Raw genomic sequence first — 138,681 nt, 5'->3', positions numbered from 1 at the left:
TTCATCTCTTATCAAATATTGTTTTAAAAAGTAACTCAGTAGGAACTACCACTACCATCATCAAAATGATTGCTATCATTTTCATCATTACCAAAAACATGAACATTATCATCATTATTGACATTACCATCTTTATCATCAATATCGTCATCTTCACACTTTGTCGTAGTCGTCTTTGTCGTCACTTAGATCACTACCATCATCTTCCCCTTCAACGTATTTCCTCAAATTATATAATTAACTATCACATTTACTAAAATTATTGAAACTACTGCAATGACACTTTCCTGAACAAAGCCATAACAGTGTATCTATTTCTGCAGCGCGGTGCTGGAGAACGTCTTTGAGCATTTTCACATGTAAATCCTGAATCATCATTGCATTGAAGATTGTACGTAATTCGTCTTTAGAATTTTATTTTTATTTATTTCGTTTTATTTATACAGGGTAGCCCCATCAGTAGTCTTGTACTGTTTTCCAGGGGGCCCTGTAAACAAATATTTACAATATAACAGACAAGCAAATTACATAAGGAAAAAACAAATAGAACATGCAAAATAATCAAAAGTGAATACATAGAAAAAAGATGATGGTACATAAGTACAATGTAGGGAAGTAACGTTATTTCATCTGGATTTCAATCAGCATTACAATACAGGAAAAACACCCTCACCCTACATTTCAATTATCTAAATTCAGGTAAATCAATGTGATTGCTACTCAGTGTGAATAGTACATACGGAAATCTAGTAGTGGAAACAAAAATATGCAAATCATCAACTATTTTCCATGAAATTAACAGAGAAACTCATAATTATTCCATGTGTGACAATCTTTAAGATGTGTTGCAAGTAGTTAAGATACATGTAATTCATACAATATTAAAAAGCCTATATATGTGCTTCACATTCTGATGTCTGCATGTTGCAAAGAGTGAAGGGGCTATTTCCTTGAAGAGCACCACTTCAAGTACTGGGAACAAAAAGCATTCTTACTACTAGCACTTCTCACTGATGGGGTTAGGCTATTCCAAAGTAAAGCACCATCGATTGATAGTGCACGTTTACCACATTCTGTCTTCACTCTTGGAATGATCACACCATAATTCTCTGAACTTCTTGTACTATATCTGTGAGTATGGCTGGATAATGAAAACACATTGTACAAATATAATGGTGCACTGTTATTCATGATATCAAACATTAATTTACTCTTCTAGAACTCCCATCTATTTTCCATGTTAATCCATTTTAGAGTATGGAACATTTCAGAGGTGGGAGTAAACATATCAGACCTTTCACATGCTCACTCTCATTTGTTTTTGTAATAGTATACAAATATACTTTGCCTAGAGAGGGTCTGGTTAAAACTATGGGCAAGAGGTGACTCCAGAATAGTACTATTCACTGAGCCCCGAAGTGAATGGTACTATTGGAGGCACCGAGGCCCATAGTTTTAACTAGACTAACTCTAAATTATGGCAGAGTATATTTGTTTTATATTTTGGATCAAAAATTTTAAACAAAAGGAAAAAAACAGAATAATGGCTTACCTTTTATCCTCTCTTGTCACTCTGATGATCTTGTGCTCTTTTCTTAAATAATGTTTACAAATGTCTTTATATCGAAAGCTGGCGCTAGATAATCGCGGATGATCGGTCATTAAAAAACGTAGCCGCGACGTCGCGAGAGTCGCCCATGGTAAGCACTCGAGCTCTCGTATACCCCGCTGAATGTTGGTGATTTTGATATCACGCGCATCAGGCGTATGGCGCCGTGACGTCATTTCCCCCAAATAGTTTTACTATTTGGGGAAATGACGTCACAAACATGACGTAATTTTCCCAAATAGTATGCCTAGCTGCCAACATTCCAAAATAGTTGAAAATACACATAATCACGTGAAGCTCTTTTAGCCAATGACCGGAGGATAAATTTTTGATCCAAAATATAATATTTAATAAAATCATTCAGTTCAAAATTATCCAAGTAATAGTGTATCAACAAAACACTGTTCACAAAGTCAAATAATCATTTATAATACAAAAAAATTTACAATTTTTTTTTTTTTTTTTTTTTTACATTTTCATTCCAGAAGAAACCACATTGCACCCCGGAGACACAAATCCCATTCAAAATTACCGCCCCAACCTACTCCAAGAGCAGTGCGATAATAGGGACCTCCCTCGCATTTGGGGTGTTAAATAACTGTATGCTTGAACCTACTTTGCCCCAGCATCCGTAGAAAGTAAACTTGTCCCATTTTCTGAAATTGTTTGTTAATAGACCTCTCTATTCAGCTAGTTTTCTTTCTTTAAAGTGTATCAGTTTTTATCCTATCACATGAAAAAACTATATGATCATATGTTTTTCTTCATTACTGCAAAATGAATATAAATCATCTGTTGTCATTTTAAATAAATACAAAGACTTTTTTGTGTATAATATATTGTGTAATGTTTTATATTGACATTCTCTGAGTCTATTGTTCAGATGGGATTTTTGTGGTCTTAAAAAAATATCGGAAATATCTTGTTTTATTATACCTTATTTTTCTTCAAGCTTTTTAAATGCTTGGGGGTATATCCATCGATGAAAGCACTGCGTCGATACGACGAGTGCATGACAATCGCATTATTTACGGACATGTAAGTTCCGCCCCCCCCAAAAAAAAAAAAAAAAAAAAAAAAAATGTTTTGGAGGTCAAGCATTTCACACGTAAGACTCCTACCATAATTTGTATGAAACTTAACTGGAATTCACCTCCGAAGTAGAATTTGAATTTGAAATTGTGATAAGCGTTCATGATTCTAGTTTGGTTTACACGTGTCAAAAATATGTCATTACCCTTATTTTTTCCTGAAATCAACATTGATTTTTTTTTACCGTGTGAAAGGGCGGGTTCTTATTTTCAGGGTAGTTTTTGTTTTATCTTCATTTTATAACATTTCTTTGTTTTATATACAATTAGCGCCTAATACCTCTAAATCAAGAGTACATGTATATAACCGCTCTACAATAAATGGTTACTATGGCTTACCCGAGCTACTATGACGCACTCAAGGCATTCAAGGGAAAACATTCCTACCAGGTACCCACATACCTCACCTGGGAGGAGAGCACGGAAAATAAGGCACTCACACTGCGACAAATGGATTTTACATCTTGCGTTGAATTTTCTTACTACTTGTCTTCTATGTGAACACAGTTCTCTGTGTGTGTTATCACACAGTGCCAACCATTCCAATGTGTTGCAATTATGGGTTCAATGGCAGTTGATTGCCCCTATGACAAATGCACCAATGGAAAGTTCGCACTTAAAGCAAAACATAAAATATATCCTCCAACACTTTTAAACCCCAATCCTTATCTTTACGTTATTCTGAAAAAAACCCCCCTCTTTTACCACCATAACTCTAACCCCGTGCCTTTGATATATCAAGACCGGTGGAAATCTCGCGGAAGCAAATGTCGTGTCCCGGCAACTGCGTGCAATTTCAGTGCGATACACACATCGCACCGTCCCCGAATTGTTTTCATACTGTGGAAACGCTCTTCAGAAATTCGATTACATTTTGACTAAAATTTACACAATGCGTTACGTATGTATTTTTCGGCCTTCGGGTCAATTATTAGTCGGATTAATTCATGGTTTTACCCCAAACGAATTGCAACAATATGTTTTTGTCTCACCTGCATAGCAGAGTGAGACTATAGGCGCCGCTTTTCCGACGGCGGCGGTGGCGTCAACACCAAATCTTAACCAGAGGTTAAGTTTTGGAAATGACAGCATAACTTAGAAAGTATATGAACCTAGTTCATGAAACTTGGCCAATTAGTTAATCAAGTATTACTGAACATCCTGCCGGAGGTTCATGTCACATGACTAAGGTCAAATGTCATTTAGGGTCAATGAACTTAGACCATGTTGGGGGAATCAACATCAAAATCTTAACCTAAGGTTAAGTTTTTGAAGTGTCATCATAACTTAGAAAATATATAGACCTAGTTCATGAAACTTATACAAAAGGTTAATCAAGTATCACTGAATATCCTGCATGAGTTTCACGTTACATGACCAAGGTCAAAGGTCATTTAGGGTCAATGAACTTTGGCCGAATTGGGGGTATTTGTTGAATTACCGCCTAACTTTGAAAGTGTGTTGGTCTAGTTCATAAAACTTGGACATAAGAGTAATCAAGTATCACTGAACATCCTTTGCGCATTTTAGGTCACATGACCAAGGTCAAAGGTCAATGAACTTTGGCCATAATGGGAGTATCTGTTAAATTACCATCATAACTTAGAAAATATATGGACCTAGTTCATGAAACTTATACATAAGGTTAATCAGGTATCATTGAACATCCTGCATGAGTTTCACGTCACATGACCAAGGTCAAACGTCATTTAGGGTCAATGAACTTTGGCCGAATTGGGGGTATCTGTAGAATTACCATCATAACTCTAAAAGTTTATGGATCTAGTTCATAAAACGTCGAAATAAGAGTAACCAAGTATCACTGAACATCTTGTGCGAGTTATAGTAGTTTTCAGACTCAGCACTGCTGCTATATTGAATCGCGTGATGCAGGTGAGACGGCCAGAGGCATTCCACTTCTTTTTTTTTTTCATCTGTTTCTGGTACTATTTGACATCAGGAATAACATACTAAAATTTATACAAACCGGGAAAGTGATTATTTTTAACATGACGTCCAAGAAGGCCAACAGTCAGTCAATGTAAATTGATAAATCTTTCTCATTTTCCACCCAAGACGTCCTATTTCGGTGCATATTCCATGATCCAAGGGGTAAGTAGATTTGTTGATACAGGTTATAGTAAATATAATCACTAAAATGTACTTCAAAATTCAAGATGGCGTCCAAAACAATATATTTGATCAATTTAGTATCCATTTGATGGTTTTAAAGGTCAAGTTTTACATAAGTGCAAGTTTCAAGGACAGTCTATGGTTTGGTGTATGTCCAAAAATCCAAAATGGCTTCCAAAAATGTAATCTGAAATGGTTGCTGATACTTAAAAGTAACATAGCTCATTTCATATTCGCCTTGGAGACATGATTTTGATGTCCAGCTCGTGGTTTTAAGGGTAAACAATACATTGGGACAAGTTACAAGGACAGCCAATGGTCAAAGAGTGTCCGAAAAATCTCAGATGACTTCCTAAACTAGATTATGACTGCTGTTTCTTAAAAAAATTGCATATTTTGTTCAATATCCATCTGGGGAATATGATTTTGTAATCTAAACTACGGTCTCAATCTTGGAATTTTGTTGACATGCTTAACCACTGACCGTTATTGTACATGTAACTTGTCCCAATGTATTATTTGACACTTTAAGCCACGGTTTAGACACAAAAATATATATTTCTTTCGTAATGTCATACAAACACGATTTACTAAACGGAAATATCAATCTGCTTCCCATAATCCAGTCATTGATTGCTTAAATTACATACAGGGTTTTCTTTTGATATCAGTTTAGTTTGATGATAAATCTTTATCATTCTATCATCCGAAATGAACAATAAGTTTTGTGGCATACTTTCATGCCAATGATACTAATTATAATAACTCCACGGTTAATTCCGCATGGATGATTCAATTTATGGTTTGCACGTCATTCGTGTTTGTTCTTCGTTTTTGTCGGGGTATTTTTTTTTTAGTATTATCATAGTGTATTTCTTTAGTCCAAGTTCAAGCATGAAGACGGACAACCGGGTTAGAACATGTAATGATATCATTTTAAAGACCATATTGGAAGCCAAAATAATGTTGGAAAGTTGTGAAGAGCTGTGAAGATTTCATGCATCAGAAAATAAAATAAATCACAAAAATATGGTTTGAAGCTGTGGGTAAAATCTTGATTTAGGCACTAAACTAATTTTAAATACTATTTTCTTTGCAAATCTTCCAACAATATTTCGATTTGTGAACTGGACAGCAAGAAAGTAATGGGACTTTTCTAAGTAGATATTTTCATCTTTATAAGGATCAACCAAAAATAACACTGCACCCAAAGCATCCGTCCCTGTATTCATTTTCTCAAGGCGTACGATTCTGGTATATTGAGTAGAGACTGGCAATGCCCCTCCCGCCGAAAAAACGCCCCCACCCACATAGCCAGACAATAAAGATACCAATTATCATCATCATCAGCAGCATCAGCATCAGAATAATAATAGTAATATTGACAGCAATAAATATCCTCATAAAAGTACCATTATTTGGTAATAATGATAGTAATTATAATGAAACTTTAAAGTCTCGAAGTCAAAAGTCCATGGTCAAAGAGTATCCAAAAATCAAACATGGCTTCTAAAACTAGAGTATGACGACAATTACCTACAAATTGACATATTTTGTTCAATATCCACCTGGGGAATATGACATTTTAATCTAAACTACGGTTTCTTGGGTGAACATATATTTTTGGACTGTTTACCATGATATGCGGTAGTCAATTTGGCCAAAAATCCGAAAGGGCTCTAAAATTGCGTCCAAAACAAAATGGAATAAAAATGGAAAAAGTTGATAAAATATCAATCGTGACGTATAATGTAGATGTCTACACTGTGGCTTGAAGGGTCATACAATACACTAGAACTTGTAAAAAAAGGTGGTTCATTTTCCATTTTGTCCAAAAATCAAAAAACTGCCTAAAAATGTGTGTTCTTATCTACTCATGAAACAATATGATTAACCATCCCTAATTTTGGTGTAGGCACCAAAATTATTTCTCACTGGCGGATATTGTATAATCTATGACTATATTTAAGTGATGGGAATGATTTTTGAGGCCCTTAAAAAGCCATCTTGGTCTTTAGGCAGAATTGGCAATACATTTTAAGCAGTCCTAAAGTATTATTTCATCCTTGAAAACTAGTGTACACAATAAAATCAAATATCCCACGTGTAATTTATTTAACTGAGTCAATTTTCTAGGAAATAGCAGTCAATTTAGACCCAATTTTCGAAAGCCATCTTGAATTTTGACATATTGGTCCCCTTTCCGTCCTTTCAATCTGTCCGACTGTATTTCCTGACCCTTAAAACCATGTTACAAATACTAAAAACATATCTCCAAGGCGTATGTTAAATCAACTTTGTTTATTTGCAAGTAACATCAGTCATCTAAAATTACACTTTTGGAAGCCATTTTGGATTTAAGGACAAACTGGATACCGAACTGTCCTTTCAACTAGGCCCAGTTTGTTTCTTGACCTATTAAACCATAGTTTAGACAGGAAATTCAAATCTCTGAGGCCTAATTCTAATGAATCGTGTAATTTTTTAAGTAACGTCAATATTTTTAGACCCAATTTTAGGAAGCCATCTAGGATTTTTATTGACATATTGTACCCCTGACAGTCCTTGTAACTCCCAGTGTATTTCCTGACCATTGAAACCATGTTAAAAATTGCATCTCCCAGGTTGATACCTAATGAACTATTTCAATTTGTAAGTAACTTAAGTCATTTTAAATTCATCTTGGATATTTGGACATACTGGACCACTGAATGTCCTAGCAGGACTAACTTGTTCCAATTTATTACTTGACCCTTTAAACCATAGTTTAGACGCCAAAACCATATTCCCCAGGTGGATATCGAACAAGTAACTTGTCTAAAATTATTATTTGACACTTAAACCACGGTTTAGCCACCAAAATTACATATCCCAGGCGAATATGACATGAGCTATGTCCGCTTGAAGTACCAACAATCATTTTAGACTCCACTTATGAAGCCATCTGGAGTTTTGGACATACAATATAATGTCCCTGTAATTTGTCCTAATCTTCAACTTATCCTCAAAAGCCATTGAATGGATATCAAATTTGAGCAACACAGTGAGTACTAGATGAATTATGGATTTTAATATTATGGCAGTCATTTGGACGCCATCTTGGATTTATAAGGTACCCTTGAGTAGTTACACTCACTCCAATACCTGTATCAATAAATATTTTTACCCCCTACACTCTAAAAACAATGAGTAAAATTTTACCCAATATTGGGTAGAAAGGGAACATGCATGTTTGCTGGGTATCTTTTTACCCCATATTGGGCTATTTCAACGCAACATTGAGTAAAATTTACAAAATATTGGGTATATTTTTACCCAACCAACATGCATGTTCCCATTTTACCCAATATTGGGTAAACCGTTTTTAGAGTGTAGATTATTCAATACGTCTGGGGTGGATAATGGTAAGTTATGACCATTTTCGATGAATGGTGGCCATCCTAAAACACTACCACTTTCCTGGATGCGGAATTGGGGAGATTTTTAGTATATTATTCCCTAGGTCAAATAGTACCAGAAACAGTTAAAAACCCTCTTTGCTGCTATTCTCTTTGGTTAGGGGTATTTTTGGCCGTATTTGCGCCCACTGAAAGTGGCGCCCGTGCCCCCTTGCACTCCTAGATATGCCCTGTTTGAAGCCCAAACAGACGGTGCTCCAAAACGCTTTGGCGTCGTTGAAATTGTTTGCTACTGCTTGGTCTAATAACTTTGTCTAATCTTCATATTGGCTAGCAGCATCCGGGCTAAACCCATTAATTAGTCCACTTTTCATCTACGCTACTCTACATGTCACTTGGTCTATTGACCACTTTGGCTAATTGTAACTTGGTCCAATATTTATTTCGTCTACAACTAGTCATTTTGGTCTATTTTCATTTCGTGTAACATTTCACTTGATCTAGTTGCATGTGTAATTGTCGGTTTGTCCACTATTAGCTGGTCTAATACTTGTTCGTCTATTAAATCCCCCCTAGGTTATTTATTTCGTCTGTTGTATTTGGTCCAATGGGCAGTTGGTCTCATTTCCATATCTTCTATTACCGCTTCGTCTATTTTTCACCGAAGCCAATATTCATTTTGTGTAATTGCTTTGAGTACTTCTTGTGCTCAGCATATATTTTAATTTCCATTTGGGCTAATGGCCTATCGGGCTCCTCCCATTATGCCTTTATACCTAAAATCTATATATTTTTTCTTGTTATTTTTTATCATGATATTGTCTGATCTACATGTAGGCATTATGTTATCTATTTTCTTACATGTAAATGAGAACGAGAGGGATGGGGAAGGAATATAAAGATATATGCCTATTTTTATAAAAGGTCAAGTCCACCCCAGTAAAATATTGATTTGAATAAATAGAGAAAAATCAAACTAACATAACGCTGAAATTTTCATCAAAATCGGATGCAGAATAAGAAAGTTATGACATTGTATAGTTTCGCTTATTTTCACAAAACAGTGATATGCACAACTCGGTGACATTCAAATGAGATAGTCAATGGTGTCCCTCACCACTATTTATTTAGTTTTCTATTGCTTGAATTAAAAAATATTTCATTTTTTTTTTAACAGATTTGAAAATAAGGAAAAAACTTGAACTTGACTGAACCATACGGTATCAAACAATGCTAATCCCACATGTTCATTGAGGAAATACCCGTTGTTTTACTTGGCAATGAGGAGGAAAATACAATATTTCGTATTTCATATAATGAAATACAAAATAAATAGTGAGTGGATGACGTCATCAGTCTCCTCATTTGCATACAGACCAAGATGTGATTATAATTGTTTTTTTTTTTTTTTTTTTTTACTTAAGCGAACCTTTAAAATGTCATAAAACTGTTTTTTTTTTCCCGATTTTGATGAAATGTTGTCTGTTATTCTTGTTAAGTTTTTCTCTTTTTACTCCACTTCATGTTGGGGTGGACTTGTCTTTTGAATTACACAGTCAAAGAGCTTTCAATAACACTCGTGTAAAATAAGAAAGGAAAAAGAGAGAAAAATACCCTGCGTTCCTTCATAAACTTGCTATTCTTATGCCCCCAATTCATTATCCATGTAAACTATGCAAGTGGTGGTGATGATGATAATTACGATTGTGATTACTGTAATAATAAAATCCCCATTTTCAGAACTACTACCTCTACTACTTCTACTGCCACACTACTACTACAACTAGTACTTCTAGATCATCTACTTTCATCACTATATATTTAATATGATGAGTGTAGACAGAGTGTAGACATACAGAGTGTAGCCAAAATGAATAATAGATCAAGTTGCTTGCAAACGAACTAAATGATACACATACCGGAAATTAGAACTAGTGAAAATTAGACCAACTGGGAATTAGACTAAAGGGTGGTAGTCCAGCTTGTCATCGGACACATTGAATACTTTATTTTTTTATTAAATATTGTATGGCTTCAAAATGAAATCACAATATACATAAATGATAGCACCAATAAATTATATACATTAGTAGAAAATGTTTTACAATTCAGCAAGAACATCTTGTGACTTGTTAATGGATTATATTTATCAAGGTGAAATCATAGTTTGACGATTCGGATATTAGTTCCAGTGAAAATAAGCAATTTTACAGTTACATTATACCTCATTGACATATTAGTACAAACGATCTTTCCTTTCATTTATTACGGTAGGCAAATTTCAAAAGAAGTTTTAGCGTCAGCATCTTGATATAATAGGATGTAGAAATTTCGAAGTCCAGAACTGTACATTAATGTTCCATTTCCAATTTGAAGGCAATATGATATCTGTTTTTACGGTGTACTTGGCTAACTCCAAAATACTACACTCTAAAAACAGAGAGTGAAAATATACCTAATATTGGGAAGAAAGGGAACATTCATGTTTGCTGGGTATTTTTTTCCGTCAAAATTGGGAAAAATGCTTGTTTGAGGGTAGATTTCAACGCAACATTACGTAAACTCTACAAAATATTCGGTATCTTTTACCTACATGTAACAAACATGCATGTTCAATTTCACCTAATATTGGGTAAACCCTTAATTAGAGTGTAGTCGCTAATGGACGCATTGTTGTTTTCCAGTGGATTTTAAGAAAAACACAAGTTAAAGGTAAACCTGTATAAAAAAAAAAAACCAAGTTGGTGCTCATCTCATTGAATATTGAACCATAATGCCATTGAGTTCAAATGACACTTCTTCTGATCATGCATAAAATGGAACTACAAATTGTCTTATTAGACGCAATGGATAAAAAAAAAATATTGGATGTAGACAAAATGGGTTTAGACTATGTGACGTTGGACGAAATGAGGATTAGTTCAATGGGTAATACACCAACCGAAAATGTACGGTGGAAATATTTTAAAGTGGTGTTTGGTAATGCCATACAACCACGATAACCTAAACGGAAATATCAATCTGCTTCCCATAATCCAGTCGTTGCTCGCTTTATCACGTGCAGGGTTTTCTTTTGATTTCAGTATAGTTTGGTGATAAATCTTTATCATTCTATTATTCGAAATGAAGATACAAAATCAGATTGAATGCACACTTTCATGTCAATGATACTAATCACTCCACGGTTAATTCCGCATGGATGATTCAATTTATGGGTTGCACGTCATTCGTGTTTGTTCATCGTTTTGCAAAGTCTAGGTATTTTCCTTTCTTAGAGTATTATCAGAGTGCATTTCTTTGGTCCCAGATCAAGCATGAAAATGGAAAACCGGGTTAGAACATGTAATTATGTCATTTTAAAGACCATATTGGAAGCCAGAATGTTTATTTAAAAGCTGTAAAGAGCTTTGAAGATTTCATGCATTTTCACTGCTTACCAGCAAGGTTCTGTACTTAATAAAGACCAGAATTCGTGAATCTTGATTATGGCCCCCGTTGCGCCTACCGATGACCTGAAATATTATGATTTCATTCCATTAGGTTTGAGTTGAGATTTCAGGCAGCCAAGATTGTAGCCAAGTTTTGTAGTCAAGATTGATCATGCTACTTTCCTAATTATGAATTATACAATTTAAGGACAATACGTACTGAAAACCAACAATGCTACTGTTTCCTGCCTTTAACGATGAAACCCAAGCTCTATAACTTAATTTTATCACAGTTTTATTGCTGCTTTTTTCGCATAGCATTTCACTTTGATCTGCATTGAGACACGTTTACCTGACATAGCAGTTATGGCCAAATGGGTGGTAGAACGAGAGAAGAAAATAAATCACAAGCTGTGGGTAAAATCTTGATTTAGGCACTAAACTAATTTTAGATACAATTTTCTTTGCAAATCTTCCAACAATATTTTAATTTGTGAACTGAAAAACAAGAAAGTAATGGAAATTTTCTACAAGCAAACACTGCATCCTCCATATAAGTAGTTGAGGTTGAAGACTATGAATGTGTCTAATGTATCGGCGTCTCATAAATGCTATATATATATATATAAACAAGAAAAACTTTGCTTTAATATGTAAGAATGTGTGAGACTGGCTTTGTTGTATTTTGTATTTAACTTATCAGGTTTCATTTAGTGTAAAACGTGTCAGTTTATTTTTTTTCTCTTAAAATAAAGTCTTTAAATTGAGGGATAATAAGGAACTCCAGTAATGAAAATACATGGTTGAATGACTCGGTTGATTGTGTTGGCGGTTTTTTGTCGGGTTTTAAAATATCCATTATATTTGTGTTTTTGGCGGAACTGAAATTTCGGAAAAACAATTCTATTGTGAAAAGTCCAAGGGTAGATGTTTTCATATTTCTAAAGGCAACCAAACATAAAACCGCAACCTTCACATTTCGCTCTGTATTCATTTTCCCAAAGCATACTATTCTGGTGAATTAAGTAGAGACCGAGAATGACCCACCCCCCCCTAAAAAAACGCCCCCATAGCCAGACAGTGAAAAATACCAATCATCATCATGATCGTAATAATAATAATCTTGATAACAATCAATATCCTCACAACAGTAGCAATAATACTATTAGTAACAGTGATACTACAGATGCTAATGATGACGATGATAATAGTAACAGCAATGATAATGACAATTTACAATTTCGACGTCAAATTGTCAATGCTAGTGGTTGAGCTGGGACGCAGTTACATGTACATACATTTACCCAAAGGACTCGCACACCCCCTGTAGTGATTTTACCTCAACTAGGAACAAGAACGTCTTAATTCTTTTATTATATTTTAAATAATGAACATGGACAAAGAAGATAAGACAGGAGAAGAAAAAAGTGGGGGCGTCCAATATTGAAATAATAACAATAATAATAATAATATAGAGTATTTATAAAGCGCCAAATCCAAATTGATTATGTGCTCAAGGCGCTGAAATATACTTGGTATATTATTATTACCCCGGCTGTTGCTGAGCGGCCATATAGGCGCTAAAGCATTCAAGGAATAAATCCTACCGGGTACCCATTCACCAAACCTGGGTCGAGTGCAGCACAATGTGGATAAATTTCTTGCCGAAGGAAATTACGCCATGGCTGGGATTCGAACCCACGACCCTCTGTTTCAAAGTCCGAAGACTAATCCACTAGGCCACAACGCTCCACGCTGTTCGCGTAGGCATAATGTAAACATGGCATTACGCCAGGGGAGGATTTAGGGACGGGTCTAAGCGACAGATGTCGGACAGCTAACTTTACAACGGTATGGCGATGTTAATTTTATTCAGCTGAGCGAGTGTACGTGTCGAGCGAGCTATGAAATATTCACATTTTGATGAAACGACTTAAATTTGGTGATTGTTGCAGTGTGTCAGGCCGGGTATGCCTCAATACAGGCGCGGTATATGTACATGTAGTAGGATGCTTTGATGCCCTACCTAAACCTTAAGAAAAAAAACAGGTATAACAACAAATAACAAAAATAATACACAATTTACATAATTATTGAGTAATGCAGTACCCAATTATCTCGTCAAGTGCTCTTAGATTATTCAAAGTCAGAACGTTATCGGAATTCAGACTACATCTGAGTGTGGGTAAAGTAACCAAACGATTTTTTTTTGCACGTTCAGCAGTAATCCTCGACACCTGCCCCATTTCCCCAAAAAATATATAAAAAAAACGCACGCAAATTCACCTCTTTCCTTTTCCTCATAACATATTTTATCAGGTTGTTAACATTTTCCACGAACACGCTTGTACCCCCAACGGCGAAATGATTCATTACCTACTGATACTAAGAGAAACGTGTCTTTTTATGTATTTCTGATGTCGCTCATAAGCTGGCTTGCCAATTGGAATTATTGTTATCAACATAGATACACAGTTCAAACTCGGTATTGAATTTCTGCCAAACCAAAAAATAATAATAATAATAATAAGGCCTTGGAAGTCTCGCTTGCATTACGCGATTCAATATAGCAGCAGTGCTGACTTTGAAAACAACTATTGAATAATTATTTAAAAGAAAAAAAAAACACCATTCATATGATAACAAAATACATGCACTATGTTCATTGGCCGTAAATAACCTTTGACCTCGTTTATGTGACCTAATCATAGTGCAAATCAATCAGTGGTACTGGATTACCCTTATATCTACGTTTCATGAACTAGATCCACAAATGTTTAATGTTATGATGACAATTCACTAATAGTCACAATTCGTTGGCCATGTCTAAGGGCCTTTACACAAGTGAATTGTAATGAGATTACTAGTGTAATTGTGACAGTGATTGGCGTTCGTGACTCTAATCATGTTTAGTTTGGTTTTACACCTGTTAAATCTGTCATTAAGCTATTTTTTCACTGGAATCATCATTCCAATTACGATTTATTTTACCGTGTGAAAGTCAGTATCAAAGTTTCATGAACTAGCTTCATATACTTGCGAAGATAATTTAACAATTACCCTAACATGGCAAAAATTTGTTGACCCTTATTATGACTTTTAACCTTGGGCTTGTGATTTGAAACTGACGCTGGATGTAATGTGGTAATTGATTGCTCTTTAATCCAAGTTTCATAAACTAGATCCACATTTTTTTTATTGTTGTGACAACATTTTCAAAAGCTTAACCTTGGGTAAGATGTTGCTGTTGATTCCCCAACATGATCTAAGTTTGTTGACCCTAATTAACTTTCGACCTTGGACATGTGACCTGAAACCCAGACAGGATGTTTACTAATACTTAATTACCAATACGCTCAGGTTTCATGAACCAGGTTCAATGTACTTTAAAGTTATGATGATATTTCCAAAACTAAACCTTAGTTCAGATTTTAATGCCGCTGCCGCCGTCCAAAAAGAGGCGCTTATACAAAAGAGAAACAAACAATAAGTCATCAGCATTACACATGTTCAGCTGGAAAATGAGGTCATAGATCTAGAAATCGACCCCCAAATCATTATCAATAAAAAATGGGTCCGTCGTGGTAGCAAAATATCCGACCTAAACCTTAACAGTTTACACAATCTAGGCAGATCATTTTGAAAGAAGAATATTTTAGCTTCGCAACACGTTCACTCGCTCAGCTAAATACGACTTCCATTGACATAATATTTAGGCCCATGTAACTGCTTTAACCGTCCTACCTATGCTTTCATGCCATCCTTCTCCCTATTTCCCCATGTTCCATGTTCCCCCGGCAGATGATTATTGTAAAAATTAAGATTCCTTATCAAAAAATAACACTGCTATATTAACCAATGTCCTACCGCAGTTAAGACATTTGACGTCCTGCGACATTATTCGTGAGGACATAAGGCATTATGCGTTAGTAAATTAACAACACTATGCGTTGGCTGTTACATGCGTGGGCGATCTTTGCATCATGTCACACTTTGCGACATTATGCGTTGGCTGTGACATGCGTAGGACGATCATCGTATCCTGTCACACTTTGCAACATTATGCGTTGGCTGGGACATGCATGGGACGATCATCGCATAATGTCACACTTTGCGACATTATGGGCTGGCTGTGGCATGAGTAGACGATCATTGAATAATGACACACTTTGCGACATAATGCGTTGGTGCGACAATAGAGAGTTGTCGCAATCATGACGTGACCGCTCTCTACAACGCACAAAGTCCTTGAGAATGTGAGTAAAATCAAAGACATATCTGAGAGGCTTTTTTTAGGTGGACAGCAGCACCGTCTCGTGATTTGACCAAGACATATTTGCGATTATTCGGCCAGTCCAAATCTTCGGATAATCTGCAGTCCCGAACCACTAACTTTCGACTGAAGCCTCTCAGCTCTCCGTTGTGATTTGACTTGCGTTTTAAAAGGAATTGGTGCATTGTAAGAGAGCGGTCGCGTCCTGATTTGGAAAACTCTCTTGTATGCGTCGCTGCGACGTTATCGGTTGTAACAGGTCTTCGTGAACTTAAATATGCGTTATAATGTTTCATAGTAATATTCGTGAAATGGGTTCGCGTGCATGAGCTCATTACAGTTTCATCAAGCTAAAAGATATTTGTAAAGTGAAATATGTTTAGAAGGGTAAAGGATGATGTAGATGTAGATGTAGACTTAAACAAAATACATTTGAATATAATTATATTTGGAACGTTCTTTCTTTACAATCCATCTTCAAACGAGTCTGAATATTCTAATGTGATTGCCTTCACGAAGTAATGATGATCACATATCTTCAAATAATGTGGTGAGGCATCAGTTTTGGAATAATGACAACATCGCCACGCTCGAAATGTTTGATCGACTAGTCCCTAAAGTGCGTTCACACGAGCTTCTAATTTGAGGTCGGCGATAAGACAATAAACCAAATAATGTATAGCATACATCTATATCAACAGTAATTGTAACTACCATTCCACTAATATTCTATTGTCCATCTTGCTGACTTATGTGATTTTTTTCAACACAGTTTCAGTCCCCCACCCCAAAAGAAAAAAATATATGTATAAACAAATCACCAAAATAAAGTCAAATTCCTGCTTCCTTTGAGTATTCAAATTGCCGACGGCGCATGTCACGGTTAGGCGTTTTATCATATCACTATTTTTTCACCTGATTGACAATGATGTTTACGAATTTGGCAACGTTGCACCGTGGCGACTTTTAAAATGAATTGAAAAGAAAAAATGTGTTCTTTATTCAAAATCAAGGCAAGAAAAAAACTAGCTGCAACCTTCTTACTCCTATCTCTTGATAAAAAGCTTTGTTAATTTTCCGATATAGAAGAGGGAGTAGAAAATGAGAGAAGTGGAGAGAGAGAGAGAGAGAGAGAGAGAGAGAGAGAGAAGGGGGCGCCCGGGCGGCGGGAAATACAGATAGAAGAGAGGGAAAAGCATAGCGAGTAATGATGTCACGAACGATTGTGGTTAGATATTTTTCCCGTATTTTGTACTTTTGTTGTACTTGAATATTTAAATAACAATAAGCACCTATCTCCAGGTTCGGCACTACATTGATAACTAACGTAAATCTATATATCATAATTTTTTTTTTGCCTTAATCTAGTGTCTGGTTTGTGGACATTACGCCAGGGTTATCATTGCCCTGGGAAGTGGGTGTAATGGTGGGTATGTTGTACACCATACTCTGTATAAAATGAAGTGCTTGTATAGTGACTACACTACGAGTGCTTATTTTCTAGTTTAAATTTGAACTAGAAAATCAGCATTCGTAGTGCAGTCACTATACAAGCACTGTAAGTGCTACATTAGCACTTCATTTTTACAGTGTAAGCAACGACTTCTGGAAATAAGGTTGGCATGCTAAAATGACAACATTTGACAATATTTTGCCAATGAGCAAGTGTTATTGATTTATTTTTATTCAATGCTTAATTCGAATCGTGCAGAAAAAAAATGAGTGAATGTACCAGTTTCTCTGTTGCTGAGCGAGTGAGATATGTTCTTATGAAGCCAATATTGCGCAATTGATAACGAACGATAGAACCATGACAACTGAATGGAATTATCTTTCATCTGTAGATACTTCGTTTTTTTTGTCATGGGTAAACCGAACATTCGCTTCGACTTTCCCCTAAGTATATATTTTGTTCCCAATATCTAAAAAAAAGCAGCAACAATATTGGTTGGGGAGAGAGATTGAAATTGGTAAAAACATACTCTACAATTCGATGATAAGGTAATACTGAATAGCTTTGAGTTTTGAAAGGATTTGAAAAAAAACACATAAAATGCTTAATATCTCAACCTGTGCAAATGTAGATAATGTGAGGAGGCAGCACGTAGTGCTGACAACTTCTTTGTAAGATGTAACGCTACACCGACTTATCACCTTATGTAATTATGTAATATTCTCTTTTTTTCTAAATAAACTTGTATGCGGTAGGTTGTCTTTCACAAACCCATCCTCCAATTAGCCGCCTAAAAGTAATGCGGATAATTCAATAAAAAATGCGTTCACAAACTCCAAAAATTATCCGCATTATTTTTACGAGCGCCCGTCCTGAAAAAGGCGGATAATCGTTATGGCAACCGCACACACCCCCTCCGATGCGGTTGTGTTGGAAAAGGGTGACCTTGTGACCGCACCATGGCAATTATCCGCATTATTTTTGAAATGCGTTCATAAAGTCAAAATCCGGTCCCGATGCCGCTATTATGCGGATAATTGCAGCATCAAAATAATGCGGATAACTCTGGTCCTCCTCCGATTTCACGACCAAATTATGCTGATATTAGCCACATAATTGGGTTTATGAAAGGGGTATAAATCTTCATAATACTATTTTGTCATACATTGTGTCATATTCTGGCAATTATAACTTATATTCTATTATAACACAACATACAGATGAATAAATAATATTATTCATTAAATCCATGAATCATATTCATCGTATGATTAGTTTCAGTCAGTCATTGTTCCCAAAGTAAAGACTATTAATATTGGAAGTCTACTTGATTTATGTATCTTTATTACATCTTTTACTTGGCTATGGCATTGTTAATGCATCATGAGTTAACAGGGTTATATTTTGATAAATGACTATAGAGTAAGCCTTCAGACTCGTTGGTTATTGAAGCAAATATTAATGAAATATCAGAAACATAACTGACAATTAGGGATCTGGGGTCCGTTGCAGAAAGAGTTGCGTATAAATGCAAGTCAAAAAATCAATCGCAAGTCCCGAATGCGCGCTGTTGATTGGTTGAAAATCAAGTTGCGATTGATTGCAAATCTTCCTTCAACGGGCCCCTGAGCTGTTTAATCATTGCAATGCTTAATAACAATATAAGCACACCAATACAAAAACTGATACCCTTGGTTTGATCTTCAAATATAAATGATGTGACCCCCACCCCTGAAAACAAAAAAAAATTGGAGGGGACATATGTAATACTCAACATGAAACGATTCTGCAAAATAACTTGCCCCTGGGATCTTATCCCTACATTATCATTGGGAGGGAGGATTGTCAAAATATATTGTCAACTTTTTTTTTTGGAACCTCTTCATTGGCCAAAAAAAATGTTTGTGCCGAAATTTGACGCGCAAGCCGCGCCCCACATTGAGGTCCTATTCTTGCATCCTTGTATATGGTTATTGAGTTTGTATGTCTGTTTGCACGTCACGGTCAGGCGTTTTGTTATATTATTATTACTTTATCTGCCTAACAATGCTATTTACGAATTTTCAGGCGTATCGTGGGGACTTTTGAAATGAAATCGAGGTGCAAATATTTTCGTCATTCAACCGCACCTTTCTCATTTTTCTTTTAAAACATTCCTGTCTTTTGATAAAAGCTTTGCCTAATTTACTTTTAAAAATGGAGTAGACAGTAAGAGATATAAAGAGAGAGAGAGAGAGAGAAGAAATATGGGGAGTGAAGGGGGGGGGGGTTGGAGGGGGTTAAATACATTTGAGAGAACGGAAGGGTAAGCTTAGCAGTCGATGCTGTCACGAAACGATTGTGATATTGGCATCAACGTTTACACTTGAATACTTAAATGACAATAAGCATATATTCCCAGGTTCGGCATTGCATTTTTAAGTTACTTCGGTAGAGCAATCATTTTATTTTGCCTCGATCTTTTTTTTTTCACGCCTGGATTATCCATGCCCTGGGAAACGGGGGTTTGTATGGTAAAATGTAAAGAAATGAAAAAAATCTCCATAAATTAGGGACCGATGGGTTTGTGTGTGTGTGTGTATGCTTTTGATTTTTTTCTGAACAAAATCAATTTTATTTTGTTGGAACAAACCCCTTCTTTGTTTGCTTGTATTTTTTTCTCTTATTCCTAACCAAGTCCCCTCCTTTTTTAAATGATTTCCCCCCTGTATATCTTTAACAAAATCCCTTTCCATGTTCTATTGATCGAGAATCTTTGACTTTTTACAATCCAGCACCCATATCATTCAAAGCGACATGTACATGATCGTTCCATGCTTTGACCCTTGTCCTTTACCACTAGATCTAAGATGATTTTGGTATGATGTGGAAGAGGTTCATCGTGGTGAAGGATAATAAATAACCAGTTGTCTCACGATGTATCAAACGTAGTAGGAAAGCGACGTTTTGTCTGCAAGCTGCTAGACTTCGTCAGGCACTGAGCAAAGACGCTGAGCACAGCGCACGGGTTATATCGCCAAGGGGCCGGCGTGCCCGGCTGCCCGTTATTGTCTGGCTCGACTAGGGTGTGAGCCGTGCTGTGATTGGCCGATGCCGCCGGCCAATCAGGGTCCGCGCTGGTGGTTGGCGTCCGCTGGTGCGAGCACCGCGCGCTATGGTGTTCAATAACAATCATAATTGACTGATATACAGAGCGGCGGCTTGATCCAGGGTCGGTTTGCTAGGCCTTACGCTTGGATGATTATTCAATACAGACGCACTAGAAAAAAGACCCTGGATGGGTTTCATATTCTGCTTATTTCTACAATGATGCGTTTGTTTTGACATTTTTTTACTTGTTTCGGGATATTGTACTTGTGCGGGAAAGTAGGTAGATATAGGAACAGTAGGATCATTTTCTTGACTTGTCAGTCTCTAGTTCGCCACAATGATATCTCTTTTTCGCTATAGAGATTAAATAAACTCCTCAAAAAAGTTTGGAAATCTGACTTTGATGCATAATCCCTCTCTTATTAATATCAATAAATAGATCATTTAATTCTCTTTAAAATGATAACCTACATGATATGATTATGGTTCACATCGAGGTGCAGTGCCTTTAAATGTGGGGCAAAGTCAAAATTCAAAAGTTGCAAAATGACACCATATTGAAGTCACTGTTCTTTTTTCCGTGGTGATGAGTGAGTTTCTCAGCGGTTTCTTTTGTTTTCATGCACCTTAACATCAACACGAGCATTAAATCAAACACACCTCTGCACAAGCAAACACATAACAAGCACGCAGTCATGCATGGGTATTTCAAACCACGATTCAAACCATACATAAAATACAACAAAACATTAAAAAAATGAAGAAGCAGGGACTTGATTTAAATGGATTTTCATCTCTATTGACACAGACAAAAGAATCATGTTCTGTATTAACCCTTCATGACAATGTTCGTTTTGCAGCTTTTCAATTCAGACCTCATCCAACACTTTTGAATCATGCTCTTTTCCTGATGGCATGTTCATAACAAGCATGGCATCATTTTAAAGAAAATTAAATGATCTTTTGAATGATATCAAATATGCATTGTGTAAAATTGGGAGTTCATATAAATTAATGGCGAAACTCAGATTTTCAAACTTTTTTTTTCTCGTTTTTGCAACTTTTCAATTCAAACCTCATTCAACACTTTTGAATCCTGCTCTTTTGATGATGGCATGATCTTAACAAGCATGGAATCATTTTAAAGCAAGTTAATGATATTTTGAATGATGTAAAACATGCATTGTGTAAAATTGGCAGTTGGGAGAAATTAATGGCCAAATTAATTCACGTTTCTAAACTGTTTTTGATGGGTTTGAATAAATGAGTAAATAAATAAATAAATGAGTAAATAAATAAAATCATTGATCAGACCTCGATTGAAAGGATGACTTAAGGCTTTGTGCCTTGGAGCATACCAAACGTTATTAAGCCTCTTTCTCAAATCATTTATTATCCATCATGGTTTGCATTAGACTCTTACATAAACTCTTAAATTATTTGTCCGACCGATGAAAATGGTCAATATAAATAAAAATCCTGGTAGGTCTAAAAATACAAATAACCAATCATGGTGAAAAAACTAACATTTTGTATATTATTACTGGTGAGTTATTTTTGTCCCAGGTGAGTGAAAGGGGGGGGGGGGGGGTGCTTGATTGAAAATGGATTCAACATATGTGAGACCATAGATGTGGTTATCAGACCAAAAAGATAATTGTTCAGGTTTAATGGGATTGCAACCCATAATAAAAAAATTTGGAATAAATGACAGATAACAATTTAGACAGGTATACGCGCGATATTGCAATAAATTTGGTCTGATCATGCTAGATTTCCAGACGAAAAAAAAAGGAAAGCATTTACAACGTATATATATTAATACATTATTGGTTTCCAAGCAGTTGGTCTACTGTAGCCTTGATATAAAAGATGTACCCATTGGGTATAAAATGATTCTAGCTTGGTCCAACTACAGTCCATCTAACAATACCAAATTTCCATGCAGTATAATGTACAAATGGTATAATACCCGCTTAGTCTACCAATTGTTATGCAAGTTGTTATATGAAAAATATTTAAAAACAGCTGTTCTAGACCACGTGGTTATTAGACGGTATAGCTACTACCTCACATTTAAATTAGAAAATAAAGTTTGGGGTAAATGGCAGTGGACCAAGTTGTTGGTAGACCGAATGGTTGTAGACAAACCGGATGATACCTAAGTAAACAAAGCTGGTGTGGGCCATGGAACTAATGGTTGATTATCTATGTAGACCAGGGGCCCGCATTGCCGGATTACAAAGAGCTGAGTTTAATACGATCAATTAAAAATACATGAATATTCATTATTGTTTTTATTTTTTCACACACAAAATTTGCTCAATGTTGTTTATGTGTAAAGAGGAATCACTTGTCAAGACGAAGAGACATGTACTGAGTGAACCTGTGTCAGTGGCCACCTGTCTACACCACTAAAACATATTCCAATGGAGGCGCATTATAAGGACCTGTCTATAGCAGCCATCTGTCGGTATTGACCGCTAAAACCGATTCCAATGGAAGGTGCATTATAAGGACCTGTCTATAGCAGCCATCTGTCGGTATTGACCGCTAAAACCGATTCCAATGGAGGCGCATTATAAGGACCTGTCTATAGCAGCCATCTGTCGGTATTGACCACTAAAACCGATTCCAATGGAGGCGCATTATAAGGACCTGTCTATAGCAGCCATCTGTCTGTAGTGACCACTAAAACCGATTCCAATGGAGGCAGATTCTGTGTAGCAGAACCTCCCTAAAAGGGCCATATTTTGTGTTTGCATTGGATGGTCACTATTGACAGATTTCGCTGTACAAAACACTCTGAACGAAACTGACCTTTAGAAGTTTATACTGCTGGCCTTCCATAGTTGTGGTTGATCGGACTAATCACAACCCAATGCAATTTCAGCTCAATTGCGTCTTAGTCAAACTAAATATCATTCTTTAAACCACAATATAAATTCAGTTTGGCGCCGTTATGTTTAGCCATACGGTAATAGATTATATGCCTCGTCTCTTTTGAGGAATGCCGACAAATAACATTGATGGCGGGAAATCCTACACGTTGCACTTGCAGTAGTTATTTTCAATACGTTTGGCGCGGTTCCAAAGCAATTGCGCTAGATAGATTAAGACAAGTCAATGTCCTTGGCATTACATGACATTTTCCTGCAATTTCGCGCGGATCCCTTCCCATCACCATGATGTTAACCCTTACCCGATCATGCTCTGGGCGGAAATCTATATTGTTCAATTCAATTTATTACATTATATAGGGGAGGGGTAAAATACGCAATAAACACTGTCCTTACCAATTATGTACATTTTTATTATGAAATTGTACAAATTATTGCACTAATTCTAAAAAAAAAAAATCATAACGCAATAATGGTGGTACCAAGTAACAAAACAAGTAATTTTGATTTCATTTAATTTATTCGATTTCATATTGGTTTATTACTCATTTCAATAACAAAAGTATACACATGGACACGTAGGTCAATACTGAACATTACATAACAATAAGCAAACATTTCACAACATAATGATAAACTTAATACTATTTTACATAAAAACATACGTAAAACATAAATGATAAAAGGAAAACTTTTTCTTTTGAAAATAATTTTTGCTTTGATTTTCAATTAGAATTGAAAGTTCCAAGAAGTACAGTCATTTGAAGTTCGGCACGGGCCTTATGGTCGGAGTAAAGTCCAAAACAGCTTCAATTAGTCGCAACCTATGATGACGTCAGTACAATCTGGAATTGAAATTGCTACAGGGAGGCTCGAAATAGACAGGCATTTCGATTTTGATATTCGTTTTACTATAGGGAACTTTGATCGTTCAGAATTTATAAGTTAAAATGTTTATGTCAAATGCTATTATAATTTCTTTGAAAGTCGAATCAAAAGGGCTCGTGTAAATGCTGCCTGGCGTTAAGATCACTAAGGACTTGGCCAGCCACCTAGCATGTAGTTATATACACATAGAAAAAAACTCATGAAAAATTATCTAAAATTCCTTAGAGTATAGACGTTAGTTTCAGAAGGGTTTGGATCCATACATATAAATTCTGAAGAAACAAATAAAGTATTGTTTTTATTAATTCCACTATATTGCAGTGATTTTAAATCACCAAAAGCACATAAAGAAAAATGGCTTACTTTCATTAAAGTGCGATCATATCAGAATTGTTTAAATGCAACCGAAACTATTAGTTCAATTGGAATAAAGTACACACATTCATTAAGTGAGAAAATTGTCGCCATCACAATTCAACGAAATTCCCTATGCAAAAAGAAACATTTAGTGTACTGAATAAATAGAAGACTTATAATTTCCATGACACCTTTACCCTGTTTGACGTATCAATAACATTTTATTAAATTTTATTATGATATATTCTAAAATATGATATTTATCTATGCTATAATATTATATTATATTTCAATTTTTTTTTTTACATTTTCGTCATTCAACAATTATCCATACAACTTGACACACCATGCAGAAACGTGAATGTAAGCCTTGATAGATATGTATTTAACAGTTTAAACACGTTTGTACAATTTATAATGCGAAACAGTGTTTATGATCATGATGAGCTATACCGTGTGAGTCAAAACAAAACAAACAAACCCACTTCACAATTCCCCTATCTTAAGAAAAATATGTCATAAACACATACTTATTACATAAGGCCTGAAAGAGTATTTTCTGATAAATAATTCGATACCATACCTATAAGTTATGTCTTAACGGTTGGATGATTAGGAGATATTCTTTGCAGTGATGCAAATTTTGATTTCCGCCATAGTAAAGCGACACTGCAATGAACAAATCAAGATCTCAATGATGTCATAATCATGTAAGGGTTGCATTAAAATCCGTTTCAAAACAGTTTTTCAATAATTTATATCATGATTGTTTAATAAACACTTTTTAGTATCAAGTTCATTGAAAAGGGGTTAGCATGTATGCTTACTAGTTCATGTAGGATTATAACATCATTGAAATCTGGATTCATTCACCACATTCATATCTTTCTTTGACGTAAATCAATGTGTATATCCCTGCAAAGCATACTTACTAATTATACAAGAATGAAGCCAAACCACATAAATATGGTGTTAAATTGTTTGGGAGAAGATACTCTTTTCAGTCATACATAATGATTATGCGTTCATGACATATATATTTATTCTTTAAATTAGGGATTTGTAAGGTATCAACTCTTTTTTTTTTTCATTCAAACGGTATAGACACCATTCGTTACAATATGATCTGACGCCATTACACAGAATATTAAAACAATATACAAGATTCATTAAATGTATCGAACCGCCTCAATGCATGAGAGTGTAACAAAATTTGTGAAATTGCTTAATTTGCATAAGATATATGAATAAATAGTACGTAAATATCATACCTATTGACAAACATGGCTTTCTGACTGCTTGTCTATTCTAATTTCTAACCACTACAAATGCATGTGATTTTACTTCTCCAACTTTCTGTACAATTGTATTCGGCACACACAAAACAAATGTTGGTGTATTTACAAATTGCACCATGATCATTTCTGGAAGTTTTGCTACTTTCCTTATCTGGCAAGAATAAGCAACGAGCTCAATGAACAATAATGATCGAAATATAATAATTGGGATAAAATAAACAGTGAGTGGATGAAGTGATCGGAGCAGGATGTACAGATGCCTGCTCTGCGATCACTATCCTGAGTGCCTATACGTGCACAGTAGTGTACACAATGTTTTTTGACGATTATGGTCATAAGGGCCTGCATTATCTATTGCAATTTTACAATACCTTTTGAACTGATTGCAATACGGCATACAGCTTGCAATGATCAGTACATAAATCACTACTGCTTCTAACACTTCAACAACAACATCAACAACAACAACAACAACTACTACTACTACTACTACTTAAATACTACTGCTAATTTTGTTGTTTCTGTGTTTCTGCTTCTACAACAACAACTACTGCTCCTACTACTACTACTGCTACTTTTGCTACTTCTGTACTTCTGTTTCGACTACCACTACTACTACTATATCTACTAGTATTACTACAACTGCATATACACACTTAAAAATAGGTAGTCAAAAATGACCCTATAACAGTCATTTTTGACCCCATTCTCAGGGTCAACTATACACCGAACCCATTGGGGTCATTTATGACCCACTAGATGTAGTCAAATGATTTTGACTACAATGGTAGTCAACAAATGACCCAAATGAAGTAAAAAATTACTACAAAAAGGTCAAAATTTGACTACATTTAAATGAAAAGGGGTCAAATGCAATAGACAGTAGGGTCATTTCATTCCTCCATCCTTTCACTTCAATGTAGTCAATTTCAACTTCAATGTAGTCAGATTTTGACTTCAGTGGTTAGTTGTATCCGACTACTTGTAAGCTTAACACATTAATTAGACACAAAAACTAAAAGATTATTGTGCATAAACAAATAATTTATTTATAAAGAACATATTAGATGCTTCCAAAACACTAAATAGCAATACAAGAGTGGTAACATTTAAAATTTGATCCTAAAAAGTACACTGTCAAATTGAAAAGCACTGAAGCATTTTCTAACATTATTAAGACATTACAGATTTTATAATTTGCTTTTCAAATAATTGACCTTGATTGATCAATGATGTGGTAGTAGGCCAAATATCTGATCTGTATGCTTTTTTCTTGAATAAATTCATCTGGTTTGACTGCATTGACATCATAAATAGAGAAGATTCATCTTGACAAAACCAATTATCAATTACTGACCTGACAGTTATGATCCAATTCTCGTCGGAACGCCCTCTAGAGAAGATGGCTTTCGACCAGGATGGCCGAAACTGTCAGGTCAGTAATTGATATTGGTTTTGTCAAGATGAATCTTCTCTATTGAAGATCTGTATGCCATCTACAAAGTGTCTGCATCAGATTCACATGGAATGATGGCATTTACACACGCATATGATACACCACATCTGACACCTAGATGTTATTACATGAATTGTCCCAAGAAAAGCTGCATATCATCTGCATTCCTGTTTACCCAATTTTTTTACACTGATGTACATTAATACTGAATAAGTTACAGGATAACATGGAAGTCAATTTGCTTAATTAATTTAAAACAAATTCAATTTCAGTTCATATCGAAAAAGTACGAATTAAAACATGAATTTCTTCACTTGTGTTCTATGAGGCGCCGAATGTACCATTATTATATAGAACAATTATTTGTTATATAATCATTATTTATTAAATAATAACTGTTATTTATAAATAATTTACATTTTATTTGTAAATAACTACTATTATATAAAATATCATTTCTAATTATTTATATATAATTCCAAGTAATACTTCATTATTTGTAAATAATAATAGTTCGACATTCCATTATTTATAAATAATGATTATTTGTTTTTCATTATTTATAAATAATGATTATTTGTTTTTCATTATTTATAAATAATGATTATTTGTTTTTCATTATTTATAAATAATGATTATTTGTTTTTCATTATTTATATATATAATGATTATTTGTTTTTCATTATTTACAAATAATGATTATTTGTTTTTCATTATTTATAAATAATGATTATTTGTTTTTCATTATTTATAAATAATGATTATTTGTTTTTCATTATTTACAAATAATGATTATTTGTTTTTCATTATTTATAAATAATGATTATTTGTTTTTCATTATTTATAAATAATTTGTTGAGTTTTCCATTATTTATAAATAATGATTATTTGTTAAATAATGAAAACGTCTACTTCATTATTTATAAATAATTTTTTCGAGTGCACCATTATTCTCATTATTTATAAATAATCATTATTTAATGTTCGAGTTTTCCATTATTTATAAATAAAGATTATTTGTTAAATAATGAAATATCTACTTCATTATTTATAAATAATAATTTTGTTTCAATATCCCATTATTTATAAATAATCATTATTTATAAACAATTTTTACAGTTTGCCATTATATACAAATAATCATTATTTATATACAAATAACCATTATTAGCTCAAATGACAAGCTTGGTCGCTTCGCTTTCTCAAGATTTTTATGAGAAAGTTTACGCGCGTCATGCTCCGACCCCGGCCCCCCTGGAAAAAATTCTGCGTAAGGCCATGTTGATAATGAGATAAAAATAATGAAAATGAAAGTATACATAAATCAATGTGCCAGGCTCTTTAGAGCATGGCCGTATACAGAATTTCTTTCGGAGGAGGGGGGGGGGGGGAGCAGACGCGTAAACGTTCTCAAGTTGAAAGCGACACAGCGAAGCGACCAAGCTTGTCATTTGGGCACTTTTCGGAGTTTTAAAAGTGAAATACGAAGGCTTTCGTGCACACTTTTGGTGAATTTTGTGATAATTTTCAATAGAAAAATAAGTTTTTAAAAATTTAGGGGTCATCATGCCCCCGTATTGTCGTTGCGAGCATTTTGGGGCCAGGGTGAAATCGCCCCAAACGCCTCAAACAGACACTCCAAAATGTATTTGAAGTGCATTATTAGAACTGAAACTTATTTCTACACCAGGAAAAATTAACTTAACAAAAAAAGCAACAAGAAATATTTATAAAAAGTAGAAGGGCCTGTACAAGTACACTGATATTTCACTCTCTCAGCTCATATGCACTTGATCGACTTCCATCGAGGATTCGGGCTAAATTCCGCCCGCCACTTCCGGGGACCAACCAACGTAGTATTTCGATGAAGAGCACTCCGTCGATTCACCGGTTGTCCCTACCGTACACGCGCGCCTATGGGGATTGTGAACTGTAGGAAAAATCGTATAAAATTACACTTTTTGATATTTCTACGAAGACGAAGTTATATAGAAAATGAAGAATATTACAATCAGACCATATCCCTAGAAAATTGCTTCAAGAAATGTCATTATGAAGAGGAAATGGACAAAAATTTGTGAAGAAAAATCACGAAAAAGGAAATCGCATCATGAATATTCATATCATGGGCGGTCCCACATTTGCATGTTATAGCGAGTTTTCCATTATTTAATAAATAATGGCATTATTTAATAAATAATGGTTATTTGTATATAAATAATGATTATTTGTATATAATGGCAAACTGTAAAAATTGTTTATAAATAATGATTATTTATAAATAATGGGATATTGAAACAAAATTATTATTTATAAATAATGAAGTAGATATTTCATTATTTAACAAATAATCTTTATTTATAAATAATGGAAAACTCGAACATTAAATAATGATTATTTATAAATAATGAGAATAATGGTGCACTCGAAAAAATTATTTATAAATAATGAAGTAGACGTTTTCATTATTTAACAAATAATCATTATTTATAAATAATGGAAAACTCAACAAATTATTTATAAATAATGAAAAACAAATAATCATTATTTATAAATAATGAAAAACAAATAATCATTATTTGTAAATAATGAAAAACAAATAATCATTATTTATAAATAATGAAAAACAAATAATCATTATTTATAAATAATGAAAAACAAATAATCATTATTTGTAAATAATGAAAAACAAATAATCATTATATATATAAATAATGAAAAACAAATAATCATTATTTATAAATAATGAAAAACAAATAATCATTATTTATAAATAATGAAAAACAAATAATCATTATTTATAAATAATGAAAAACAAATAATCATTATTTATAAATAATGGAATGTCGAACTATTATTATTTACAAATAATGAAGTATTACTTGGAATTATATATAAATAATTAGAAATGATATTTTATATAATAGTAGTTATTTACAAATAAAATGTAAATTATATATAAATAATAGTTATTATTTAATAAATAATGATTATATAACAAATAATTGTTCTATATAATATTGGTACATTCGGCGCCTCATAGTGTTCGCCACCAATCAAGCTGTATTGCTGATCGATCCATAAACACTATGTAACGGGCTCATTTCAATGGGTTTTACACATGTACCATTTTAAAGTCATATTAATGTATTTACATTGGGTTTTTGAACAGGAAGGACCTTTTGGAAAATTCCCTCTATAAAATTCTATTTGTAACTATTTCAAAGAAACACTTCTACACATTCTATGTAACTCTATTGCAACTCGGGAGCAGTAGCTGCAAGTCCAACATCTGAAAAATGCTTTGTCAGCAAACAGCAATGTACCAAGGGTCACACCAATTCTTAAACTGAAACTTGCTATAATTTACAATTCTATCAGTTACATCATTTTTTTTAATCAGTTAATAGTTGTCATTCTATCAGTTAAATTCAAAGTTGAAATTAATCAAATCCTAATAATGTATCAGTTAAATTCAAACTTGCTATTTGCAGTAATATCAGTTAAATTTAAACTTGCCGTGTATTATAATTCCATCAGTAAAAGTAAAACTTGCTATTTGTAACACTTCAATTGTAAAAAGGCAATACAACTCAATTACCACACATTACATCACTTATTCATAGATTCTAGTCATTTCACTGGCGCAATCACACCTTGTGATCACATGGTATTTTACCCCTTGTTTGGGGTGTTTTTTGTCAATTAAAATCCTTGTTTGGGGTAAATTTGACCACTTTTGGTGAATCCTAGCTTGGGGTCATTTTTGAAAGTATACACATGAGTGGCCACCCTCTCATCTCACAATCACACCAAGGTTAGTACAATGATCCCAAGCTAAACATTGATAAGTATGCAGTTCAGCATGTTATTTTCATTTTCATTAAATTCTAGTTTGAAGGGCCTATGTAGTTCAGTACATCCAGTGGTATAAATAACATCAACTCGCGGAACTCAAAATACGAATCACAATTTGGATATGCGCCTTGGTTATGGCATAGTATAATGAATGGCATAGTATAATGAATGAGGGCTAAGGTCTTTGAATTCTGCTACCAGAATATTAATGTCAAGAAAACAATATCACACAGTGGTAATTATGTCAAAACTTGCTTAATGTGTCTGCTATATATTAACTTATGTACATTAAATGTTATCTGTGCAAACATTTTGGCTTAAACCTAGTCTATAAATTTAACTGATCGAAAAACCATAATTTGCCACAAAAATGACAAGTTTGAGCTTTTTGTCACAAACCCATCTTCTAAAGCCACTAGCATTAATTTGCAGAGATACAATTTAAAACGCAGAGGTATTTAGCAGACAAAATGAAAATGTTGGCATACTTGCCACTTTGCAATTTTGTTTGTTTTGTTGCTTGCAAAATTTAAAATCAAAATGTGGTATTGGAATTTGGATACCCTTTGTACCCCCCTGTAAACGAATGACTAAAATAGATTTGAAAAGGATAGGCAGTGAAATTGATACGCATTTATCTGATGTCACAAAGGAACCCTAAAGGTGCATGCGTACACACGCAAGCAATTGAAGATGCTGCTTAAGTACGCACGTGGAGCTGCTGCCTTGAGGAATTGACGTACCTCGATACCTGAACTTGTAAAATCCATTTTAGTATTGAATTTCATACATGGCATACAGACATATCCAAATTAGGAGACATTGAACTGACATTGACCATTAAATGGTTGAAAATTAAGTATGAAGGACATATGTCCTTAGTGACCTCACACAGGAGGAGGTGTTCCTGTCTTTGGCATTTACCTGGTACAGAACTTTTTGAATAAACTCCCATGTAGTATAGCACGCAGATGGATACTCCAGGTCAAGTACATAAAACAACTTGAAACACACATCAACAGCCTTCAGAAGGCTGTCTTGCTTAAGGGCACGGCCCTCAACCACAGCAAAATATTGTGCTGGCGCTTTCTGTGGGCCAAGGGCCAGGACAAATGGTTGCCGCCTCTTTGACATGAGTCCATCCAAGTATTGAGGGAGGTTTGTCCCTATCTGTAAAAAGAGAAAATTAATCTACTGATTAATTTACATTTAAAAAATAAATCTAGATATTTTCTGTCTGCGTACTTAATTCTTACTGGTAAGTGGGTTGTAGATAGATATAGCTTTAGCATGGTCCTGATGTACATTGTGTGCACACACTTTGCTGGTCGAGGAACAATATTTGACTATACTGCCTGGCGTTTGACATCATGGGTCAGTCTGTCAAATCTATATAGTGAGGGTAACTACTGTAACTTGACCATGATCATGATAGAAGTTGTCATATAAACTTAACCTTTCTTTATATCACAGTTCTAAAGATCTATCACAGATCTAGGTGTAGAGTGAGAGTCGAGTTCTATTAGGGACCTGTCAGCTGAACTTCAATTAGCAAACATGGAAAGTTTGGGCTGCATGTGGGATGTGCTACAAATGTAGTGCGACAAGCATGCAAATTCTGCAGTTAATCGAACCATAATCAAAATGATACAGAGATGCCAGTGACTTTGGTCACATTTTCCTGAAACGCTAATAAAATTTCTTGAAAATATGAATTTTTAATCTTGTTTTGTACTGGAGATGCTGAAAAAAATTTCCTGAAGTCTGGCATCTCCGATGATAACAATTAAGTAAGACAGATCTATGCAATACAAACTGTGTGAGCATCACATCAGCCAAACTGTTGTTGTCTTGATGAACGTGTCCCATTCTTTACATATCACTTTCAACCAAATGGAGTACTTGAGGCATTTCTTTCATTTTATGTGCAAGAAGATATACAAAAACATCCTCCAATTGGATATATCCCATCTGCATCCCACCTCTATACCCAAACATTTCATTTAGTATAGGCACTAAAATTTACTCCATACTTACCGGCTGAAAATCAATGAAGGACTCCATTGCTTCTTTCACCGTAGCCCTGGATTTCTTTGCGTTTGACAGTTTTCCTGTAGGCAGTATCAAGGGCAGTGCTGTCAGACCTGCATCCTGTGCACTTTGATCATCTATATCTGAAAGGAAAACAAACTTCAATTAAAATAGAGCAATTCCATGGTAAATATTTTAACACTGAATCGCATCTTTTTTACAACAGTATACAAAATTATTGAAAAGCAAAATATTACAGAAAATACCCCGGGTGGGGGTGGTGGTGGTGGGGGCACTCAATATTGAAGTTCGCACCATGTGCGATCAAAAAGACCCCCTTTTTTGGACTGCTGTCACCCAAAGACCCCCGTTTTTTCCATTTGATGACCCAATTTTTTTCTGTCACCCAAAGACCCATGAATTTTGCACTCTCTGACCCAAAAATTGCCCAAATTTTTGATTTTCAGAAAAATGCCATTTAATCACACTAAAAAAGAGCCAATTTTTTAGCTTGGTGTGTCACCGAAAAACCCAGATTTTAGACTGTCACTGAAAGACACCCTATTTTTTTACTTGTCACCCAAAGACCCCCTATTTTTCATTTGTCACCCAAAGACCCCCTATTTTTCATTTGAACGCATCACCGAAAGACCCCTATGTTCGAGATGTGTGATCTTACTCGTACGTCACTTTCATATTGAGTGCCCCTCCCCCGGGGAAAATATGTACCGGCTTGCACTTGTGGACTTTGCTTTTCTCCATACTGCAGTAGTTTTTTTGCCAGTTCTTGAGTCCATTTCATGATTAATCTGTCAGACACATCCCCATGAACTGCTCTGAAATCACCATCTATCTGTGATGCAAATTAAAATGCATAAAGAAGGATTGTAAAACCTTGATTCAGTATGGTAATTTTGGGGTGGGCACATGTGTAATGTCTAATTGCAAAATGAATATCCAGCAACCAAGGAGCTAGGCCTTGATTATGATAATGACACCTGGCAAAAGATACATGTAGGGAAGTATATTATTATCAGTAGTACCAAATAAAAACAGGCAGAATTTGGTAGACTTTTGTTACTGGTCCTGGCAGGCAAAAAAGATCAATGAGGAATTTTATTTGGGTTTTTGAGAAGCACACCTCAAGAATTAATGCTTTACTGTACTTTTGACATAAACCAAGAAAACAAAAGTTACCCATACCATGTTAGGGACATCAAAGAGTCGAGGCCATTGCAACTCGATGTCATGCACGGTAGATTTCTTCTCTGAGTGAATTTCTTCTTGTCTTTTCAGTGCAGTCTTCTTCATGAATTCCACCACTTTAGGGATAGGGCTATTATTATGTTGAAGCCATTGCTTCATTTCTTCCAAGTTCTCCGGCTCCATATCTTTTTCTGAAAAAGACAAGGTGATAAAAAACAAAATCAATAGTAGGCTACCTACAGCAAACCCTAAACTACCTTTTACAAAAAGTTAAAGTCCTTCTCAAGCCTTTCGGCCCATAGAGCGGCGCCTATCTCCATTTCAATAAACCTAGGCCACATGTCTACTGGAAAGTAGAGAAACTACAGCAGGGGGTTAGTCCACTGGTAGCCATGTGTTTAACTTCCCTACTCCATTCTTCTAATGTCGAGTGCCTGACAAGAAAGCAGTAGGTACCATTTTTAAAGCCTTTGGTATGGCCCGGCTGGGGTTCAAACCCACAACCCCCCGATCATGAGGCGGACACTCTAACCACTAGGCCACCATGCCGGTGACACCTGTTTAAGGCTCTAAAATTTGACGGCAATCAATCCTAAGATCTAGTGCACTGATGTAAGTCCCGGGGGGGGGGGGGGGGTCTGTCCTCATTGAAAGGGGGGGGGTATCATGCTTGACCAAGAATTCACGTAAAAAGGGTGTTTTTTACAATCATGCACGTTACGTGCGTAACTTAAATAGGGTCTCAAAATCACAAAAAAATCAAGAAAAAGGGTCACTTTTTTTAAACCGATGAGTTACGTATTCAGTGTCTTTAAAAAAAATTCACCTTACCTGTGTACTTAGGGCTAATTGCATGTTCATTTAACACTACAGTTTATCACAATGATGGAATATTCCCAAATCCCAGCCAAAAACACTTTGCACATGCCCGCAAACACTTGAATTAGCCCGACCTCATGCACGGAAAGCAAAACATATATCACTATTTGCTTGGTTTGAAAATAGTTATTACTTGCTTTGGGGATTACTTACTTAGGGTAGCAAATTACCGATAATCATACTTATTTAGGGTGTATATTTTTGCATTTGTAAATACTTGTTTAGGATGCTTTTGGCAAGTCCTTGGTCATGCATGATACCCCCCCTTTCAATGAGGACAGACCCCCCCCCCCCCTGGGATGTAAGTTCCTGACCAGATGCACTGCAGGAATCAGACTAAGCTTCCTGTAAAAATTTATCTAAACTAGTTATAGGTTTCTTGTAAGAGGTTGGAACATGCCTTTGATGCAAGTTGATTAAGTGTTACAAGCAACAAAAAAAAAAACAAAAAAAAAAACATGCAGATGATTTTAAAGTGCGCTCTACAAATTTAAAGCGTAAACTCACAGCCTCAACACACTTTGAGAGAAATGGCATTGATCACTTTCACCCAAAAGACACTCCATTTAGCATCATCCAGGGATGCAGCTGCTATTGGGCACAGAACCCTATTCAGCCTACATCTAGAAGAACAATATTGCAACTGGGACCAGCTCTCGGAGTCCCCGAATATTATACCGGTAGCTGAGACAATAAGCAATTAGTTCCGTGGCCAAGGGAATTTCAATCAAACATACAAATCATGGCTGCGCTGGGACTTGAACACACAACCTTAAGATCTGGAGTACAATGCCCTACCGATTGAGCTAACTTGATCACAAGCAATCTGCTGAGCATCATGAGGTGAAAATTGGTAGACCAAAGACTGGTCCCTGTGGAATGTGGAACATTATAAATCATCTGATAATTCTGAAGATTGTAATCAAGTAAGCCTACCAAACCCAACTTGAACTTGAAGATGAGCCAGTAATAATTAAACATTCAATGTTCACAAAGCATGCAACAAAACTTAAACTAGGCACATTAACATACCTTTAGATTTTAGTTCTTCAATTTTTTCCTTGGTTGATGGTTCTTTCTGGTTCTCCTCACTTGAACTTGAAGGTTCCAAAGATGTCCACCCTTGCTTTGGCATTCTCTTTCTCACATTTTTCAACCTTTCTTCGATGAAGCCCTTTGCATGTGCACCCTCTACTGCTGGTGTATACCATGCTTCCTATGTGCGAAATTTATACAAAGAAATACATGTAACAGCAATGAGTGAATATACAGTGCGTCCCAAAAAAAACTATACACTTTTGAAATGGCTGCCAAATAAAAAATGTACCACTTTGGGGGAAAAGACTTATAGATATGGAAAGCCTATAAATTCAACTTTCAAATGACACCAACAAGTTGGAAAACTATTCATGCTTGAGCGAGCATTGCCCACTGAAACAAAGGGTATGAAAATTAGGGTGGGCTGGAATTAGCCTTCCAATTTCTTTCAGGTTTCTTTGTTTGGTACTTGCAAAGTTGATGGTTATTTGGTGAATTAAAGATCAGTTGTGATCAGTTTGTTGTTTGTGAAAATTTAATGCGTTATTAAATTGAAATTTAATGCATGAGTGATCATGAATTGGGTGCAGCATTATGTCTTATCATGTGGATCTCAATAATGTGTTCACGACAGTCAGGAGAAGAGGGGGGTAATATGACTTAGGTAGGTGACGTACGTTGATGGGATAAAGGTCAACAGAACATTTAGCAACCCCTCTCTCAATCTCAACCCCCCCCCCCCCGCTTCTCTCCTCCTGAGAGACTAAGCTCAGCTAGACTGGGCAGGAATTAGCCTTACAGTTTTTTTGAGTGGTTAGTCCTTTGGAACTTGTTAAGCTAAATTAATGAGTGAGATAAGTTTTGGTTTCTTAGGCAAATTTCATGAGTTACTAAATTGAAATTTAATGCATGAGTGAACAGGAATTGTAATTTTATTGTAGCATATTCATCTTGTGAACCTCAGAAGTGTGTTCGTGAGAGTCAGAGTAATGTGATGGTACCCGTTACAAGCAAGAGGGCGAGATATGCTAAGACTTGGTTAAAAGGGCATTCCTCTTCTTTTTTTTTTCTTTTACAAATTAAAAGTCATATGTACCCTCCCCTCTGATCACCTCCATTTCCCAGCCCCCCCTCTCTCTGTCTCACTTCCTGCATTGTAGCCTATTCAAAACCTAACTGCCAAGTGACCGGTGGCTGATGGTCAGTTTTATTTTTCAATGATTACCAAGAAATTTAATGATTATGATGATTAATGAAATAATTTATTGAAAAAAAACTGAATGTTTGATTGATCACTTTGCACATTGAATAAGTTGATTTACTGATAAATTGTTGATTAAATGATTGATAGGAAAAAGTTGATGTCCCAATCCAGAATTAATCATTAAATCAACATTCTGCTCTGGACTTCACGCGTACATGACAATAGCCATCAATCTCTCAACAGGAGGGGAGGGCGGGAAAGAGGGAGGGGCGGGGGCTGAATGTTCTGTTGACCCTTATTCCATCAACCTACTTCTCTCACTTAAGTCCTATCTCACCCCCTATTCTCCAGACTCCCATGAACACATTGCTGAGATCCACATGATAAAGTTGGAATTCTGCCCAAAAAGTGTAATTTGTGTTCACTCATGCATTAAAGTTCAATTTAATAATTTATAAAATTTGCTTAAGCAACCAAAACTGGTCATGGTTGATCATTAATTTATCACATCGCCCTTAACTTTGCAAGTTCGAAAGGATTTGCCTCTCAAAAACTTACATAAATTGGAAGGCTAATTCCAGCCCACCCTAATTTTCATACCCTTTGTTTCAGTGGGCAGTGCTCGCTCAAGCATGAATAGTTTTCCAATTTTTGGTGTCATTTTAAAGTTGACTTTATTGGCTTTCCATTTATGTAAGTCTTTTACCCCAAAGAGCTACATTTTTTATTTGGCAGCTATTTCAAAAGTGTATAGTTTTTTTTGGGACGCACTGTACAGCACCTACTTTACAGTACAACCTAAAAAAGTGTAACATTTAAGTGTAAAAGTTTTGTTCAATTCAGTATTTAAACACTTATGATGGTGCAAAATAGTTGACAACGCATATTGTTGTTATTGAACAACAGAAAGAATATGGCACGAGAGAAACCGAAATGCCACCAATAAGCGTTAGATGAGTCCGGTATTTTCTCTTCTGTTCAAAGTTATTGTTCATGGGGAAAGCCATATGGTACAATGGGACAAAAACAACTTGTTGATAACAACACAATTTTCTGCTTCAAATGATGTTCTTTTAACATGATTAAACTTATACTTACATAACCAGGTCCTTCAACATCTTTCAGTGCTGGAAATTGTTGAATCATGGATATTGCCATGCCCACCTTCTGTTCAGCAGATGGTCTATTATTATAAAGATCCAAGAAGAAAGGAAAAAAATAATGATCTACTACAGATACCTATAAGATAATATAAGAACAAATTTGTCTTTTATTAGTAAATAGATTTTGCACTCATTCATCTTCCAGATGCTCCCTGCTGCCTTTAAACTATGCTGCATACTTTTTAGCAGCACAGCAAGGGCAATCATCTTCCAGTGATGTCACTGCACCATGACCCTCATGCATCTGAACAAGTTTGGAGATGAATATTGATTGTAACTGTCTTTTCATTTTCTATTGAAAAGTTATCTTCAGAAACTTGAAACAGTCAAAGTTTTGTAACAAAGCAAATATTTCAGTTAATTTTTATAATGAAACTTCCCCCCCCCCAATTTTAAGAGTTGTTGAATCATATCAGGGATATGAAAATCATCAATTTATCTTTTCTCCTTCTACCTGAAGGTTGAGAACTTATATCCATCCCTCATATATCCCCAGAAACCTGCATTTCACCACTTTTGTGAAAAATAGCTTTTGACTGGTCTAAGCTCCAACCCTGGTCTATTGATTTTGTTAGTTGTTTGTAAATTTTTGAGTATTTTCTTACTTGTTTCCATATTTCTCCATGAGGTGGGATACAACTATTCTCACCATTCTTCGTCTGTTAGAGGCACTCTGTGGTCCACCTTCTTCAAGTTCACCGAGAATGGACTGGCCACCAGCAGCCTTTTCCAGAATAGCACTTATGTCCTAGAATTTGGTAAAGAAAAAAACAAATATTTGAACGGTTATTTTTATTATACCAGTATTTTTTTTCAGTTAGGCCAGAAAAAAATTATTTGTTACTCGTTAAAGTACATGGGAATTAGAATTTACTTCTTGTCAGAACTGTTTAAATTTATACCATGTGAGGCATTTTCTTGAGATTTGACAAAAATACTTTTTGTTATCAAAAGTTTTTGTTAACGAGTTGATATGTACATGTAATTATGTATAGTGCAATGAATAACGAAATACAAAATGTTTACATCAATCTGATTTTGTAGGCCTATTATTCAGCATGACTCCTATTTTGCTCAAAATATTGGGTTTTTATTATTGATTAGTATTTTTTTTTATTGAAAGGCAGTCCTCACTAAACCTGGTAAGTGGTATATATTAATTTAGTAAACTCACAAATTCATATGGTGTCTTGGACATCTTCACAATTGGCTTCTTTGCTGGTCCACTCATTTCTGTTTTTGGTTTCTTAGCTGGTCCACTCGTTTCTGTTTTTGGTTTCTTTGCTGGTCCACTCATTTCTGTTTTTTGTTTCTTTGCTGGTCCTGCACTAATTTCTTCCTCGGCTGAGTCACTATCAGATGAAAGCATTGCTACATCACTCTGGAATTATAGAAGCAATTCATGACTATATATGCAACACCGTAATATGGTCAATCAAGGCCAAACTAGACAAATTTGAAAATTACTTAAACATGAAGTTGCTCACTTTGTTTATCTCCCTTGCCGAAATTTGATACAGTTTTGATAATATCAATACTATGTAAAAATATAGGCCTACCTATTAGCAGTAGCAGTGTATCAAAATGTATCAAATTAAAGGGACATTCCCTGATTTTGACCCCCACTTTTAATGACATGTATCAGTAGATACACCCAAGAAAACCCTATTTCCAAAATTTCAGTCAATTTGAACTTTGCATTGCCAAGTTATGCATCATTACGTGCATTACATTTCCCCATAGACTATAGTGTAATATTTTCTCTCGGATCCGAGAGAAACCCAAACATTGTGCTTTTTTGGCACTTCTGAAGTATCTAAATTAAAAAAAGTGGCTCGACAGATTTGTGAGGCTTTTCATTTACTTCATTTCTTGTGATTTGTGTGCATAGCATGTTTAAGTAAAACCTATGTTAACTACAACAAACACTGTCCAATGTAGTTTGAAAACAATTTAATGCCTTATCCTTGACTAGAACTCCTTCCGCTACAAACATGACATATAACAATAACTTTTGAGCACCAAACAAGAACAAGTACCCGGATGACATTCTAGGTCAGGTCACCGGAAGTACAGTACATGTACAAGTATGTTGTGCTAACTACAGTTCAAGGCCTTCAGGAAAAAAATAAAACACGATTTCTATTGTTTTACTTTAAATTATGCTAATTTGTTAAAAAAGTACATGAAAATAGCAAACAGTTGTGTTTTCATAAAGGTCAAAGTCTTAAGCAAGTCATGTCCAAGTTTGAACAACATAAATCCAAATTTGGCATACTGTTCTTTTAGATCTTCGCTCAAGGGTTGAGGGTTCAAAGGCCAAAGGGTTGCTTGGTTCTAATGTGAATGGGCTTATAGGGTTATATACTCACAGACATTATTGTCTTATCAGGTACCTTCACAGCTTCCTTTCTTATCCATCTATTTGTTGACTTTTCTGCCACAGATTCACACACTTCCCCTGGTTCTAGTTCCTTTTCAGATAGTTCTGCATCAGCATTTTCTCCCTAAGACAATATAAAAGAAGAAAACAACAAAATATAAGTACCAGCATGTTAATTGTATTCATGTGCGATTCAGAGAATGTAGCTGAAGGCATTTTGAATAATCGATTCTTTTCTGGAAGAGTAAACACATAATGAGCTACCACATACATTACATCCCCATGGACCAGGAAAGCTAAGTTCAAGTGTTCTTTTGTTTACTCAGATACTTGGGTTTGCTTTGAAGTGGTTAAATGCGTTCAAGTGTGACCCACGCTAGGAAGATTCGGTGGGGATTTAAAATGTTCTTGTGAAAAAATGAAAGGTCGCTTGCACTCCCAACTCAATCGTATCAGTCACATTAACCTCTAAACGTGTGAGCAACTGAGCATTGTTGTTAAATTGACTTATTAAAAAATCGGTTTTCTTAAATTAAAACTGGAATTGTATATTAAAAGGTGTGCAAAATGTTATTTTATTACACAGGTCATAAACTTTACAGATAAATTTTAAAGAAGCACAGAACAAAAAGATCATTCTGTACTGATGCATATTTGGTAAAGGCATTTTCACCTTTTATTTTCTTACCACATTAAAGTGAGTATCTTGGGCTGATGTACCAGTTGTCTCCTTCCATATAAGCCTGTGTTGCATGAAGTGGGTGGAAATCTACCAGTTGTTCTACATCACATGAAGCAAGTCTAGTAAGTATGCTTGGTTTCTGGACAACATAAGCATGCAAGTGGCGAGAATACCCTACTACTGACCATGGCTGGACGATGAACTTAACTTTTGATTCTGGCAGAACAAGGACCTCATGTATTTTCCCAAAATTAGGATCCTCATCTGGACACTTCCCTACAACCAAAATCATACCTTTTCTGTAGATGGTGCCACAGAATTTAATCCACTTCGCAATGAAAACATCATCAAACAATGGATAGTTGTCTAACAGATTTGAGATGATTTCTGCATCATCCAATGAAGCGAGTACTGTAGCTTCCCCTGGTCCAACTTCTAACATTGAATCTTCCAATGATTTCCTAGTATGCAATGTATAGCACAACTGCATTTGATGCTTGACTGCCAATGATAATGGTATATTTTTGAAGTTGCAAATGACATGACCCATCTGTTTGGAGTCGTTATGCTTAGCTTCAAACCTCATAGCCCAATATTGCCCCAATGGCCCAATCTCTCTGATAGCTTTTGCATAATGCAACATAAAATGGTGCTTGGGTTTGAGATGAGCTTCAAACACTTCAACATACATTTGATGATGATCTCTTATGAGTTGCGTGAGATAGCGAGTTTCTCCTACAGTATTGACAGGGGAGAAAATGATGTCCATGCACTCAATCAGGAGAAGTATGACCTCCCAGTATTGATTATCTTCTTCAACACAGTCGCCCATCATAAGACAGAAATGCCTCATTATGCACCACATCTGTGCAGCTGTTTGTCCTGCAGCATTTGGAGATCTGAGATCTTTTTCTGTGAAGCAGGTTGGTTTGTTGCACTTGTCAGTGAATCCATAATCATAGCTGGTTATCCTGCCATTCAGAAGTTCCAGTGTAAATTTACCGCTTCGTATAAGTTCTCGTATCACAATCTTAAGTTCCCACATGCACACCCCTTCCAAAACATCATGCATGATGTCTGGGGCATAGTTCCTAGTTACGTGAAATGTCTGAAGCTCATTGAAAATGCTGTTCCGTCTGATGCCAGTTGCTGATACGTCATTTATAGCAACATCCTCCATATAGTTATGTTCATTCCTAAGAACAGAACTTGCAATATATTGTGTCTGAATTTCATCTCTGGAGATTTTGCAATGACGACAAGGGAAGTTTGCTGAAAAAGATTCCACAAATCCAAGGAGACCATGGACACCCAGATTATCACCAACAACTTGTGCCACTCCAAAGCGAATGTTGCCTGAAAACACATCAGTTTCAATGTCAATCCCATCACTCTCCAGACTCTTCAAATCATTGATTATGGGACGTAAGATTTGATCCATTCCATAGGCTTTTGCATCATTATTGTTATAAACAGCCAAAAGGTAAATATGCTCGAGTGCGGATGTGTACTTTCTTGGTAGACTCTTGATCGTGAAGTACATTAAACCGATTTTATGCTTCCTCGATCCAAGTGGATTGCAAACCTCAACGTCATCACCATATATCAACAAGAGGACTTTATGGCCGTAGATATTCAGGTGGCTTTTGCACAGTTCACCATCTTGGAAATCCTGAAGAATGTCATCCTTAACATTTTGTTGATGTTCTATTATAGCTTCCATCAAACCTTTACTCATCAGTATCTGTCGAAGGAGTAGTTTCAATGGTACATACTGGAAATCTTTGTTGATTTCTGTTTGCTGCACTTCTCCGGTTTTTCTATCTGTTCTTTGTACATACTCGACAGCTAATTGATTTCCATTCATAAAATTAATTGACTTTGGCTCGACAAAGCCCTGTAATTTTCGTAAGTATTTCTTCAGTTTGTAATCTGTGTTTACTTCAGAAAATGGCTGTTCAAGATTATTCAGACAGTTGGATAATTCTTGCCATTCCGGATTTTCTTCATCAACACCTAAATTTGCAACAAGTGTCTTCACTTTCTCGCCTATACACCCAACTATGTCAGAAATAAGATCTGTGGTTGACTGCTGAACTAGGGACACAGTGGTACCAGTGACATGTCGTGTAGATTTAAGCTTGCAAAGAAATTGTGCACTTTTTATGAAAATGTCAGTTTCTGGTTCATTTTCCTCATCTTCTTCATCAGCTATGTCTTGATTTAGATCCAAATCAAGTTGCTGAGCCTGAGGGTCCTGCTCCTGAAAAGCTTCTTCATTTTGCTGATCATCATCAACATGTTCAAGTTGTGCATGTTCACTTTTAAAATGTCTCTTTAAAGACCAAGTATATTGAAATGTCCTCATACATCCATCCTGATAACAAGGTACAGGGCATCTAAACTGGTTTCCTTGGATAATGTCATGAACAACTCTCAGATGCTTTAAGTAGTAACGAAACCCAAAATATATAGTGTTTTGGCACTTATAACACACAAATCCCATGGTCAATATATAGTATACATGTATATGGTCAATGTACTACATGTACCTGAAGTTGTTTTATGTATGGTCTGTAGTGCAGAAGAAATTTTATCCTCTCTCCTAACTTCGGAATCAACAACTTTATGGCATCTTTATCCTCCTCCAAATGTTTAAAGGCATGATCATCTATACCATTCTCTGAAAAGACGGACATGAAAAAACAAAATATGAACATTCAGTCATTCAAAATACATCTACGCCATGATCTCTCGTTTTTTTTTTGGTTACTGGTACCAAATTTTCTGATGGTTCAGCATTATAAAACATGTCAAAAAGTGTCAAAAACATGACTTTTTTACCTGCACACATAAATAGTGACAGAAGTTACAGCACTTGAAATCATTCATTGTCACAACCACTTTTGGTTTCCTTTGGCAATTCATGGAAGTTAAATTAAAGGCAGGGGCATTCTGCGATTTACTAAAAAATGAACCATTATTTTGTTAACTATCTATAGGTTAACCGTTAAAGGTGCATGTTATGATCCCAAAAATCATCCCTGAAATTTTTTCATCAAAAGTGAGATTTTTATGCACGATAAAAGGCCATATTAAGCAGATTACTTAGGTGAAATTTGTTTTATCACAAAAAGTTGGCCACCAAATTTGGTCAACGGGATCCTTGACTGACTAGTATTACATTGCTTGGGGTTTTGAAGTGACCCGACAGGTCGAAGGTCATCTAGAGGTCAATTTATTTATAATGTCTAATTGCAAAATGAATATCCAGCAACCAAGGAGCTAGGCCTTGATTATGTTAATGACACCTGGCAAAAGATACATGTAGGGAAGTATATTATTATCAGTAGTACCAAATAAAAACAGGCAGAATTTGGTAGACTTTTGTTACTGGTCCTGGCAGGCAAAAAAGATCAATGAGGAATTTTATTTGGGTTTTTGTACATGCCGGCTAAACATCCGAAAAAAAAATTCAGGGTCCAAAATCCAATATTTGTCTTTATACCAGACACAAAACTCTATTCATTTTCAAAAATTTAAATGAACGTCCAATTTTGCAATTCTAAACATCCAATTCTAAAAATTTCAGGGTCCCAAATCCAATATTTGTCTATTTGTCAAAACTCTATTCATTTTCAAAATGCAATTTTTTGCGTTAATTTTCAACTGTCCAAAAATCTGACCGAACGTCCAATTTTGCGATGTAAGCTGTACTTACGATTTAAAACAACGCTTGCGCGTCTTTTCTAACATTGGCGTACAAAATTGTACATGCCGGCTTAACATCAAAAAACAATTTCAGGGTCCAAAATCCAATATTTGTCTTCATATCAGACCCAAAACTCTATTCATTTTCAAAATGCAATTTTTTGCGTTAATTTTCAACTGTCCAAAAATTCAACTGAACATCCAATTTTGCGATGTAAGCTGTGCTTACGATTTAACTCATTCGCGACAGAGGGCCTGTCAGAGAGGATTTCAATGACCACTCTTCCCATTGGCAACTTGAGAGTCTAATCAATACTTAGTGTGGAACACAGCTCTTACTTATGGGGATATATGATTTCAGAGTAATAAGACATTGGCCCTATGCAACCTGTAGGAGCTTTACATGGGATGAATGATAGACATAAATCTTAAGAAATAACATCTTTATGAAAAAATAAATTCCTGCAGTTATAAGAATACATTTTACTTGTGAGAAAAACAATTGTTAGTACTTCCAAGTCATTTATGATGCACCACATACCTAACTGAAAATGGAATAGTCTAGACATACAGGGTTCAATAAAGTTCAATAAACTTATCATACCATATAGGTTCATCAATTTCGGAATAGGGGTATCAACATAATGGGGAAATATGTCAAACAGAAGATACAGTGGCTAAATATCATTTTCATTGCATTATAATAGATTCTAAAGGCATGATTATTCAGTTTGTTTTCTTCCTAAAACTGATATTGCTAAAATTTAGGCAACTCTTTGATTATCTTTGTAAGTAACTTACTCTACCCTGCTTGAGAATAGACTGGCCTGTCTACCTATTTGCATATGATATGCGCGCAGTGCTTACACACTGGGTTGTGTGTATGCGTAAAGCACACAAGCGCATAGACATTGCATGGGACATTGTACTGTGTGTTGTAGGCACAGAGATACGATCTTACGTATACGTAAGCTCCCAAAGGGAGCTAGAGAGGGAACTCTTTCCGCGTGTTTTATTTCCCATAGGTTTTGCACATAGCCAACATGGCTGCCGGCGGACAATTTGAAGGATGATTTTGGAGGGTCAATGTTTTATTCATGAGAATGACGTCAAAATACGCATAATGCACTTGTATGATTGGATTAAACGCTAATGTTTTATTCATGTACTCATGCATTAAACATTTTTTTCTGTCCCACAATTCCCTACGATATCTGTGCGAAGTGTCGTTCTTTTGGACTCTGCAAATTTGAAGTTTCTGAAACGAAATAGCTAGACTAATTATCTGTTTATAGAATTGATGTTCGAAATCATGGTTTCTGAGTGAACTTCATTGGAGCGGAAAATCTTGGAGGGAACATCAATACTATTCTAATGACATTCCATAGGAATAAAAATAAGTTACGCGGCTCATTTTCATGTTTTGATCTCACTTGCAAATTGTAATGTGTTTGCCGGGGTTCGGGGCTCATCCTGTACCGTAAGGGGCACTACTAGTATTCAACCCGTTTGGAGAGTTTCCTCAAATATATAGAAATATAGAATTTACCTGAATTTCAGACCCGTCTTATTTCCAAGAGCAAATGCTGGTTATTCTTTTTCCGTTATTTTTTTCTTCAACCAGTTGACTGTGTGCGCGGGCGATCGAATTATACGGCGACGGATTTTGGTACTAGTATTCAACCCGTCGGTACTAGTATTCAACCTGGCGATGAAAGATGGCCCTGTCTCTCAATCTGCACTTGTCCCATCCGACTATGGACTAGACCATTTGAGATGAGACCAAACAGGGAATTAATCAAAGCCAGAGACTTACATAGATCTAGATCTAATTTAGCAATCTAAACCCTTTTGAGATTTGCTATCAATCCTCACTAGGTTGAATACTAGTACCATTCAGTGCAAAAGGCCATCGCCGCATAATTCGACCCTCCGCGCATACAGTCGACAGATTGACAAAGAAAATATCGACAACAGAATACCCTGGAAATAACAAAGGTGTGAAATTAAGATAAATTCCCCATTTCTAAATATATTGGGGAATATGTCAAAATCTTTGAATTATGCCGGGTTGAATACTAGTACCCATACGGTATTACGCACTATGTAAACCTCAATTTCAATATTTCTTTTGCCCGACTTCCAAATAAGTGTGATCATTGAGTTTCTCAAAAAATACTATATCTAGGGGTCTATATAGTTTATCGTAGATCTAGACATTCATCGGAATGCTTCATGTAGGTCCAAAGTAAACCTTTAATTTTATTTCAGTTTTATTGTGATTAGACAATTATCAGGGGTAGATGTGGACTTGTTTCCGACCTCCTGTTTTTTAGTAACGACAAACTGTCGATTTTAGGCCTATTCAAATTTAGGTCAATGTAGGGATATGGTCAGAGCGGGATCCGGCCTTTGATATCGCCGGTGCTAGCCGGCTAGCGAGATTGTCGATGTAGTCATGGGGTATGAAAATAGCGGGGACGGACTAGGCCCAAACTTCAAGCTTGAAAGTTGAAGTTTAGGCCTAGTCCATCCCCTCTATTTCATCTTCATATGAATAAGTATAATTCTCAGCAGTTTCTTTTATTCAGGAACGCTTTACTTCAGAATAATCAGTGTTGAAATACGATTGACTTAGCATTAATGTCTGTTATGTTAAGTGTTACTTGTCTTAGTCTTAGATTCTGGGCTCCCGCCCACGTACGTGCAGTCGCCGCTGGCTAACGTCAGCTTAATGGACGACGCCATATTGCCAGATTCAGGCAGATTTGGCCCGCGCCCTCTCCGGCTAACGCTCGGTTAAAGCTCGAACGCCATTCACCCATACACTAATTCCCCTTGATTACCGTTGTTAAAAACCTCTGTCAAATCTTTTCCAGCATTTTTATGAAATAGCGATTGATGTTTTTCCGTTTATCAGATATCCTTCATTATACACATATTTTTTTCATATTTATAACATTTTTATTTTAATCACAATTTTAGTCCAAACGCGGGTCAGTTTTTGTTAACCCACGTTGTTTGTGCATGCCCACGTATAGCCTTACGCGTATTGAAAGGAATGATGTTGGGTCGAAAAACAGAATTGTTAGTTTGTTCCTTGTTTGTTGGGGATGAAACTATGATGGCGACCAGTCACGTTTGACTGTACCGCCAAATAGTTAAGATTAATTAATTAAGGTCAAGGTGAGATAAGAGAAATGAGCAAGGGGCATTGTGGTGGGGGAGGAGGAGAGGGAGAGAGGGGGGGGGGGGGGTTACGAGGGCCGAGTGGGGATACAGTTTCATCATGCAGTATAGTACAGGGCGTCGATGAACACTTTTATTTTTTTCTCCAAAATATGGAAAGTGACAGAATAATCAGAAAAAGGTTGATTGGTTCTGATTTTGAAAAAAAAAACAGAATTTATCAAGATTGCTGTTATTCTTCATGGTTGTAGAATTTAATTTAGTTTCTCTGATAAGTATAATTCTTTCAAACAACTCAAATTTTGATTAATCGTATTTCATTTATTTCACTCTTTTCTTTCGCCTCGTTTTTTTTTCTTCCAAAAAACACGGGAGCTGAAAAATATGAGAGCTAGAACCTAAAGATATGGGGTAGCTATGACGTTGGAGGGGGCGCAGCCTCATGCACTTGCAGATCCAAATCAATTTTCACAGGGGACACTTAGAGTAGCCCCTATTCCTTTAATATTATTTTTACAAGCAAAAAGAAGTCAATGAAGACATCAGGCCACCGACAGCTGCCTCGTCAAAGGGGGGGGGGGGGCGGTCGATTATTTTGAGTATTTTTTTTCATTTTGTCCTCAATAAGGGGGGGGGGTTCAATTAATTCTATATATACACTTCTATTGTCTTTATATATGGGGGGGTCTGCTACTGAGCATGTTTTTAAAAGGGCTTAATAAGGGGCTTAATACAATACAACATAAATTGTACGATTTAATACAATAAAATGTATCATCGAGGTTAATACTAAATTAATACATAATTAATAATTGTTTTAATTGAAAATGAAAATAATAAAGGCACCCATAGATCTTAACATCTCATAAATACAGGCCTAAACCTGTATTAGAAGTTGAACAGGCATAAAGTATAAATGTTTAGCTATATAGCTGATGCTTTGATCCCGCAACCAAATAATGTTATCATAAACTAGTAGATGTTATATCAGTCATGTCAGTGGCGTAACAAGTGAAAATAATTGCATGAGGGTACTACGATATGGCGTATCAGGCAAAATTTATAAAATATATAGTTGCAAGCAAGCGACATAAGCATAATTTTCACTTTTGGTTACAAAAATCCAATTGAACAATTTCGCAAGATTCTCTTACCTTTTCCTTTTTTTTCTTGTTCGTGAATTGGGGGCATGCAAGACCCCACCCCCCCCCCCCATACAGCACCACTCTTTGTTGTCACTGTCTAAAATTTGATTTAAACTTTGAGAATTTGAATTTCTTATCTAAGTAATCCAAAGGGATAAGACAAAAATATTTGCAGATTACTTATTTCAAAGTATTTTTATACCTATAACTCCCCAACTCTGCTCTAGCTGCACTGCACGTTGCCTAACGGCCTTCCACCAAAGGGCCAGGCCGACTCGCCCCGTGAGCAAGTGACCGCGTTCGCGTAAGTTCACCCGAAGCCATGACTAAATTTTGACCATAAACATCACCTAACTAATCACTCTCTGACAATATTTCAAAGTATCTTTTATTACAGTCGATCCTTTGGGCCATTAAACGATAATATTTCCAATGTTATCATGACAAACAATTTTAATGAGATAGTGGCATTGTAGAAAAAACAAATTTATAAGCACGAAATGGCACCAGATAAATCATCAAACATACAGCGCAGCGTTCGGGACTGGTGAGTGGTACGGCTCTCTTGGAGTTTTCGCCCCGACGAATTCGGCGAAAACGCTACCATTGCGCCGTGCGAATGTTCAATCTGCGGCTCTCAATCAGAGACTTGAATGTCTCTTTTTGCATTATCGAAAATGTATCATAGACTTTGTTTGATTTGTTTACAAGTAAGTTGCATATCCGTCGTGATAATTAGGAAAATCCATGATGTCTTCTTCTAATTCTGTAAAAATTACCTCTTCAAAGTGCCTGTGTCAGAAAATTGCCGGAAATCGTAAAAACTTGCCTAAAATGTCTCTTTTTGAAAGTTCATCCATGGTCTGGAAAAAAATGTTATAATTTATGTAGACGTATACCGTAAACAAATACATCCTCGATCACTGAAATGAAGTGTTTGCTAAGCTTTTATATCTCAGACTGCGTTACCATGGCAACTTGGGAAAACCTTTATTTTTTACTAATAAAATTCTGGTTTTAAGGGTCATTTTAGAGACATAAAACTAACCATATTTTGAAGTATTGGGTTTAAATTTCACATAAAACTGAATTATCTATGTTTATACTTTCGTATATGAATATTCATATTTCTTGTAGAATCTTAGTTTTTGATTGGTCAATGTTTCAGTCATGGATAATAACTGAGCGTTAAAAAATCTGAAAATGCGCATTTTATCGGCAACCAACAAGCAAGATGGCGGAACACATTAAGTTGGCGCTATGCACGTACGTGCGCCCGCTGCGCGGGCGGGAGCTCTCTGGGTTACAGTATGCCATGCACTGCAATGGCAATGTCAATGTCAACGTGTTATTTTGTGAAATTACTTAAGCTTAACGAAATACTACAATCATGTAAGTTTACATAGTAAAGACACAAATATGTTTGACACTCAAGACAAATTTCTTACCTTCAAACACAGCAACTAAACCACCTAATCCCCACTTATTTAGGAGCCTCTCCATCATCAACACCAACTAAGCGGTCGCATGCAGACTAGACTGCAGTAAAAAAATTCGCATTTACTTGAGACGCGGCGGGAAATTCGAAATCATACTCACCATACATTGAGTGATTCGACCTGAAGTAAAATAGTTCTTTGATAAAAATAATATATATCACAACGCAAATGAAGTGAAACACATGGAAAGTTTTAAAATGTTGTTTCTTTCACACTGATTAAATTTGTTTGCTATTACAACATTACAAGTATTAGCAAAATAACTATTGATTATTGAACACTGCACACAGTAATATATCCCTCCGCCGTTCAACTTGCATTGCAGTCATTTTGATGATGACTCTTTAGGCAAGTTATTTTTCCACTTCATACACCTAGTCATTTTTAACTTCCGGCGCAGTCAAAAAGCCAAAAGGCAAAGTAAACAGTGAAAGGTTGACCCCATATGCAGTCAAATTTGACTACATCCAGGGTTATTTTGAAATGACTACCCAAACTAGTCAAATTTTGACTACCTATTTTTAAGTGTGTACTCTTACTTCTACTGCAATTTCTTTACAACTACTACTACTGGTGCTATTACTGTTCATGCCACTGATGCTACTAATTCTACCACCATTAAATATTCAGATATTCAACATTTATTGTCATGCTCAAAATAAAAATTACATTGGCACAAAAATCATATTCCGGCTGTTGGTATACAAAGAACAATATATAACATATAATAAATTACCAAAATAATGGCATTAAATAATATACAAAGCAAAAATTAAAGTATGTGAAATCATTGAGTCTATTATAAGGGTCGAACTGTGTGAGTAAGTTATACGTTTACTTTGTACGTTTATTTGAAATGATTGTACTCAATATGACATTCCGCTTATTTTCTTTGTAAGATAGACGCCTATTACTTGTAATGAAAACGTTTGAAATGTTGCTTTCAGAAATTAAAAGGAAAGTTCCACAGATGATGAGGCTTAGTTCGCATTAATAAAAGTAAAAGTCAAGAGAAATACACACACACACTTGATGTGTGCCCAGTCAGAGAAGGAACCATTAACACAAACACGGTGCTTCCTACTGACCAGAAAAGTTCTGACCCACTCACATATGGGCTTGGATATGCCAAATCCCTCTACTTTGGCTCTGGTTCGGGACTTTGCCTCTGGTGTGGGACATTATCAAAAAACTTCATGAAGTCTAGTTATATGACGTCAACTGCACCGCCGATATCCTTCATACATGTCCGATCATCTAAAACACTGAGCAACTGCAACATTGTTGATCGATCGGATAAAAATCCAAATTGGTTTACACTGCTTTTCACATACTCACACAGTTCGTCCCTTAGAATAGACTCAATGATTTCACATATTATACAATTATAGACTTATAGATCTGTAGTTTGACGGGAGTTTACGATCTCCCTTCTTGAATACTGCACTAACATTGGCTAACTTCCACATACTTGGGACTAAGCCTGATGCAAGTGAGTTCGAGTTGATAATCCTCAAAGGTTTTGCAAGAATAGATGTCAGTTCAAGCAAAACACGTGGATGTAACCCATCCGGACCTGATGATTTTGAAACATTCAATTTTTTGTATTTCTTCAAGACACATTCTTCAGTAATAATTACTTTGTCCAAAATAGGGACATCATGGCGTTGAATAGAAAGGATAGGCCAAATAGCATCGTCGTTAAATATACGAGAAAAGTATTACAAGAGTGCATTTGATATCTCTGCATCAGATTTGTCAATGAATTGCTATTTACAGTATATTCTTGTAATAGAGGTGGTATTTCAATCTTAACGTTAGTCTTGAATTTTGCATACTACCAGAATTTCTTAGGATTAGATTTACCCTCATCAGTGATTGGTGATTCTAATATTATACTGAAATTTTAGCCAATTTAGGCATGGATTCTTTACTTAATTGATGATAAATATTAGTAATCATGCTTACCCTGAAGTGTCTTGACAAGTAAAAAAAAAAGCAGTCACTTAAGGAAGTATATTGGCGGGGGTCCAGCACACTCGATTTCAGTATAACGGTTTGTTGCATGCAAATACACAGATCACGTGCTGGCTGGCGAGGCGACACAAACCTTTGGCGACTAGTCTTCACTCGATACCTGTTTTGGTTGAATGTCAAACATGAGTTTGTGCTAGCTTGCACACTAGCCCAATATCATCTCAAAATTAGATGCGCCATGTCCTGTTTTGTATGCATTTTTTTTACACGTGCGTTTTCGATGAGGACCTACAGAACTTATATATGAAGAGCTCACTTGAAAATGGGGTTATGTCCATTTTTCATCAAATTTGACTTTTTTTGTCTCAATGTATAATCACGTCATTATCTGGTCATATAACAAATGCAAGATGAACTTGTCGTTGAAAGTGGTCAAATGGACGTCATAAAGACGTCGTATATACGACGTATGACCAGTATTACCAGTTAGCGACATCATTACGACCGTTTCCGCTATCATGGTAGTATATATAGGATAAGATAATATGGGTTGTGGGATGGAGTTGTAAAAATGAACTTGAACTTGAAACAAAATTATATTTTGAAAACATTCACTTGAAACATCAGTGAGATATCATCTTTGCGACATTTTCTTAACATTATTAAAATAACAAATTTAAAACATTAAACGTAAACAACATTATGATTTCTTGTTTCTTTAAATCATATTAAAATTGATGGTCTCCGAAGTGATTAAAAACGTTTTTAGAACGTTAACCTAAAACATCAGAAAGATATTATTGCAACATTTTATTGATATCATTAAAATACATTATGAATATAAGTTTAATTATTTGTTGATGTTGCAGCTTAACGTTAGGAAAATGTTTTATGGCAATGAGAAAACCTAACATTATCATATTATTTCAACATCTCCTTAAATTATTTTCATGATGTTTGAAAAAATATTTGTATAATATTCATAGAAAGTTTTTGTGTTAACTGGGTTGATATCCGGGACCGTTTCATCAACATTGTATCCAATGAAATGTCAAATCTGACAATTTTCCGTTTCCGTGATTTTGATTGACTGTGAATCATTGTTACTATGTTTTTTTCGGATAAAAAAAAATGTCGGAAAAGCAACCTAAAATACGTCCTTTCAAAAAACTCCCACTCCCCTCCTTGCATTGACCCATTAACTGTTATTATTCAGTTGAAGAAGCAGGGTGCCATCGTAGTTGGCGCCCTTAATTATCACCTTTATCAAATTCAAAGTTCGTCGATTTGAAATAACTGTGTAAATAAAATATATTTGATGTGTAATATCGCCTTTTAAGAAAGTGGAATCCTCATTTCCTTGCATGACCGACTGGCCGTACGTAGCGGGGGTGAGCAGTACGTTGCATTGAGAAATTTTGAAAAAAAATTACATTTTACCAAGAATTGTCACAAATTCACTACATATGTGCATTGAATTGTTTAATTTAGCTAGAAAATGCAAAAGCGCCCGAATGACAAGCGCCGTTGTTCCCTCCATCACTTCCGAATTCATGCAAAGATGTTGTACTGCTCCCCCCCCCCCTCCATGCAGAGCGGCAACGCTACATTATATTTGTATTGAGTTTTTTATACAGATCAAAGATGGTTTCACCTTTTTTTTTTTTATTCCGAGACATTCAAAATATTATTGGTTTAACGCTGACCACTCACTGCATGGGGATTGCAATCGAAATAGATTTGAGTGTAATCAAACATCTGAGCTGCAGGGTCCTTTCGTGAAAAGACTTAATTTTATTTAATTTCTGAAATTTTCCGAGAAAGTCTGTGTTACCCGATAGAGCTGTATTAGAACTGTTCCTCTATCGTGTCTATGATAATATCATCTATCCAATCAGAATGATATGACTTGACAGACATACTATCATTCTTCTCTCCTCTATCGTACTTTCATTCATCTCTTTCTCTTTCATCATCTGTTTCTCGAAGTATTATATCTGACATCATCAGCCCACCTAATTAATATTCACAGAGACATGCCTAGAACATTTTCACAGACATAGTGCAAATCTTTAACATTCAATAATTTGGTTTTGTTATCTGATTTCGATGAATTTTCAGCATTTTGCTTTGTGAATTTTACTCTAATTATTTAGATATAAATATTTTCAGGCCGGAGAATCCCCTTAAACGCCTCAGGGGACCGTTGCATAAAGAGTTGCAACTGTTACAACTTTGCTTCGTCGGGGAGTTTGTTGCAGGAAAACGTCATATTTAAACATTTCTTAATTACTACGTGTTATAATAATAATGATACAATAATAAATATTCATTTAGGTCTTTTAAAGTGGAACTCCAGGCGGAAAATAATTAATATCTGAATAAAATGAGTAAGATTCAACAACAAAATTTGATCAAAATCTGAAAATTGAAGTCATTGAATTTAAAGTTAAAGGGGAATGAAAACTTTGGAACAAGTGGGCTTGTGTGGAAACAGAAAAATCAAAGAATAAGATCAAAGTAAGTTTGAGAAAGAGCAGACAAACAATGAGAAAGTTATGAGTATTTGAATATTGCGATCACTATAGAGATCCCCCTTTTGGCAATGAGACAAAGATGCGTGATGTCAGACGTGAACAACGAGCCCTTTATTGGACTTAAAAAACCCAAAAATGTATCGGTTTTTCTCTTTCTTATTGTGAAACATACTCTATATTCACAATGTATTCTTTGAAAATCTGTATTTCATGCCCTCCATTAAAAATATAAGATCTACTGATAAATGTGATAATATGTACAAATATATACAAAATTAATGGGAGAGATGTTCACGAGTGTCATTACCACTGATATAAATACCATTCAGATAGTATACAGTGGACGGTACACATCTTTGTCGCATTGCCAATTAGAGGATCTACGTTACAAAAATGATCTAAACAAAAGTTTAATTTTCCTTTAAGCGATAACTGGTGAAAACCTAAATGTGCAATCTAGGTTGGCTGATAATGTCATAACCTCATTTCCATTTTATTAACTTTTTATTTCATAAAATCTTGATTATGGCATATTCCGACACGTGTGTTTAAAGCAAGTCTTCCACGTTATACGTTACAAAACAATTGGCAGTTTTGATAATTACACATTAATTAGACTAGTAGTCAACTCTGTTTATACATTCTTTGACGAATAAATTGAATAAAATATGTACAATAATAAAACACAAAAGAATAATGGGCTAAGGCAACATTGGCTTCCTCAATGCATATTCATGAATGAGCTAAAGATTTGAAAGGGCCAGACATGACATATCAGGCATGATGTATCAAATGCTTCACGCGAGCGAAGCGATCAAACCAATATTTCAACATTTTATTAGAAAAATCAAATTTTGTGATAGATTCTTATATAATATTCAAAAAATAACACCATGTTTTTACCCTGTTCTCTTTCCTTTTTTTTTTTTTTTTTTTTTTTGGGGGGGGGGGGGGCAATTCGAAGTCTGATTTCGATAGAATTTCACTGTTTGGTTTGTGTGATTTTAATCAAATTGTTCAAATATTCATAATCTTATTGTATTCATCCTGGAGTATTCCATTACAATATATTTTGCACAGTGCTTCTGAACTGTATGCATTTAATATTCAACATGCTTTGATATTATCAGTACCATTAGATAGTCTGTTTGACCCACAAAAGGCTTTTCAGTACAATGCATTTGTTTATGATGTCTTGTGAGTTCAGGGGATCGTTTCCTCAACATTTTTGTCCGTCAACTTGTCTGATTGGACATCTCTCCTTGAAGTTTTGATTGGCTGAGGAGCACAGTTCCTATGGTACCTGTCGGATAAAACAGGGCTTGTCTGATAAAACGTCCAACATGTTCTTTCTTGAAACGCTCCCCTGAATATGGTCTTATTTTCTTGAATAACAATAATAGTAATGAAAATGAAAATGAAAATCCATAATTTATTGTTCGTTCGAAATAGATATGAAATGAAATACTCCGATAATTTGCTTTGCCCAATTGATCATGGGCCCGGCAGCCGCTGTGCAGCGCCAGATCGACAAGGCTCTATCCCTTTAACCGTTGAACGCCAAACAGTGTAGCAGCAACTCTTTTAACGTCTTTTGGTCTGACGCGGCCGGGGTTTGAACCCCCGAACTCCCGGTTGTGAGACAGACGCTCTACCAACTAAGCCAACACATCGGTCGCACTGAGCCAACACACCGGTCGCAGAGGACAAGGTTATATCATAACCCTGTACATTGAATGAGGTGCCCTCATCCTACGTACATGGTTAGTCCTCTGTTAGGACTGTCTCTATGTGTGGTGAAATAAGGTTGGCAATTTTGGCATATTTTCTCTCCTTCTTCGGGATAAATACTTGATTTTTGACACTGTCAGTTTCAGGGGCAGATCCAGGATTTTTTTTCAAAAGGGTGTGGGGGGCAAATTTTCCCAAGGAAAATTTGACAAACAAAAAAAAAAAGAGGAAAGAAAAAGGGTCCACACTTTCAGGGGGGGGTGTGCACGCTTTGCTTAGATCGGCATATCTACATTACAAATGCTAATTGCGCCTCTCGAGAGGGGGTGGGGCACGGGCCGGATGTGCCCCCTGGACCCACCAGTGCTCAGTTTCATTACAGCTCTTCGTGATATAGCAGAAGGCTGAGCAGAAGGCAGGCATCAACAAGGCAGAGCGCTTCTCCCGCCGAAACAACGTGCGCCTCGTAGGAAAACCCGAAACCGCCGATGAGGACTGCATCGGCATCGTACAGAACATCATTAGCGAGAAATTCGGGATCAATCCACGCATCGAACGCGCTCATCGCGACGGTAAGCCATCAACCGACCCAGATCATCCCCGACACATATTATTTAAGCTCCTATCTTTCCGCGATAAAGTAGCCATAATGAAGTCGGCGCGATCCACACTGGCCAACGAAAGCTACTTCGTAGTCGATGACCTTACCAAGGAAGACCTTGCAGAAAAGCGAAGATATTCTCAGGAAGTAAAACGACTCTACCAACAGGGAACTAAGCTAAAGTTCACGGCCAGGAAATGGCGACATAGGAATGGAACCACTTTTGACTTTACGCAGACGTGTCAAGCAGTAGCCGAGTTGTAAATATATCTCTCATAATTTTGTTCACATGATAATTGACTAAAAAATTTCTTTGTATATATTTTTCAGTCTGACTAAAAGTTAATGAGATAATGATTTTCGTGACCAATTATGTAATGAATATAAGAAATCGTATGTTTACACTGGTCTGACAGTAAAAATATAGTGGCTTTTGTTTGTATAATTTAAAACAAATATATATATTTACATATATCTAGTCGATATAAATTAACCAGAAGTTATTTCTACTTGTTTTTCCTTTATTGCCATGATCTGGAAAACAAAAAACTTTTTATCATTCTTTACTCTGTAAAATCAAATGCATCTTCCATTGTCGAATGTTTTACATAATTCTAGATTTCTAGATAATATTAATCTTTCTTTTTTGCTAATGAAAATTGTTGGGCTCTGAGGCCTCTCGAGTACATGGTAAGTTGATTCATTTAGGATATTTCGTGTGTACAGTACAATGTATATACGGCGAGTTTGTTATTTTCATTTTTGTTGTAACACGGAGAGGTACCTACACCATCTTTGATTGTAATTTTGTTTCTTCTTGTGCACTCACAGCACAATCTGTGTCTGCAGCTGTTTTTTGTTTAACTTGTTGTTGTTCTATGTTCTTCTACCCTTCTTTTCATCTCTATCCCTGTACCTATACCATTTTCTCTGGCATGCTTAGATTTCTTGTACATTGTATCGCAAACTCTCGAACTGTTTGTTCTCTGGGTACATTATTTTTAAACACAATATCGGTATTGTCATACGAAGGCATTGTCGTACCTTATCCAGGCAGCGTACATCTCACTCAGGTTCAGTTATGCCCGCGATATTTGTTGTCAACCTTGTATTTAAATGAGTAGTACTGTATTGATGCCTAATGATAATCAGGTCCCATTACGTAATCAAATCTACTGTCAATCATGCAAATGTAACGTTGTATATAATGAATGGAATGAGAGCCTGCTCATGTGTATCCATTGTTCATCCCATGTGTTCCCGTTTCATTCCGTAGATGATTTGGAATCGGCTATATCGGGCCCCACCGAAGTTGCCAATTTAAACTTCAGGTTTAACCCATTTATGATTGAGAGGGACATGCATAATAATAATGTAAATATAGACCCCGACATCAATTATTTTGCGGACTATGCGACGTCCAGTTCAAATTATTATGAAGCGGAAAACTTTGCTAAAACATTTAGAAGCATAAATGTTAATGAATCTTTTTCCAATATTCATTTTAACACAAGGAGTATTCTTAAAAACTTTGATTCCCTTAAACATTTTTTGAGCCTCTTAAATTTTCAGTTTGATATAGTTGGTATTTCAGAGACTTGGTTAACAGACGATAGTCCTTTATTGAACATCGATGAATACACATTTGTTTGTAGGAATAGGCATCATAAACATGGCGGAGGTGTCGGAATGTACATTGCAAACTCATATACTTATTTTCAAAGAGATGACCTGATGCTCGATGCAAATATATGCGACTCTATTTTTATAGAAATAATTCAAGAAAAAAGACAGAATATTATTGTAGGTGTCATATATAAACCCCCAAACGTTCCAATTGACGATTTTTCAGAAGCAATGGACGCTGTGTTTGCCCAACTCACCAGCGAAAACAAATTAAGTTTTTTAATGGGTGATTTCAATATTGACCTATTACAACATGATCAAAACAATTCTGTTAACAACTTTATTAATATGATATTTAGTAATTCATGCTACCCTTTAATTAACAAACCCTCACGTATTACGAAGTCGTCTGCCACGTTAATCGATAACATATTCACAAACAACATACATTCATCTATTGATTCTGGTTTATTGTATTGTGATCTCTGATCACTTGCCAGTCTTTCATATATCACAATTCGGCACTAGCAATGTAAAATCACCAAATGCAAAGGCTAGCTGTAGAATGATACATGAGAGAAATATTGAAGTTTTATATAGGGATTTACAAGAAGTCGACTGGGGAGAAGTATATAATAATGACGATCCAAATGAAAGTTATAATCTTTTTCAGGCGAAATTTCGTAAACTATATGATAAAAATCTCCCTGTCGTAGTTGAAAAAATAGCCTAGGAATAAAAAATTGAAATGCTGGATGACGAAAGGACTGTTACAGTCTATTCGACATAATAATAAATTATATAAATATACGTAATCCGTCAGATGAAAATGCTTCCGTTTATAAAAATTATCGTAATTTACTCACAGCGCTAATTCGTAAAACAAAATCACAATATTTTCATAATGAATTTTTACTCAATAAATCCAATATTAATCGCACTTGGAAAACAATTAATTTACTACTTAATAAAAGTAAACCAAGTGAAAATTCTGTGTTTAAACATAACGGGAAAACTGTTACAGAACCGAGCACTATATCAAATTCGTTTAATAACTTTTTTACTAATATCGGTCCATCTTTGGCGAACAGAATCCCTGAAACTCAAACGGACTATTTGAAGTTTATCAATGATCCACCAACTGACTCCTTGTATCTGTATCCCACCTCGGAGAATGAGATTTGTAACATTGTTAAAACATTTAAAAACAATAAAGCGGCTGGTTTGGATGAATATAGTCTAAGAGTCATCAAACAAGTCGTACCATATATTTGTGGACCTTTGTGTCATATATTTAATTTGTCTTTATCAAAAGGAATATTTCCTCATGAATTAAAAAAGGCCAAAGTGACACCAATTTTTAAATCTGGGGACAAAGGTGAATTTACGAACTACAGACCTATTTCTGTTTTATCTGTTTTTTCTAAGTTATTAGAGCGTATTGTTTACAAGAGGACTTTCGAATTTCTTGATAAATGTTCTATTCTTTATGATAATCAATTTGGGTTTCGTAAAGATTATTCCACAAGCATGGCTCTTACAAGTCTCTCTAGTAAAATAATAGATGCTTTTGAAAATAATGAGTTCGCTATTGGAGTTTTCATCGACCTATCCAAAGCCTTTGATACACTTAACCATAACATATTACTATCTAAATTATATCGTTACGGCATACGTGGTATTACTTATAATTGGTTCACTAGCTATCTTAATAATCGTTTACAATGTACTAAATACAAATCGTGTGTGTCAGACTTTAAGACAATAACCTGTGGAATTCCCCAGGGCAGTCTCCTCGGCCCATTGTTATTTATATTATATATTAATGATCTTTATAAATCAGCAAATGAGCTATCCTTTATATTATACGCCGATGATACAAATATATTTCATAGCAATTCAAACTTGAACTCCCTTTGTGATATTGTGAATGCAAATCTTGTACATGTATGTGAATGGTTTAAGGCTAACAAATTATCTGTAAATGTCAAGAAATGTAACTACATGGTTTTTCATAATAGAAAGAATGTCGATTTGAATGATGCATGTGTTATACTCGACAACGTAATATTACCACGGGTAGACAAGGCCAAGTTCCTTGGAATTTATTTAGATAGTTTTATGACATGGAAAGATCATATACATGATGTCGAAAGTAAAGTATCCAAAAAAATTGGTATTATATCTAGAATTAAATATCTCTTGCCAGGTCACATTCTACGTATGTTATATGGTGCTCTGATACTTCCATATTTCTCGTATTGTAATATTATTTGGGCCAATTCCTGTAAGTCTAGCATCCTAAAGCTTATAATACTGCAAAAGAGGATTGTTCGTATTATATCTGGATTACATTTTCAATCTCACACAAATCCTGTATTTAAAGAGTTAAAATTATTGAAATTTAGCGATATTAATTTGCATCAGCAAAGTATTTTTATGTACAAAAGCATAAACAACATTTTCCCCTCTCAATTTAGTAATCTCTGTCATTTTAACTGCAATTCGGATATTCATAAGTGTGACGTATAACTACGAGTGACTTGACAGTAGACAGTACTCAAACAAAAGACTCGGTGACGCAGAATTTCCAGTTATCATACGATGCATCAAGTATACCATCAAGCATACCATCTGGGCATACCATCTAGTATACCATCGATCATACCATCGAGCATGTTCAATCTGTAGCATAAAAATATAAACAAACAATAATAAGCATCTGTATATGCAGTTACATTTATGTACTTGCATGATATAAAATAAATAGTCTATGTATTGCACAAATTATTTGTGACGTTTGAATCTTGCATAAATAAATATTCTGGTTTCCTGTAACAAATTTACCTATCAAATTCTGTCAATGTATTCAAATGACCTTGAATAAACTTTGCGATATGCGGTTAAATAAACAAAACCTTTACTTTGTCTCATTTGTCCTTTATATCAACTACGATACTTAAATATTACCTTGCCTCTAAACTTTATACTCTGAGGCATTATTGACTAGCAATAACTTTACTCAAACCAATAACTAGGCTTTCATTTCACCTTCACTGTATGTGTTATTTGTAATTATCAGATTATCAGGGCTTTAAAATGCACCAAAAACTGGCTTTAATGCCTTATTTCCAAACTCATACATATACTGTATCCTTTTCAACAACTAGAACCAAATGTAGCTAACAAAGAACAACATTTGTTTATTTGACATTCCATTTCGTTTACAACTCTGAACATGAATAGCCTACTATGCACTGTGTGCGAGATTACCACACAGTACCGTACCGATATGCTATTACGCAACACTCTTCATGTGCATGTCCAATTACCTATCAATGTACAATGTCAATATACGTTTATCACACGTGTATTCTATACGTAAACTCCAAACACTTTCACCAAAGTTATGAGCTAAATTAACAACAAATTAATTATCGTCTCGAGTTAATTTTGGTTCCATATATTCAGTTAAACATTACATTACGGAAATATAAAGGTCCTTTTACTTACAACATTGGACTTGTACCGATTATCTTGAATTCTACTGTAAAGTCACGACGGGCTGAACTTTAAATCTTTGTCGATCTTGGCAAGGCAAATTTCCAACGCCCTCTATCGACCCAGATAAATGATGCTACAACTCAATTAACGTCTCTGACGTCATGTTAAATATTTCAAAGAAAAAATACACTTTCTAATCTTACACTCCGGCCCCTTAAATGCATAGACACAACGGAGCATTTATCAATTTTTTCTTTCACGATTAAAATTTACACTGTATCTTGCTTCCCTTTAATCATTTGAACTGACTGGTAAATAAGAATACACTGAACTCCAAATACCTTTAAATTGCATGTACCTGTATATAAATAATAACATGCACTATTTGCTTTAGTACACATAATAGGCTTTGACAACAATTGAAATCGACAACCCTTTCCAATATGGCAGTCTAGAAAATAATTTGATATAAACTTTAAATGCTTGTGACCTAGAGACATTCAGTTATGCTCAAGAAAAATAATGAATTGCTTTTTTCCCGCAATCATCTATAAAACATTGTCCCTTTAAAACATAAATTAACATCCATGTCCTATTATTTTTACAAACATTGTGTTCCCTATTACACAATATCATATAATTTTCTGGGTCTTCACAGATTAAATTCCAATTCTAGCTGAGCATACAGTATATACACAAAGTATAAATCTAACGTTATGTATCTTCAATCCTTACAACTCTTTGAATATTTCCAACTATTCTTTTCTTGCAAAAACACTTGAATTGAGTCGGTGTTTAAACTCAAAAGTGAACCTGTTTTTTGTCTCCTCTTAATCAGCAATGACAATATCAAACTCTCTGCATCAAATCTGACACCTTTGTAAGAATAGTCTTGTTTGAATAACATACTTTATCAACTGTGATCATCAAATATGCCTTTTAGATCACAAAATACACAAAAAATACATCCTGAGGATGAGATACATTTACTAGATCAACTAGTCTCTTATCAAGTTGAAATATCCATTTTATATAGTCTTTCTTCAATCCACAATTTAATAAACGTTTTAATGAATTTCGGAACTTATTATGTCCATCATCTTGAAATTCAAAGTTCTTCATGTTGTCGTCAATTACAAACTGTTCATGTTGTAACTCATGATTCATTATAGTCTTGTTTTAAGTCTTGAATGTTTCTAAACTTTCCATTCTTTAAGAATGATTTGCTGCTTGGCTGAATGTTGTCGTGATAAACTGCTTGAAAATGTCCTCCACTCTAACAGTCATTCATCTCGAAACAATGAGAATGATTGGTTTCAAATTTTTGAACATTCCTTTGAGCATTTCAAAACAATTCTTGATAACTGATGCAAATTCCTTTTCCTTGATTAGCAATTCCTGCTTTTGCTGTGCTATCAAATTATCAATTTTCAATCGACCTGGTACCACACTAATCTTCTTGTATTGTTCTATAAGAGCAAATTCAATATAAAGAAAATTTTAAACAGATTTGACAAATAAATCTCAGATATGAATTTACTCCTTATCCTTTTATCAAATCCATATTCCGCACAACTTGCTTGTTAAATGCACTTAGACCAGGGAGGAGGGAGCTTAGACACTGCTATTTTACCTCGCTCACTAATTTTAAACTTTCTGCTATTTCCAAAAATACGATTTCTATACTGGTCCCTTTTGGATCTCACTGCTACATTTTACACTTTCACCACAATGAGAAATATATCTTTGTAGTGCCTTAAATTCAAATATTTTCTCTAACAAAATACATATGTATCAGATAATTTTTATGACCAAACATGTACATGTACAGATTCAACCGTATCCCTTTTCTGAATTTCTTTGTTTTACAATGTACGGTGTGAAACTGTCAACTCCAAAATACATGTAGCCAAATAAAGGTTTACCAGGTGACACTCTGGGCAGATTGGCCAGGTCCGGCCCCTGTGGAACCTTGTCAGGTAATGCTTCTTCATTATGCTTTGCCACACAATCACTAATAACTTGTGGACTTATGAATAAATGGTGAGGTAAGTACAATGAGGTTATATCTTCTAATTGTTCTGTCTTATTAACTTTCATTATAGAGTAGTTACTTAGCATATGTTCTACGTCCACTTGGTGTTTCTTCTGAAGTGTATCATCTATCAGTAATCTCTTGGGTGACGACTGCAAACGCTGTTCTGCAGTCAAAATGTCGTCTGGTAGTTTTGGCGTTTTCTTCTCAAATGACGTTGGCGATAGGTTGTGAACTCCATCCTTTTTACCACTACTCTCCCGGAAAGCTGACGCATTACTAACATTGACGGACGAAACCTTGTCCTTCTGAAGAACTTCTGAGCTTTCATTCTTCCTGAATCTCTGAAGTCTGCCATCCTCCAGTTTGATGTCGCTACCAACAAAGCTTGTAGTAGCTGTGTGTATGTCTTCTGGCATCTTGGGCTGGACAGGACCACTTACTGCCCATCCTAATTTGGTTCTTACAGCATAAGGTCCATCCTCGGATGCTCTAATTTCTATAGGTATCAATGCTCCAGGCACATCTTGTCCGATCAAAAGTCCAACTTCATGTTGTGTGACGATAGGAATGTTGATTCCTTCTAGGTGGTTCCATCCTCTGATGTCTTCCATCTTGGCGATGTGAGATTCTTTGACGTTGATTGACTCTCTTGTATATACACGTGGTAACTTCACTATCTCTGTATCTTTGCCTGTGTCTACTATGAGGCTAACAACTGATGTATCTACTGTGCTGTTAGATCTTCCAAGTGTTGATAGATTTAGACTTTGCTTCCTTTCCACTGCATTAAGTTGTCTGGATAGGGCTGCTGTACAAAACGTGCTGGTAGAACCAGTGTCTAGGAGAGCATAAGTTTCAACAGACTTGCTCTCGTTGTGAGCCCTTACCCTAACTGGAACGATGGGAAGTACACACCTACCGGCCCCTGTGACCGACTTATCAATGAAGCTATTCTGAGCTGTTTGGATTTCATCAAATGGCGTTTGAGTGGAAGATGATATCAAATGTTTATTTGGTTGAGGCTGATTCTCTATCTCTTGATGCGGAGTACCTCTTTCAGGTGACAAGCTTTCCCGAAATAAGTGGAGAAACTTTGTATGTTTTCTCTGACATCCTGGTACTGAGCATGTTCGGTTCAACTTACAAATTCTGCTGGTATGACCTTGTTGCAAGCAATTGAAACATAGTCTGTTCTCTTGTGCAAATTTAAATCTCTCATCAGGTGTCAGAGACTTAAAGCTGTCACAACCAAACAAGGTATGGTCTTGATAACACTTGAAGCACTTCTTGGGCTTAGGAAAGCTTGAATTATCAGTGACTGCTGTAGAGTAGCTGCTCTTTGAATGTTGCTTGTTGAAGCTTGGTTTAGATGCTGATCTTGGAGAAGTCGCAGTCAGCTCACCGAAGACTGGATCGTTAACTTCTTCGGCGGCATCAAATACAAACTTCACCATGTCAGTGATATCTGGAGATCGACCTCTTTGCCTAATGTCTCTCACTACTTTCAACCATCTAGCTTTGAGATGAAATGGTAGTCTTTCAGCCAGTTTGACCAGCTCTCTGTTACTGCTGATTTCCTTTGTCAGATTCAATGCCTTAAGAGTCTCAAGACATACCTGTAATTCGTCAGCAAACTTGCGTAGTCCAGTTCTATCATTTGCATGAAGTGCTGAACCATTAGTTATCTGTTCGATCCATGCTTCTCCTATCTTAAATCTACTGCCAAAGCGTTCTCTCAGCAATTCTCTGGCGCGTTGATATCCTAGAACTGGATCCATTACCATACAACACTGTATGATGTTCTTGACATCACCTTCACAGCACTGATACAACTTCATAAGCTTTGTCCCTCTGTCTAGTGTAGACGAGCCTATCAAATTATCAAAACATGCCATGAACTCATGATAGTGTAAAGGGTTACCGTTAAACTTCATGATTTCCACACTTGACAGGCTTATTGCTTCCAACAAACGATGCTGTATTTGCTGATACTGATACAAATCTTGGTTGTGCTGCAGGTATGGCATTGTGTCTTCCAAATTCTCCTGACGTACATTGTTGCCATGCTCGCTGGCCTGAATCTGTGGCTGAATGGGCTGCTGCTGTTGACCAAGTTCTTCACTTGTGGGTTCTATCTTAATGTCGAGTTGACTGGGATGCTGATCAAATTGTTCATATACAGCCTCTTCTGCTGCTGCAACTTTGAGCTTAGTTTCTAACATGAACTGTGCCTTCTTTTGCTGTAGATGAAATTCTTGAAGCTCTAACTCATGCTGTTCCTTCAAGGATGCTAGCTCTGCTGCCAGGGCTGCCTTCTTGGCCTTCGTCTTTATCCTCGATGACGCTGTTGAACTCTTACCACCTTGGCTGGCCGAGTCCTCGGACTTGATACTTTCAGATGATCCACTCATGGCGACTGTTCTTGACGGTGACGACTGTTCTTACGGTGACGATTGTTATTGAACTTTATGTGACGTATAACTACGAGTGACTTGACAGTAGACAGTACTCAAACAAAAGACTCGGTGACGCAGAATTTCCAGTTATCATACGATGCATCAAGTATACCATCAAGCATACCATCTGGGCATACCATCTAGTATACCATCGATCATACCATCGAGCATGTTCAATCTGTAGCATAAAAATATAAACAAACAATAATAAGCATCTGTATATGCAGTTACATTTATGTACTTGCATGATATAAAATAAATAGTCTATGTATTGCACAAATTATTTGTGACGTTTGAATCTTGCATAAATAAATATTCTGGTTTCCTGTAACAAATTTACCTATCAAATTCTGTCAATGTATTCAAATGACCTTGAATAAACTTTGCGATATGCGGTTAAATAAACAAAACCTTTACTTTGTCTCATTTGTCCTTTATATCAACTACGATACTTAAATATTACCTTGCCTCTAAACTTTATACTCTGAGGCATTATTGACTAGCAATAACTTTACTCAAACCAATAACTAGGCTTTCATTTCACCTTCACTGTATGTGTTATTTGTAATTATCAGATTATCAGGGCTTTAAAATGCACCAAAAACTGGCTTTAATGCCTTATTTCCAAACTCATACATATACTGTATCCTTTTCAACAACTAGAACCAAATGTAGCTAACAAAGAACAACATTTGTTTATTTGACATTCCATTTCGTTTACAACTCTGAACATGAATAGCCTACTATGCACTGTGTGCGAGATTACCACACAGTACCGTACCGATATGCTATTACGCAACACTCTTCATGTGCATGTCCAATTACCTATCAATGTACAATGTCAATATACGTTTATCACACGTGTATTCTATACGTAAACTCCAAACACTTTCACCAAAGTTATGAGCTAAATTAACAACAAATTAATTATCGTCTCGAGTTAATTTTGGTTCCATATATTCAGTTAAACATTACATTACGGAAATATAAAGGTCCTTTTACTTACAACATTGGACTTGTACCGATTATCTTGAATTCTACTGTAAAGTCACGACGGGCTGAACTTTAAATCTTTGTCGATCTTGGCAAGGCAAATTTCCAACGCCCTCTATCGACCCAGATAAATGATGCTACAACTCAATTAACGTCTCTGACGTCATGTTAAATATTTCAAAGAAAAAATACACTTTCTAATCTTACAATAAGTATAGCACGAGAAGCGCTACCCAAATTCATTTACCAAAACATAGAACCCGAAGATTTCAATACGATATTCGCTACTCTGGGCCAAAATTTTGGAACAGTTTACCAGCCCGCCTACAAAACTCTCGTTCTTTGCAATCTTTCTCTTATAAAATGAAACTTTATTTAAATGCTTGCACTGACAGAGATCATTGACATGTTGACATGCTTGAACTACCTCCCATTTCTAATGATAATTAATGCACATGCATTACCTGTTGCTCTGCTAGACAAATGTCACTCTATACAAATGGTGCATGGGTTAGAGTGGGTCAGTAGGAACTGTGTGCACAAGGTAACTTTGGCATGGTTTAACCCACGAGGTGCAGCCGAGTGTGTTTAGACCATAATGCCAAAGTTACCGCGTGCACACAGTTCCACTGACCCACGAAAGAAACCCATGCATCATCTGTTTTATAGAATGGAAAAATTTTATTGAATAAACCACAAAAATTAATGATTTACCGGATGCATGATAATTTCATGCGTCCAGTAAATTCAATTTACTGGACGCATGAAAAAAATTTACTGGACGCATGATTTTTTTTACCGGACGCATGATTTTTTACCGGATGCATGAAAATTCCAAAATGTAATGCAGACCCTTTGATAACCCTGGAAAACATAAATATGTATGCCTAACTTGATAATATGTTGGCACAAAGGCATGATTATACCCAAAATGCCAGATACAGCTTTGCATTGCCTAGATCTATGAGGCAGCCTCAGACCTCCAATAGCTGTGTGTGTATGCCCGGGCCGCGCCGGTGGCCAGTGCCTACGGCTGCCTGGGCCCGCAGTGGAGATTTGGCTGTGCACAGCCAGCCCAGGGCAGTAGATCTATAAACGTTAGATCGTATGTCTGGACTTCTCAACTAACGAGTATGCAGGCAGTTTTAATCCCTATGACAATTACGGTAATGTATTTGTACTTACAGATCATTTTGCATCCTTTATTTGATTCATTCTGCCTTGATCGAAAATTCAAAATTTTGACGTAAACAAGCGTAACAGTACATGCGCGATGACATCACAATGACCTTTTCGGACGATAGCTTGTTTACAGTGGATGTAGTTTTGATTATCGGGATATCGTTCATGCAGCCCAGTAAAAATTATTGCATAGCTCTCAACCAATCAGATTGCAGGGATTTTCCCATCCATTCTATAAAAGCTCTTTATACATGTACCAATGTTACGTAATTGCGACCAGTGTACTCTGTTATTCAAATGAACTTATCTTCTAATGCCTACATTTCTTCTCCCTCTTCTCCATCTGTGTTTCTTTTTCTACTCTTAACTTTCTTATTTATATGCAATTACATATGATATCATTACAGTACGTAACTTGTTATTTATTTGTATCTGGCGACCCCAACTCAAGCTCTGCTTTCCGGGTTTTCGCCTCCTTCAAAATTGTGTCGAAATATATACTGTATTCGTTACTATGTCAAATATTATTTTGTATCTGTTTGAAGGAAATAAATGTGATTTTCAATCAATTCAATCAATAACTTGGCTCTAAAATAAGCTGAACTTTTTTCATCATTTTTTTTCTAAATAGAAAATAGAGATTATTTTATGACAATTCAGACCAACTTTACTTTTTGCCATTAGAGGGCCTACACAAAACATATATTCAAAATTAATGTCTTTTTTTCCCCTCAATAAATAGAAATTGTGAATGAACGTAACGGGTCTGCTGTGAAATGAAATTACCAGCAATTATCTCCGATGGTTTTCATAAATCAATAAAAGGCAAATTAATTATTTCTGACGATGTCTAATCGGGGAAATGGAAGGTGATCCCGACTGAGTCGAGTTGGATGTTTATCTTCCTAGATTTGTGTCATGTAGCATATGGTAGCGATGTTATGGAAAGCTATTTGTGAGAGGAAACTTTGGCCAGCGCCAATCACGAGCGCATTTTTAGACGGACAATCAACATGATCAAGGCGAATGTACTTGTAGTATTAGATTCACATTGCATGTATCTTCTCGTCCATTCACCGTTATAAATTGCATGTTTGTGCCACATATTTCTAATCGTACAGACATTTCCTGTTTTGTATTACTTCAACATGTACTACGCGCATTCTTAAGCTTTCACGCCTTATCGATTTTGTGACCAACCACTCCAGTTTTGTTTTCAAACTACGGATGAATGACAGCTTTTGTTTATGGTCAACAAACTGACGTTCAACCAATCGTTTTTATTTCAATGCCTGGCTTGATCGGAACTTTTTGTGTGGAAATATTTTTGTCTTCACTTCTTTTTTTTTCTCGAGGAGTCAACTTCGTGAAAGGCTGATTGCACACGAACTTTATTAGATAGTTGCGCAACCTCATGGTTTTACTATACAGATTTACTTGAACCATTTTCTTTGATTTTTTATTTCGATTTACATGTAACCTTAATGGATTTTTATATTTCATGAATAATTTTATTCGTTCAATGACCTTCGCTTGTTTAATTAGAAATTATTTTATGATTTTCGGGATTCGTGCAATACCCTTGGTAAGGCCAACCGCGAGTTCATAAAAGAGCTCGAAGTAATTCACGCTTCGTGTCACGATCCTTATAGCACCCTCGGCGACTCCCACGCTAAGTTTAATAATTGTTGAATATTTTCTCTGATCTGAAGTGGAGTTTTGTCTTCGATTTTTGTGGGCACATTGTGGACAAAGTTGAAGCTTGGTCATGGCTCATGTGTCGGTGAGTAAATAAATTAGAACAAATAATTTTCATCTAAGAACACAACAATATTTCATATCGCAAGGACCTATTTTCAGACTGCCGTCGTTTAAAGGAAACTTAAACATTTGAAACAAGATCAAAATCATGAAAGAAACAGATCAACAAAATTTTGAGAAAAATTGAATGAATAGTAAGAAAATTATAAGCATTTGAAGTTTAGATCATTATCTTAGGCGTGTTGTCAAAAGTGTGTGTGCGTCTTTTCCTTTATATTCCACAGCGAAACCGCTGAGCGTGACATTGTCCTTTTATCTTACCTACGGGTCAGTGCTCTTGCCATTCAAGACGCCAGCGTGCCCTTGCAGCGAAAACGGAAGCGTTCGCTTTTATCTTTTCTTTTGACGCCCCCGGTTGGCTCTCCGATAAGATGTTTTTGCATGAGCGCCCTCTATGTCCACGATATCGGCGTTTTAGGCAAACTATTGAACGCCCGATCTCTAGTCACTGATCTGAATATCGTTGTGTCCTTGTGTCGGTGTGCCTAGTCGCAGTGGGGTATATATTTTCCAAAGTTACGCTTTCACAATTTCTTTTGATGATTTTTCGTTTCGGGTTTCAGTATATGACAAAGTTCAATTAAATTTAGATTTCATTTCTTTAATAGAACAATAAAGCTTTAGCCCTTTAGCACGAGTATGTTGCCTTATTTTGAAGAATATACCGTTAGATATTGACTTTCTAAAAGTAAGTATTCAGGCGCGGGTAAGATTTTTTTAAATCACCCTGAGCCCACACTGTTAACATTGTCGGGTGGAAAAATTGTCCTTCATCTTTGTAAACGAAATGCAAATCCCCTCGTAAATGATGCAATATAAATCATACCTGGGTCCAAAAATGATGGCATTTAAATTTATACATTGAAAAGCTACTGTGACAAAAAAAAACAATACATCCACAAAATGCAAGCGTTTTTTGTGGAAAAAAGGATGAAAACTAAGGCCATCGTTTAAATTCAAATTTGAGCTAAACAAAGGCCTATGTCTAATTTAGCCAAAGTGCACATCAATTTTACTCTTATTATACACATGTTTAAACATTGACATGTTGGAAACTTATATATTCACACATAATACAGATGCCGTGCAAAACAAACGAATAAAGTATCATTAATTTGAACTTTAAAAATTTAATTGGATGCTCAAGCAGTCATATCGGTCATTGTAGCTTAAATGCACAATTCTTGAATTTCATTGCCCGAAATTCAGAACAAAAAGTACTTTCGTTACTTTGAAGGACCATTACAAACATCTTTGCCTTCGAACGAAATCAAAAGCACTTAAAAAATAAATATTGAAATTATCAAAGAAGTTGAGGTAGTCTTGACCATGAATTGAGTTGAGTGTTTATAAAGGAATTACAGCGTCTTCTAAACTTTGAATGACCGATGAAAAATGTCGCGTGAATTAAAATGCAAATTAACACATTTAAGTGACTCCGACATGATATTGGACAGGAAAACCTATATTATCTTTTTACCTGGGATCCGTCTTTATTCTCTTATATGAATTTCCCCTGTGATCTAGAGTATTATGTGACCTAGTGTTCTTGATTACCACCCAGGAGCCACAGAACCGAAGGGGGTCTGGGGCTGAGGCCTCCACAAGTACCATGATTTTATGCATGGTGACCCCCACCCCCCTCAAACCAGTCCGCTGGGGGGGGGGGAACTTAATTATTTCTTTTAATTTTCCAGTTCTACTTACAATATCCAATTTTGTCAACTTAATTCTAATGGTTCCTTTTTTCATCCAACTTCATTTCTTCCTTGAATTTTTCTAAATCTTTTCTATACCTATTCTTTTTTTAACCTTCACGTTTGACTTGTACAATACGTGTATATTGCCGTTGATTTCTTCTTCCTATCAAATATCTGAATTAATCTGCAATGTGTGTATGTCAAATTATTGCAAATTAGATTCCCAGTGTCTAAGGTAAACATAGTAATACGAAAGCCTCTTTGGCCTAGTTTCCCTTCCAACTTTGTACTTCACCTCTTAATCGTATAGCTGCATTCTGTAAAGCTTGCATGTTTGAATATGCACAAAAAATCAATAAACGTACAGGAAATGGTAATAACTCGGTCACATTTGCTCTATACGGCCGCCATACGGCGAGTCGAAAACAGCCGTTTTATTCATTTTATTCAAACCTCCTATATTTAGCTGGTACAAAAACTGTTAAAACGACTGTTTTCGACTCGCCTTAAAACAAATGTGACCGAGGTATTTGGCATACTAGATCAACAAGGATGGGGTGCATGCTGGTGCGGATCCTGCCGGAGTAACACAATACAATCCAATAGGCGCCGTATTTATTTTGAACAATAGTTGGGCTCTCAAAAGTATTGTGGTCTATTTTGTGACCTCTACTAAAAAAAGTCAGTGGTTGTATATTCTGCACCTGGAGGGTACAGTTATGTAGTGAATCCCGCCCCCCCCCCCCTATGAGAGCCATTATCAATTTTGTTGATATAAATATGCCATTTTTACACAAGTGTGCCCCCTATAAAACTCACAGCATGTATTTTAATGAGAATATGTCGTTCATAGACAGGTGAGGACCTTCACTTTAGCCTGATAAACACCCCTTTTCCAAATATATTTGGTTATTAAAATGCACAGAGAGATGGTAGGCAAAGAATATAACTCGAATGTTCATATTAAGAGGAGACCTATATAGAGGGAAGTTACATGGTTAATTAAAAATGTGTTGATAAAATATCAGTCGAATGTTATGTTATAATCTGCTTCGCCAAACAGGTTTTATGTAATATTGCTCTTTATAAAGGCAAGTATTAATTAAACTACATTAAATGTCGAAATGTTGAGAAATATAATGGAAACCATATTAAAATGCACATTACGAAAAGAAACAAAATCAAGGTTCTAGTATGGGGACAAAACGAGAACAAGAAAACTACCCATTTGATGCTTATTTTAATTCCCCGAAAGCCGGACGTTGAAAATGACATGGGCCAGCGCATTGCAAGCTGTATTTAACGGCTTAACCCATTGTCAAGGTAGACCCCATTCTTGATTGGGGAGATTACCCATTATTCTTGAACATAGAGGTGGTCTGACTGGTGGCGGATTACAATAGAAAGATGAACTCTTGATTGGTGGGGTATTTCAATGGGAGATTATCACTTTGTCAGCGCTGATGACTGTCTTGATACTTTGATGTTCCCCGATGTGTCTTCTAATCGAAAACCGTGTTTGCAACTAATCCCAATTATGAGACTATTTGGCATCAAAATGAAAGCCGAACTGTACCCTTTTTATAGATTTCTTTTGAAAATAAGATATTTACGTTTAAGGTAAAATTGGAATATGAGAAGGCGCTTTATAATATGTAAACCAATATGATTTGTTCATAAGCATCTTTATAATAAATGTTACAAAATCAAGTTTCATAGAACAGATGTTACACTCGATTTAGTTACAGCCCAAATATTTCAAAGTCATCGAGAGGGTAAGTATCAGACTAAATAATGCAAGCGTGAATGACGAGCTTGAAAAGGGATCATTTTTATCAGGGCGGATCCAGCTTTCGTCAATACAGAGAGAGGACGCAAAATCCCCCCCTAAGCTTATTTTTGTTGGTTTCCTCAAGGGGGAGTCCAAACAGTGAAAATGTTTGGAAGTTTCCTTTTTTGGGCTCTGGAAATTAAACTATATTTCAAAGTGAGTTTGTGAAAAAAAAGATATGCGTATACATAATTTTCTTTTATTGGCATGATCGTTGGCATGACCCGTTTGGCACTGGTATGCGAGCGCGCAGCGCTTACGGTTTAGATTTCTAAAAAGTTTAGACTTGCAGTAAAGCGCTGTAATAATACGCCGCATGTGAAGCCCCTCTATTATTTACAGCCTACTGTGAACTGTGCAACTATTTCAATTTTGGGTGAAATTCCTTCTCACTTTCTATTTTTTCCTTAGCGTTTAGATACATATTTTGCGCTTCACTTGTAAGTGGTATACAAATAATGTAAATTACTATTAATCGCGTGCGTTCCCGATCTCCTTATCGAAATCAATATTAATGAGCTGAAAGCACGATATTGTTCTCGCTCTAATGGAGGGGGGGGGGGGGTCAGTGTTCTATCAAGCAAAAGACGTAGGCCTATATGCGCATACGTTCATATCATTGGTGTAATGATAAAGAACCTGATGAATTCTGTTTTTGTATGTCGACGTTATTATAAAGTTAATACAAATGACAATCAATATGATTCAGGCGTACACCGGTTTAACTGCAAGGTAACATGCATCCAGAAATCGAAATATCCGATGAATTCAAAACGTACGTAGCCGGAATGGCATGTAGTTCGGATGTTACAGACTCTAACTAAGAATAATCTCGTATTACAAATGTTAATCTTGCTAAAAATGCACACAAACTCACAACGTGATAGACTCTGGGGATGATGTCGTTGATATAAAATTCACATCGACCTCGACATGCAATCATTTTTTATACTGCATCGGACTTGACAACTCGCAAAATCTTTTCCAAAATTAGATGGCCATCCATTCTCTCTCTTTTTAATTTTAATATAATCTTTGTATTTCAGGATCATGATATGAAAACCCTTTAAAACAAACATGATAAAGGAAAAACGCGTCTCAAGTTATACATGGTTCATTGCCGCAAATATACAAATCATCTTCATTTGTTGATATTAAATCATCAACATTATCACTGATATTATTATTCGTATTATCATGTCCGTTAATATCACTTCAAAGTTATGATTATCACTTTCATCATCACCATCATTCATTATCTATTTCCAGTCGTTCTCCAGTATTAATTTTATATTCTATACAATTAAAAATATATGAAAGATAATGGTAATGATCATGGTGATGCTGGTAATCATGAACATTAGATCCGTTATGTGAGATAATTAATGCGATTTTACACGCTAATCGCTATTTGATGATGGTGAAAGAAATCTTTTAAATAGCACAAAAGAAGTCGGGACGGTAGTTCTGCATACACGTACTTTAATACACTATATATTACAAAAGATTCCCCATCGGACGGGCCAACGGTCTTTTGAAGTAGGTTCATCTATTGAAATTACGACAATAATCACGACAGCGGATATGCGGGGAATTAAAGTCTGTGAGCGTCTTTCTGTGGCACATGCTATTGTGAATGATTCTCTACTATACGGGTGAGTGATCTTGCTTTTTCATGATCATAGGCCTGGGCAATGACTAAGAACAGTTCGATGAGTATCAATGCCAAGCAATCCTGAAAGGTCAATAATGTTCAATTCTCTTGATAGAGGAGACTATATCATGGCCCTATTTGCTTTTGCTTTTAGGCCAGTAAGTGTATAAACTAACATAGATAATAAATAATTATTACATTCCATCTATTTTAGAGTAATGATCTAATGTTAATATTATTATACATATCTCCCTGCAGCTTACGGCCCCATATCTTCACCCGTGATCGATACTGAATTTTGAAGCTTAAATTATTGAACATCTTGGCATCCTAGTATTGTAATGATGTTTACCATCACTGCAATGTAGATAAAAACATTAATTTAAATCTACTCATATTGATTTTACTTTAGAACAAACTCACACCCCACCCCTTCCCGCTACAACCTTTCTCTCATTTTCATTATTTCCTTACCAAAATTATCAAAATTTCAATAACTACGATAATGACATAGATGGTTCTGCTGACATCACTAGCGTACCTACGGGGGGGGGGGGGGGGGGGGGGGGCAGGGTGGGCACTCTGTCCCCCCTGACGAGTCAAAACCCATGCAAAAACGTATCTTTGCCCCCCCCCCCCTGACGGGCTTGAAAAACCCTTTTTGCCCCCCTGACGACCTTTAAGACCTTCTTTTTTGCTTGTCAATATTTTTCTGGTACAAAATCCTTTATTTGTGATCGAAGACCTTTTTTTTTTTTTTGGCGGACGGTTTTGCCCCCCCTGTGGAAAATCCTAGGTACGCCACTGGTTGACATGATTGACTATAATGATCCTACTGATGATATTGACGAAAATTAACACTGATGATGATGGTGGTGGTGGTAGTGAATGTGGTAGCGGTAGCCTTGATGATTATAATAAATGAAAATACTGAAAGTTACGAAAGTCACACATTCAGTGAATAATACCAAGAAACATACTTTTTGATGAAATAAAATTCACACACACTTTATGCTTCTTGTAGGTCTCCTATTTAATTTATTCTTATTTTCTGAACTGCAGTGTGTCCGCTTATATTCATTTGTATGATTTACAGCTTTTAAGTTTAGAATTATATTGGTAAATCCCGGTCAGAAAAGTTCATGTCACCATTCCATTCCAGATTACTATATTATATGAGCATGGCCCTAAAATGAATATGATGTGATAGGTATGAAATCAAATGTGTTTTATTGGAAAATTTAGCCCTTTTACACATCCTTTTTTCCAGCGATTTGGCGACCGATCAAAATTTACGCGTATTTTGTATTGGAAACCATCTATCGGGACAGACTAACATTGCAACATACTTCGTTTGGTGCTCAAAAGGTTATTTCTAAAATAGAACATCATCGAGAAATGGTGCTTCATTCATGACATCTGAAAAAAAATCCGATGACCACTGCACTGTTGTAAACAATTAAGAATGCTTGTTAATACTCGACAAAATTCAAAAGACAAAATTACGTATTATTTACCAAAGTTAATCGAAAAGTTTTAACATGACAATTAGAACATTTTGGGGTGGGGTGACAAAAATGTATTTAGGAAGAAAGTATGAGCGTCAAAAAATTGGAAAAGATTGAGTAATTTGAAATAATCCCTCTTCAGGAAATGGAATTCATTGAGTGGTATAAAATGCCAATCTTGGGCGGATCAGATTTTATATCAAAATAATTTAGCCTTATTAATAATCTTTAACTCGCAAAACAGAGTTGAAAACGTGTGCATGTATGCAGAAAAAACACTCCTTCCTGCAAACAATGTTGGATCTCTGAATTTTCGAAATTATTCTGAAACCTTAACCTGCTCTAATTAATCAGATTTTTCTGATGTACAAGGAAAGGACAGAATCATCTGTTTTATTATTTTTTTGTGGGGTGGGGGTGAATATTCGAATTTGCTAATATTAAGAGCTTCCTATTGTATGATTAAAGAAACTTGAGCGATATTCAAAATTAAGTTAATACTCTACAAAATTCACATTATTTACTACAAACTAAAGTTAATCGCAGAGTTTTAACATTTAGATTCATTTATTTTCGTTCAACAAATGATATAATCGAAGTAACAGGGTAAATACATGTACACAATAATACATACAGTTCAACGACATTTTATAACAACCAGTATTTTCAAAAGCAGAGGGGGGGGGGGGGGCCAAGTCAGAAAATTGTGGAGGCAAAACATGGTTTTTCGGAAAAAAAATTATGAGCGTCAAAAAATGGGAAAAGATTGAGGAATTTGAAATTATCCCTCTTCAGACAGGGGCATTCATTGGAGAACATCTTTTCAATTGGCGAAACGCTATGAAGCACCGCCTTCTGGTGGCAACGGCATGGTCTTCTGTTTCGTGTGAAATGAAATCGACGGGTTGGTTCTCCCACAGTCATTCCAATCAGGCGGAACGGGTAAATATATCATACATTTGTAGGTCTGAGATCTCATGAGCAATGGCAGAGCTAGGGAAGCGATCTGCACATGAAACTGGGTTTCCTATTTGCAATTCTCCATCTCCATTTTTGTCACCTGTCTTTCTTTTTAATCTTTTCACCTCCTCATTTCTTTATCCCTTCCCCTTGTCATGTTTCCTTGTATTAATTCTTCTGCCTTTTATCTTTTAATCCTTAATCCATTTTTTCGCCGCAAATAGGAGCCCATTCAACACCTATAATCATTTTGCTTTTGTTATCTTTCCTATCCTGATAATTACTGATGTGGTATAAATACATTTCTTCGATACACGATTTTCCCTTTCTCTTTCTCATGATTTTTCTGAAATCTTCTAGTTATTTATTTCGTTTTCTCTCAATTTCTTTTCACTCATTTTCCTTCTATCTTTCCTTTTTTATTGAAAGGTTTTACCGTAAAACCTTTCAATATTCTCTCCACCATGGAAACCTTCAAAGGTCATCTTTCCTTTTTTATTCACTTATTTTGCTCTGTATATCTTTTAATGAAATATTGGTAGAAGGGGTTCGCAATCAGATTAAAGTTGCGGCCAATTTAACTCCGAGTTTTGGGGTTTCATTTTTTCTTCATTCTCTTGTTGTTACCTGAATGAACATTTGAACAATGAACAAAAAATAAAGAACCGTTTCAGCATGGCCATTGCATGTCCTTCCCTCTGTTCCCCTTTCACTCTTCCCCCACCCCCTTTATATCTCCCCTCATCGTCCACCAGCTCTCTCTTCTTCTTTCCCCTTATTTTCTGTCTCTATCCATTTCCATATTCCAATTCCCCCCCCCTCTACCGTTGATTCTCGATCCTAAATTTCTTCCCCTCTCAAATTTCCTATTTTTTTTCTCTTTCAACTGTTTTTCCTCCATATTTTTTTCACCCTTCCTCTTCTTCCATCGCAATATTATTTTCTTATTTTCTCTCTGTTCCCCCTTCCTTTACTCTCCCTATGAATTCTTAGTTTTCTTCTTCCTCTTGTCACCTTACCTTTCGGTCCCGCTTCTTTAAAACAAGGAGATAAAGAAAATTAAGAGACAATATGTTATCCTGGGGAAATGGTTGCCCGTCCAAAAATTGAACAAACTGTTTAAAACAGCTTCTAATAAATCTTTTATCTATCTATGCCTAATAGTGTCGAGCTGTTCCGGTCATATTTATTTTTATCATTCTATTTCCTTCTATTTTTTTAGGGGGGGGGGGGGGGTGAAGGGGGGGGGGGGGGGGCTCCCGACACTTGTTTCAGATGTGAGTAATAATGAATATTCCAAGTTGACGTGAATTCTACGAATGGCTTGGGCCTACGAAAGGAAAATGTATGGAATCTTATTTTCCCACCTAAAACATCATGAATTGACTCTCTTCCAATTGCAAAAAAGAGGTTTTCATGGTTATTGCAGTAAATTCGAAAGATCAGCAACGATTTGTGACACGTGCGTGATTTTTGATTAAGCCACCGTGGCTTTATGAATGCACCCGAACTTCCATTATAGATGCGAACCACAGTTCAGAACAGTAACCCGAACTCTCCGATCCGACAGTCAATATGAAGGCACGCATTTGTTTTGGTCGTAGAGGGAGCTATTTAGAATAGTTTCTTCGGTCTTTCGACAGAACTTAAGACATGCAGGAAAGACGAACAAAAGAACGGTGGCGTCAATGGGCCTTTGATGGCGGCCGTTCCTTTGAAGACAAGGGAACGTTGGGCGGGAAAGCTGAAGCGAAAACCCGGATGCGGTAAAGACGCTATAGAACGGTGCATGGACTTTTGACAAGCTCCCTTAGTGTATATCCCCCCAGTTGGCAAATCGACAAAGATGTGTGATGAGACTTGTGAACAACTTTCTTATTGCTTTTCTATATATTTCACGTAAACTGCCTCTGTTATCACATCTATCAGTAGATCCTGTATTCTTTCTATAAGAAGGCATGTAATACGGATTTTTAAAGAATACATTAGAAATGAAGAGTTTGTATCACCATAACAAAAAGCAAAAAAAGAGAGGACATTTTATGGGTATTTTAAAGTCCCTCACAAGAAAATTTGATCACATGTGACATTAAACATCTTTGTCGCATTACCAATGGGAGGATCTCCATAGAATCAGTGTTCGCAATATTCAAATGCTCATAAATTTCTCATTATTAGTCCATTTTTTCTCAAACTTTCTTTGATCTTATTTTATGAGTTTTCTCTTTCCATACAAGCTCACTTGTTCCAAATATTTCATTTCCCTTCAAGGGGATATTCCGGACTTTTCGCATTTACAACGTGTAAACTCTCTACAACACACCAATTTCTATGAAAATGCAACTCGAATCACAATGGAGAGCTCTAAGAGGCTATTGTCGAAAGTTGATTGACCGGGACAGGATCGAAATATTCTGACTCTGGACAACAACATATTTGCAATTTTACGTTCGGTGCAAACCTTTAGATGATCTGCTGTCCCGGTCCACCAATTTTCGACAAAATCCCCTCAGCTCTCCATTGTGATTTTACTTACATTTTTAAAGGAATCGATGCGTTGTAAACAGTTTTCCCGTAGTAAAATCGAAAACTCTCTATTCAGGCCAAGTGACGTAAATCCGTGACGTCATCTTATTCAAATTAGGGGGGGGGGGGGGTGTTGCACCCACAAATGTAATAACGCCCACAAATGTAATAACGCCCACAAATGTAATAACACTTTACCCACAAATGTAATAACGCCCACAAATGTAATAACACTTTACCCACAAATGTAACAATTTCACCCACAAATGTAATAATGCACTTTACCCACAAATGTAATAATTTTTGATCGCCCACAAATGTAATAATGACTTTACCCACAAATGTAATAAATTTGAAGGGATTTTTGGCGAATCCGTTCTAAACTAAAATCCTATAGTAATGCGTTCATATAGCACAAAAGTGCAAAGTCTTTTTTCCAGACCCAGTTAATTAAACATTATAGTACAAGTCCAAAGTCTCTTTCCAGACCCGGTTGTTTCAAAGTTATAATATACGTCCAAAGTCTTTTTCCAGACCCGGTTAATTAAAAAATTATCATGCAAGTCCAAAGTCTTTTTTTCAGACCCGGTTGTTTAAAAAATTATAATATAAGTGCAAAGTCTTTTTTCCAGACCCGGTTGTTTCAAAAATTATAATATAAGTCCAAAGTCTTTTTTCAGACCCGGTTAATTAAAGAATTATAATGCAAGTGCAAAGTCTTTTTTCCAGACCCGGTGTGTTTCAAAAATTTTAATATAAGTCCAGTCTTTTTCCAGACCCGTTTATTAAAAAAATTATAATATAAGTCCATACTAAGATACGATAATAATATTCCAGTGGAATAAAAATGAGAATCGAGCTTAGTCTTTTCTCCAGACCCAGTAAATTAAAACTAGTGGAATTAATGTCTTTGTTGTTGTTTCAACTTATATGGCGTATATTGTGAATATATGTGCTAAGAGTAAATTGAGAATCAAGCGTAGTCTTTTCTCTAGACCTGGTTACTTAAAACTAAAAACTAAACCCTATAGCAATGCGTTCATATAGCCCAAAAGTGCAAAGTCTTTTTTTCAGACCCGCATAATTAAACAATTACAATATAAGTCCAAAGTCTTTTTTCCAGACCCGGTTGTTTAAAAAAATATAAGTCCAAAGTCTTTTTCCAGACCTGGTTATTTCAAATATTATAATATAAGTACAAACTAAGTTACGTTAATGATATTCCAGTGGAATAAAAATGAGAATCGAGCTTAGTCTTTTCTCCAGACCAAGTTAATTAAAACTGGTGGAATTAATGTATTTGTTGTTGTTTCAACTTATACGGCGTATATTGTGAATATATGCGCTAAGAGTAAATTGAGAATCAAGCATAGTCTTTTCTCCAGACCCGGTTACTTAAAACTAAACCCTATAGCAATGCATTCATATAGCACAAAAGTGCAAAGTCTTTTTTCCAGACCCGAATAATTAAACAATTACAATATAAGTCCAAAGTCTTTCCTCCAGACCCGGCAATTAAAAAATGAATTAAAAAACTTCATATCTAAGACCAATTTTCCAAAGTTTCACCCAGTAAAAAAATATGTCTTTACCCCACGCCCAGTTTTTTTAAATAATACTACGACCCCTACAAAACATTGTAATAATGCATGGGTAAAGCAAACATCCTTTCTCCAGACTCGGTTATTATTTGAAAAAAATAAAATAGTTTTTACAAATATTCTAAAATTCTCCAGACACAATTATTTCAAGAAAAAAACCCAATAAAACCCAACCCCCAAAACGAATCTTAGAACCAACAATCCTCAAAATTAAGACCATGCATGTAGAAAAGCACATGTTTAGAGCGTTGTCTTTATTCCAGACCCAGTAATTTAAAAATGATTTAAACAATCTTAAAAACAAAAGACTTTGTCACATTCTTATTCTTGTGGAATAACACGAGTATTATGCTTAGTCTTTCGTCTAGACCCGGTTATTTAAAATATAAACAAATATTGAAAAAAAAATCACAGCTAAGACCAATCTTCAAAATTAAACCCACTTAAAATGCTTGGGCTTAGAGTGTTGTCTTTACCCCTCACCCAGTTTTCTTTAAAATACAAATTAAGCGAAACATTAATCTTAAAACTTAGACCCCAGCATCTTCCAAGCTATAAAACCCTTGTGATAACGCATACTTAATTTGACCAGACCAGTTTATTAAAAAAAACAGAACAAAAAAAAATTAACCCTCTTCCAGCCTAACATTCTGTAATAAATGATGCAATTAAACATTCATTTTTTCTTCCAGGCAAAGGAATTTATAATTAAAAAAACAACATCAAAACTTAGAGCCCGGGGAGCATTTCATGAAAGGAGTTGTCTGACGTTTTATCCGACACTGGTAGCACTGCTTCTTAACCAATCAACATCAAGAACAGTTGTCAGATCTGACAACTTGTCGGACATAAATGTTGATGAAATACTCCCCCAATCTATGTTGAACAGGCACAAGAATATGATTGAGTCTTAGTTATGAGGATTTCATTTATCTTATTTTTGAAATGACAAGGTCTGGAATAAAGAAAACTCTCTGAACTTTTATTCATTGAAGGTTCTTAGTTTGAAGGATAGTTGGGCCTTAGATTCTGTTATTCTTTTGTAATGATTTTGGTTATTTTGAAATAATTGGGTCTGGAGGAAAGACTACACCATATTGCCATGTTATTCAATGTTGATAAGATTGCAGGGTCTTTGTTGTTGTTGTTGTGTTTTAAATGACTTTTATAACTGGGTCTGGAGGAAAGACTACACTATATTTCCATGTTTTTCAACATAAAGAGGATCGTGTGTCTTTGTTTGCTTTTTTTAATTATTACTCATTTATTATTATTATTCATCATTTGTTATTTGAAAGATCTGGGCCTGGATGAAAGACTATGCTATATTTCCACGTTATTTAACATTTACAAGAGAGTTGGGGTCTTTGTTACTTTTCCACCAATTTTAATTAACTGGGTCTGGAGAAAAGACTAAGCTCGATTCTCATTTTATTCCACTAGAATATCATTATCTTAGTTTGGACTTATAATAATTTTGAAACTACCGGGTCTGGAAAAAAGACTTTGGATGTATATTATAATTTTTGAAACAACCGGGTCTGGAAAAAAGACTTTGCACTTATATTTTAATTTTTGAATTAACCAGGTCTGGGAAAAAGACTTTGGACGTTTATTATCATTTTTGAATTAACCGGGTCTGGAAAAAAGACTTTGGACGTATAATATAATTTTTGAAACAACCGGGTCTGGAAAAAAGACTTTGGAATTATATTATAATTTTTGAAACAATCGGGTCTGGAAAAAAGACTTTGGACGTATATTATAATTTTTGAATTAACCGGGTCTGGAAAAAAGACTTTGGACGTATATTATAATTTTTGAATTAACCGGGTCTGGAAAAAAGGCTTTTGACGTATATTATAATTTTTTTAACAACCGGGTCTGGAAAAAAGACTTTGGACTTATATTATAATTTTTGAAACAATCGGGTCTGGAAAAAAGACTTTGGACGTATATTATAATTTTTGAAACAACCGGGTCTGGAAAAAAGACTTTGGACTTGCATTATAATTTTTTAATTAACCGGGTCTGGAAAAAAGACTTTGGACGTATATTATAATTTTGAAACAACCGGGTCTGGAAAAAGACTTTGGAATTGTACTATAATGTTTTATTAACCGGGTCTGGAAAAAGACTTTGCACTTTTGTGCTATATGAACGCATTACTATAGGATTTTAGTTTAGAACAGATTCGCCAAAAATCCCTTCAAATGTATTACATTTGTGGGTAAAGTCATTATTACATTTGTGGGCGATCAAAAATTATTACATTTGTGGGTAAAGTGCATATTACATTTGTGGGTGAAATTATTACATTTGTGGGTAAAGTGTTATTACATTTGTGGGCGTTATTACATTTGTGGGTAAAGTGTTATTACATTTGTGGGCGTTATTACATTTGTGGGCGATTATTACATTTGTGGGTGTAACAGGGGGTCGAACAATTTCGTTGCTACAATGCAGGGTAGCAATGGTGTCTGCCAACGTCGTGAAAAACTTTGCCTTTGCAAAGTCGATCTTAACGTTTGTTGGTCCAACGAAGAATGATGACCACCAACGTTGAGACAACGGTACGTATGAAAAACTTTGCCTCCCCTCCCCTTCCACAGAGTTCTATTTTTTTCAAAAAGCATAGTTACATTGTATGAACATTTACAATTTTCCCGACAAACATTAAATAAACATGGTATGTACATTATTCATAATACATACATATGTAGTCAAACTGACTTATTATACAATCAACTTGTCACAGCCAAAGCAAATTTGGCAAGAAAAAAAAGAGGTCTGATACATATAACTAGACCTGGTAATAATTGTGTTTGTTAATGTGACAGATTGCCAGCTTGTTCGAAAAAAAGTTTCTGAAATGAAACCATTTCCTTTGGAACTTATTTGCTCTGAAATTTGTTTCATAAATATATTTATCCATTTCATAATAAAGTTTTAAAGTCGACATAATTGAGGTAAATGAAGGCAGCTCTCTTTTCAATTTGGCTATGTATATCTCTTTTCTTACGATCATCCTGACACAGATAAGAGCATTATTATTCGTACCACAAAATCCAAACAATTTGTTTTCATTCGTTAATACGATCACCTCTCGAGTATTTTGAAATATCCATGATTCTATTCCCGACCATATTACATTAGAATGAGTACAAAGGTAAAATATATGCATAATTATTTCATCATTATCAATACAAAAAGTACATTTCATAAAGTTTGTTACCATATCAAATTTCAATAAATAATCTTTTATATACAATATTTTGTTTAAAATTTTAATTTGAATCAATGTTAAGTTTATATCCATTGTTGTCTGCAAAGGAATCAAACAAAAAGCAACCCAAAGGTCATCTCGAAAACCTAGCAGACCTTTTTAGCTGACAAGAGCCTTAAATTCTTCAACTTTAAAGTTAAGAAAAGAGCGATATATATTTAAGCAACCTACACGTGTTTTCACAACAAGGTGCAGAGCTTTGGGAATGATTGGTTCAATGAATTAATCATTATATGCTAATCTGTGGGAAAACCAGACCTAATCACGTCACAAAGACCGTAATGCTGTAGAAAATTGGTTTGTATACCATAAGCACGTTTGAATTCAAAGTATGGAAAGAAGGTACCATCTGTTCTAAGAATGCCATTAACAAAATGTATTCCTCGTAAATCCGAAGACCTGAAATATATAGACTGGTTTGTTATTTATTTTTATTCGATGGTTATTCCAGAGGGGCTGACAGGCTATATATTATCAGGAAACAATTCAAGCAAGTCTGACCAAGCAAGTAAAACGTCTTTCCAAAATGGATTGTAATTCGTGTCTGCCAATGCTCTGTAATAATGTGAGCCCATGTACACGTGAAACTTGTGTGTTGGATCTACTAAAACATTGAACATATGAAAAGTAAAACTGTTTTGAGAATCATTTAAAAATCGTCTCATCCATGAAATCTTCAGAGATTTAGCATGTATGAAAATATCTATCATTTTAACCCCGTCTTTATCATACAGTTGACACATTTGCCTTCTACTTATTTTATCATGTTTGTTTCCCCATATAAATGCATAAAGTGAACGAGTTGTATCTTTTATTATTGCCTGACTTGGTTCTGGAAGTGAAAGCAATAAATAATTCAGTTTCGGTACCAACAAAGATTTTTCTACAGTAATTCTTCCCGGAACGGTTAAAGTTCGTTTAGACCATGAGACAATTAGACGTTTTATCTCCTTACTTTTTTCAGTATAGTTATGGTCGACCATTTCTACTAGATTAACAGAAAAATCTATAACCAAGTACCTAGAGTAGCCCTCTGATACCTAATTCAATTTATACTCAGGAAGAAGTTGCTTTTTACAAAATCTATTTTTCTATATCCATATTGCATAAGTTTTTATATATTAACCTTGAGGCCAGAATTTTTTTTTTCAAAATGACCTAATATCTCAAGTGCACCTATTAAATCTTCTTTTGAACCGTTAAGTTTAAAAATTGTGTCGTCAGCATATTGCTGTAGTTTACTATATTTTCAGTCTACATGTAGACCAATCATATCATTGGAATTTCTAACTAAAAGTCCTAATATTGCACTAGCAAGTAAAAAGAGATAGGGTGATAAGGGATCTCCTTGGCGACATCCTCTCCCTATGGTAAATCTTTTTGTACAAAAACAATTCACTGTTACACAAGAAGAAGCCTTTGAATAAAATACATGAATCCATTTCTTAAATGACGGACCAAATTGAAAAAAAGTCAAGGACATTGAGTAGAAATTTATGGGATACACAATAGAATGCTTTTTCAAAAGCAATCATTAACAACATACCAGGTTTATCGTTGAGTTCAGTGTAAAGGAGAATATCATAATGCAAGCTAACCCTACACCCAGTTGCAATTTTATATATAACATTTAAAAGTGAAATTGGTCGCCAATTTAGTAATAAATGTCTTGGCTTATTTTTCTTGGGAATCAAAGTAATCACCCCTAAGTTTTGTGATTGAGACAAAGAATCTGTTGTACACGCGAAATTCAAAGATCTGACCATGAATAGTTTTAGATATTTAAAAAAAAAAAAAAAAAAAATTCAAAAGAAAATCCATCTTGCCCAGTAGATTTATTATTTTCATACTTTTTAACAGGTTCTACACTATATTTTCTTCTAAAGGTTCTTCTAGTATGTTTGACACTGTTGGAGTTAACTTAGGAATATCCGCAAAATTCAGTATTGCCAAATCAACATCTTTATTGTTCCTTTTTTTCATAAAGTCTTGAATAAAATCAATAAATTTCATTGGATAATTCATCTTGTCCAGTGATAACTTCTCCATTTCCTGTAGACAGTTGTCTTATTTCTTTATTTCTTCAGCATACAACTTGCCTGCCGACCTGTTTTCGCACCTGCCATGCTCCTCTTTGCACCTCCAATTGTACCTGCACCCACTCTCTCTCCCTACATTTGCCTCTCTGTTCCTCCCTCAAAATCACAATTATTTAACCATAATGTTATTTTTTCATTATTATTATTGTTATTACTATTATCATTTTTTTCTAATTTGGTTCACTCTTTCGTTGTTATATACCTTCAATATTTTGTATATCCTCCTTTTAAACTGTCTTCCGTCTCTCCTTTATATAGTTTTGTAATATACGTATTGAAACTAAGTTACGGGGGCTTGCCTCCCATACAAGCTTCGCTTTTCTTGACAAGCCCCTCCGTTCTGTTTTATATAGTTATTATAGTCAAAGTTACTTTAGTTTGCATTAGTTCTCATTGTTTATACCTTATTCCGATTGACGTTGTTCTTTAAATTTGACTATGTATTGTTTGATTTTGTTGTGCTTTGTGAACGGAAAATGAATAAAAATTAAATCTACAAATCTAAATCTTATTAACTTTATTTTGTTTGTCTAAATTCTGGAAATATTGCGATGGCTTTTCACCAAATTCCATCCACTTTATCTTGGATGTCATATTAATACCATCAATAATTTTCAAACGGTATGATTCAAATTGTGATTTTTTATCATTAATTTCTACAAGTAAATTAACCTTATCATTTGTTATTGTCTCTTTTATACTTTGTAATAATCTTATGAAAAACCTGCCTTGGTTTGACGTTTGTTTGTCTAACGCTTCATTGTCAGCCATTTCTTTGACAACCTAAATTCCTCTAGTCATCATCATCTATTTCTTATCATTTATCCTTGTCTCTCTCCCTATAGCCCTCTCTTTGCATTGACTCCAGATGGCGGCAATACCTTGTTTCTGTTCCAAAGTTATATTCCGTCATCTCCTTTTTGCTTTCCCCACTCTCATTCTATTTCTTCATATATATATATATATATATATATATATATAAGACATATCTCTCCCTATCTTCCTTTTTGTCTCCCATCTTCTTTAGTCCTCTCCAAATTTATCTAGCTTGCTATGTCCTGTTTGTGGCTCTTCTATTTTGTTTCCGATTCCTTTTCGATCTCTATCCATTATATTTTTGTGTCTCTTATCTATTTCTTCCCCTCTCTCTTTTTGTCTCTATCTCTTTCTTCCCCTATCTGTCTGTCTCTTATCTCCATCTTCCCCAACTCTCTTTCTGTCTTTATTACTGTATCTCTCTATCCTTATCTATCCTCTTTCTCTCTCAAGCTCCTCTATCTCTTTTAGGGTCTCTCTGTTTTCCTAATATTCCCTTTCTCTTAATCTTTCTAATCTCCCCCCTTTCTCTCTCTTTGTCTCTTGTCTCTTTCTTCCCCTAACTCTCTGTCGTTATTACTGCATCTCTTTACCCTTATCTACCCTCTTTCTCTTTCAAGCTCCTCTATCTCTTTTAGGGTCTCTCTGTTTTCCTAATATTCCCTTTCTCTTAATCTTTCTAATCTCTCCCCCTCTCTCTCTCATTTATCTTGTTTTCTCTCCCTATCTCCCCTCTATATTCAAATTTTCCTCTTCTGAAGTTGAATGAAGACTTAAGAAAAAAAAAAAACGCCGTAAAGAGACATAATCTTTCAACTTTCATTCAACTGATTATCAGACGACAGGTTATGTTAGAATAGATGTCCTGGGCCTAAACATAATACATGCAAATATTCATGAATATAATTTTGAACTGAACAAGCTTCTTCGGATAACGATTTGCAACAAACAAATAAATTAATGAATAATAAGATAAATAAATCAATAAGAATTAAATATAGGGCCTATAGATGAAATGAACGAAACCGACTAAACGTAGTAGGTTCAACACTCTTCATGTGAACAATACAGCTTCTCAGGTTTAGATGACAATGCCTCCTTTTTTAGACACATTGTTGTTTTATTCATCATGATTGATAACAATCACACAAAGGAATATGATTAAAATTATTTATTTTTATGTTCTGAAGAAATTTGTTATTATTTTCAGTGAGGTCATTTGTGTAATTCCTGAATAAGAAATGTCTAAAAGAAGTTAATTACTATGCCTACTAAATTGGCAATTTATTACGAAGTAACAAAGCACATTACAGTATGGCCTATTTACGAGTGAGCGATTATAAATTAGGCAAAGCGTCTCAAGTGTAGGAAATCTATAGTTCGATATAATACAGGACACTGTTCCTGTCGATTATGTACCAGTTGAATTAACCCAGGGAGTTCCAGCCCAGGGGCTTACCGTGTATTTGACCATACTCACGGGACTAGCGTGATTTATGGTATAAATATTTCTCCAAATGAATTGTGAAAATAGAAATTATGCACTTACCACGATTATATGGATGAAGGTATAATGAGTGGCAGTTTCCTGACATCTGGGCACAGACTGGAACCTCAAAAACCGAAAAGTTCTCTCCTTCTACCCCCGGGGGGGGGGGGCACTTCCATTGACGAGTGGATACCATGCGCGACCATGGGGTCTCGAAAAGCACCATAAACACGTATTTTCCATATTCTGAAAATGCGCGTGTGAAACCCTACCCTTAACAAGTATTGGAAACAAAACGATACTCAAGTATTCCCTGAAATGAACCCCTAAACAAGAACAGCGATATTTTATGTCACGGGTCCGTCGGTCGAAGGTTTTACCGAATTTACACACCACTTGGTTTAGTCGGGCCCCACCTTTTACACCTCGCGCAAACCGGACTCTAAACACGTAGTGTTGGGGCAAAAAGGACATCCTTTATAAAACCTTTTTAATTTTGTTTTATAATCCCTGCAAATTTGACCCCAAACACATAGCTTTCCTAGCAAAATAGATACCCTTTTTTCATTATTTTTGTGTTTTTGACACCCTTATCACGTTACGTACGTATCGTGCCCTATCGTGAAAAAGACATCCTTTTTGCGTGTTTTTTTTTTGGTCGCGCATGATATCCACTCGTCAATGTAAGTGGCCCCCGTCTCGATCGGCCATTTTTGTTATGAATCGTAACAAAATGGCCGATCGACACTGGGGTAGAAGGAGAGAACTTTTCGTTTTTTTGAGGTTCCAGTTTGTGCCCAGATGTCAGGAAACTGCCACTCGTTAGACCTTCATCCATATAATCGTGGTAAGTGCATAATTTCTATTTTCACAATTCATTTGGAGAAATATTTAGACCATAAATCACGCTAGTCCCGTGAGTATGGTCAAATACACGGAAAGCCCCTGGGCTCCCGCCCGCGCGGGCGGGAGCTCCCTGGGTTACAGTTGAATATGAAAATGTTACATTTCTCTAATTCTCTACTCGATTCATTCGTACCTCAATAATTGTGTTACCAATGATCAAAACGAGTATTTTTGATCTGACATGATTTATTTGTATTGATATGAGTTAATTTACACATTTGAATAACAAAAGTATACACATGGTCATTTATGCTTACAGCAAGTGTTTTTAACATTACACAAAAATGAACAAACATTTCATGGCAATGACTAAAATAATAAAACTTTACATAGAACATGGAAAATTTTCTCTTTGAAATTAAAACAAAATAATTTGGTGTAAAGTGCGGAATGAGCCTTGTGGTCGCAGCCGATGAGGGCGTCTTGTCCTTTTAAACAGTGATTTATCTTTTTCAAAGAGGCTCGAAATAGACTGAAATTTATTCATTCAACTTTTTGCAACTTTGATCGTTCAGACTTCATAGCTTGAAAGGTTTATATCAAATGCTTTTATAATTTACTGATCGAAACGGATCGTGTTACGTGCGCTGGGCGTACACGTAAGACCACTTGGCATTCGGCCATGGCACCTACATGTAGCACTGTAACACGTATTAACCCACGAAAAACTATTTAAGAATGGCTACGAAAATGTAATTCAGTTTCAAATATTGCTTTTTAATTTATCTTAGATAACAAACTTCACATAATACGTCATCGTGGGAATTTAAAAGTACATATAGAAAAAAAAACAGGCTTTTATTTAAAGACAACAATATCAGCATTTAATGCATACAGCTTAAATTAGAATTCCAGTTGGGAGAATGTAGACATATTCATGAGTGAGAAAATGATTGCCATCATAATTCAATTCCATACACAAAAGACAATTCAGCATTAAGAGAAGAGCTATCATTTTCAGGAAATATATACGTTATTTTACGAAGCACGTTCTATTCCATTATATCTTTTTAACAATTTACTGTTACATATCATTCTATAGTATATATATTATTTTCTATAGGAGCCTACTATAATACATTGAAACATTGAAATATTCAATTTTTAACATTCTAAAAATTCCCAATTGGATACATCAAGTAAAAACTTGAAAGTATGTGTAAATATACATGTATATGACAGTTTATCTCGTTGCAATAGCCATGTTTATGATCATGACGACCTACACACAATATGTTACAATTTACGATCTGACGTCATTGTAAATAATATAAAAAATATACGATAAGATTCATCAACTCTATCGACCAGTCTCGATTTATGACAGTTTAATTGTTGAAATTACTTTATTTGCGTGAAACACACGGATAAATAGTGCATAAATATAATACTTCTTTACAAAACCTGGCATATCTGACAGCTTATCTATTCTAGTTTTTAGCCACTTCACATGCATGTAATTTCATCTCTCCACTTTTGTACATTGGTATTCGCCACGACAAAACGTTGTATTTACAAATTGCACCATGATAGTTTTAGGAAGTTTTGTTATTTTCCTTGTTTGGCAAGAAGCATGAGCAGAATGAGCAAGACTAGGCAATATAATTATTGCGATAAAAAAAATATTGAGTGGATCACGTGATCGGTTCATTCAGTACGGTACAGGGTATTTACATGCCTGTTCCGCGATCACTATCGTAAATATATAGTAGTTAGTTATGTATTTTGTTAATCATGTTTATTAGGGCCTATATCATTGATTGCTATTTATTCTATACCTTGTGCACTATCTAACTTTCGTAGATCGAAAGTCAATCTAATAGATTGTAGTCAGGGACCAATCCAATGTTAGATCAAACGTTTTAATTAAATAAGATTGAATTCTAAATCAGATTGGAAACTTCAATCCAACTTTGGATTGGTCCCTGATCGCAATTCTCGTGCACTCTTTAACTTCCGTAGATTGAAAGTCAATATAACAGTTTGTGGCCAGGGACCAATTGAATGTTGGATCGAACATTTCAATCGAATAAGACTGAATTCTAATTCCACAAGATTGAAAACGTGAATGCAACATTTGATTCGTTCCTGATCGCAATCTTTTTCATTGTAAGAATATTAGAGAGTGAACTGAATGCTATTTAGCCTACAGGCAGCTATGATCACTATTATGAAACACTACTACAACAACAACTACTGCTGATATTACAACAATTACGACATCCGTTACTACAACAACAACTAATACTACTACTACTAGTTACACCATTACTTCTGATTTTACTTCTTTTTCTATTACTATACTGCTTCTGCTGCTATTAGTACAAATATTGCTACTACTACTACTACTACTACTACTACTACCATCATTACATCTACTAATATATATTTACTTTGTGTGTTTTTATATGACAATAATTAATCTGACAACCTGCTGCATTTTTTTGTAAAATGGACAAACTATACTTCTAATGAACACGTCTGAAAAGTTTAACGAATTATAAGGCTTAGTTCGCCTACACACTTGAGGTTGGCGAAAACCATTTGATGCTGAAAGTAGTCATATGGGGGCTTTTCAGGCAACATTTCGTTCGGCCCCAGAGTAGTCAGTGATTTTGGGCACATCTTACCTTATTTTTGACCATTTTCTAACAAAATTAACGTTTCCTTAATAATAGGCGTGGCTTTCTGTCAATAAGGTACATGTAATTAGTATATATGTTTTAATGTCATGACAGAAAAGGTAGATAAATAAGAGGTTATTATACAAACACAATAAACTATGTTCCTATGCATATCCACACTCAAGATTATTTTGGGAAAGCATTGCTATCATCCGCTCAAAGTTGGATATTAGAATTCATACAGGCCTAACATGTGCTTGAAATATGAGGGCAGTAATAACCACTTTATATCAATATCGCTCACCTTCTCTCTACCTGTATACTAACCAACTTGATTTCATAGAGGACTCCTCCCTATAATTTCACAATAGTCCACTGTGATGAGCTCAAATACATAAATTCATAACGTTCAATCTTTCCAAGTAAATTGACGCGAGTGTAATTGATTTCTAACGGAACAACCTTTCAATTCATTAGCAATATACAAGAAAATAGTGTGACTGCCTTTATATCGCTTATTACTCAAAGTATATCCTTATTCAACAAAGTGATATTATTTATATGCAACACATCTTTTCTTTTGCTTTTAGTTCGGTATACCCTCCCAAGAAGACTACTATAATTATCTGTATTTTTTCCTTATAATTATTTTTAGAAGGATACGATGATCATGGCCCTGGGAAGCGGGGATGCTGGGGATGTTGCGAGTATTATTTTTTTATAATTCTGGTAGGTGGGTAAAATTTGAGAAATGTGTGTAGAAAGACAAACTTTTTGTGTTAATCCCCCTCTTTTTCTTTTTTATTTTCAATTTTCTTGGGACCAAAACGACCTTTGCGTATTTCGAGTGAAACCTTTTTTTTGCTTGTCGAGTTTACTTCAGCACCCGAACCCAACAAATCGTTCCTAAGGCACTGGCAACGACCTTATTATTTAAATTTGACATCCCTTTTCTCGATGATTCATAACAGATCGAAATAAAAGCTTTAGTCAGCTTAACTCTGTCAATGTCACATCGATGAGGTTGACTCCAGACCGATATTACGTTATTTCGCGGATCGGTTCCGTTGGTGTTGTATTCAATTTAGCAAGGCTCCAGAATTCTTGTTCAATGTGCTATTCGCTGAAGCAAAGTAGACCTTCTCCCTACATCCAACATTTAGATCCGGGATGAAAAAAAGAAATTAATTTAGACTACACCATAGTGCTTTCAGGTTAACCTCATCCTGCTGTGCACTCATTGTGACTCCGTGAGATGAGGATCCGCTGATGTGGCAATTGCTCAATTGACATGATCGATGAGGGGGATGCGATAATTACTCCGATGAACATTTTCCTAAAAATGACAAGAAATGTAAACATATATAGAAATGGCTTTACATTAATACTCAGATTCTGTGAAATTACGAAATTTGCCTCGATTTACAAGTTAGACATAAGTTTTCAACGCCATGATTTGTCATTGGTTGGCTACTTTTGTTTCGTCTGCATGGTTTAAATTTTCTCCGATCATCGTATGATGGATATTTTTCTATCACTTTAGGAAACATCGTAGATGGAGACGTGCTACGATTTAATGTTCGCATATTATTTATCGCTATCGAACGATTTACAGTGCATATCAATAAAAAGTTTACTTTTATTTTTCTTTCTTCGTTCATGTAAATCAAACAGAGTCATTGAAACTAGCTGAACTCCTTTGCTACAAAAAAACCAACACTATAACCCTAGGTAAACATTTATATTTTTATGCCAGCTGGATTTAATGATATGAAAAATGAAACAAGAAATTTCTGACATCTCCTGCCTTTGTCATTACCATATTCTGTCCTTTGATGATGGGTAATCTACATTATTTTTTATCATTCATTTCATTTCATCTTTCCCACAAGTACATGTTCCCAATCACGAATTCAAGAAATAAAATGAAGAGTAAGGCCAGTTCCATGCCTTTCCCAACTACATGTGCAAGAAGATTTCGTAATGGTCTTGGCGTGGTCTATCTGTCTATGATGGTGTGTATATGGGATGGGGGGGGGGGGGGCATGGGCGTGTGAGAATGGTAGAATGGGAAAATATATGAATTGATTCCTTATCTAAAGTGCGTGTGCTCTTCATTATTAACGTCCAATTTAATCCATAAAATTCTTAATTACAAGCTTTTTTTACGAACTTCATAGTGGTGCTCACTCGGATGAAACTTATGTCGACACTAACACTATCATTTCCTTAATGAGCCTTGTACCAATACATACATGCGGAATATCTCTAACAATATTACACATATTTTATTTGATCATAACTTTTGCAAGATAAAAACCTTTTTTATACGCACTGTATCGTGTAATTTTTTTTCTTTATTTTTATAACCATTGTACAGACAGGAGAGAGTAATTATCCAATGAAAAAATATTGATATGAATTTCTATATTAAAACTTTCGCAGTTACGAATAAACAACCCTTGCAAAGTACTTTTCATCAGATTAGGGGATGTACATTACTGCAGATTGAATAAGACTACGTTTAAAACCAGCTACATCTTGCTTTACAAACTAGACAGAACAATGGCTACTGTCTTGGTCAGTGGAAGGTGTATCTTGGTCAGAGGATGGCTGCAGTAATTCTGTCCAGACGGACACTACTTCGACCTTTCCTCCATTTGGGATTCCACTGACCAACTACGTCTGGGTAGTGATGAGATAATAAATATATTTTTAGAATTTTAATCCATGCACAATAGAATTTTACCCGACTGGGAAGTATCCAAATCTGAACGAGGCTACTATTGCATGTATGTCGCTTGATAAGTGCGTCTTTCAATCAAATCACTAAAAGGGGAAGATCTGATTGAAAGGTTGTGCAATAGGAAACTTTGTCCCCCAAAATAGCCAACCTATGTTGTTTTAAGGGGGGGGGGGTGATTGCCTGGCTTGGGGCTCTCATTGGGCCTAAATTGATGTTCGGAAAAAATTGGTTTATATAATTTGAATGCATATAGAATGGTAAAGCTACGCCAAATATGCGGGAAAAAAAATTGACAAAAGCTTTATAGTGCATCAATTCAAGCTTTTAGAAAATATATGTATGATATCTCCAAGGGATAAAGTGAAGAAATTAAAATGTGTTATTGGAAAAGAGGAAAAACAAAATTAACCGTGACGTCACCGGACTCAAGACGGCGACGTTATGATTGATTTTGTATCTGCTCCCCCCCACCCCTCTTTTCGAAGACCGACAACAGAAGCTACATTTAAGCAAAACAAAACAAAAACGTATTTACGTTTTGTGCACTTTAAAGAAATAAAAATTGCACACTAGAAATTATACCACGTCCTCTCTTTCATCGTTTATAACACTTGCTGTTTTTTTTTTGGTCGTCTGAATTGATCTAAACGTTGTCATATTATTCAATATCACAAAATTTGTGGGAAAATTTATGTATACTAAGGTTAAAAGAGAATAATGTGGATATATGTTTAGTTTTTTTTATGTTATACTACTTTTGTATATTAGACATGTTATTTTATATGCCAATGTCATCTTAACTTTTATATGTGATCCATTGTTTCATGAATGTTTTGTTATGTAAACTTTGATGAAAAGGTTCAGTAAAACATGAATTACAAAAAGAATAATGTGGATTCATTTCTTTAATCCTAAGTAAAGATGTAGAAATCTACTATAAAACATAGTGGGATCCATTTTATTGTATTGTTGAATTTTAAAATAAATACAATAATACATAGGCCTATAGTGTTTTATATTGCATCCTTGTGCTTGCTTTCAATGTGAATGATAAACAATAATATTCTAATAGACTCACACGTTATACGTCTTTTTAACCATAAATTATATTGCTGGTATGCATAATATTGTGACATTGAAATTACACAGTGTAGAAGCATAGCAGTATATCTTACATAATAAACATGCACATTGAGACCGTGGGAAGATCCACGGTGAAGTTGCTCGAGGTGAGACTGCAGCCTGCCATTCCTCGTCGTCCCACAGTAAAAGAACCTGCAATCATGAAACAAACTGATGGGTGTAATAAATTATAAGAAGATGGGGAATGTGTATAAGAAGTGTTTGCGTGTCTGTGTGTATTGTATGTTTCAGGTTAAAACGCTAGTAGTATGTAACACTTTCGTTTGATTGAATACTTTTTTGTTTTTTCTCCCGAAATGAAAATTCATATATCATGATATAAGAGTTTTTTGAATATCTTTACTTTGACTTTGACGTATGAAAAATGCAGGATATTAGGTGAGAGTATCAAATAAGTTTGGCTTATCTTCCCCAAAATGTCAGAAATTTTTGCAATTTATTATTACAATAATGTACCTGTGATATATATTGCGGTGGGGATGATTTAAAATTTGAATCAAATTGAAATGCAGGGTACATTTGGGATTTATGATGATCGGGAACGTAATCTTTATAACAAAATATTATGACTGAAGTAACATCTATTAAAGTAATAAAAGAAAATTAGTACATACGAAATATTGATAAATATTTAAAAGGACATTTTTAATACAATAAACAAATCGATTATTTCACATTGAGTACGAGTCAGGTATGAAATACTATTGATAGTAGGCTACTGGAGCTTATACAAGAGTTACGATCGAACTAGCAGTAAAATTAAAATGTGCATGCTTGTGCTATTATCTAAGAGTAACATTTAATGACAAGGTAATGCTATCAAACTCCAATTTTTTAGTAAAAAAGTGTATTTGAGGACCTGACATATTCATGGCAATTCTAAGAGTACCTGACACTATTAATGGCTAAAAAAAGAATGGAACCGTTTCTTCTCTGGATGTATCCGAATATTTACAGGAAATATTTTGGATGTAATATGAACCCTGTAGGAATTGAACCATCGCATTGGATTAATAATTAAATTATATCAACAAAATATTTTTTTTCATAAGCAAGAACTTACAAAACGTTTTGCATCATCTTCACACGTCTGCAACACTCTATTAGGTAAACTAAGTCATCCTCGTTTGTACACTTCACCCATCGTAGATGGAGGCGGTTCAGGTTCTGTGTATGTTCTTTGATGACCAGACCCAGTCCTATCATTGTCTTGCTCGATACACGGCTCCTCTCTGGTGAAAGTGAAGATGGACCATGAAGATAGATGCTTTTTAGTTTCTGCTCTCCTGTCCGATGAAGACCAGCAGTGATATGGGATATGTCTTCCTCTGCAACATCGACAGTGATATCAATATCTACTAAACCAGTGAGCGATGATATCAGACCTTCATAGCACTGTGACGTCACTCTCTCGGCTGATAGTTTTGTGACCGATGGTAGCGAAGGAGGTGATGAAGAGAAAATGAGAGATGAGTCTGAGATGGTGAGATGCTTCAGTGAGGTGAATGATCTGAGACATGGCCACATTCTAGAAGTCATCTCAGAAGACAGACGACATTTGGTTATCTGAATGAAAATATAAATAGAAAAGACGGATAATTTTGGGATAAGATTATTCTTCACACCTTTCATGCATGTCGTGAAAACAAAAATATCCCCCCCCGAAAAAACACGATAGTACATAAATCAAAGGTAATTTTTAATATTAGATATTATTTAGACATTTAAACAAAATGTATTAATTCAGAGGATTAATTTTGAACAAATACCGAGTGATAATTTTGTTAAATAAAAGAAACAAATTAAAATGGAAGCGTACCTCTAGTTTAGCTTAACCACCCCCCCCCCCCCCCAATAGCATTTCTCCGGCCTCGCCCCTTATTTTTTGGCAACCAAAAAAAGGTGTCCTTTTTAAATTGAGAGAAAAGCTGAAAAAAAGAACCAAAAAAAAGTACGAAAATGACGAAAGGGGTATTATATCTATGTTTAATTTACGGCCATGTAATGACCGACCTGACCCCCATAGACTTACTCGCAGTGACACCGCTTTATGTTAGTTCACATATACGCAAACCACGCTACCGCAACTGAGTGCGCATCAATGAAAGACATTCTACTGCACATGGGTTTCTTGCACTCAGGGTCCATCGACGGCCGAGTAGCTCTGCACATGTTGTTTACCATATGTGCATAAGTAGGCATTACAACAATATTTAAAAAGAAATGCTTAAAATGTCCGGTCTTCAGGACTTAATATCAACAGATAAGAAACATGAGAAAGATAACAGTTTTATGAATTCCTAATAATGAAATTGTCTCTCTTTGCAGAATGGAATATCGACAAGTTTCACCTCGCGGTTAGGAAGAGTAATAAGGAAGATAGTCATATTCATACGATGGAAAAATGTCCTTACAAATATCACAGGAGGACAATTAAAAATATCGGCTAGCATTTCGCTCTTGTATTGTTTGTTAAGTATGATCCATATCTACTTCACAATTCTCCTACGATGCTTGAAATAGTGCTTAATTTGGCCCTTTTTTCAGATCGTTATATCATTTTTTATCAGCTCGCGCTCGTGCATTATTGAATTTCATATAAAAAGAAATGTATTTAGAATGCCCAGATTCAACCCCCCACCCCACACCCGAAAAAAAGCGCGCACACTTGTTTATTGCGATATGTAGTTTGTTTTTTATTCAAAACGTGCTTAAATTATCCAGATTCATATCAGAATTTAAAAAAAAATCTCGCGCTTCGTGTTCGCATTATTCATGTAGGAAGACACCCAAATAGTTATCCTTTTCATGGTTTACAAAGCATGAATAGCGTGTCCCTTTTCTAGGTCTAAACATCTCTTTATGTGGTTCCTGCTCTCATTATTTATTCATATGCCTATTTTATTCATGATTAGAAAAAGTGCTTTAGAATGTATTTTTTTAAATATCACAATGCATTTCTTTATTGTTGAAATGTGTATCGTTTTCATGGGTAATTGCAAGCAGTCAATAACTGGTCCCTTTCCGATAAAAAGAAATCTGCTCGGAGTAATTATTTAGTTAAATACACATCTTGTTCACGATCACAATCATTGTTCAGAATGTTCAATTTTTTAGATCATAGTTCCTAAAAAAAATCAGATCGTTCTTCGCCCTCTAACTTTTCAATTAGGGCTTATACGAGATTATTATTTATCTGTTTGTGAGAATAAATGTAAAAAGTGACTGTTAGGACTACTCCTTCAATTAAACAAATGCAAATAATTTTTGAGAGGCCAATCGGGGAAAACATTGGTAATTTTTTCGAACCCCCCCCCCTTGGCGAAATCTGGATCCGCCCCTGGTCACTGTCCCAATTGATTACGATATCTTATCAATTTAAGTGCCCCCAAAATGCTAGTGATGTGAAGTTTTTAAGATGATAATTTGTTTTATTGAACAAAGATTTTCCCATTTTACATCACACTTTAATGTAAACGGCTACATCCCTTTGTGTATTCCTGTCTTGTTTATATTAAATACATCATGGGGTGGGCTGAAAATCTTAGGAAATGATATTTATATTGGGAAAAAAGTTGTTTCCCAATTTTTAATTAGTAGATATGTAAAGTAGGTACTCTAACGGCTAATTTTGATGTACATTATAACATTACCTAATCTGTGCGCTAGATCTTAATATGGTGATCACAAAAAACTGACAAATTTAAATTTTACTTGGTAAAAATGCATTGAATACCTATTATGTCTCGTCAATATATTGTTACGATACTAGATCAATACAATTAGTAATCATTCAAAATAATGAAATTTCTCTGCCAGAGCTTAGCGCACTCAAATATTATTTGATATACCTTGATCATGATTACAAATTGTTCAGAATATTCAATTACCAGGTCTAAATGCATGAAAAAAAAAAGAGTTGACTCTTCGCGCTCGCATTAATAAAGTTAAGATGTTTGTAAAAAAATAGTGTTTAGCTATGAATACCCCTACAAGAGAAAACATCAGGTTCTAGGGACCTATCGGGGAACATGTGTAAGATACCCCCCCCTTTCCATTACAAAATTAATACACAGCGATATAGTACATATATGCTTACCTTAATACCTGAGCTTGTATTAAAGTCGAATTGCCATTTATCAAGAGATCTGTGTTGTAGAGAAAAAGATATATATATAACATAAATGATAATTAATAATCATATGTAACAACAATGTTATTGTGACAAACACTGCAACCAGTTGCTTTTGTAATGTTCTATTCATTAAAATTATGACTAAGTAAAGGACGAAGAAGAAGAAGAAGAAGAAGAAGAAGAAGAAGAAGAACAAGAAGAAGAAGAAGAACAAGAACGGGAGTCTATCGGGTTTTTTCCCCATATCTTTGATGACCATTTTTTAGCTCCAGCGCAGTAAAAATATAAGTTTTTGATACATACAATGTGATGTATTTGGCGATCAAAATAGATTACATCACCAATAAGAGTTATCATCGTGATCATAATTCTCAGAAATACAATTCGAATCACAATATAAACAATATGTACCTCGTATCAGTGTTATCATAATCATTAACAATAAAACATAAGAGAACAAATATATCTTGGAGAAAAAAGAAATCGCCGTGGCCATGGAGGTAATAAAACAAGCAACTTTATACTTCATTTAGAATTGACCCCCCCCCAAAAAAAAAAAAAAAAAAAATAAATAAATAATTATGATAATAAATAAATAATAATAATGATAAAAAATCCGGAAAAATATGGTTCGTTTTAGTTTAATATCAAGTACCATCATTAAATAGTGTTGTGAATGGTCATCTGCAATAATCACTTCAAGTGTCATCACGTCATTGCGACATGAATTTAGAATAAGCGATTTAAAGAGAATGTACATACCTGGGTCTAATGATGATAGAAAACCATTCGAAAGCATTATCCAATTAACTACTGCTGAACTTAAGATAACGTAAAACAGGCTAGACACTTATTGAGCCCGTGGAGTGCGGTATTCAGTTTGTTGTAAGGAGATAAGGGAATATCCCCCGATTTTCTCCATTAAAATTCTCAACGGATCGTTATTACTTTATTGCTTATTTCATCCAACTTGTTATTATGAACAAGGGTATTTTATGTTACAACCGAGTAAAGCGAGAAGGCAAAAAAAAAAATCCACATTATGAGGTAACTTTACCTTAAGAGAGATCATTATAACAAACGATCATGAATTTGTCAGGCTACCGGCAAAAACGGAATATGACTCTTTTTGGCACTTGACTTTGTAACTCTCCGAACAACCAACATAGTCTCAGGTTCTTACTTTCCACATATACGTATGTGTTGTCATCGGATACAGCTTACGCTGGTACAAATGAAATTTATACATTCGACCATCTCGTTCATTACAATGATGGAATAAATACCTCTCCAAATCTGGGCTATATTGAAAAAATCAAATTATATTTTGAACTATAATTCCGTATCTTGATATAAGACAAAGGGCTGAGCGGGTGAGAAGGACTTTGTGATGTAATAGACGTATAACTTTGCATTAATATACCTTATGGCTCCTATTTTAATTAATAATTTTCAAATAACTAGCTGTCCAGGTGAATTTTAACTATGAGCGAGGAAAATTCTTAAAAGTACCTCAACCACTTTGCTCAACATGTTTGCCGAATAATTTTGCCTCCAGCCTGCACATCCTGTATCGTTATAAATGCGAGCGATGAAAAACGGAATAAAGTTTAATTTGAAATGCTTTATACATATAATACTACGTGTAACCTAGTACGTATTGGGATCTCATTACAGTTGACTTAAACGGGTTTTTTTTCAGTTTGGGATATTATAATAGGTCGACATATTATTTTCAGCGTGATGTCCGATTATAAACGACCGTTTTAAGGGACTCTATCGACTCTATCGGTTTAATATACACCCTGTAAGAGCGCCTTGAACACATAACCAGAACATTGTATACGGCTATGGTAACAATGAACATCCTTGGCAAATAATGAGCTCAGAATATGAACACTCACTTTATCTTGAGTCGTTGCAGTGATGTCAAACGTATTGAAGACTCTACAAAATCAACAAAGTCATCTCTAGCTGCATCTTGGACCTCAATATCTCGCAACCCAGGTAGTGATGGGATCAACCCTTGGTAGCATTGTGACGTCAGTTTATTAGCTAATAGCTTTGTGACGGACGGTAGTTCAGGAGGTGATAGAGAGAAACTGAGCGATGAGTCTGAAATGGTGAGATGGTTCAGTGAGGTGAAGGGTCTCAGACAAGACCACATTCTAGCAGTCATCTCAGAAGACAGATGGCATTTGGTTATCTGAAGGAAATATTAATTATTTAGACGCTTGAAAATATACACTTATTTGAAAAAAATCTGAAAGAAAAACCAAGAAATACAGTGTATATACATATTTGTTTTATAAAATAGATAAAAAAATGGAAGCGTTTAGTTTGGGTAAACTTCCCATCCCCATATGACATGTCACTATTCCATTGTCATATCTTTTTAATGCATATGCACCAAAACGGCTGTGGTGTGAAGTTTCAAAGATAAAAAAATTGTTTGATCGTCAAATTTACCCATTTTACATCAAACTTTAATACAAAAAAAAAAAGGATGCATAAAATCCCTGCGTAATCTTGTCTTGTCTTTTAAAAAGGGTTTCTCAATCATTGGATTAACTTAAAATCTCAGTATTTGATCTATAGGCCTATAAGTTGTCTTCTAATATAAAATTTCTTAATACGTCAAGTAAGTACTTTAGCGGGTTTTTTTTTAATAAACATTAGAAAAATACCGAATCTGGGGGCCAGATCTAAATTTGAATCCTTAGTGCCCCAAAATGAAAAAAAAATCACGGCGCAAATTGCTTGAATAACTATTATGTTTCGTCAGCATATTGTTACGAAACTAGATCAATACAATGAGTATTCAAATTAATTTCATATACCTTTTTTGTATTACTAATGAATAAACATGATATCCTGTTTACTCTTACAAGTTATGTTTAGACATTCAATATTCATGACATTGTTTTTCTTGAATACTTGCGCTTTACGCTCGAATTATTTGTTTAGTGAGATCTTCATCCTTTTCGTGATTTCAGTCTGTGCTTAGAATATCTTTTTTTTTCAAGTCAGCTATAGGTCCTCACCGTTTGTGGTTAAGGCAAAAAAGCGGCAAAAGAAGGCAAAAAAGAGAAGAAAAGTAAAGTAGAGCAAAGCCTTTTTGAAGTGATTTCTGATTACGGTAAGATATATATTTAGACTTTATTTTTCGCGAGGGAGTGTAACGAGCGAGAGGTTTGGAAAGAAATTAAAAGCTGATGTTGTAAAACTCGTATTTTTTTATTATTAATTTTTTTTTTTTTTGGGGGGGGGTGGGTCAATTACTGCTAAAAGGGCATCCGTGGGAGGTATTGCGAGCGTGAATCGCAAGCTCAAACTCTTGGAAAATTTCAATAAGAAATGAAAATAAAACATGTTGAGTTCTTTTTACAATAATTAAAAAAATGTGCATCTAACTAAATGATTAACACGAGCGCGAAGCTGAAATATACTGACCAGAAAAGTGACTCATGAATAAATAGAATACATCGAATAATGCGAGTGCGAAGCGCGAGCTAAAAAGATATTCCAGCCTGAAAGCAAAACACTCTATGCCTTTTTATAACCACAAACGGTAAGGACCTTACAATTTAAAAATGAAGTGCTAATTAAGCACTTACACTGCTTGTATAGTGACTGCACGACGAGTGCCGATTTTTTAGTTTAAATTTGAAGAAGAAAATCAGCACTCGTAGTGCACTCACTCTACAAGCACTTTCAGTTCTAAATTAGCACTTAATTTTTTACAGTATGTGATTAAAAAAAAGAAATACACAGGTGAAAGTTTTGGATGCTTTAAAATCAAGAACGGTAAGACAATTCAAATGTCGAATTGTGAACTTGGTGAAAAAATTATGACTAGTAGTAAGAAAACCGCATCATATTATGCCATTTAAATTAATATCACGGTTTTTTGATGTAACTATTCCCCTGGGGTAGTAAAAATATCAACAAAGTAGCTTATCTTAGTAAATGACTTCATGAAAAAAAAAAGAATTCGAATTGAACTTTAAAAACAATGGCATTTTAGTCATATTAAATGTTTTAGTGAGGAGTATTCCTCGTCTTACACCACTATTAAATACCCAATGGGACCAATCTAAAGTTTCCATATCTATTGTAATTGAAATTGTTAAAGCTTTTGAAAATTAATCTTTGTTGTCTGATATAATTCAAACTTTCACGTAATATGTCTGATTCTCCTTCAAAATGTTTCCCTGCAAACAGTTCCAAACAGATTCATTTCAAAGTCACTGCATGAACATTTTCTACTAGAGCTTTGCGCACTCATATACACAAGTTTAACATTACAAAATTGTTTAGAATATTCCATTTCAAGGTATGGAAACATGAAAAAAAAAGAACAGGCGCTCTGCGCTCGCATTAATAAAGTTGAGATATTCTTTATAAATAAGTCTTTCTTTTGCCTACCCTCTAAAAGAAGCAAATATCAGCTTTTAGCGGCCGGGGGTGGGGGACATGTGGAAAATATCCCCCTTTCAATTGATGAAAGCTGGATCTGCCCATGATATCATTACAGTTATACAGTGCGTCCCAGAAAAAAACGAAACCGAGATTTAGCGATGATTTATCATAACTTAATCATAAATAACATAGACAAATGACCTTCCAATGTAAAACTTAGAATCTCTTCTTTCATCTGGTATTACCTAGATCATTCTTCATTCATGCATGAGTGAGCAAAAACAATTCTAATAAAGGATGACAAAAACTCATTTTGACGGGGCGTATCTCAATTTCAAAAAGAAAATCGTATGAATAAAAAGTTAAATATCTGCTCTTTTCTTTGATACCTTAATCACAGAAAATGGCCATGAAGTAAAAAAGTTATGATCCCTCGAAACAACGCTTGTATTTCCATAACTTCATTAAATAAACGGGGTTTTTTTCACCGTTCTCCCACAGATGCTATCGCACGGTAACAAAAGACTTAATGCATGGCTGATCGTCAACAAAACGGAGTGTCGAGTGAATTTGAACGCTATAGCCTGTAAAACTTCCTCAGTTTATGAAATTATTGAAATTCAAGCCTTTTTTCAAATAACCAAAACTTTCTTATTTCTTGACCATTTTCTGTAATTGAGGTATCAAATTAAAGAGCAGATATTGAACTTGTTAAGAATGTGGTTTTCTTTTTAAAACCCAAATACGGCAGGCCAAGTCACTTTTTTGATATCCCATTTTCAAATTGTTTTTGCTCACTCATGCGTGAATGAGAAATAATCTAAGTAGTTTCAGATGAAAGAAGAGATTCTAAGCTTTAAAATGGTAGGTCATTTGTCTATTGTATTTGTGATAAAGGACGCACTGTATAGTAACCACCAAGTTACACAAATGATATACATCCACTTAATACACCTATGCTCACCTGAACACCTTCTGCGATATCAAAGTCGAAATGCCATTCATCAAGAGTTCTAAATTGTAGAAAAAATGAAATTCCTCTGAATGATAATAAACCATAAAACATTATTCAGATGTGTACTAAGTGCCTCGAAAATTGTTACAAGCTTTAAAGTTATTTTGATAATCATAATGATATTTTCATAATTATAGGTATAACGACAATAATATTGTGACAAACACTGTAATGGGTTGCTCTTTGGATGTTCTAACATTGGAATTGTGACCGGTAAGAGAGAGATAAAGTGAGAGAGGACCAAAAACAAAATGTCTGTTGTCGATTCTCCGATGATTATTTTCATATCAAGCGCAGTAAACAAGTCACTATCTCGGTATATACAAAACTGATGCTTGATAAAAGAGGTATTTCGAGATTCATTACTGATCATGGTGATCATCGTGATCATATTGATCAGAATGAGACTTCATCACATTACAATTTTTTTTACCTCGTATCATTATTTTCATAAGCGTAGTCGATAAAACATAACAGAACATATAATTCATGGAGGAAAAAGAAATCGCCATTGTGATGGAGGAAATTAGACAAGCGACTTCAGAATTCAATCGAATAGACAAAACACGAAAGATATGGTTGAATTTTCAATAGTTAGACATGTTAGATATTGTTATGAAGGTAATGTGCAATAATCACTTCAAGCGTCAACACATCGTAGTGAGATGAATTTAGGAAAATCGATTTATAGAGAAGATACAAAAGTCATCTCTAGGAGCTATGATGATAGAAAACCATTCGGAAAGCAGTGCCCAACTAGCTACCAATGAACTTATAAATAACGGAAGGCATGCGAGTCGCTTATTTAGCCCATGAAGTGTGTTTTGTATTCAGGTTAGTGTATGGAGATAAGAGAATCTCCGCTATTTTTCAGGATATTATTAAAGGATCGTTATTACTTTATTGCCTAGTTTATCCAACTTGCTATTATGAACTATGTTATTTTATGTTACAACCGATTAAAGCGAAAAGGCAAAAGAGTATCCACATTAGGAGATAACTATACTTTAAGAAAGATCAATATGACAAACGATCATAAATTTTCAGGCTACCGGCAAAAACGGAATATGACTCTTTTGGCACTTGACTTTGTAACTCTCCGAACAAACAACATAGTCTCAGATTTTCACTTCCCTGAGATACCTATCTACTGTCATCAGATGAAGCTTACGTTGGTACAAATGAAATTTATACATTCGACCATCTCGTTAACTAGAATGATGGAATAAATAGCCCTCTAAATCTGGGCTATTTTGTAAAACTCTAATTACACTTTGAACTATAATTCCGCATCTTGATATGCGAGAAAGGGCTGTGCGTGATGTAATAGACGTATAACTTTGTAAGATATACCTTATGGCTCCTATTTTAATTAATAATTTCCAACCAACCAGCTGTAAAGGTGAATTTTGACTACGAGCGAGGAAAATCCTTAAGGGTACCTCGACCATTTTTCTTAACATATTTTCCGAATAATGTTGCCTCCTGCCTGCACATCCTGTATCGGTATAAATGAGAGCGATGAAAACGGAATTCAGTTTAATTGGAACTACTTTAAACTACGTGTAACCTACTACGTATTGTGATATCATTAAAGTTTACCTAAAACGATTTGTTTAATCAGTTTAGGATATTACAATAGGCCAACATATTACATTCAGCGTGATGTCCGATTATAAATGACCGTTTTAAGAAAAGGGCGGGGCGCTTGACTCTATCGGTTTAATATAAGAGCGCCTTGAACACATAACCAGAACATTGTATACGGCTATTGTAACAATGAACATCCTTGGCAAATAATGAGAATATGAAAACTCACTTTATCTCAAGTCGAAGCAGTGATGAGAAACGTGTTGAAGACTCGACAAATTCAACAAAGTCATCTCTAGCTGCATCTTGGACATCAATATCTTGCAGCCCAGGTAGTGATGAGATTAACCCTTTATAGCATTGTAACGTCAGTTTATTAGCTGATAGCTTTGTGACGGACGGTAGCTCAGGAGGTGATAAAGAGAAACTGAGCAATGAATCTGAGATTCTGAGATGGTTAAGTGAGGTGAAGGATCTGAGACAGGACCATATTCTAGTAGTCATATCAGAAGATAGACAACATTTGGTAATCTGATGGAAAATATAATATAGAAAAGATGAATAACAATTATGTTGTGTTAAACCGATAAGTTTACGATAATGTTTATTCTCCACAGTTTTATGCATTTCATGAAGAGAATTGCAGGTATTTCAGCAAAAAAAGAAAGAAAAAATAATAGTAATGAAAATGGGGGATACCGCCGAAATCAGAGAGAGTTTTTCGAATCAATATCTATACACTTAAAAAAATCAATTAAAGGGAGACATTCTGGAGCAAATCCTTTTGAAAGTGATATATGGATAACTTTTTTTTCACAAAAAAAAATAGAAGCGAATCTTTAGTTTAGCTAAATCCCCCAAACCGTGTGTCATTATACAATGTGTTTACCATACCTTCTTAATGCATGTGCTCCCAAAATGGTTGTGGTGTGATTTTTTTAGATAAAAATATATTAGGGTCAATGATTAAGTGAATTAAACGATTTAAGTAAAAGCCTTAATTCAAAACGATGCAACCTACCCCCTTGCGTATTCTTGACTTGACTAAGTAAAAATCTCGATCATGGGATGGGTTGAAAATCTAAGCCAATCTTCTTAAGTCGCTTTCTAATATCCAATCAATACATATGTAAGAGAGGTATTCTAACTGCTATTTCAAATAAACATGAAAGCATCAAAAACAGGACACCAGATCTAAATTTCTTCATATGGGGCGAAAAAATGCCAAATTTATATTCTACTGGGGAAAAAAGCATTGAATAGCTAATGAAATATTCGAATAAGGTTTACATTACTGACCAATCAACAAAGCTTTACATCTGTTTGAAATTAATCAGATATTTTGAAATAACAGAAATATAAACAAACAAAAAAACTGTGAAAAATAAAACCAATCAATGAAGATTATGTTTAAAAGTATTTTGTTTCGCAAATCTGAAAATATAAAATTTCAATTGGACTTTGGCAATAATGTGTCCCCACCAAACATATATATTTTTAAAAATCTTTTTAATGACGATTTTTTAAAATCAATTGTTGATATAGGAATACATTCCTATATTTTTATACCCATAATTACTTAGCCTGATATAAGTTGGTTAAAACATCTTTGGAATTCAAGGCGATATTCGGTAAGTACAGGACCGACACAATCATGACAATATACCTACCTGAACGCCTGACAGTTCATCAAAGTTGAAACACCAACTATGAAGACATCTGTATAATGGTAATAATATAGAAAATCGAAATTGGTTAGAGGGAAAATAGTGGCACATTATTCAGGTGAGAACCTGTGTCATCGGAATCTTGATGTCGATGTTGATCCTGATACCACTGATGCACAAAGGATTGATGTGTTTATGCCGTCGAAAGCGTAAGCTCATATAACGTTGAACTTTTCATCAATTACTTAAATCGCTTTCGCCACTAAAGTACAGATAGGAAGGGCATGCGGGTTATGGCCCCCGGAACTTTGAGAAAAATGGAAAGGAACAACGTGAAAATTATATCATTTTCTGAATAATATGCCGAAATCCATATGACCAAATTATATTTTTGTATCAAAAATAGTTTTGATAACTCCCAGATTGTTTGAAAATATTTGTTTTGGTTCCATTCGTCATGTCTGCCCCCCCCCCCAAGGAAAAAAATAAACTTTTTATTACATCCCGGAGATTATTCCGCTGAGGTATTTTTTTTGGATAAACATTCTTTTAGTAGCTAATCGTGGATGTTCTTTTTGGGTTGTTAATAAAACTTCAACGAGTGCTATGAGGTTTTTTTACTCTGTGCCGGTATCAAAAGGTAATAATGATTGTAGACTTTAATTTTTTTTTCATTTATATGGGTAATGTGGTAAAATCTTCTTATGTAATTGATTACCCTTCGATAATAGTAACACAAAGCAATTACATAACAGCGGTCTCGTAGGCCCTCAATTGATCTTCTAGTATTCTTTGCAATTAATGATTCTGCTCCACGATACTAATTTGATTAACAAATACACTCCTGTCAGGTCCCTTCGTTCATCCAACTCTGGTTTCTTAGCTGTTCCCTAATCTGCTAAGACATGGGGGCACGGGCTTTTGCTCACGCTGGCCCTGTTCACTGGAATGGCCTTCCCCTGCTTATCCGTGATTGCACTTCGTCTGTCTAATGCTTCCTGTTCTTGATTGTTCCTTAATTTATATTTTTTATTTGTATTGTTCTCTATCTCTTTTTCTTTTACTGCGCCTTGAGCACTCTGCAGAATGGATTTTACACATTACAAATCACATTTATTATTATTATTATTATTATTATTTACGGACCTCTTCAAGTGGGAAGACATAATACAGATAAGCCACAAATATGGGGGCATATATTTATTTTGCCAACCACATAAATCATCGTGAAATTAATGTCGTAATAACGCAGAGAGCACCTGGGCAATTAAGTATTGTTATTGCTAATATCATTATTCTACTACTACTGCGACTACTAATACTACTACTACTACTACTACTACTACTACTAGTAGTAGTAGTACTACTACTATTGTTTTACTTCAAATTGCTTTTGTCACTCCCGATATAGATAGGGTCAGAGGGATGTAGGTTATGGTTTCGAGCTATTCTGAGGACATCCGAATGGCTGCTGCAAAGTCAATTTAGTAATATTAAAAAAAGACGGACTAAATTATGTGCCAAATCTTTGTAGCCGATCTAAGTTACAATTTACAAGTCAGAGTCGCCTTCCTGTTAACATGGATCTAACAAAGTCTACAAATGTAAACCCACATCTGCAGTGTGTGTATCACAGCAGCTGAGCTGATTCAAGGAGTCTGCATAGCAGACTAGGTCTACTGGAGCTACAGATGTGGAAGTGGCTCGCTTCGCTCGCCCTTTCAGGCTGGTTTGCTTCGCAAACCAGCTGCAGATCCCACTTTACGAGCCATTCAGAGTCTGCATAGCAGACTATATCTAACATGCTGTTATGGAAGCAAATATCTATCTATACATGTACCTTGTTTTCTTATATATTTGTTTTTGTTTTTGCATGTATATGTTTCCTAATATTGTTTTCATAGTATGATTTTATCCTGTTTATATGTCCATTGTAAAATATGTATGTTCTTTTCATCGTTGAAGGGCCTCTTTGTAAATCAGTTCTATAACTGAAAGGAATACCCTGCGGAAATTAAACCTGAAATAAAAAAACAAATACAATGTACCTTGTTTTCTGACATTCCGTACAGTGACAGTAACTGTTGATATCGGCAAGAGATAAAGCTGTATGGTTGATTAAAATTAAAAAAAATGACTCACTCTAGATTCAGATGAGCCAATGATGCCAAAGATGTCGACGACTCAAGGAATTCAGCAAGATCTTCTTCATTCAAACCAATAACACCAGACAAACCAATCCACTGCAAGTTCTTGGTGTGTTGTCTGATCAGCAGACCCAGTCCTCTCACGGTCTCTCTCGATACAGACCTATTTTCTGATGAGATTGATTGCGGTGCGCAAAGTTTGATGCGTGTGAGGTTCTGTCCTCCTGTCCGACGAAGACCAGCCGTGATCTGGGGTATGTCTCCCTCTGCATCATCGATAGCGATATCGATATCTTCCAAGCCAGGGAGCGATGAGATCAGTCCTTCATAGCATTGTGACGTCACTCTCTCAGCTGTTAGCTCTGTGACGGATAGTAGTTGAGGGGGTGATGGAGGGAAACTGAGAGATGAGTCTGAGATGCTTAGATGGGTCAGTAAGTTGAAGGATCTCAGACAGTTCCACAACCTGATAGTCATCTCATCATTGACGTCATTACCAGGCTTATGTTTACTAATCTGAAGTAAAAATGGAAACAAATTAGTGTATATGATGATTAAGCTATATTAAATCAAATGAATAACGAAATGTTTTTCAAACGGAATTATTATTCAAAACTTAAAGGAGAAAATCCTAAAGGTATTAACAAATTGAGTAGTACATATAAAGAGTTGAGTTGCGAAAGGGGTAAGATCCACTTTGGACCATTCCGAGAAAAAAATATGTTTTTTCTCACTTATTGCAATATTCTTATGAGAAACTAAATTGTCATGATATCCTACCCTATCATGTGAACATAAAATTGGGTATAAAAGACATCTACCTGTCTTCATTTTTTTCCTATATAATAAAAATATAATTGTCATTAAGGACCTAACCCCTTTTGCAAGTAAATTGAAATGAATCCAATCTCTTTTGATTAAAAAAGCGATTTTTTTTTCTTTGCCACTTTCATTCACGTTTTCATTTGAATTTCAAATTGTTTTTGGTATCATCAGAGTGACTATTGAAAATTTAGAGGTTTAGAGACAGAAAACAATAAAATTTATTAAAAATGTACCAAACTCCTTTTGACAAATGAGTTCTTTAGAAGAGTTTAGTTGCAAAAGGGGTTAGGTCCACTCCAAGAAAATCGTTTATTTCCAATTCTCCCATATTGCAATATTCTTATGCGAAACTGAATTTTTATGATACCCTACCATGAGTACATAAAATTGGTTATAAGAGAAATCTACCTGTCTTCAAAATTTTTATTCTTTTCCAAAAAAAAAAAATCTGTGTGGACCTAACCCCTTTGCAACTAAACTGAAATAGGAAATAACCCCTTAAAAAAAAGTATTTTTCTTTGCCATTTTAGTTCACGTTTTAATAAGAATTTGAACTTTTCTTTGGTATAATTTAACTCTTTAAGAGCCATTGACAGCTATTTGTGCCCTTAGGCCTCTAATGCCATTGGCATGTATACGTGCCCAAGTAACTTTTTTTTTGTTTAACCAATTTTACAGCCAGAAAATCAACACCATGTTCTGTGCTTTTTATGTTGTTATACTGGCAAGGAATACACAATTCATTTCATCATATAAAAAATAATGGTTTACATAGAAATTTTTTGAGTAAAATTGTATTTTTGCATCAATATTTTGAAGAGTTGATTTCGGATATTGCCGCGATCTGAATCAAGATTTCCCCTATAGACACGTGTGATATAACGGTTGTGTGTAGCAATACACGTACTTCTGTGGGCAGAGCAAAGGCGAATGTGCGAAGGCATTCAGCTCGGAATTGACAAATGACAGAGTGGTACGATGTTCCTCACCCAACACTTCTCGCCCATTCGCTATTGTTACATGAATATTCATGAGCTATCGATCGGGTCTTTTGCAAGCCGGTATGGTAGTATTCTTGTGTCAAGGCTTTTTCTCTGCCTGCAAATGTGCACGATTTGTAGAAGATTTTTTTTTTTTTTTTTTTTTTTGGGGGGGGGGGGGCGGGGGAAAGGTCTTATACTTTGTTTTTAGCATTCTCAAAAAATTGTTCTCGCTATGAATATATGAATAAAGAAGGCTGTCATTTCCAACTCTCGTCTGCGCACTACAATCATCACACATTATTTATTTATTCATTTATTATTGTCATTATTATTATCATTATTAGTATGCTTATTATCATAATCATTATTATCATTATTGTTATTGTTATTGTAATTATTATTATCATTATTCTTCTCCTTCACCTTCTTCTTATTATTATTAAAGGGATTGTCTGGGCTGAAAGTATTTATATTTTTATAAATAGAGCATAATTCACTAAGCAAAATACTGAAAATTTTCATCAAAATCGGATAATAAAATAATAAAGTTATTGAATTTTAAAGTTTAGCAATATTTTGTGAAAACAGTCGTCATGAATATTCATTAGGTGGGCTGATGATGTCATATCTCCACTTGATCTTTTGTATTTTATTATATGAAATTAGGTTTATTCAATCTTTTTTTCCTCCAAGCACTAGAAAAATTGAATTGACAACTGATTTAATGCATTAGATATTTATTTCATTATAAGGGAGACATATTATTCACACAAGTATGAAATAATGAAATAATTATGATTTTATGTAATAACATAAGAAAACGGAAAGTGGGGATGTGACATCACCAGCCCATCTAATGAATATTCATGACGACTCTTTTTCACAAAATATTACTAAATTTAATAACTTTACAATTTGTTATCCGATTTTGATGAAATTTTCGGCATTTTGCTCAGTGAATTCTATTATATGTATAAAGATATGAATATTTTCCTTTAATCACTTTAATGTTATTGCGATCAGAGTCATCATCATTCAAAAATAATTGTTGTGATCATACCAATTGCATTTCTTCTGCAGCCAAACTCTCTCTTCATAAAGTTAAGATCTGGTAAATAACGGGCCATATTCGTTTGTCTTTTTATAACCCAAACCATTTTTAAAGAAATGATTGACATTGTTATGCTTATCAGTATCATACTAAACTTCTTACAAAGATATGAATCGTTCAATATTCTCCTCGAATAAAATAGGAAGAAGCAAAAAATGTGATAATAACGCTTTATTCCTCTAAAGATTTATCTCTTTTTTCAAAGAGGATGTTTTTCCTTTACTAAATCCAACCATTGGTAATAGAAAATGTAAACGGAGTATGTACAGCAATATCAGATGTTTTGAGGAAAATAAAGAAAGGGATAAGGCGGGACAGCTGCCAGTTACATTAACAAAACCGATCAGACCGACCTGTTAGTTGCTGCATTGACTTCACTATCAAGGAGATTTTAAAACGACTTTAGAGAGTAAAAATGAAAATGATGACGATAACGGGTTGAATATTAAGTTTCTTAAGGCTTGGTCACACCCCCCGAGCGTTGCTGGAGTGGTCGTGGAACGGTAGGGAGAGAGGGTCGAATTTCGCTCACAAAATTGGGGAATCGAAAAAAAAAAAAAAAAAATCGATATCGAAAATGGTGAACAGTAACGAGCGGTGATGATTTTTTCTCTCCGCTCCAACAACATTTGGTAATCTGAAGGAAAATATAATATAGAAAAGATGAATAACAATTATGTTGTGTTAAACCGATAAGTTTACGATAATGTTTATTCTCAACAGTTTTATGCATTTCATGAAGAAAATTGCAGGTATTTCAGCAAAAAAAAAAATATCTATACACTTTAAAAAAAAATCAATTAAAGGGAGACATTCTGGGGGAAATCCTGTTGAAAGTGATATATGGATAACTTTTTTTTTTCACAAAAAAATAGAAGCGAATCTTTTGATTAGCTGAATCCCCGAAATCGTGTGTCATTATACAATGTGTTTACCATACCTTCTTAATGCATGTGCTCCCAAAATGGTTGTGGTGTGATTTTTTTTAGATAAAAATTAGTAGGGTCAATAATTAAGTGAATTAAACGATTTAAATAAAAGCCTTAATCCAAAACGATGCAACCTACCCCCTCGCGTATTCTTGACTTGACTAAGTAAAGTCTCGATCATGGGATTGGTTGAAAATCTCAGCCAATCTTCTTAAGTCGCTTTCTAATATCCAATCAATACATATCGTCGGCGGTCATCCAAACCGACGTATCCACATACGAAGGTTGAAAACCCATTTCAGAGAAAATCGACTTTAAAGTTACTATAATTGTCACACTTAGTTCTCCGGGCTTCCAGCATATTCATTGCTAGAAAAATACATGGTTGGAAAGACCAAGGTAATTGCTTGACAATGGTATCCTTATCTTTGCACAAAACCAAGAATTATAGAAAATATCTCAAAAGAGCTCCGGGCTTGTAATTTCGGTTTGAGCGGTTTAGATTTCCCCTGTACGAAAACGCCATAGGGAAAACAACAACCCTGACCGCGATTTGAATGCGCGCGGTCAGTCAAAACGTCGTATCGCTTTTCACGTGCAAAGTCAATGCAGCGCAGATGGCCGATAGACAGTTTGGTTGACCGCGCGCACTGAAATCGCGGTCAGTCAAAACGTCGTATCGCTCTGTTACAGTACACGTTTCCAATGGGATTTGCGCATTTAATAAAAAAAAATGTATGTCATCGCCGTGAAAATTCCATCATATCTCACAAACTAAAATAAATTGCTGCCTAGAAATTAATTTATGAATTGAATAGGACTTGTACATTAATTTTCTGCAAATATCTCAAAATCGATTTTTTTGACAAAAATTGACTGATACGACGGTTCGGATGAACGCCGACGATATGTAAGGAAGGTATTCTAACTGCTATTTCAAATAAACATGAAAGCATCAAAAACAGGACACCAGATCTAAATTTCTTCATATGGGGCGAAAAAATGCCAAATTTATATTCTACTGGGGGAAAAAAGCATTGAATAGCTAATGAAATATTCGAATAAGGTTTACATTACTGACCAATCAACAAAGCTTTACATCTGTTTGAAATTAATCAGATATTTTAAAATAACAGAAATATAAACAAAAAACACAAAAAACCTGTGAAATATAAAACTCATCAATGAAGATTATGTTTAAAAGGATTTTGTTTCGCAAATCTGAAAATATAACATTTCAATTGGACCATGGCAATAATGTGTCCCCACCAAACATATATTTAAAAAAAAATCTTTTTAATGACGATTTTTTAAAATCAATTGTTGATATAGGAATATATTCCTATATTCTTATACCCATATATCACTTAGCCTGATATAAGTTGGTTAAAACATCTTTGGAATTCAAGGCGATATTCGGTAAGTACAGGACCGACACAATCATGACAATATACCTACCTGAACGCCTGACAGTTCATCAAAGTTGAAACACCAACTATGAAGACATCTGTATAATGGTAATAATATAGAAAATCGAAATTGGTTAGAGGGAAAATAGTGGCACATTATTCAGGTGAGAACCTGTGTCATCGGAATCTTGATGTCGATTTTGATCCTGATACCACTGATGCACAAAACGATTGATGTGTTTATGCCGTCGAAATCGTAAGCTCATATAACGTTGAACTTTTCATCAACTACTTAAATCGTTTTCGCCACTAAAGTACAGATAGGAAGGACATGCGGGTCATGGCCCCCGGAACTTTGAGAAAAATGGAAAGGAACAACGTGAAAATTATATTATTTTCTGAATAATATGCCGAAATCCATATGACCAAATTATATTTTTGTATCAAAAATAGTTTTGCTAACTCCCAGATTGTTTGAAAATATTTGTTTTGGTTCCATTCGTCATGTCTGCCCCCCCCCCCCGCCCCCAAAGAAAAAAAAATAAAAAATTTATTACATCCCGGAGATTATTCTGCTGAGGTATTTTTTCTGGATAAACATTCTTTAAGTAGCTAATCGTGAATGTTCCTTTTAGGGTTGTTAATAAAACTTCAACGAGTGCCTTGAGGTTATTTTACTCTGTGCCGGTATCAAAAGGTAATAATGATTGTAGACTTTAAATTGTTTACATTTATATGGGTAATGTGGTAAAATCTTCTTATGCAATTGACTACCATTCGATATTAGTAACATAAAGCAATTAAATAACAGCGGTCTCGTAGGCCCTCAGTTGACCTTCTAGTATTCTTTGCAATTATTTATTCTGCTCCACGATACTAATTAGATTAACAAATACACTCCTGTCAGGTCCCTTCGTTCATCCAACTCTGGTTTCTTAGCTGTTCCCTTATCTGCTAAGAGATGGGGGCACGGGCTTTTGCTCACGCTGGCCCTGTTCACTGGAATGACCTTCCCCTGCTTATCCGTGATTGCACCTCGTCTGTTTAATGCTTCCTGTTCTTGATTGTTCCTTAATTTATCTTTTTTATTTGTACTGTTCTCTATCTCTTTTTCTTTTACTGCGCCTTGGGCACTCTGCAGAGTGGATTTGGCACATTACAAATCACATGTATTATTATTAGTAGTATTTACGGACCTCTTCAAGTGGGAAGACATAATACAGATAAGCCACAAATATGGGGGCATATATTTATTTTGCCAACCACATAAATCATCGTGAAATTAATGTCGTAATAACGCAGAGAGCACCTGGGCAATTAAGTATTGTTATTGCTAATATCATTATTCTACTACTACTGCGACTACTAATACTACTACTACTACTACTACTACTACTAGTAGTAGTAGTACTACTACTATTGTTTTACTTCAAATTGCTTTTGTCACTCCCGATATAGATAGGGTCAGAGGGATGTAGGTTATGGTTTCGAGCTATTCTGAGGACATCCGAATGGCTGCTGCAAAGTCAATTTAGTAATATTAAAAAAAAGACGGACTAAATTATGTGCCAAATCTTTGTAGCCGATCTAAGTTACAATTTACAAGTCAGAGTCGCCTTCCTGTTAACATGGATCTAACAAAGTCTACAAATGTAGACCCACATCTGCAGTGTGTGTATCACAGCAGCTGAGCTGATTCAAGGAGTCTGCATAGCAGACTAGGTCTACTGGAGCTACAGATGTGGAAGTGGCTCGCTTCGCTCGCCCTTTCAGGCTGGTTTGCTTCGCAAACCAGCTGCAGATCCCACTTTACGAGCCATTCAGAGTCTGCATAGCAGACTAGATCTAACATGCTGTTATGGAAGCAAATATCTATCTATACATGTACCTTGTTTTCTTATATATTTGTTTTTGTTTTTGCATGTATATGTTTCCTAATATTGTTTTCATAGTATGATTTTATCCTGTTTATATGTCCATTGTAAAATATGTATGTTCTTTTCATCGTTGAAGGGCCTCTTTGTAAATCAGTTCTATAACTGAAAGGAATACCCTGCGGAAATTAAACCTGAAATAAAAAAACAAATACAATGTACCTTGTTTTCTGACATTCCGTACAGTGACAGTAACTGTTGATATCGGCAAGAGATAAAGCTGTATGGTTGATTAAAATTTAAAAAAATGACTCACTCTAGATTCAGATGAGCCAATGATGCCAAAGATGTCGACGACTCAAGGAATTCAGCAAGATCTTCTTCATTCAAACCAATAACACCAGACAAACCAATCCACTGCAAGTTCTTGGTGTGTTGTCTGATCAGCAGACCCAGTCCTCTCACGGTCTCTCTCGATATAGACTTATTTTCTGATGAGATTGATTGCGGTGCGCAAAGTTTGATGCGTGTGAGGTTCTGTCCTCCTGTCCGACGAAGACCAGCCGTGATCTGGGGTATGTCTCCCTCTGCATCATCGATAGCGATATCGATATCTTCCAAGCCAGGGAGCGATGAGATCAGTCCTTCATAGCATTGTGACGTCACTCTCTCAGCTGTTAGCGCTGTGACGGATAGTAGTTGAGGGGGTGATGGAGGGAAACTGAGAGATGAGTCTGAGATGCTTAGATGGGTCAGTAAGTTGAAGGATCTCAGACAGCTCCACAACCTGATAGTCATCTCATCATTTACGTCATTACCAGGCTTATGTTTACTAATCTGAAGAAAAAATGGAAACAAATTAGTGTATATGATGATTAAGCTATATTAAATCAAATGTCCTACCCTATCATGTGAACATAAAATTGGGTATAAAAGACATCTACCTGTCTTCATTTTTTTTCTATAATTAAAAAAATAATTGTCATTAAGGACCTAACCCCTTTTGCAAGGAAATTGAAATGAATCCAATCGCTTTTGATTAAAAAAAGCGATTTTTTTTTTCTTTGCCACTTTCATTCACGTTTTCATTTGAATTTCCAATTGTTTTTGGTATCATCAGAGTGACTATTGAAAATTTAGAGGTTTAGAGACAGAAAACAATAAAATTTATTAAAAATGTACCAAACCCCTTTTGACAAATGAATTCTTTAGAAGAGTTTAGTTGCAAAAGGGGTTAGGTCCACTCCAAGAAAATCGTTTATTTTTAATTCTCCCATATTGCAATATTCTTATGCGAAACTGAATTTTTATGATACCCTACCATGAGTACATACAATTGGTTATAAGAGAAATCTACCTGTTTTCAAAATTTTTATTCTTTTCCAAAAAAAAAAAATCTGTGTGGACCTAACCCCTTTGCAACTAAACTGAAATAGGAAATAACCCATTTAAAAAAAAGTATTTTTCTTTGCCATTTTAGTTCACGTTTTAATAAGAATTTTGAACTTTTCTTTGGTATAATTTAACTCTTTAAGAGCCATTGACAGCTATTTGTGCCCTTAGGCCTCTAATGCCATTGGCATGTATACGTGCCCAAGTAACTTTTTTTTTTGTTTAACCAATTTTACAGCCAGAAAATCAACACCATGTTCTGTGCTTTTTATGTTGTTATACTGGCAAGGAATACACAATTCATTTCATCATATAAAAAATAGTGGTTTACATAGACATTTTTTTGAGTAAAATTGTATTTTTGCATCAATATTTTGAAGAGTTGATTTCGGATATTGCCGCGATCTGAATCGAGATTTCCCCTATAGACACGTGTGATATAACGGTTGTGTGTAGCAATACACGTACTTCTGTGGGCAGAGCAAAGGCGAATGTGCGAAGGCATTCAGCTCGGAATTGACAAATGACAGAGTGGTACGATGTTCCTCACCCAACACTTCTCGCCCATTCGCTATTGTTACATGAATATTCATGAGCTATCGATCGGGTCTTTTGCAAGCCGGTATGGTAGTATTCTTGTGTCAAGGCTTTTTTCTGCCTGCAAATGTGCACGATTTGTAGAAGATTTTTTTTTTTTTTTTTTTTTTTGGGGGGGGGGGCGGGAGAAAGGTCTTATACTTTGTTTTTAGCATTCTCAAACAATTGTTCTCGCTATGAATATATGAATAAAGAAGGCTGTCATTTCCAACTCTCGTCTGCGCACTACAATCATCACACATTATTTATTTATTCATGTATTATTGTCATTATTATTATCATTATTAGTATGATTATCATCATGATCATTATTATCATTATTGTTATTGTTATTGTAATTATTATTATCATTATTCTTCTCCTTCACCTTCTTCTTATTATTATTAAAGGGATTGTCTGGGCTGAAAGTATTTATATTTTTATAAATAGAGCATAATTCACTAAGCAAAATACTGAAAATTTTCATCAAAATCGGATAATAAAATAATAAAGTTATTGAATTTTAAAGTTTAGCAATATTTTGTGAAAACAGTCGTCATGAATATTCATTAGGTGGGCTGATGATGTCATATCTCCACTTGATCTTTTGTATTTTATTATATGAAATTAGGTTTATTCAATCTTTTTTTCCTCCAAGCACTAGAAAAATTGAATTGACAACTGATTTAATGCATTAGATATTTATTTCATTATAAGGGAGACATATTATTCACACAAGTATGAAATAATGAAATAATTATGATTTTATGTAATAACATAAGAAAACGGAAAGTGGGGATGTGACATCACCAGCCCATCTAATGAATATTCATGACGACTCTTTTTCACAAAATATTACTAAATTTAATAACTTTACAATTTGTTATCCGATTTTGATGAAATTTTCGGCATTTTGCTCAGTGAATTCTATTATATGTATAAAGATATGAATATTTTCCTTTAATCACTTTAATGTTATTGCGATCAGAGTCATCATCATTCAAAAATAATTGTTGTGATCATACCAATTGCATTTCTTCTGCAGCCAAACTCTCTCTTCATAAAGTTAAGATCTGGTAAATAACGGGCCATATTCGTTTGTCTTTTTATAACCCAAACCATTTTTAAAGAAATGATTGACATTGTTATGCTTATCAGTATCATATTAAACTTCTTACAAAGATGTGAATCGTTCAATATTCTCCTCGAATAAAATAGGAAGAAGCAAAAAATGTGATAATAACGCTTTATTCCTCTAAAGATTTATCTCTTTTTTCAAAGTGGATGTTTTTTTCTTTACTAAATCCAACCATTGGTAATAGAAAATGTAAACGGAGTATGTACAGCAATATCAGATGTTTTGAGGAAAATAAAGAAAGGGATAAGGCGGGACAGCTGCCAGTTACATTAACAAAACCGATCAGACCGACCTGTTAGTTGCTGCATTGACTTCACTATCAAGGAGATTTTAAAACGACTTTAGAGAGTAGAAATGAAAATGATGACGATAACGGGTTGAATATTGAATTTCTTAAGGCTTGGTCACACCCCCCGAGCGTTGCTGGAGTGGTCGTGGAGCGGTAGGGAGAGAGGGTCGAATTTCGCTCACAAAATTGGGGAATCGAAAAAAAAAAAAAAAAAATCGATATCGAAAATGGTGAACAGTAACGAGCGGTGATGATTTTTTCTCTCCGCTCCAACAACGCTCGGGCGGTGTGACCAGGCCTTTATATATTGTACATCATGTTATCTGAACAAATTATTCTTTTTTTACTACGGATAGTGCTACGAGCTGGGGAGACCCTGGGTGGATGCCGGATTTGTATGTAGGGGGGGGGGGCTAATTGTTTTCTTTTTACCTGGGTCACCCACAAAAAAGTAAAATGTAAAAAGAAATAAATATCGGAACCTTTGAAAGTATTGAATAGTCAAATCAAAAGACGTGCGTGAGCCCCGATTTCTAAGAACATCCTGTGCTAAATTGCTATCCTAGATAATAGGTCAGGAGGGAGCGCGGATTAGAGATTCCTCATGAAAGAGAGTCTGGGCATCTATTGTTCATGACTTGGTGGCATGAACAAAAGAATGTAGTCGCAGAGAATGTTAACAGGTGGCTACATTGGTCAGACCAGTAATACAGAACAAATAGGCCTATTTTCTTTTTTGAAAATTTGTATTGAATTTTTGTTTGTAACTGATCTGCATTTCCTCTTCTTTGATTCACGAAAAATAAACGGTTTTTTTTTCTTGCTTTTTTGTACTTTGCCAAGAACGCTTATCATTTTGTGGGATTTTATACCCCAAATTTGTTAGTAGTGAATCTGTCCGTTCCCTCTTTATCTATATTTTGATATATCATCTTTAAATTTATATTTTGTCTCCTGACTGGCAATAACTTTGTTTGTTACACTACGAATAAAAATACACAGGGTCTTATTTTGAAGACTACACGAATAAAAGTATACGGTTGGCCACACTTTGAAGATACAGGGTTCTGATATATTATTGTGTGTGTTCGCGTGGGGATCAGAGCTGTTCTACGATTGGTCACTTGATCGAAGACGATGCCCATTTTTGAAAAAGAACGCTTTCAATTGTGTGTGTATTCTTCAGAGGAAGCAACTTAAATAGCCAAAATAGTATTTCATTCAAAAGAGCATTATTTTTTGTTATTTCTGTTCGTTTAATTTCATCAATATCTACGTCATTTAAAAGGGTAAACATTGAACTTTTATTCTATCATCTTAATTTCCTGGTATCTCTACAATTCATCAGGTTATTTGCTCGTTGAAATATTCATGAAATTATAATTTCTAGGTTTTACTTATTGAAAAAAAAAAAACGTAAAATATTAATTTTTTCTCATTTTTTTAAAACTGCGAATAAGAAAGATAATAACACGATCATAAAGTTCATGTACCATGCATGATTTCGTGTGTAGAAGGTTTTATTAAACAATGTACGGGTAAAGAGTTATGACCGTTTTAAAATCAGTCTCTGCTTACGTTTCGGTCAATTTAGGATTCCCTCGAATACCCTTGGCAGTCAAAGGGTATTCGTACTGGCACAGTAAGAGTTAATAGAGCTACTAAAAATCTATACATTAAGACATAAAAATCAAATTTGATAAAAATGCACCTAACCCCTTTTGCAAGTGAGCTTTTCATATAGCTGAGATAAATAAACAAATCTTATATCTAAGATTGAATCCCTAGACATAACTGTAAAACCTTATTATTTAGAGCAGTCTTTAAGATTCAATGCTATTAAATTTTGGCCAAAATAATATAACAGACGATATTTGTTGGACAGCAATTAATATAAAAAGAGCCAAAAAAAAAAAAACTACATAACATATTAATAACAAAAGAAATACATATGAAATTGAATTTGGTAACGGATTTGTTTATAGTTTACTTATGTTACGAATGCAATAAGATACAGACCACTTTCACAATAGATTGCCTTCTAGGCTCGTTATCTAATGAATCAGAGCCAAAAAATGTATTTTAATGAATATATTAGCATAATCTATTCATATGAACTAACGTGCAATACATTTTTATACAAATGAATTATTTAATTCTATTTTTTCAATAGATAAATTCACCTATCCTTGTGTGGGATATTGGCAACCAAATTGACGAGTTCTTTTATCAATTTAAAACGTATAAAATATACTCTTTCACTATTGATACAAATTGGACAACTCATTATTGGCAAAAAAACAATCAAATTTTGGCTGGCAGGTTCTATACATTTGGTTGTATAACATTTACAACAAAGAACTTCATGATAGATATGTTTTATAGTTTTTTTCTAGAAATTGAGAAGAAAATGAAAACATATTTTTACCAGAATATTCTGTCAATTCAATCATACTCTAGAGATTTCCTTTAATTGATTTAATATTTTTGCATATGTAATTATAGAGTACGTTGTACTACTCTTTTCGTAAAGTATATTACTTCTTGCTTTAACTGTCTGAAAAAAACAACCACACGATGTTGTTTGCATTTATTCTTATTAATTTCAGATTCCTACTTTTTATGATTAGTGATTTTGCCATTTCGGTAGTTACAGATGGTCTGTGTCGGTTTTGTTATTCTAACAGCTCTTATGAGGGGAAGTTCACCCTGAAGAAAGATTTGTTGTAAAAATAGCCCCCCCCCCAACAAAAAAAATAAAAAATAAAAATAAAATAAAAATATCGGTGAATGTTTGGGGGGAAATCCGTTAAATAGTAATAAAGTTATTAGAATTTAAGTTTTTGACGTCATAAATGGGCAGCTGTCCCATAATAATATAAAATGCATGAATGGCATTTGTTAATGCTTCCTAATTAGTCCAGGATAGGCCCCATAGAGAACGGATCGAACCTTGTTTTCCTAGATATACAATATTTTTTGAAGGTTCTTGTCAATTCGGGGGTTCTGATTCCGAATCTGAATGATGGCACTCTTGTTACCTTGAGCATTTTCCGCAAATTCGCAAAGTGCAATATTGCCGCCAAAATATGCAAATTACCCATGAAAAACATAAAATTGCCCACACATTAACTATGAAATGCATGTAGTTGTTGTGCAAAAGTGAAATACTCATTGGAAAAACGACATTTGACAAAATATTTATTCTATTGATATTCTAAATGGCCGCCATAACCCTTGTATTCTTTATCATGTAGAATATGAATGTGGAAAAGTAAATTTTAAACAAGAGCAATATTACTGCATGTGATTGCGACCTACAAGTGGACTACTGTATGAAAACACGATTATTAACAAAACTATGTCATTTGTATACTATCTAATGTGATAAATGCTGTATCATGATATTCAAAATGGCCGTCATAGACCCCTTATACTGTGTACAATATATAAAAGGGGACACATAATTTTCACAATATTTGAATTTGCTTGACTATAAAATGCCAATAATTGCGAAATATTGGTGTAACAATGTCTGACAAAAATGATTTCTTACGAAACATATAAATTATCTTGCAATTTCGGTAATCATGCTGCATTTTGACATTCAAAATGACTGCCATAGGCCCTATCTGTATTATGAACAATACAAACGAAGAAACTAATTTTTACAAGAGTAAGAACGATAAAATGAATGTAATTGTAATTTACGAGTGAAATATTGTCTAAAAACACGTTTTCTAGCGAAACATATCATGTCTTTTTTCATGCATGAGATAAATGCTGTATTGTAAATTTCAAACTGGCCCCTATGGGCCCTTACAGTATTATCTACAATGTAAATGTGGACAAATACTTTTGAAAGAATTAGGATTTGCCTGACTATGAAATCCATATAATTCTGTTTTATAAGGAAAATATTGTTTGAAAACGTGATTAGTATTTCCCCTCCCATGTAGGTGACTGTATTTTGACTTTCAAAACGGCCGATACAAGCCCTTAATAAATTATGCAACATGCATATAGGGAAACTAATTATCACCCGAATTGAGAACCAAAAACGCACGTACGTGTAACTATGCGATGTATAGTTAAAATTTTGTCTTGAGCATGATTTCTTACTAAATACATTACATATTGGTCGATAAGGTAATAAAGGCCTTATTTTGAAATTAAAAATGGTTGCAATAGCCCAAAGTAGTAGGTACATTATAACTGGGGGCACATAATTTTGACATAATTTTTACGATAAAAATTGCTTAATTTTGATGTAAATGTTAAGTATTGTCTAAACCCAATGATTTCGAACAAAATATTATATCATAGCTTGTGTCATAAAGGTGATGAATGCTGCAATCTAAAATTTAAAAATGGTTGCCATAGAACCTTATCTTAATATGAAAATATTGAATGGGGGAAGATAATTTCCGCAAAAAGCATATTGCAGCCATTTTAATTTTTAAAATATATTATGCATCACCTAAATAACATATGAAATTATCTATTTCGTTAAATATCATATTTTCAGACGATATTTCACTTATACATGCAACACCATTTAGTCAGTCAAAGCCAAATTATGTTGAAAATTATATGTTCACATTCACATAGTACATAAAAGGCCTACCAGTAGGGCCTGTAGCAGCAATTTTGACTTTCAAAATAAATCATTTATCACCTATCTGGCAGGAAAATTCATATATCTTGTTTGAAATTATGTTTTCAGACAATATTTTACTCTTAAATCAAAATTATGTGTATTTTATGGTGCTGACCTCTGTGAAAAATGGTTTCCCAGAATGATTGTACATAATACAGTCAATGTCTTTGGCGGCCATTTTGAAATTTTGAATACTTTAATGCAGTATTCCACTAATTTACCACTAAAACATGCGTTCTAGTGCTCACCTTGTGATTGTTTTTGTCCTCTCTCACATCGTGCATTATAATCTTAGGGCCTTAGGCGGTCATTTTAAATATCAAAATACAGGATTTATCACATTAATGGCATGTTAAATAATAAATATCATTAATAATAATATGTTTTGGTCCGTATTCCACTCGTTTATCTTAACAAAATGCATTTTAGTGCTCACTCTTGCGACTTCTTTTGCCACTATTCACATTGTACATAATAGTGTAAGGGCTTTTAGAGGCCATTTTGAATATCAAAATACAGGATTATCACACACATGACATAACAAATGACAAATGAGGTATATCGTTAGCAATCATGTTTTCAGACATTACTTCACTCATAACTCATTATTACTTGCATTTCAGTGCTCACTTTTGTAAAAATTATTTTCCCCTTCATATTGTACAGGGGTCTATGGCGGCCATTTTCAATATCAAGAAAATAAATATTTAGTTAAAAATCATTTTTTCAGATATTATTTCATGTACTTTATAGCCAGTGTGCGGACAATTTAATGAGTTTCATGGGTAATTTGAATATTTTGGCGGCCTGATTGGATTTTGCCACTTTGCAGAAAAATGTTCAAGGTTACACGAGTGACATCATTCAGATTCGGAATCAGCACCCTCGAATTGACAAGAAATCATCAAAAAACATTGTATATCTAAAAAAACAAGGTTTGACCCATTTTATCCTGGACTACATTACTTATTTTCTTTATTTTGATGATCGGGTGTAAAATGATTTTTTTATTGGCATAGAACAGGTACAATAACAAGCATTTTCAATTCTCTGACTAAATGACATTTCATTGATTTTTTTATTTTTACTATTCGCTATGTGGAAATGCCGCTTGCATACGACGTCACAAACCAAATAATCAAAATTGTAATAACTTTTTATTTCTTCGATTGATTTATCTCAAAGTTTCGGCAATATTTTTTGGTTATTATTTTGACAAGAAACTTTTTTTCATGGTGAACTACCCCTTTAACGTTTAGCACTGATTTCTAGTTTTAATCGGCATTCCAGCGAATGACTTGAAGAATATAAATAAATAAATATGTAAATAAATGAATGAATAAAAAATCATTAAAGGCATTTACAGTGCTTCCAAAAAAAGGAACCGAGATTTATCGATAATTTATCATAACTTAATCACAAATGTAATAGACAAATGACCTACCACTGTGAAGCTTAAAATCTCCTCTTTCATCTAAAAATATTTACATTAGTCCTCATTTAAGCATGAGTGAGCAAAAAGGTTTGAAGAAGGGATACCAAAAAGTCACTTGGCGGGCTGTATCTGGGTTTCAAAAAGAAAACCATATGTTTAAAAAGTTGAACATCTGCTCTTTAATTTGATACCTCAATTACAGAAAATGGGCTAGAAAAAAGAAAAGTTCTGGTTGTTTAAATTAAGGCTTGAATGTCAGGTTTAACAGGCTAGCGTTCAGGCTAACTCAACACTCCGCTCTGTTGTTGACGATCAGCCATTCATTAAGTCTTTTTTTTTTACCGTGTGATAGCTTCTTTGGGAAACCGGTGAAATTTAATGAAATTATTGAAATAGAATCATTGTTTTGGGGGAACAGAACTGTTTTAGTTCTTGACCATTTTTTTTTTTATTAAGGTATCAAATGAAAGAGCAGATATTGAACTTTTTTAACACCTTTTTCTCTTCTTGGACTGCCAAGCCAAAAAAAATAAAAATGATGATCTACATTTTGGAGCCGACCCCCAATTATCTTTATTTATTAGTGACCTTTTTTTTTCTTGTCAAATATTTGTGAGTGAAACCATATTTTTTGGATACTTTGACACAACCCATGCTCACCTCAATACCAAAAGTTGTTTTGAAGTTGAAAGACCAGCCATCGAGAAATCTATAAATTAAAGAGGAATGGCGATTGATGACAACATTATGATAAACATACCTGCCGTCGGAAACTTAACGATAAAACTTTAGAACTGTTTAAGTGTACTATCAAAAAATGTCCAATAGAAATCCCTCATGTCAAAAAATTACCATTTTAATAGATCCAAAAACATGTTTATATCAAGGGAAAAGATGACCCGATGGCCCTCGAATGCAAACCTCATTAAAACCTTGTGGTCAAACGTTTCAATCGTCATGATGACACGTAATGTGCACATACACTCTACTTTTATAAGTCCACGGTTTTATTCTGCAATCGATATGTAAGCTAGTACTATTGAAATTTGACATAACGATTTTATAATTTGCTTATTCTTTATAGCTGACTAAATTTTAATTTAATCTCCACTTCACCTAAAAAAACCAACTATTTGTTTTCCTACCACTTGAAAATTAGATGCTTGGAATGTACAAAATCAAATTTGTTTGCATTTATCGTCTAGAAAATAACAACTCACTTTAGTTGTAGATCAGTGAATGATGCCAAATATGCCAACGACTCGAGGAGCTCAACACATCCTTCTTCATTCATTTCTCCAGATCCGTCCAATTTAAGAATTGTCGTGTCATCGGTATGTCTTCCGAACAGCAGACCTGGTCTTACCACATGCCGTGGCGGGAATGATAGCGGAATGCCGCGAAGAATGATCCGATCGAGTCTCTGCCCTCCTGTCCGACGGAGACCGGCCGTAATCTGATGTATGTCTCCCTCTGCATTATTAGTGGTGATATCGATCTTTACCAACCCAGGGAGCGATGAGATCAGTCCTTCATAGCATTGTGACGTCACTCTCTTAGCCGATAGCGCTGTGACGGATAGCAGTTGAGGGGGTGATGGAGGGAAACTGAGAGATGAGTCTGAGATGATTAGATGGGTCAATAAGTTGAAGGATCTCAGACAGTTCCATAACCTGGTAGTCATTTCATCATTCATGTCATTACCAAGATTATATTGACTAATCTGAAGAGGAAAATGAAAAAAAAAATGGGTGTATGATAATAAAGCTATATTAAATCAAATTAAAAACGAAATGATTTTCAAACGGAACTATTATTCAAATCGTAAAGGAGAAAATCCTAAATGTATTAACGAATTTAGTGGTACATATAGCTAAAGTAAATAACAACAATCATATCTAATATTGAATCTCTAGGCATAACTGTAAAAACTAATTATTGAGAGCAGTCTTAAAATTCGATGCTATTGAATTATGGCCAAAATAATGAAACAGTCGATAATTGTTGGACAACAATTAATACGATAAGAAAAAAAAAACAGTGCTACATATCATATCAATAACAAAAAAAATACATATGAAATTGAATTTGGTATCAGATTTGTTTTTAGTTTACATATGTTTCGAATGCTATAAGATACAGAACACTTTCACAATAGATTGCCCTCTAGGCTTTTTATCTAAAGAATCAGAGCAAAAGTATGCCTTTTTATGAATATACTGGCATAAATTATTCATATGAAATAAAGTATAATACATTTTATACAAATGAATTATTAATTTAATTTTTTTTATAGTTCAATTCACATATCCTTGTGTGGGATATTGAAAACCAAATTGACGAAATATTTATCAATTAAAAGCTTATAAAATATACCTTTTCACTATTGATAACAATTTGACAATTCATTATTAGCGAAAGCAATCGAATTTTGGCTGGCAGACTGTATACGGTTGGTATTTATAGTCTACGTTGTACTACTGTTTTCGTAAAGTATAGTGCTTCTTGCTGTAACTGTCAGAATAAAACAACACGATCATGTTTGCATTTATACTTATTAGTTTCAGATTCCTACTTTTTGTGATTTGCGAATTTGCCATTTCGTTTGTTATACTGATGGTCTGTGTCTGTTCTGTTATTCTAACAGCTCTTAGAAGGAAAGTTCACCCTGAAGAAAGGTTTGTTGTAAAATAGCTCCCAAAATAATACAAAATATTGATGAATGTTTCGGGAAAATCAGTAATTTAAGAATATAATGAAATAACTATATAAATAAATGTATAAATAAATAAATAAATGAATAAAGGTATTTACAGTGCGTCCCAGAAAAGAAAAACGAGATATGTCGATGAGGGGACATCCCGATAGACCGCGGGTCCGATAGTCCGCGAGTCCGCAGTGTGTGTAAAATTATGATCAGATACATCAAATGTCATCGAGAGGTCCAAAGGTCAAATGATACGAGACCATGGGGTTCTAACAGGTGCGGATCCATGGGGGCCGAGGGGGAACTGCCTCACCCCCCCCTCCCACCCCCAGCTCCAAAAAAAAAGGGGGAGGGGGAGGGGAAAAGGGAGAAAATAAAAAGAGAGAGAGAGAGGAAGATGGAAAATAAGAGAATAGAAAAAAGAGTAAGAAGGAAAAAGGAATGGATAAAAAAGGGGGAAAGGAAAGACAAAGAAAAAGGTAGAAGAAAAGGGGGAAAGAAGAGAAAAAAAGAGGAGGGAAAAGGAAGAGAATAAAAAGGAGAAAGGAAAAGGAGGAAAAAGAAGAAGAAAAAAAAAGACGAAGGAAGATAAGAATATTTAAATAGAGAGAAAGATGGGAAGAAACATAACAAAAATAGAGAGAGAGGAAAAGGGGAAAAGAAGAGAAGAAAAAGAGAGGGGGAAGGAGAGGGAGAGAAGAAAAAAAAATTAAATAGAAAAAGGGGGAAAGGAAAGAAAAAGAAAAAGGGGGAAAGAGAAAAAAAGAGGAAGAGGGAAAAGAAAGGGGGGGGGGGAGAAGAAGAAAAAAGAGGAAGGAAGAGAATAATATTTAAAAAGAGAGGAAGATGGGAAGAAAGAGAAGAAAAGAGAGAGGGTAAGGGGGAAGGAAGAGAAGAAAAAGAGAAAAGAGACAGGAAAACAGAGAAAGAAAAGACGGGGAAAAAAGAGAAGAAAAGGGGGAAAGAAAAGATGGGGAAAAAGAGAAGAAAAGGGGAAAATAAAGAGAAGAAAAAGAGAGAGAGGGGTGGAAGGAAAAAAAGAGAAGAAGAATAGGGGAGAGGAAGAGGGGGAAAGAAAGAGAGAAAAAAGAGAAAGGAAGGGGAATGAGGATAAGAGAAAGAAAAAGAAAGAAAGAAAAGGATATGGGAAACGAAAGAGGGAGATGTTGACCCGGACGTCGATTTGATGTTCGAACTAGGCGGCGCCAAAATGCCTTTTCGAACTATAGGGCGCCGAACTGATGTTTGAACTGGGAGGGGGGCGCCAAATTGATGTTCGAACTATGGGACCGCCGAATTAATGTTCGATCTAGCGGGCACCAAATTGACGTTCGAACTAGGGGAGCGCTAATTTGAATTTTGACCATAATGCGACAAATACATGTTTCAGAGGGGGTGGGGGGAGGGGGGGGGCAAAGTTATATTTCACATGGGGGCGCCAAGTTTATGTTCAACCCAGGGTGCCAAATTGACCTTGAACTTAGGGGGCTTCATGCAAATTCATTTTCGACCGGGGGCGCAACATTGCTCGTATTGCCTGTTTATATTGAAATATATGTCCTACCCAAAAAGCTATTATTAATGCGGCTGAATTAAAATATCCCCTTTTTACGATAATAGACAAAAACTATGTTTTCGAGTTTTAAGTCTGTTTAGCGAGATAAATATCCTGTTCAGGGTCACAAAAAAGGGTTTTTATCAAATTCAGCTCACGCTACGCGCTCGCAATATTTCATCAATGAGGTATGCATCCTCTCATTAATCCCACATGTAAGTGTTAGTGTTTTTCAAGTCAACCTACATAGGCCGATCCAAGGGGCAAATATTTGCCCCCCCCCCCATGGTGGCGCAAAAAAGGGTTAAGAAACAGAGAAAAAGGAGAGAAAAAGAACAAGCAATTAGAATAGGAATTATACCTTAGTCCTTTATTAAGTCAGTATATAAAAAAATGAGCTCGCGCTTCGCGCTGGCATCAATAAATTGTTTAGTTATATACGTATCCCGACCTCATAGTTTCTTTTTTATTCAAATGAGAAGCACAAGCGGAAAATATTTGATATTCTAACCTGACAACTAAAAATGTATTTTTCATTTCGTCATTATAAAAGTTTTCAGCTAGCGCTCGCATTCATTTCTTAATAGATATGCATCGTGTTCATCATAACAACTACTAACATAGGCGGATCCAGGGGGCCCGAGGGCTCCTCCCCCTATTGACGGTGCAAATAAATTGGGAAAAACAGGGAAAAAAGAAAAAAAAAGAAGGGGAAATATACGAGAAAAAAAAGAAGGAAGACGAGTGAATAAAGTAAGGTCATGAGAAGACTTGGAAAATGATTTTTGAAAATATTTAATGTCACTATACTAAAATTTTGCTCGCGCATCACACTTGCATTGCCTGTTCGATGAGATGCATATCTTGGTCAATATAGCCTGATATATAGTTCAAAATATGAAGTTTTGAAGTCAATATACAAAACATAATTCAGCTCGGACATCGATCTTTCATTTTTTTTTCCAATTTTTTTTTTAAGTGCTCTGGAAAATGTACGTTTTATGGTGTGAATCAACATTTGCAACATTTTGTGCGCTTGCATTATTTGCTAAGTAGGCCCACCTATTTTTTTTTTTTGGGGTATTTCATATAAGATTATCTAAATATTCTTTTTCAGGTGTCACGATTCTAAAAATAATGAAGGCCTATGCTTACGCTGTGCTCTCGCATTTTGGTGAGTTATGTTCACCTACATATTAATTCTATAACAAACTACTTAAATTCCTCCCATTTAAAAATTTTGGATCGCGATTTGCGCTCGCGCTATTTGCTAAAAATATATCAACCAATGAATCCTATTTATGATTACTAAAATACTTAAAATTTCCAGTTTTCAGGCCCCATACACTGTCAACAAATTTCGCACACTCATTAGGCTTATTAGATTTAAAAATATGAAATAATTTTTTTATGAATTCATAATAACTAAATTGTCCCTTTTTTTTAAATAAATAACGACACGTTTTAGGAAAAGAAATAGAAGATAATCATTATTTTTATATGATGACAAAATATCCTTAGGCCTAAAATGTCGCGATCCTAGGTTAAAATAATAATAAAATATCAGCTCACGCTTCGCGCTTGCATCATTTATTTAGTGCTATCCACATCGACGTCACAATTTCCCTATTATACACAGTGCTGTAAATAGTGCTTAAATTGACTCATTTCATATCGGAATTTCAAATATTATTTTCAATTCGCGCTCTGCGCTTGCATTATTGATTTTCATGATGAAAAATAAAATGTATTCAGAACTTTTTAAACACCTTTTTCTCTTCTTGGACTGCCAAGCCAAAAAAAATAAAAATGATGATCTACATTTTGGAGCCGACCCCCAATTATCTTTATTTATTAGTGACCTTTTTTTTTCTTGTCAAATATTTGTGAGTGAAACCATATTTTTTGGATACTTCGACACAACCCATGCTCACCTCAATACCAAAAGTTGTTTTAAAGTTGAAAGACCAGCCATCGAGAAATCTATAAATTAAAGAGGAATGGCGATTGATGACAACATTATGATAAACATACCTGCCGTCGGAAACTTAACGATAAAACTTTAGAACTGTTTAAGTGTACTATCAAAAAATGTCCAATAGAAATCCCTCATGTCAAAAAATTACCATTTTAATAGATCCCAAAACATGTTTATATCAAGGGAAAAGATGACCCGATGGCCCTCGAATGCAAACCTCATTAAAACCTTGTGGTCAAACGTTTCAATCGTCATGATGACACGTAATGTGCACATACACTCTACTTTTATAAGTCCACGGTTTTATTCTGCAATCGATATGTAAGCTAGTACTATTGGAATTTGACATAACGATTTTATAATTTGCTTATTCTTGATAGCTGACTAAATTTTAATTTAATCTCCACTTCACCTAAGAAACCAACTATTCGTTTTCCTACCACTTGAAAATTAGATGCTTGGAATGTACAAAATCAAATTTGTTTGCATTTATCGTCTAGAAAATAACAACTCACTTTAGTTGTAGATCAGTGAATGATGCCAAATATGCCAACGACTCGAGGAGCTCAACACATCCTTCTTCATTCATTTCTCCAGATCCGTCCAATTTAAGAATTGTCGTGTCATCGGTATGTCTTCCGAACAGCAGACCTGGTCTTACCACATGCCGTGGCGGGAATGATAGCGGAATGCCGCGAAGAATGATCCGATCGAGTCTCTGCCCTCCTGTCCGACGGAGACCGGCCGTAATCTGATGTATGTCTCCCTCTGCATTATTAGTGGTGATATGGATCTTTACCAACCTAGGGAGCGATGAGATCAGTCCTTCATAGCATTGTGACGTCACTCTCTTAGCCGATAGCGCTGTGACGGATAGCAGTTGAGGGGGTGATGGAGGGAAACTGAGAGATGAGTCTGAGATGATTAGATGGGTCAATAAGTTGAAGGATCTCAGACAGTTCCATAACCTGGTAGTCATTTCATCATTCATGTCATTACCAAGATTATATTGACTAATCTGAAGAGGAAAATGTAAAAAAAAATGGGTGTATGATAATAAAGCTATATTAAATCAAATTAAAAACGAAATGATTTTCAAACGGAACTATTATTCAAATCGTAAAGGAGAAAATCCTAAATGTATTAACAAATTTAGTGGTACATATAGCTAAAGTAAATAACAACAATCATATCTAATATTGAATCTCTAGACATAACTGTAAAAACTAATTATTGAGAGCAGTCTTAAAATTCGATGCTATTGAATTATGGCCAAAATAATGAAACAGTCGATAATTGTTGGACAACAATTAATACGATAAGAAAAAAAAACAGTACTACATATCATATCAATAACAAAAAAAATACATATGAAATTGAATTTGGTATCAGATTTGTTTTTAGTTTACATATGTTTCGAATGCTATAAGATACAGAACACTTTCACAATAGATTGCCCTCTAGGCTTTTTATCTAAAGAATCAGAGCAAAAGTATGCCTTTTTATGAATATACTGGCATAAATTATTCATATGAAATAAAGTATAATACATTTTATACAAATGAATTATTAATTTAATTTTTTTTATAGTTCAATTCACATATCCTTGTGTGGGATATTGAAAACCAAATTGACGAAATATTTATCAATTAAAAGCTTATAAAATATACCTTTTCACTATTGATAACAATTTGACAATTCATTATTAGCGAAAGCAATCGAATTTTGGCTGGCAGACTGTATACGGTTGGTATTTATAGTCTACGTTGTACTACTGTTTTCGTAAAGTATAGTGCTTCTTGCTGTAACTGTCAGAATAAAACAACACGATCATGTTTGCATTTATACTTATTAGTTTCAGATTCCTACTTTTTGTGATTTGCGAATTTGCCATTTCGTTTGTTATACTGATGGTCTGTGTCTGTTCTGTTATTCTAACAGCTCTTAGAAGGAAAGTTCACCCTGAAGAAAGGTTTGTTGTAAAATAGCTCCCAAAATAATACAAAATATTGATGAATGTTTCGGGAAAATCAGTAATTTAAGAATATAATGAAATAACTATATAAATAAATGTATAAATAAATAAATAAATAAATAAAGGTATTTACAGTGCGTCCCAGAAAAGAA

General features: G+C 35.0%; 3 protein-coding genes across 5 annotated transcripts; all 3 read right to left on the bottom strand.

The window, feature by feature from the left end:
- Nucleotides 1–31,074: 31,074 nt before the first annotated feature.
- LOC129263367 (uncharacterized) lies at nucleotides 31,075–51,404 on the bottom strand. Of its 2 annotated transcripts, XM_064100778.1 has the most exons (11): nucleotides 51,312–51,404; nucleotides 44,371–44,501; nucleotides 41,126–41,260; nucleotides 39,928–40,134; nucleotides 39,359–39,501; nucleotides 38,689–38,773; nucleotides 36,381–36,564; nucleotides 34,467–34,660; nucleotides 33,993–34,116; nucleotides 33,270–33,406; nucleotides 31,075–32,402 (listed from the first exon to the last, which is right to left on the bottom strand). In XM_064100778.1, the coding sequence occupies exons 1-11, from the start codon at nucleotides 51,367–51,369 to the stop codon at nucleotides 32,088–32,090; spliced, it is 1,713 nt and encodes a 570-aa protein (XP_063956848.1). In that variant the 5' UTR covers nucleotides 51,370–51,404; the 3' UTR covers nucleotides 31,075–32,087. The 2 variants fall into 2 exon arrangements, 1 of the variants encoding a protein (XP_063956848.1); XR_010293855.1 differs by lacking the exons at nucleotides 31,075–32,402; nucleotides 33,270–33,406; nucleotides 33,993–34,116; ... (1 more) ...; nucleotides 44,371–44,501; nucleotides 51,312–51,404 and adding an exon at nucleotides 41,825–44,361.
- An 11,017-nt stretch (nucleotides 51,405–62,421) lies between these two features.
- On the bottom strand, nucleotides 62,422–68,935 carry LOC135154513 (uncharacterized). The gene is made up of 2 exons (XM_064100777.1): nucleotides 68,839–68,935; nucleotides 62,422–68,010 (listed from the first exon to the last, which is right to left on the bottom strand). Exon 2 carries the CDS (start codon nucleotides 67,785–67,787, stop codon nucleotides 65,172–65,174), a length of 2,616 nt encoding a protein of 871 aa, XP_063956847.1. The 5' UTR covers nucleotides 67,788–68,010; nucleotides 68,839–68,935; the 3' UTR covers nucleotides 62,422–65,171.
- Nucleotides 68,936–92,210: 23,275 nt separating this feature from the next.
- Nucleotides 92,211–137,571, bottom strand: LOC129263472 (uncharacterized). Of its 2 annotated transcripts, XM_064100781.1 has the most exons (15): nucleotides 137,070–137,571; nucleotides 136,511–136,559; nucleotides 131,535–132,037; nucleotides 130,975–131,023; nucleotides 121,141–121,661; nucleotides 119,000–119,048; nucleotides 113,689–114,209; nucleotides 111,550–111,598; nucleotides 110,109–110,410; nucleotides 108,239–108,287; nucleotides 104,757–105,058; nucleotides 102,817–102,865; nucleotides 99,781–100,283; nucleotides 98,750–98,849; nucleotides 92,211–96,164 (listed from the first exon to the last, which is right to left on the bottom strand). In XM_064100781.1, exons 1-15 carry the CDS (start codon nucleotides 137,543–137,545, stop codon nucleotides 96,111–96,113), a joined length of 3,576 nt encoding a protein of 1,191 aa, XP_063956851.1. In that variant the 5' UTR covers nucleotides 137,546–137,571; the 3' UTR covers nucleotides 92,211–96,110. The 2 variants fall into 2 exon arrangements, with proteins under 2 accessions (XP_063956851.1, XP_063956850.1); XM_064100780.1 differs by lacking the exon at nucleotides 92,211–96,164 and having other exon boundaries at nucleotides 98,222–98,849.
- Nucleotides 137,572–138,681: the final 1,110 nt, after the last annotated feature.

This window comes from Lytechinus pictus, chromosome 6 (genome assembly GCF_037042905.1).
Source record: "Lytechinus pictus isolate F3 Inbred chromosome 6, Lp3.0, whole genome shotgun sequence".
Lineage (NCBI taxonomy): Eukaryota > Metazoa > Echinodermata > Echinoidea > Temnopleuroida > Toxopneustidae > Lytechinus > Lytechinus pictus.
Note: the sequence above shows the minus strand (reverse complement) of the source record. Positions and strands in the feature narration are given on the sequence as shown.

Coding starts and splice junctions, on each gene's coding strand:
- LOC129263472 (XM_064100780.1), bottom strand. CDS start 137,545: ATGAATGATGAAATGACTACCAGGTTATGGAACTGTCTGAGATCCTTC. Junction 110,411..111,549: donor ATGAACTGTCAGGCGTTCAG/GTAGGTATATTG, acceptor ATTTTCCATCAG/ATTACCAAATGTTGTCTATC. Junction 105,059..108,238: donor ATATCGCAGAAGGTGTTCAG/GTGAGCATAGGT, acceptor TATTTCCTTCAG/ATAACCAAATGCCATCTGTC.
- LOC129263367 (XM_064100778.1), bottom strand. CDS start 51,369: ATGATGGAGAGGCTCCTAAATAAGTGGGGATTAGGTGGTTTAGTTGCT. Junction 39,502..39,927: donor CCAAGACACCATATGAATTT/GTGAGTTTACTA, acceptor ACCAAATTCTAG/GACATAAGTGCTATTCTGGA. Junction 34,661..36,380: donor TGAAGAACTAAAATCTAAAG/GTATGTTAATGT, acceptor TGTCTTTTTCAG/AAAAAGATATGGAGCCGGAG.
- LOC135154513 (XM_064100777.1), bottom strand. CDS start 67,787: ATGAGTGGATCATCTGAAAGTATCAAGTCCGAGGACTCGGCCAGCCAA.